Genomic DNA, 144,179 nt, shown 5'->3' on the forward strand with positions numbered 1-144,179 from the left:
ATTCTCTGTCTCCCTCTCTTTCTCTGCCCCTCCCCCATTCGTTCTCCCTCTCGCATGCGCTCTCTCTCGCTCTCTCTCAGAAATAAATAAACATCAAAATTTTGTTTAAAAAATTAGCTCATATTGTTGAAACAATAATTGCCCCATTTCACAGATGAGGAAATAGGGCCAGAGGTCACACAAATTAAATTAGGTGTGTTCATCACGCTTAACACACTATCTGAACACACTTTCCAGAAGGGCAGGAGCTTTGTTTCACTGCCATGTCCCTGGAACTTAGAACAGTGTCTGGGGCAGAGCAAACACTCATTTGCTCAAAACATCTGTTAATGTTAAAATTAAATAAACTGAAATCATTCAACCCACTCCACTGCTTCGGGGCTGGACTTTATAACTCATGCTGGTTTGTATCTCCATTCCATCATTCTAGAAATCAAGATGTGACTTTACAGTGATTTGGAGTTTATATCAAATTTTATCAAAGATATTGGATCGAGTCAACAATAAATTCAAAATAACATTAAAATATGCCCATACATGTTTAAAATCCATTTGAAAGCATTATATATTCCCATATGCTAACATCAATGCCATATCTCCATATTTTAATAACAAATTTATTCATAGCTATTTAATATGATAGGTTTTCTAAATTTACAGGAGTTTAGTTTATGATAAAAAGATTGAAAGAAATATATACACATTCACATTTCTGAATCTGAAATTTCATTTAGTGACATTTTATTTAGCAGAACTTCATTCATCTTCAGAGATCCAAAGGGACATGAAATAACCTTGACATGAAGTGAAACATTAATACTATGGTTTTAAGAATATAATAGAGGAACTGTAAAATTTCTAAATCCATTTGAAAGCAGATAGAATTAATAAAATTTACCAATCAATATATTCCCAGGATTCAATCATAAAAATGACACATTAAAAAAACAACAAAATTCAGTATAAGATGATATGAACAACAGCATCTTCCATGCACTGTGTATACTTGAACTTGAACCCTTTATTTCTGATGTAATGCTAAACACATTCTTGGAAACTGGCAAAAAAGGATGTCACAGAGGCAAATACCTCCCACTGTCCAGAGAATTCACACAAGAGAATTCTGCCTTTTCCCAAGCACAGGCCATTTAGTCTCTTCTCTATAGAAGGTTTTCCACATTCCTCATTAACCCTGTCATATATTTGGGTAATCGGCAAGAAATATGATCTACACTGATTACCTATATGCTACATCATGCCTATTACAAAGCAACTGAAAGACTGGTTGTCTTCCGAAACATTTTCAAACATCTATTCTCATTTTTCACATTATAGTTCCTTCTTCAATTTCACATTCAACACCATACTTATTCTCAGTGTCTTGTTAAGAGAAGACCTGGTAGCAGATTGTAAAACTGGAGGCTTGAATTATTACAATGTAGAGAAAGGCACACAGTGCAGTGGAGTAAAGGGAATAACATAGGTTTGGCGAGAAAGAGAAGATAAACTGCAAAGGATAAAAATCAGAAACCTATCACACCAAGAACCAGTATTGAAGATATTTAGTTACTAGATTATGCCGAAGTCAGTCCAAATTGTAGGGATACAAAGTTTGGGGATAGTTAGGGGTAACAAATGTGATTATGAATTTCAGAAAATGATAGCTGCAATTGTACAGAGGAGAAGGGAGTAAACCAGTTAGAATATATGAACAATTCCTGTCATGTGGTGTTAGAACTAAAATTTCCAAATTAAAAAATATACAAAAGGTATCAAATATAAAACCCGACTGATATGACTTCTGTTAAAGTGTTGCCAGGCTAAATAGTTATAATACCTATTTCTAAGATCATGAAAAGATTATTTAGAAACACCATAAAACTTCATTTATCTTGTAATTGTTTCAGAGAAGGAGTGATCATAATTTCTTTTCCCCCTTCTCTTCTCCTCTTTCTCCTTTCCAGTTAAACTAACTATCTTGGTGTTTTCTCTTAATCTAGTTTCCAATATTGGAAGAGTTATGATCTTTTAACTTGCAAATTTTAAATTGGAACTAAGATAATCAACAAAGAACAATTTACTATGGTTTTGACCTCAAAATGACTTTTCATCTGAGCTATCTTGTAGTCTTTCCAAAACTGAGTGTAAGCTATGCATATTATAGGTCAAGAATCAAATGATCTTAGAGTAACTTCCAAAGACAAAGCTCAAACAGTCATGTAAAACTGAAGTTCTGGGGTAGAGACCAGATCTGAGGGAGAGGGGAATTTAATTATTGGTTCATGTTTCCATCATCATCAGAGAGGGAAAAATTCCCCCTTTGAAGATGAATAACAAAAAGAGCTTTCTTATTAAGAAAAAAAAAAAACTTTTCCTTGGGGTGCGTGGATGGCTCAGTTGGTTAAGTGCCCAACTCATGATTTCAGCTCAGGTCATGATCTCATGGTTTGTGAGTTCGAGCCCTGAATTGGCATGGAACCTGCTTGAAATTCTCTCTCTGTCTCTCTCTGTCTCTCAAAAATAAATAAATAAATAAATAAATAAATAAATAAATAAATAGAAAAAAACTCTCCTTAAAAGCATAACATAGCATGCTGAAACAAATTAAGATCTTCATGCAGTCTTTTTGGATTTGCTGCTAAGTCCAGGCACTATTCAAGGCACCAGTAATGAAAGGACAGGCAAAAACCCCTGCTTGTGTGGAGTTCATATTCTGTTAGAAAAAGATGTAAAATAAACAAAATAAATAAGCTATTTGGTGTATTAGAAGGTGATAAAAGTTATGGGGAAGCAATAGACCAGAAAAAGGAAGTATGAAGAACCATAGGGCCATATAATCTTAAATAGGGAAATTTAGAGAGTTCTAAGAAGGTGACTTTTGAGCAAAGATGAAGGAAATGAGGGAATAAGCCACATGGATTTTGGGGAGTTGGGGGAGAGGCAGAAAGAACAGAAGGGCAAAGGTTCTGAGCTGGAGGAATGCTTAGCAAAGTCTTGGCACTTTGCTTAGCAAGGATGACACTTAGCAAGGATGACAATTTGGCCAGAGTATAAAGAGTAGAAGAAATATTCTTAAGAAATCTCTAGAAAAGCCAAAGTCATGGGTGAGAGGGTATATTGCGTAGAACTTTAGAAGCAAGAAATTAAAGTATTTAACAATTACTTTTGCATTACACAGGTGACAAGATGCAACCCAACCAGAAAATCTGCTATTCTGCTCTTCTGGTGCTTACAAACTTCTTACCAACTCTCCTCATTCTCCATCATAAGGACATTGGTTTTTAGTCTTGCGGGTTTTGAGAAAGTGAAATGATCTGAGCTCACTCTCGCTAATGTGTTATAAATCCACTCTAGGCGCCAAGGGCAGAAGCAAAGAGACCAGTTTTCAGATTATTAAAATATTCCAGGTGGAAAATGTTGAAGTCTTGGGACAGGGTAGTGATGTCCTGGTTAGAGAAGTGGTCAGCATGGATATTACATTTTGAAGGAGAGCCCACAGTGTTAGTGAGCTGATTGGATGTGATTTCGAGACAGAGACAGGGAAGAGAGGATGATTGGAAAGTTTTGAGTCCTGGAACCCAGAAGGTTGAGTTGACACTTGGGGAGATGGGAAGGCCAAAGGGGAAGCAGGCTCAGAGTGAGAGAAGAGAAGTTTGTTTTTTTGTAAATGTTAAACGTGACATGTTCATTAGACATCCAAATAAAAACGTTTAGATAAATTAATTCAAAAGAAAGAATATTACTGGTCTTCTCTGTGGATCGAAGATCCAAAAAACATTTCATAATTTTCTATCATGAAAATCTTATATATTTTTGAAAAACATTTACTTAAGCATTTACAAATCAGTAGGCAAATACCCAATCCTATACAACTGACTGATTTATGTTTTTATGTGTATAATGGCACATTTTTTCTTAAAACATAGCAAAGTGTTTATGGTTTCTGATACTTTTATGATTCCAGTTAGAAAAAAAAAGGGGCAGAAGAGAGCATACTCATTTTTATTTTTAGAGAGAAGTGATATTCAGAGACAAGGGTTTTTGATGTTGTTGCTGTGTGAAGACAGACTACACATCAGAGCCTTGACCATCATGTCCCCATGGACTCTTTTATTGGCCAAGTATTTAAGCCTTGATATCAGAAACCCTTGACATTTTGGAAACGTTTTCTGTATGTACACTTTAATACACTTTAATGTACTTTTTAGTGCGGAAAGAATTCCATATCTCTGGTTTTTCTTGCATTCTTTGGTTGTCCTGAATTCATTCCCACTTGTGATGCTTCTTCAGTTGCTGCTAGAAACATGGCCCCTTCCTGACATGGCTTTACAAAGAGGCAGCAATAATGATCCTTAATAATCTCAAAAGCTGTGTACAGGAAAATCATCTGCATCTGAGCCAGAGAAAGTCATAAAGTCTATTACAGAGGGTTCTAGCTAAATGTCTCTTTCCCTCATTAGATAACTTTTCATCTATAGGTAAGTTAAATGAGGGAAACTCACAGAAGACACAAATGTGTATTTATTAAGCATTTTTTCCAAGTCAGGCTGAATAGTTTTATTTTATAGCTTGAAATGGAGTTATGTTTAATAGAATTTATTTAAATCAATGCTTCTTTATAATTTTGAATGTATGTCTAATCTCATAACTTTACGTCAAAAGTGAAAATATCAGGTATTTAATGGTCATCCGCATTGCTATATGCAACTTAAAAGTTAATTCACTTCTTCATTCAAACTATCCTTTGAAATCTTGTCTAAAACTTACAGAATACTAAAAATGACGTTTTGATTAAATGAAATATGTTTTCTCCTTTAAGCTCCAATCATGTAAATGTCAGAAGATCTCAGATATCCTAACCTAAATAGCTAACTAAAATTTCTCTAAAAAGAAAGTTATTGTCCATTTTTAGATGATATTTTAGAAATTTACATTTCACAGGTGCAACAGATCTAATACTACCAAATTCAACATTCACCATATGCAAAATTATTTTTTAAAGCAGAAATGTATTTATTCAAAAATTATATTATACCATTTATAATGTTGTATTGGAATAAATCACTCCCTCAAAAGGTCATAGGTATTTAAACCAAATAGTAAACAGTGTGCTTGTATTCTTATGTAGGACTTTTATAAATTACCTCTTAGACATCTTGTTTTGTTTTCTTTCTGGACAGTTTGGGAAAAAAAAAGTATGTGGTTTTGAAATTTTATTTATCTTCTAAATAAGTCTGAAAGCTGAAAACTAGATTAGAAATAAGACAATGCTTGAAACTCTATTATATGTAAACCATTTATAGTCCATTGCAATTTTTCAAAATAGTTGGGGATTGATGAACTCTTGAAAGTTCTATTAACATTTATTTCAATTTTCACTGAGGTCTCTCTCATTCACCACAAAAATAATTTTGACAGAATAAATGAATTGATATCATTAAAGATACAAATATTTGCATTGAAACTTGAAACTAAGCCAAATACTGACCAACACCTTCTGAATTGTAACATGTCCACTATCTACTAGAAAAGTGCATTCATTGTATTTAAATCTATGCATATTTGGTTTTTTTATTAATTTAAAAAGTATCATTTGCACCCTCCACCTTTGAAAAACAGTAAAATTTGGCTGTTTCAATCCACAGAATTGCTACTTTATATTTTTTCCCACAATGCAAAGGAATAAATTCCCACACTTATCACAGAATAGACTCCATAATAGTATCTCCATGTGTGGGGTTAACCTATGGATGTTTACAAAATAAAAACTTGAACTTGTGAAAACTTACATTCTTTAAGCCACTAAGATCAAGATACAATAATGTTTCAAAGTCAAGTCTCCTTTTGTAGTCTTACTTATTTGCCCCCTTTCAACTAGCAAATAGTGTTAAATAATTCCAATTGCACGTTGAAATCAGTTTTCTTTCAACTAAAATGAACACAAAAAAAACAAATCCTTTTTACTACTGAAGATAATTACACATCCTGGATATTTAGCCAATCTTGTACTTTTGTGCCAATACATTTTATGTAACTTGCTGATTCTTAAATGATCTAATGGTATCATAAATTTAAAATGCACCACTATTTTTTAGGCTATATATCTATATAGCATACTTAAAAAGGAATATATGCCTATGAGCTTATTGATGTAAAAATGTAAATACTATATCTGAAAGTTCAAATATCATGCCAGACCTTTGCTCCTTTTATTTTGTGTGTTGAAAATCACTCTAAAATGTCCTGATGGCTGATGGCAGCTTTTCAAGTAATCATTAATAAATACACACAAAATAAGAATCAAAAAAGTTATTAACTAACCAGATCAGTTAGACATTTAGATACAACCACAGAATACATAGCTTCTCAGCAGGTTGTCTTCATATAATTTCTCTAAGGGGTCACAGACACATCCATAAACCTTTAGGTTGTTTGTAGAAGGAAAGGAAATCTGTTTCTGAAGATACACTCTGCCATGGCTCTAAGGGTTTCTTTTTGTGAGTGATAAACATGTTCCCCGAGGTCTAAAACAATGCTCTATTTTCTTGATGCATTAGAGGGACCTCTGCTCCCTCGGGAGTAGTACAGAAACTTCAAATGTTTACTTTAACAATGTGACCTAGTTAACAATATTAGAGAGAACCTAGCTGCTTGGCTTTCCTGCTTATGAATGTATGAATTTCAGTATGGTAAAATAAACAAGCATTTTTCTGTGAAAAGACTCAAGCAATGTCTGCCTACACTAAGCAAACTATTACCAAAATAAAAGAAATCATGCATGCCCACTTCAAAAACTTCCTTGAACAAATACTTGTATATTGTTTTAGCATAATGCCAGACTTGTCAATAACGTGTTCAAGTTACGGTATTGAACTTACACAATAAAGACTTATACTCTATGGGAATGTTCAAAGCAAGGCCTCGATATCTTTCTTCAAATGACATTTATATTTCACCCTTATGACATAGATGCATGTATTTACTTTTCCAAAGAGAATATAAATAGAATCCATATTCTAGTATCACTGCTTTATCTCATTTTTAAAGAGGCACTTCTTCATATTTCTTAGAGTGTATTTTCACGATAATCTCTTCCTTTAAAAATATCAGGCAAAAATGTGTATAAATATCACTGACAATAAAAGGAAAGTTATTTATTTTTAAACTAGCTTTGGAAGCAGCCGCCCCTGAAACAATGGGAGGAAGAAAGGATATAAGAACTAGCTGGCAGAACAGGCAGGGTGAGAGAAGTATGAACAACTGGCCTATTCCAAATGAAATGTGGTAATTCTTTGAGGTCTACTATTTTCAATAACGACGGCTACAAAAGTAAAGCATAGATCTCAAAATAGGCAAATCCATGAGGGCAAACAGCTGAGTGTGTGTGTGTGTGTGTGTGTGTGTGTGTGTGTGTGTGTTGTGTGTATGTATGTGGGTGTGTGTGAGACAGAGAGAGAGAGCGAGACAGAGAGAGAGAGAGGACTATCACAATTAAATTGAAAGAATATGGGGGTGCTTATTTACGAAGTTATGTGACAATAGATATAACACAGAATATCGCATCAAGGAAAAGCATCCCTAAACGGTGCAAGTTAGCTGGTGCTGAAGGGAAAATTTATAGAGTTGACCAAATATCCCTTGACCAAGCAGCTCCAAAAACATTCCTGGAAAACGAGTCTACTCACAGATTGAACTAGATAAAGCAATTTCAAAAGGCATCATTGTTGTAATTTTTTCATTCATTTAAAAATATTTTACACAATGCAGCCAACTCTGAATTGCTCATTTGAAGAAGAACAGACACACAGCAATGGGAAATGAAGTTTCCAGATGTTGGGCAAGGGAGATAGTGGGAATCATACTTAGATAGGTATGTATACACATAAAATATGCCTTTCTGGTTATTTTTATATATGACACTAGCCTTATGAGAGGGGAAAGAAGCTGGCTATACTGGTTGACATCTGAAGCCGGTAGAATCCTAAAAAATGCCAATAAATAGTGTATTTCAAGAGAAACACATGAGACTGAAAAGTTGACAATCCTTCTGTACTTTGTTTCTCTTTTATCCTAATGCATCCTATTGCCTAACACTTGCTTCTGTAGTATATGAAGTCCAAGACTATAAAATGTACATCAGGTAGGCAAAAACGTAAGAATCTCATGGGTAGGGTTCTAACAAAGATAAGAGTTGCTGTGGCTTTTTATCCCCAGGTCATTCTAATCTCTATCATATTTATGGGCAGGGCAGAGTACCTGACAGTTGTTATTCTTCTGCACTTCCTTGAGGTTGGCATTTCTAAGATGTATTTCAATCATATTATTTATGTATAGATTATGTATTTTTACAAATGTTAGATAGGCCATCAGTGAGACTGCAGATTGGTGTCCTGATCTTGATTTTAAGCCTTTTGGCTATAGAATTGTCACTGGAATTTTTGAAGCTTTTGGCCAAAAATATATAAAAGCTGCTACATGCCTTTATTTCTGTTGGTTTCCAAGAGCTCCTTGAGATATGTTTCTTTCAAAAGAATATTTTAGTGGTAAATTTTCGATCTCAAAAATTGTCACTCTGAAGAGGTGGTAAAAATCTTGCTTTTTCACACTGGGATTTGAAATTTAAAGTAAGATTTTAAAAATGTGCTATAATTGTACAATTTCTATGAAATAAAAACTAAATAACATAAGGATTCCACATCTAGATTTGAATTATAATATGCTATCTCAGATGCCCTCAGAAGCTTTCATTATGTCTTATGGATGCAATATGTTCCTTCAGTCTTTTCTGAAAAGAAAATCTGTACTTACAGAGTCATTAAGATAATTACTTGGATTTTTGAGAAAAATTGTATTACTCTTGGTCACCTAAAACCTATGTTACGTTGAGACCTGTTGTTTTTTAAAGGAAAAATTTTTTTCACTAAAATGGCACAGATTCAAGATTGCATTACAAATTAAACTGGAATTCCCTTAAACAGGTTCACTGAAAGTCTATTTCACTAAACATCATTTTCATTAACTTTAGCAGAAGTAGTTTTCCAGAGTTAGTATCTCACATAATCATTTATAACATCTCTAAGACCATTGAATATTTATGATTTATTTTATAAGCCTGTCACATCAAGAATTTATTAGAGCTCAATAAAAATATATATGTGCATGTGAATATATATGTTTATGTTTCCAACCAGTGCACAAGAATTAGAAATTAGCCCCTTATCCGTACATGGCAACTTTTATGCCCAAAATTAGCTGTCAAAACACTATTCACATATGAGTTCTCTTTCTCTTGGTCAAAGAGTTTTGTGGGGGGAAATGTTCTTAAAGTACATTAGACAGGGATACAATGGGGTCTTAAATACTACATTTGATCTTAGCCAAAAGGCCGAGAAACGATACAATGGAGTCTTAAATAAAAGACACATTGTGAAGACAGCAGTTTAAAAAAAATCCACTCTCTTTCAGAATTCGACATCTTAATATGGGGAACATATCTTTTCACAAGACTCCAGGAATTAAACAACATGGAAGAGTTCAAGTGTTTAGTTTACCAGCTCCTCTGCCATTCCTTGTCTCCAAAATTCAAGGCCAGTGATAGTCACTAAGACACATTTTGTGTGAAATGAAAATCACTAGACAGGAAATACACTTATCATACTAATTTCCTAGAATCATCTAGTTACCTGTGTCCATTAAAAGTACATTGGAATATGACAATTTCAGAGAAAAACAATGAAACAATCACTATGATAGCTGAAATATGGCTTCATAGGAAACAGGGCTACATTTAATTAGCTTCCATTGCGTATGTGTCTTTTCTGGTTTTTGTTATAATTCATATCACTGGTATGGTCTCATGAGCCAATCTTTTCCAATTTAAGTTACTACCAAAGTTTACAAACTTGACATGAAGATTACATTATATTTACAAAGAACTTGGCACTTACAGAATAAATTATTGACTTTTTTCTTTAACTCCAGACCAGGGCACCCATGGTTCAGGCAAATGGGAAAGCCCAATGCCTTATTATATATTATGCTACATTAACATGAATAAATAAGTTTCCAGCTGGTCATTCTTCCACAGTGCTGTCCCTGTTGCTGAAAACAAGTACCTTCCATTTCTAATCCATGGAGAGTGTAGAGAATTTATCAGTCCAGAGAGAGCAAAGGTTGCATGTTTTCTTCTTCATTTTTATCCATGCGTTTTAGTACTGTAGGATCCACTACTGACTGGGATCTGGAAATGATAAGGCCAATGTCAGAGAGTTATTACCAAATAATCATGTTCCCTTCTCTGTCTTTTCTCCATTATTACTGCTCTCATGGATGCGGATTATCTTCCCTACATCAAAGGCTTTATGAACTGAGAATGCTGCACGTTTACAGAAAGACATGCTTACCATGGGTTTTGCATCAGAGGGAGAAAAAAATCCCCTCTGAGCTCTAAATAAAATAATGAGCAGCAAAGAATTCTAAATGTACCATAATAGGCTTAAGTTCTACTCTTCCCAATCGATCAAGAGTCTTTTCTTTGAGAGTGAGAATTTATAGCGTAGGACAGATGGATGATAATAGCACATCCCCAAGTGGAAAATTATTACAGTGAAACTATTGTTATGAGAAATGATGTAGAAGTGATAGGAGCCTTGGTTCCTGTTTTAAAGAGCTCTTGGAAACAAATTCAACACGAATGTGCATTTTAACCACCTTTCTAAATGTTTATTTATTTATTTATTTTGAAAGAGAGAGTGAGAGCAGTAGAGGGACAGAGAGAGAGTCCCAAGACAGACTTTGCGCTGTCAGCGTGGAGACCCATGCAGCACTAGACCTCGCCAATCGTAAGATCAGAACCTGAGTGGAAATAGAGTCCATTGCTCAAACATTCAAGCCACCCAAGCATCCCTAACCATCATTTTCTATTTTGGATGACCACAATAGGAAAAGAAAAGGAATCAAAATTTCAATGTGAGCTTTTGTTAAATTTCCCACTGGAGCATCTGAATAAAATCAGTCTTACTCTGGAAAGTTTCATGAAACGATTTAAGGCTTTAAAAGAGTAAAAATCCCTCTTGTTGAGGCAGCAGCACTTTGTGATTACAAGAGCAATCATTTGAACTCCTTATACATGCCTTTGACAGTAGGTAGGGATTATATCTCAATTCATCATTAGGAAACAACTTGAAACTGGGCAGGGGGAAAGTCAATGAAACATACTACTGTTATGGCAGGAAACTGCATTCTTAATAGCTATGGCATTAAAGAAGCAGCTGCCCTTTTAAAATTCTCCTCAGTAATGAATTCCCCCCCCCCCCCGCTGCTGCATTCCAGCCAATTGGCTATTGCTGTGGCAATATGCCTCTTAGCAGACCTCATTAACTCTCAAAAAAAAAAAAGACTGTAAGCTAAAATACAACTGCACATGCTAATGAAAAAGAACAGCAATGGAACTAATTATCAAAGCAAAAATAATTATAGGATTAACTGATTAATTGACTCTTTTATTTAAATAAACCTAAATTCATCTCTAAAGAGGGAGTGCAAAGAAAGGGGAGGACATTAAAATAGGAATGTTTTATTTCCTAAGTCATTTTCACTATTTTATCTCAGTAATAGGTTATACATGTGTATATCAGAAAGGAGACCAACTAAAGTTGAATGAGCAGATGGGTGAGAGAGAGACAGTGGAGGGAAAAGAGGGAGAGGGACAGGGAAGAGAAGGGGAAATAAAGGAGGAGGAAGGAGAGAAGAAGGAGGAAGAAAAGAAGGAATAAGGGATTGTGTATCATTTTTAAAGGCAATAATAATTTATCTTCAGAAAAATAATTTTTAATGCTTATTATTTTGGAGAGAAAGAGAGACAGAGCATGAGCTGGGAGGGGCGGAGAGAGAGAGGGAGACACACAATCCGAGCCAGGTTCCAGGCTCTGACCTGTCAGCACACAGTCCGATGCAGGGCTCGAACTCAGGAACCAAGAGATCATGACCTGAGCCAAAGTCAGACCTTTAACCGACTGAGCAACCCAAGCGCCCCATATCTTAGGAAAAATAATTTATTTGATGAATAAAATAACATTTTAACACAGTGGAAAATGGCACAAAACACTTAGGAATTAGACCTTTAACACTGTTTTACTTGGACTCAACTAAAAACAAACAAAAAAATGGTCTCCTAAGAAAAATCCATGTTAAAACAAAAAAATTTCATTTGATGCCCTGCACTAAAGTATTAACGTGACTACTAGTAAATTCCATAAGCAGGGACATGATCAGTTTCTCTCCTTACAGTAAACACAATGTGTATCACAGTCTGTTACACAACAGGATCTTAATATCTTGAATTCTACCCAATAAATAGTTTCCATAACTGAAAGAAGTTTGGTATTAAGCATTTAAAAGCAAGAGTAATAAAGATAAAGCCATTTATCCTATAAAAAAAGAAATTCTTAACAGAAAATCCATTTTAAAATTCTCACAAAGTTAGATTTATTCTATAAATGTTGAAGCATAACCTAATAATATTGAATAAGTACATGCCAAAGCTCTTCAGGCAGCACAAAGTGCACAATTTAAGCATTTGCCAAAAGGTTCTATGAAAACATATATCATACACACACATGTGCACACACACACATACAGTCTTTTAAATCCTTAAGTTCCTTGACTATTTTTAAAGAGTGATTAGAGAATATGGTTATTTTAATATTTTAAATTACAGTGCACTATTCAACCTGGGATTAAATTCTTAGTTTGCTTTTATCATGAACTACCAGTATCAGAATTGTTGGATGATGAACGCTGGCTCCATATGTAGAACAATTCCTCAACAAAACAAGCCAGGCAGAAACGATTTCTGATTAAGATTTTTTGGTATTTAATTGTCCCAAGTGTACCATTATTTTAGTCCAGATTTTTTTTTGCTGTGTTATACAAAAACAGCAGGGAATTTTTTTTTTCAGTTCATTTATTTTTGACGGAGAGAAAGAGCATGAACAGGGGTGGGGCAGAGAAAGAGGGAGACACAGGATCTGAAGTGGGCTCTGCACTGAGAGCAGAGAGCCAGATGTGGAGCTGGAACTCACAAACCGTGAGATCATGACCTGAGCTGAAGTTGGATGCTTAACCAACTGAGCCACTCAGGTACCTCACAACAGGGCTATTTGTGCAGGATCATAATTGTGCGGGATCATAAGTGAATGTGTCTGTTTCAGCTACAATAGAAGGAGTTGTTTATCATTAACTCATAGTATATGGGAACCTTCTCCACATAGCCTCTACTATCTTTGCAATGAATAACCTCTATTTTTTTTTTTGCATGAAACCCAATAACTTAAATTTAATCACTCAGTTGTCATTTATTCATTTATTATGCACCCACAATGTTGCGTTATACCTTTGTGTTTAAGAAGACAGATTTTGGACAGAAGTGGATTCCAATTCCAGGTCTGCTATTTGCTAGCTCTGTGACCATGAGAAGGCTATTTAAACTTCCTAGATTTTGTTCTCTTAACTGTAAGAGGGAGAATACAACACCTACATCATACAGATGTACTAAGGATCAAACTCAATAATGCATGCATAAAGTCCAGCACAAACTTTGGCAGGTCACAAATGGTAGCAGTTAAGGAAACGACTGATGGAATTGGATTGTTGGTTTTCCAATATTAGCAGTGCTACTTTGTGTCTATGTGGCATGTGGGAGTTACTCATCTTCTCTTTATCTGGATCTCCTCACCAATGAGAGAGGAATAGTTCTAACCTATTAGTTATTTATAGAAGCAAACAAGTCAACGTATACAAAGCATTAGATGGAGTTTGACATGTAGTAACACCAGATGTGGAATATTATTCAATAAAATCAGAGCTCATATTACCATGGCAATATTAATATTGCTACTCACTCAACTGTTACGTGCCTACCCTGGGCACTATCCTAGGTACTAGAGATATAAGGCAAAAGACATTCCTCCACTTTGAAACACCCACAATCTTTTGAACTTTGTATCTTTTCATGGACTATGGTATTCCTCCACAAATTGACACAGAGGCAGAAAGTCTTCTTCCTACACCTCTAGCTAAACGCCCCCAAAGGAGGAAATATCTACAAGTCTTTGGCAAAGGAATGATTTTTTTCCCTCTCAATCTAATGATAATATAAAACTGGGGGGGGGGGGCAGAAATGGAGAAGAGGAGACAATTTTCTCCCATTCTTAACAGGGAACTGCCATTCCCTGACTTAGAGAAGATGAGACTCAAGTGAAATAACTTTCTTAGGCTCATTCTTCACAAGTTTTCAGATAGCACCCTAAGAACTTCACATAATACAAAACCTGCCCCAAACAAAGGATGTCTGAAATTCTAATCAATCCATGTCAGAAGCAAGAAACTCAGGGTTGGGAGGTCAATGTGCTGTGAGCCAAGTCGTCAGAGGACAGAACGGCCTAATTAATTGGAGAAGAAAATCAAGATCCAAAAAGACTTCAAAAGGTGGACAAACTGAGCCAAATCTAACAAGATGGTGTTAATCAATTAAAATTGTCTGCTTGGAGGAAAAAGCTAAACACAGAAAGAGAGAATTATGAGGATATGGATCTGTAAGTAAAGAGCCTTCTAGTGTCAGGGAGCTCAATATGAGTCAGCAATGTGCTTTCGCTGCCTGAACCACAGCAATAGAGTCAAAAACAGAAATCAAAGGAAGCCACTGAGGCCAAAGCTAGGGTTCTGGAACCTAAATTCAAGTAGTGATAGCATCAGATGTCACCTATTCAATTCTGGACGTGGCACCTAAAAGGGGCCACTGACAGCAGAGCACTCCTTCATTCACTCCACTGGTACCCAGTGAATACCCTCTCTTTGTGCCAGGCCCTACTTCAGGCACTGGCAATTCAGAGAACAGGACAGACAAAGCCACTGAAGTCTTCATGAAGCTTAAATTTGGGGAGAGGAAACAGAATTAAATAAAATCAGTGATTTGACAGACAAAAAAATAAAGGAAGTGACTGATAAGGAGTGACCAGAATGAGGAGGATGTAGAGTTGATTAAGACCAAGTGGTTGAGGGGCACCTGGGTGGCTCATTCAGTTAAGAGCCTTGTTAGAGTCTCTGTGAATATGGAACAAAACTGTGCTGACATTACCTTGTATGACTTTATCTTTGACTTAACTTTCTTAGACATCTACTGATGGAGGCATAAAAGGATTTAAAATCCCACCAAATATCTATTCCCCAAAAGTATAAAACCTGGAGTTAACTGGGGGCACCCTCACACTGGCTCCAGCCCACTTCCCAGCCACCTCCAGCATACCTCTTCATGGACTTGGGAGAGAGTTCCTTTTCCACCTCTTTTACAGGCATACTGTAGGAGTCCACATTGTATTCACTGTCATCATCGTACTCGTGATCTAGCAGTGTTCTTGCCCATGTTCCCATATCATAAGGGGGCAGCATTCCTCCAAACTCAGAAGGCAGGATCTCAGGATGAATTAGTTGGTGTAGACTGTTCAGGTTGTTACCATGCAAAAATATCTACAAATGCAACAAGGGTGAGGGGAAACACACACAGGAGAATAAATACAATCCAAAGGCTAGGAGCAGGGAGTGAGGCTAGGAAAAGCAAAAATAAGTGTTTTCCATGTCTGTTAAAATATTTAAGTCCTTCATCCACTCTGTAAAACAGACAGGGATGGTATAGTTATACTAATATTTCATATAAAAATCCTGAGGCATAGGAATTTTAAGTAGTTTCTAGAAAGTCAGAGGGTGGTTGGGTTAAAGAGCTGGAACCCAAAATTTATAGTTTGAGGTCATGAGTAGAATCCAATGTGCATATTGATCTGTACATCATCCTGATGTTAGTTGTGCAGAGCTAATGGTGTGCATAATGAATGCTGTTAAAATAGACCATTCTCATAAGGGACTCATCAACTGTAGAGCCCATCCAAGTTATTAAGCCCAAAAGCTGTTACTACTTTGGCTTTTTCTTTATCATCAATAAAAATAAGAACACTGTAACCACTAAATTACTGCTTTGTAATGCAAAGTGTGTAATGTAAATAAAAGTAGATTAGCATTATCATAATGAAAGGTTGAGTGAAGGTTCACATCCCAAAGGACTTAAGTTCTATAATGTTGCCAGCATCTTCTCTACTAGTGGTTTCTATATTTATTGTTCAAATAAAAATAAAATAATGGAGTGAAAATGTAAAGATGTATGTATACATTAATTGTTGGTATTACTGTCTACATCTAGCTTTTTTTTTTTAACTGGAAAATTATTCAAGCTACAGATGCAAGATTTATTCCTCCATGAATTGCTACCTCTTTCCTCTTCTTTCATTTCAATCTCAAAACTATAGATTGGTCTCTGAAAAAGCATTGTTGTCATCTCAAATAATTTATAGAACATTTGTTTAAGGATTATAGTTTATAAGTAACTTAGAAATAGTCACTTATAGTTTAAAAGTGACTCATATTTCAGGTTCATGATGAACAAACAGGCTAATATATTTATCTTCGCTGTCTGTATTTTTAAAGTCCGCTAAAGTAAATATATGGGAAAACAAAGAAAAACTAGTCTACAGTATTCAAACAAAATGATAGGGATGGGAATGATCAGTCAACAAGTAATTTCAACAGATTATGGACCAGTAAAAGCAGGTGAGAGAGGGTCACTGGCCAAAATAGGCAGAGGAAATGGCTGCCTGAAATACTTGATGTGGGGCCAACGGAGGGAGAAGATGCCATCTGCTGCCAAGTACATCAGGCCAATTGCAAACTTCACACACTTCCACTCCTCTTTGCAGAGCACAACAGTCCCCCTACCTACCCCCACCACACACATACACACACACACTCTTAGGTTCTTCTTAGGAGAAATTAAAATAATTGAGGTCGGTGGTAAGTTAAGTTCTGGCACCTGAAACTCTTATTTTATTAGTTATACAATCTTATTTCATTAGATGTGTTTCTTCACGTAACAAACCTCCTTTCAAGTCACGCATGAGTTATCATCATAAATCCTTAGGGAGGTAAAGGGAATCCTAGCACACTACTTCCTCTCTCTTTGCTAACATTCTGCTACCTCCTCCCTCAACATCATTTTCAGCTTTGGCCTTGCTTCCTCTTTCACTGAAAAAATAGGGCAACCAGATGAGACCCACCCACCAGCATCTGTGTCCATATGCTGTGCCTCCGCTTCTAGTACAATGGAAAGATAAACTCTACAAAGGCCAACCTCTCCACCTGTGCACTAGAATCCATCTTCTCTCCTCTACTCAGTTATACTGCTCAAGCAGTTCTTTCCAGTCTCTCTCACATCATCGCACTTCCTCCGTCTGGTGGATCTTTCCCATTAGAGAACAAACCTGCCAACTCTTCTCTTTCCATTCCCTCTCGAAAAGACACACAAAACCTCTCACGGCCAGATTTCTACTTCCAGTTATTCTTCTATTTCTCTCCTTCTCTTTATAACAAAACTCATCAAAGGAGTTGTTTATATTCACTGTCCAAATACTCTAGTCCCATTTTTCCTGAATCCGGTCCAAACAGGCTTTGCCTCCCACGATAACATGGAGATAGTTCTTGTCAGGCTCTTTCTCATTGCTAAATTCAGTGTCCGATTCTCAGCCTTTATTTTTCTTGAACTCTCAACAGCACTGGATATAAATGACTCTCCTCATTGAAACATTCCCAGCATCTCACGATTTTCTCCTACTTTGACAGATGCTTCTTTTCGGTCTCTTTTGCTGATTATTCCTCATCATCCCAACATCTTAATGTCACAGACTTCCAGGCTTCAGTTCTTGGATTTGTTCTCTTCTCTAAGTGTACTTACTTCTTGGTGACCTCATTCAGTCCAGTGGACCTAAATATTGTCCATACACTGAAACATTTATATATCAAATCCAGACCTCTCCTTTGAACTTTATATCACTATTTCTACTCTCTACTTAACATTTCCACTTAAAAGTTCGATGGGCACCTCAAACTTAATATGTCCAAAACTGACTCACAACTTTCTTCTCAAAATCAGCTCCTCCTTGTTTTCAATGTCAGTTAGTAGTATGACGGCTTCTAATTTCTCAGGCTAACACCTTCAACCCATCCTTAATTCCTCTCTAAGTAGTCAGTAAATCCTTTTGGTTCTTTCTTCAAAATATATCATGAATCTGAACATCTGACCAACTCCACCTCTACAACCCTAAATGAAGCTATCATCATCCTTCAAACTGTATTACTGCACTAACCTTCTAATTGTTCTCCCCACTGCAACTCTGGCCACCTGTGCTCTATTCTTAACACAGCGGCCAGAATGACCATGTTAGATGATGTTATTCCACTCACAATTCCCCATTGGCTTCTCCTTTCTCAAGGAGTAAATCCTGTAAGGTCCTCCATAAACCTCTTCTTTGAACACACCTACCCCTTTACTTCCTGGTAAAGCATACCATGCATGCATTTGTCCCAGGACATTTGCAATGGATGTTCTGTCTGAGGATTTTTGCCTTTAGATATTCCTATGGCTTATTCTCCCATCTCCTGCAAGCCTTTTCTTGAAAGTCTCCTTTCAGGAAGACCTCCTCTGGTGAGCCTTTTTAATATCATAACCCTGCCCAACCTGGAAAGTTCTGTCCACTTTCCCCACATCATGTTTCTTTATATCATTTCTCACCATCTAGCATATTATATAGTTTACTTAGTTTTACTGTGCATTTACTGTTTTGACAATTCATAAAATACTGTCATGTCTCCAAACCCAAGGTTTCTTGAAAAATATATACTATATGAAGATTCCAGAACTCTTAAATGTGAATGCACCTCTGGGATGGGCAAAAGGATGCATTGCAATAATCCAACTATTTAATTTTTGCTTTAGATTTTTCTTTGTTTTAACTAGTTGTTGATAGCGGCATGATTTATTAAAGTTTTGCTATTTTTTTCTCCTTATATTTTTCTCTTCCACCATTTCATTCAGGAAGTCTTGTCTTTGTGGGCTCCCTAGCCTCAGTGTACCTTACAATTCTATGAATTAGCCTAAATAATGCTTCTATTTTATTTCCCTAAACCATGCCATTAAAGAGATTATGGCAAGTGACCTGAGTGGAAGGGAGGAAAGTGAAATACATTTGGGAATTAGCAAGGAATAGCAGAGTCCACCATATGGAGGAACAGGTGGAAATCTGCACCCATCAGTAGGGAAAGCTATATCCTGTCATCTCTTGGTGAGTGGCAAGACCACAGCCCTAGAATAGCTGAAGGGTGCATGAGAGTTGAAGCCTAGCCATTGGTTTCTAGCTTAATTACAGATAACTTGGGAGCAGAAGGAAACCTTTATTCAAGGAACTAGTACTGGCTTCAACAATGAAGATGTCAAGTGGCCATGATGGATGGGAAGTTTGGTTCTGCATGAAAGACTCCAGATATCAATGAGATTTTGGGAAGAAGGGACCCTTCTACCACTTCGGGTTCATATGCCTATCCGTCCAGCATGTTGGAGACTCAAAGTCAGATTTCATTTAATGAAAATAAATAAATAAATAAATAAATAAATAAATAAACAAACAAAATCAGGTGTTTCCTTTTTGTGACAAAAGATTCACAATTATTCCTTAAGTTTTCTTTTACCAGTTTTTCACAGCATAGATTTATAACATCTGAGGAAGTGTTTGAGTAATGTGGTGATGCTGAATGCATCACTTGGAATACCTGTAAAGAAATATAATTGCTTTGTACATTACATTAATTATTTAAGTAAAAATTAAAAGTGTTTTAACCTATAACTATTTATAAGTCATATAGTTTTAATTAAAATGGTAAAGCTCAGATACCTCACTTCCATCTGGAATAATGCTACCAAAGAATTTTTCTAGGAATTGTCAAAACTGTTCAGTTCACTCAAATAACCGCAAACCTGGAACTTTCCTCATTTTTCAGACTTGATCCTCTTTAGTCTTTTTCAACAGAGCAGAACATTGTGCTCAGAACAAGTCACCCCTGTACTCATAGTCTTTCAAAGTATTTCTCATTTCACTCTGACTGAAAGCCCAGACCCTTGCAATGGAATACAAAGCCCCATGTGATCTGCCACGCCATACCCCCTTCTATCCCATCCTCTACTACCCTCCTCAGCGGCTCATTCTGCTCCAGCTTTCTGAGCCTCCTTGCTTTTGCTAAGTGTATATACCAGGCATGTTTCTACCTAAGGGCCTTTGTCTTTGCTATGCCCTCTGTCTGGCACTGTCTTTCCCATAAATCCACATATTCAGCTCTACTACCTCCTAGCTGTGATTTAGAGCAATTTGCTTAACCTTCTGTAACTCATTTTCCCATCTATAGAGGGAGAAAAATAACAATGCTTCCCCTTGAGCCATTGTTGTAAGGATTAAATGAGTTAACATATGTAAAGTACTTAGAACAGCATGTGGCATAGAGTGAATACTACAGAAGCATTCACTAGTATAATACGTACTAAAAGCCCCAGCAGGTGTTTTGGATCACCTGATCATCTCTTCATAAAACAAAGTTTGAAAGTGTTACTTGTGAAGCACATCAATACATTTTTCTGAATTCTAACATGTAAATTAATTTGACTCTCACTGGTAGAAACTATTCCTGATATAAATTATAATTGTTTACAGAATTCTTCCTCCTAAACTATTGAAACATTTTCAACAAATTCATATCCAGAAGACCTTCTGCTCACTAATGCTTGATACAAACACATACTTAACAATTACTTCTCTTTTATGCTCACAAGGAGGCTTCTACAACATGGCATGGAAATACCTGAAGTGCCTTCTCATTCATTGGGAAACATGGAAAATTGCCTTCAATAAAGATTTATAAGTAAAGCATACTTTACTTTGGAACTAATCGTTTGAAAATTGGTCACAGCACGGTGATAAAAATAGCTCTAAATCTGGAGATGTCTGGATTCCTATACGAGCTTTATAGCTGTGGAACTGAGTAAGCAAGTTACTCCATCTTAAGACTTACTTTCCTTAGCTCCGAGATAGGAGATACTGCTTACTAAATTTACACTTCAGAAACTTTTGGAGGCTAAAATGAAATAATGTGCGTTAAAACACATTTTAAAGTCTGTATTATTAATAATAATGAGAAATGCGTTCAGCATTTATCACGTACCATGCACTGTGCTAAACGCTTTATATAAATCATCTTATTTGCAGAAAAAATGATTATTTTGTTGCATGTACTTTGAATATCCTCATTGTTAAATGAAACCAAGCCTTAGAACTCAAGTAACTTGCAATCTAAACAAATATTAATATTTTTAAACATCAGCATTCTTTCTGAAATGTGTGATCGATCATGATGATCACCACAAAATTATATTAGATTTCACAAAATTCACTATATTCAATATGATACACATTGTGAAATAACTAGCATTCATATATCCACTAATAAAATGATAACTTTTCTCTAGATCTTACGTGAAATTAGGTGTACTAATAACAATCTAGTAACATGGCATAATTTTTTTTTTTACTTTAAACTGGGGCTTTATCATGAATGTACTGACATGTTCTCCCAATTTGTGGGAAAATAGACAAGCAGGCTTGCGGGCTTTTGAATATTTCTTTTATATGGTCTTTAAGAATTTTTAAATATCTTGTATGTTGAATATTTACATGCAATATAGAGGTACATTTACCACACCTGATATTATATACACATTATGCATCATAATTCATTGAATGTGGGAGGAGAAAAAAGTATAAAAACAAAGAAACAAACAAATACCCTTTTCCGAGTCTTCTCCTTTAGGAAAGGCCGGATCACGGTATACAGGGCATGGATATACCATGGCTGATTGACAAAATGAATTCCTCCAAATCGTGCTGGGAAACTATCCTAGAGTAACACGAAGCGGGGAGAAAAATCAAAACATGCTTTAATATATTGAGAAGGCTTAAGGAAATCATATGGTATATAAATTTGTTATTCCACACACTTAAATGAGATTATTTGTATAGTTAAGATGAATAAGAAAGACCCTTACCATATTAAACATTATAATGTTCATACCGAAAGTGAAGCAATATGTAATAAAGCAAATCCTTCTCAAGAACAGTTAATTACTAACTTCAGCGCTTTTAAGAGTGCCATATTTTAAGCCTACAAATTGTTAACAGTCATTATAGGCCAAGAAGAAGAAATAAATACTTTTTATTTATTTGTCAAATACTGAATCTAGTTAGATAAGTGTTGTATTTAAATCATTTATATTTATATTAAAGTGTACCTAATTTAAAATATTTTATTAAGTTCACTGTAGTCAACAACAATGTGAGCACCATTATATTTCAAAACTCACTTTATCTTATTTTGTCAACTTCATTATAAACATTCTCCTTCCCTTATCTCAGCCATAAAAAAGGGGAAACAGACTTACGCAAAATAAAACCTTAGCGCTGTAGTGTAAGAAATTTGGGGTTGTATTTTGCTAGGTTAAATTAAGTCAAAACCCTTTGAGCTCACCCCACAGGATGAAAACGGGCCTGTCAGAAAGCCACCCTCCTCTTCAACAAGAACTCACTTGTGTAAGGTTCGAATCTGAAGTGACGTAGAGAGGTAGAGAGGGCTTTTCTTCCTATCTGTAACTAAATAGGTGCATCCCATTCACTCTATAATATGAAGGGAATCCTTCAGCTGAATGAATTACAACATCTCACAGTGCACTTGAGGAAGCCACATAAATGGACTGATTCTTGCTACTAGTTGAAAAATTCCACACTGAACTGACTACAAAAGTCTTCTTTAAAAAAAAAAGGGCTATACCACTAGAAGTCTCTCTCAAGGCGTATCATGATAATTAGCATTCTTCTGGATTCTATTTAGAGCATGAATGGGAACAAATGAAAAGTAAAGGAACTGAAATAATCAGATGCATTTTTTTAATTTAATATTTTCTTAAACAAGATTGTCTAGTCAAAAACACACATGGCATAACCCCATTAAAATATTTTAGTTTTGGGGGGACACTGGAACATTAATAATTAATTCGTGGTTTTGCATATTGATTTTCAGAGCGAATAAGCATTTTTTTTTTTGCCAAGCGATATCTATCTCTGAGACTAACACATTATAAAAAGACAACGGTACTGGCTGCCTAGGTGGCTCAGTCAGCTAAGCATCCAACTCTTTATCTCAGCTCAGATCATGATCTCATAGTTTGTGAGTCTGAGCCCCACATCGGGCTCTGCACTGACTGTGTGGAGCCTGCTTGGAATTCTCTTTCCCTCTCTCTCTCTCTCTCTCTCTCTCTCTCTCTTTCTGCCCCTCCTCTACTTCCTTTCTATCTCTCAAAATAAATAAAAATAAACTTAAAAAATAAAAAGAGAACAGTACTAGATAAATAAATAAGAATAACTAAAGATAAAATTTGTCTCCTTTAATGCCAGTGTCTTACTTCTTTTATAAATACATAGTTTTCATTTATCAAGAAATTATTACAATAATAGAAATGAATCAGATAGAAATACAGACATAGTATGTTTTTAAGTTATCACATTTTTATACATAAAAAGAAAATAATGTATATACAATAAAGAGAATGCTAAGATAAACACCCATGTGCCCTCCACTCACCTTAAGAAATAGAACATGGTTAATAACCTTAAAGTTTATTGTATTCCTATTCTTTGATCTTCTACATTTTAAAATTTATATTGTAATTCTTTTGCTTATATTTTATTTTATAAACATTATAAATATATAAATATAATATTTTACTTGCTCTATAGTTTATATCTTATATATTTTCTTTATTTTTATATATTATAGTTTTTGCTGGCATGTATATATAGATTTTAGGGATATATGTGTTTATATATATGTATGTATATATATATGTGTGTGTATATATATATAGAGAGAGAGAGAGGGTTAAGTTTTCTAACTACTTAAACTTTATCAAAATGTTAGTGAATATATTTTTCTGTTGTCACATAACATTGTTTTTAAGGTTTCCTGTATTTGAGTTTTCTACATGCACAGGTATAGTTCATGGTCACTATTGTATAGTATACCATTGTATGATACCTCACAATTTATTTTGTATTGTCAATGCATGGTGTTTTCCAAATATTTTGTCTGTTTTGCCATTACCAGTACAGCTGCTCTGCAGACTTCATTCTTGGACATGTCTCTTGGGCATGTTCAAGTGTATATGTGGGGTATATATCTGAACTGTTAACACTGAGTCAGAGTGTAGAGACTTCAGCTTTACACAACTGGTAACAGCAAGTATATCAATTTATACCCCTCCTTCCCCCAGCAATGAGGAAAGTTCCAGCTCTTACCCATACCACACTTGGTACTGTCAATCTGTTGAATTTTGCCAATTTATTGGGTATAAAATAGATTTTCATATAACTTTAATTCCCTAGTTACTTGGTCTTTGCTTATTTTAATTCCATCATTAATAACATTATTTAGTAACATAACCATTTAATTAATACATACTTATTTTGTTTTATAGTCCTTGAGCGCGTGAATTTGCTTACTGTCTCTACTGATCTTGCTTACAGTATCTTGTTTATGGTGAACTTATATTTGGCTAATATTATCCATTGGGAATCCTGAAGGAGCTGGCTTGAGGATGCTTTTCCCCAGATGAGATCTGTATCAGCTCCTACTCAGTGCCATCAGCTTAGTTTGGCTTTAATTTAATTTCCCATCTTGGGGTTTCTGATTGTACAGTGTATATTCAAACCTCAGCCTCATGAGATAATTATGGCCTCAGACTATCACAGAAGATAATTACCATTATTATTAATACCAATATTATCATTATTATTATTTTCCCACCTGCTTATGGGAAAGGCAGAGAGGTTTACTTAAAGGTTTCCTAGCCAGCAGTGATTTTCCTAGCACAAACCTTCCCTAAGGGTGCCACACCTGGAGGAATGCAAAATCTCACATCTAGTCCCCCATTTACCCTCAACTAGTGCAAATCTAGTCTCTGCTTCTGCCCACCCCACACCTTAGGCAATCATTACACTCTAAATCTGTAGGCTCCTGCAGCCAACATTTGCCTCCAGAACCACCCAGGCTTCACTTAATCCCTGGGTTTTTTTGTTTGTTTTGCTTTGTTTTTTCAGTAGACTTTGTGTTCTTGTCTCAGGGTCCAGAGGCAGGTGAGGGGTAGGTGTGATTCTTTTGCTGTGATTTACCTAACACCTTTGTGCTTCCTGGCAGGAAGATCTTCGAGAAATTTTAACCTATTGCATTACCTGAAGCAGAACTACTTGGAATGCTTTTAAAATACACTCTTGAATGAGCATTTAATCTCTAGAACAAAACTGAATAAACACCAGCTATCAAGTTTTATGCCAAGTGTTTAAGACAGTGATTTTTAAACAAAATCACACAGAGGCCATGCTTCTTCTATTGAAAAATGAATATGCACACATATACACAAAACTTAAGCATGAGTTCATGGGCATTCTTGACTGTATCTTTACATAAAGAATGACTTAATCAGTACCAAATCACATTTAAGACAGGGTGAAAGTGGAGAACACTGACTTTGCAATCAAATTAATCCAGGTTAAAATTCTGATTCAATGCCATCTCTCAGGCATCAAAGTCCAAAACAAGGATGACATAATCCCTGATTCCTTCCTTCTCTTTACTGTGATGCCCTTGTTTCCTTCCTCTCTCTCTTCTACTTGTGGTATTACAATTACACACACGTTATACCTTCTATAGCTGTCCTCCAGTCCTTGGATACTCTATTCCATTTTTCTTTTCAGTGTTCTTTCTCTTTGCTTTTCAGTTTTGGAGGTTTCTATTGATATATTCCCAAACTCAGGGATCCTTTCTTTAGCCGTGTCCAGTCTAATAGTAACTCCATCAAAGGCATTCTTCATTTGTTACAACATTTTTTATCTCTAGATTTTTTTTTCTTTTTTAGACTTTCCATTTCTCTGCTTATACTATCCATCTGTTTTTGTGTGTTGTCTACTTTATCCATTAGAGCAGTTTGCTCTGACTCTTCAAGTTGTGTTTTTAGACTTTTTTTAGTATACTTTATAATTTTTTTCTTGATAGCCAGACATTATGTACCAGATAAAAGGAACTGCTGTAAATTGGCCTTCTGTAATGTGGTGGTGAGGTGTCATGGGAGGGAAATGTTCCATAGTCCTATGATTAGGCTTCAGTCTTTTAGTGAGTCTGTGCCTCTGGACTGTGAACTCCCAAGTGTTTCTCAGTTGTTTTTTTTTTCTCTTCCCTTAGGTGGGACAGGTAGCCTAGAGTTGTGTATTTCTCTTCTGCCACCGGAAGGCTGGAGTGTGGTATCTCCCCACCCCTAGGTCAGTTAGGTTCTATTAATACCCTTGCAAATTATGCTCTGGTTAACTAGCTTCTCCTGAGGGCAAGCCCTGTTAGGAACAGAGGATGGCGATTGTGATGAGCACCAGGTGTTTTATGTAAGTGCTGAATCACTAAATTCCACACCTGAAACTAATAATACACTAAATGTTAACTAAATGGAATTTAAATAAAAACTTGGAGAAAAAGGCAGTAAAAATAACAGAGTGCTCTGGCATATTTCAAAGGTTTTCTTCTCCTTTCCCCCTGACACAAACACAAGGGGATTTTTACCTAATATTTACTGTGAGAACCTGGTCCAGCTCCTAGAAGTAAATCTCACAAAAGCGTGGATGGCCCCCCAAGACTGGGCCCCCTGGAATTTTTAACTCTCAAGTTCATTCCCAATGAGACTCCAGCAATTTGTCATTCAAATTTCATGATGTCCTGCCTGGACACTGATTCTCACCATGGTTTGTTTCCTGTTAAGAGTCTCTGCTCCAGTAAGCCAAGACTCCCTGTGTTCACCTGTCTGCCCGTCCAGTCTTGTTGATAGTGGTGTTCCCTGATACCTTACCTCTCTTGTGAATCTAAGAAGAGTTGTTGATTTCTCAGTCTGTTCAGTTGTTTACTTGTTAAGACAAAGTGGCAACTTCCAAGCTTCTCACAAACAGAACTGGAAACCAGAAGTCTGATTCTCTCACTTCCAATCATGCCCGAAGCCCTGCAGTATTTATAGCTTCAGCTCTGTGTAGCTTCATATTTTCATATTCACCCTCATGACCACAATAAAAACCCAAACTCCACTGTGTTCACTCCCCTGTTTGGCACCATGTCACTTCCCTGCAGCCTCTTCATGTCTGTTTACGTTCAAGTGTAGTTTTATAGCATGTTGACTTTGTTCTCTCCCTCATGCCTGACATGGCCTTCCTCCCTCTTTGAATTGTCTTCTTGTGCTGATCTTTTAAGGCCTAGCTCATGCAACACTATCTCAAGGAAGCTCTTTTTGATCTTTTCTCATTTTTCCATGCCCTACTCTCTCCGTGAAAAGTCCATTCTCTGTCATCACGAGCACAGTGTCTAAGTATCTTAGCGTACTTGCCACAAGACCCTTAAATTTTCTCTTTATTTGTCTGCCTCCACTACTAAACTGTGAGCTCTGAGTGTGCAATTGTGTGTTGTATATGGTCTGTTGGTGCTTGGCCTGGCATCCATTTCCACCCACTTCATGCCCCACCCCATAGGGCAGGAGATGGAAGGCTAAAACAAAACAACTTTAGAACTGGGATTCTAAATAACAACGTTCTGTCATTCTGTCGATGAGAAGCCCTTCAGCAAGATTTGAAGAACCAGTCATTACATTTACATACAGAGGCCACCATTACATTGTTGCTGCAGTGGCAGCTGCTAGGCAAGCTCTAGAGGGGCAATTCTTTATCGCAGTGTCTGAACACTACCTTCCACATCCTAGGTGGCACTTTGGAGAGTGAGAGACCCCTGGGATGGGAGTAGTGAGAGGGTGGAGACAGCAGTTTCTTGACCTCTAGATCACATCTGCACGGCTGTGACCTCAAAACCAAGAAAGCGGACATAGTCTGCTAATGACATTGTCATCCCTCCCGTTCTTCCAATGAGGTTTTAAAGCGTGAACTCCCTGTATTTAAATCCATTTGTCTTTGAACTATCCAGAGAGATTTCTGTTTTGTGCATCGAACTCAGTTCCAGACTGTGTGTAATTCATCTTCACATTCCCAACATTTTGAAAACGTGTGTGTATGTGTGCGTGGGTCTGTGTGTTTGTGTATATGTCCTATAGCAAAGCTAGGTGGATGTTTCTTGAAAAGAATAGATTCTGACATTTATTATTTAAGTAAACTATTTAAGTAAACTGAGCCACAATTTCCTTATCTGCAAAATGAAACATTTAATAGGACTGCTAACAGCCAACCATAGCTGTTAGCCATTAAACACACCTCCTAAGTACTGGGTTACCATATTAATAATCTATTTTTTTACTCTACACATATAGAAATGACTATGGAGGCAATTTTATAATGTGGTTTAATGGGTAGTTATTTGGTCCTAAAACACTGCATAGTACAAAATAATAATCAAAATAACAATATACAGCATGCTGATCATTGACTCTGCTGGCCACAGTGTTATTCACGGGAGACAATGAAATAAGAAGTACATTGCAATTAGTGAGAGTGCAGTCAAGATAGGCGAAAGAAAGTTAACAGAATTTCTACCTTCTGAAAGCTTTTGGCAATTCACCTGCTCCCATTCATTTTCCTCTTGAGTGGTAAACTTTGTTGTGCTGGTTGCACAGATTATCTTGCCTGAATGCTTGAGTTAATGGAAACTTGGCCCACCAAAGCTCCAGTGGAATTCAACATTTCTCCAAGCCTCTGTTGACCATATGCTCAAGTAAATATCTTTCTTTGGGAGAAGATAGATTTGGAAGTACTCCCTTCATGCAATATGTGAGTTTCCTTAAAAGTTGATTGCTATTGCAAACAATTACAAAATGATATCAATCAAAGCAAAACCTCTACCTTCTCCTCATTGGCATATAAACAATATACACATTATAGATATTGGCAGTATGGGCACTATATAGAGAGGTAAATATATGTATATGTATCAAATATACATAAGTAAGTTATTCATATATTTCTAGCAAAAATATGTATGCCTTACATGTCTAGCTATTCAAGAAGAAAAATTAGAAAATGAACCATTAATATATTATTCAATTTTTTAATTGATTCTGATGAAATAAAAAATTACATGTTAGGATAATACTATTACAAGTAAATTGTTAGATCTGAAAACACATAAATCAAAATAATGTCTGGTGTAATCGCAGTACAGTTTGTAGTCATAAACATGAACAAAATGAACTCTTCCGTGAGAATTAAATCCACAACTTTGGTCTTGTTTCACAAGATTGTCTAAGGTTCATAAAACGATCAAGTGTGTTAAGAAGTATCCTCAGTGTGAACATAGGCAAAAATTGTATGTGTAACTCACTCATTCAAAACCAAGTTCATCAGCCTTTTTTAAAAAATATAACTTATTATCAAATTGGCTAACATACAGTGTGTGCAGTGTGCTCTTGGTTTTGGGGGTAGATTCCCATGGTTCATCACTTACATACAACACCCAGTGCTCATCCCAACAAGTTCCCTCCTCAAGGTCCATCACCCATTTTCTCTTCTCCCCCACTCCCCCATCAACCCTTGTTAGCCTTTTTTCAATGCTTGTTTTTCTTTTCTACCTTTACGGTACTTTTTTGAAGCACATAATTTCAACTATTATGTGCACTATGGCAAAGTGCATACAGTGATAAGTCAATACCTAGAAATTACTCTTCTAATTCCATAACTCTCTCTCTAAAATTATACTGAGATTAAAAATATTGCACTATTCTGTTAATGTTTTTAGTACAATTAGAGAACATGATTATTGTAGAAATTCTGAACATCAAATAATGTATAATTTTTTTAAAAAGCTACTCATAACCTTACCAACCAGAGACAAAAGCAATATTTAGGCATCTTGGTGTGTGCTTCTAATTTTTTTTAGTTAAGCTTTATATAGATGACATGAAATTCTATCTAAAAGCCTGGAATTATGAGAATAATTATGAGAATAATTTTTACAATGCCTCATAGGAATACTATATATATATATATATATATATATAATATATATGTATAATATATATATATATGTATATATATGTATACTCTTTAAAAATATATATATATATATACAATATACATACAGTATATATACAATATATATATATACTCTCTAAAAGTGTGCCCAGGTATAGAAAGAAGAAGGTGGCTATTATAGCAGATGGTACTACTAGTTCCTTAGATCTTATCAATATTTCCTTCAGATATATTTAAACTTATTAAGATTGGTCTGCTTTACAAAGAAGTGTTAGGAAGAGGAGAAATTGGGGAAGGCATCCCTCAGGCAGAAAGATCTAAACGGCAGCCCAGAACATTGAAGAGAATGGAATGAAACTACAAGAGTGACTAGTGAAAGGTTGCCATTGTGAGAATACAGATCTAACATTCTGGATGGTTTTAGGAAAGGCTCAATTAAGAGTTCTGTTAATAGAGAATTCAGAAAATTTTATTAAAAAGTTTTCTTGGCCAATCTAGTAAAGAAAATCAAGACATTGCCAAAAAAAAAAAAAAAAAGAAGGAGAAGGAGAAAACTTTGATGTGTCTTGATGTGCTAACCACACCATATTTTCCCAAATATGTCTTTTGAGGGTATTCTTTCTAGCTGGTATAATAGCATTTGTATACTTATATCTACCTTTTTGAATGAATGTTGTGTAAGCTATTTGTATACACACTCTACCTATCTTGTAAAAGGTTAAGATTCCTGAAGAAAGTCACGTTTGCCCTACTTCCAAAGCCTTGCTTCCATTCCCCACCTCTAGTATTCTGTGCAGTGTCTGAAACTAAAGAGAATGGAGCTACCTCTATAATCTTATATTTTTAGTCTCATCAATACTAGACAGGCAAACCTAGGCAAGTCATTCCATTGCTTTCATGAGGTAAATAAGGATTGTTACCAAAATATGCTAACTAGCATATTTTGCCAAATTGAAGGAAAATAATCAGGAAACTATTTAATGACCAGCTAATTGGAATGTCTTTTTCTATGCCTGCTTCATAACTGGTAATGAGCCATGTGTAAATGGATGCAAATAACAGATGGAAAACAAAGGCTCTTGACCTGGTACAGAGAGATAGCAGTTTAAACTGGGGAGTACAAATACAGAAGGATGCTTCTCCTCCAATCTCTTAACTTCTAAATGCCCATTAAAACCTCATGCTGCCCAGGTAGCCAGACAATAAAGGAGATGGGTTAGATACAAAGTATTGTGTAAGAAACAAAATTTCACCCAGATAGGTATTGCTCTGACATGTAGGGAAACAATAATTATTAACATTTTCTATAGTTTACTTAACACTTAAAAGGGAAAAATAAATAAATGGTTAAAAAATGAATAGTCAATTCTTGATAGAGGAAACAATCAGCCTTCAAAGATATATCACATTGTATTTCAAAACAAGCACTTAGAAAGCTTTTCTATTTGATGAGCAATCTCTGAAACAAAATGCACACAAATTACATGCTTAAATTCTAATGATTTCTCAGCAAATAGTGTCTTAATTTTAATAAGTGTTTTAAGAAACATGGATTAACTGTGATGGATCATTTAAAAAAGTAATTAATAGTATACATTAACTTTTCATTAATGGTATTTTTATAATTAAATTTTTTTAATATATGAGGGGCACCTGGGTGGCTCAGTCACTTGAGCATCTGACTTCAGCAGGGGTCATGATCTCACAGTTCATGGGTTCAAGCCCTATGTCAGGCTCTCAGACTGTCAGTGCAGAGCCCGCTTCAGATGCTCTCTCCCCTCTTTCTGCCCCTCCCCCCCAAATAAATAAGTTTTTAAAAAGATTTAAAATTTTATGGGGCGCCTGTGTGGCTCAGTTGGTTAAGCGTCTGACTTTGGCTCAGGTCATGATCTCACAGTTTGTGAGTTTGAGCTCCCCATCAGGCTCTGTGCTGACAGCTCAGAGCCTGGAGCCTGCTTCTGCTTCTATGTCTCCCTCTCTCTCTGCCCCTAACCCACTCGCATTCTGTCTCTGTCTCTCTCAAAAATAAACAAACATTAAAAAAAATAAAAAAATAAAATAAATAAATAAAGTAAAATTTTTAAGATATGAGTATATTTTGAAATGATTTTGCCCTCCCAAATGGTAAAATCCTAATCTAAATATGCATTAAAACAAAGATACCTTCTTAGATTAAATTTTTTAATTTAAAAATAATGTCCCTATTTGCATTTGCACACTTTACATACATAATATCTGTTTGTTTTAAGACCTTTGGCAAAATGTCAGCTATTGTTTAAATTGTCTATCATGAATACAGATGTGTCAACATGTATATCTCTTAAGGGTGGTCAACAGAATATGCTCTCCCCAAAGGCAAATACATATCATTTATGACATTTTTAATTAAAAAATAGCCATCTCCCCCTATATAAGTAAATATTTAGCTAATGAATATTAGCTTCATGACACTGTGACTCCTAGTAATTCTCTTTTGCTCTGTCATTCTCCTTTTATAAAATCCAATTCCTATTATAGAGATGTGTTAGATTTTCTCTTTTTCAGTTTTGTCTGAGGGTGTCCTCTGGTTTAATTTTTAAGTTAATTAGAAGGGCGCCTGGGTGGCTCAGTTGGTTGAGCGTCCGACTTTGCTCAGGTCATGATCTCATGGTCTGTGAGTTCGAGTCCCACGTCAGGCTCTGTGCTGACAGCTCAGAGCCTGGAGCCTGTTTCAGATTCTGTGTCTCCCTCTCTCTCTGATCTTCCCCCGTTCATGCTCTGTCTCTCTCTCTGTCAAAAATAAGTAAACATTAAAAAAATTTAATTTTTTTTTGGGGGGGCGCCTGAGTGGCTCAGTCGGTTAAGTGGCCGACTTCGGCTCAGGTCATGATCTCGCGGTCCGTGAGTTCGAGCCCCGCGTCAGGCTCTGTGCTGACAGCTCAGAGCCTGGAGCCTGCTTCGGATTCTGTGTCTCCCTCTCTCTGACCCTCCCCTGTTCATGCTCTGTCTCTCTCTGTCTCAAAAATAAATAAACGTTAAAAAAAATTAAAAAAAATAATTTTTAAGTTAATTAGAAGTGGTGCCCATGTACAATGATGCTGCCGGATATTCTCCTTTATAGGGTGCATAAAAGAAAGCATGAAGGGACTTACTGAAGGGCTATGTCTTCTCAACGCAAATCACTAGGAAACCTGCCATAGGATTCTAAGGTGTTAAATAATCATGGCTTTTAATTGTGAGTGGACATATGCTGTAGGAAGCTCAGGTCTCACGCGAACATTTTGAATGCAGAGGGATTGGATTGCATTGCTTTCATGATGCTAAAATCAGCATCTATTGTTTGGACTGAGAGAGTCTTTTCACTTCGATTCAAGAGGACTAGGAGGAATCTGCTTGGGTCACTCAGAACACAGTGGTGGTCAAGGGCTACTCCAGTTTATAAAACTGAAAGTCTAGAGAAAAGCAAGGAGTTACACTTTCCTCATCCAAGATAGCACATGATTATCATCTGCTCAAAGTGAAAACAATGTAATCTTAATATAGACCATCATTTCTAAATTTTTACTTTTGTTTTAAAAATCTTAAATAATGGTAAATTTGGCTTGTTTAAATCTATAAGCAACCCCAATTCCTCTTCAACCAGTAAATTACCATTTATAAATAACAAATACAACAATCGCTTATAAATAACATTTAAATATATTGTAAATAACAATATAATAACTTGTTTTATCCTGATGCCACAGACAAAACACAATGTTATTCCTTTTTTTTCCTTTTCCTGCTAGTTATGAACACATGTATTGAAGGAATCCATACACTCTTGGCTTCTAGGTTCCAATGATAAATCTACTTACCCACAAGATAAATGAGTCTCTGTCAGCAAAATATCCCTGCCACATATACAGAATTACTAAATAGAACAAAGAGACTATAATGGAGAGAAAGCCTCTTAGAGTACACTATGACTATATGGTCAGGACCTCTGAAATTCGTGGACTAGAACTGACCAATCTATCTCAAAATCTCAAGTATATTCTAATTCTAGACAAATCATTATTTTGTTATTTTTTCCTGTGCCCACCATTAATCAGTTAATGCTGGCTAACAGGGCTTCAAACACAACCCTCCTTACCCTACAGGGGTCCCCGGGACACAAATTCTGGTGTATTCATTTAGATAAATCCCTACACCTAGATAAAATTCTTAAATTACACTGATGACTCACTTTGCATGTGGAGAGGAACATCTGAGTCTTTTGGGTTTTCTTTTTTTCAGTAGGCTCCAAGTGGAGCCCAATGCAGGGCTTAAACTCAAGACCCTGAGATTAAGAACTGAGCTGAGATCAAGAATCACATGCTTAACCAACTGAGCCACCCAGGTGCCCTGATCTGAGTCCTGACTAGGGTAAAATATAGGCAATTTAGTGGGATACTAGATAAAATATTCCTCCTTAAAAGAGTTCTTTCTAGCCAAAACTATTTCTTAAAGTAAAACCAACAAGGAAAACTAATTGCAATACATTTAGCCATCATGTAACTGAATGGGCAGGAAGATCTTTCTTTTGTGAACAAATTAAGTGTGGTGTTCTGCCCAGCCACTTTTTCTGTCAGAGAAAGTTGATAACAGATTGAAGCAAATCACAGCTATTGAGCCTTAACATGGAGACACAAGCTTATTTAAGTTTGTCGCTGCGGGTGTGTGCCTGGTACAGGCAGAAGTCAAGACAACCTGGAGAACATGACACCAGCCATTGTCACAACTCTTCACAATCCATGAAATACAAGTTTCAATCAAGTATAATAGCAGGAGAGAAACCAAAGTAAAAACTACCAACTTATAGAATTGTTACATCATCATGTTTCTAAGTCAGGTTCTTCTATTAAAAGTGAATGCATAGCAAGAGTAACAAATAATGGTGACATTTCTAATCAAAATAGAATATGTAGTCATTTTCTATGACCTGTATCTTGAGGCCTGTAGCTCCAATCTCTAAGTCAGCTGCAACAGGCCTTACTATCAATAATGGATTAGGTCTCTCACTTGACTTTTAAACTACTTTAGTAACACACATTCAGAAGTGCTGACATTCTCATATTCAAAATTGCCAAAGGGGAGTTAAGCTGCAGAACTTCAGCTGGAGGAATTGAGAAGAGCAAATTATAAAAAGAATTAGGCAGAAGTCCTTAAGTGGATATTTCAAGACACTCCTGCCTACATCAGGCATGTGCAACTAGACCAGATTGTTTTTAATGATGAAACTCAATCCTGCAAGGGTTTGGCAAGATGGGAGCCATCAGATTCTTTTGAGGGGATATAAATTGGTAAAACATTCCTGAAAGAAACCTCAAAATGTACTTCTTTTGTTTCCTAATACCAGTATGAGAAACCAATTATAAGGAAATCATCATAAATTGGGGTAAAATTTTATGTACACCAATGTTTCATACATATTTTGTGGTGAGGAAATCACTGGAATCAATTTAAATTTATTTAAAAAGAAATATAAAAGAAAATATTTAGGAAAATATATCAAAATATTAACCTGGTTAATTCTGTGTAATTGAATAATAGATGACTTTTATTTTATGCTTTGTGTATTTTATACTTTTCAAATGTTCTAACATGACCATGTACCGTACACAAACACACACGCTTGTAAATATGTATAATAGTAAAAACATTATCTACTTTAAAAATATCAACACAAGGACAACAACATAGCCCTCTAAGCATCTATTAAATTTAGCAAATATGTACTGCACACTACTCAAGCTTGGGAAATGTAAGGGGAATGTGAATGAAGCAAAGTCCTAACTGAAGAAACTTATATAATACTGGTAAAGAGAGTAAGTAACATAAAGCAAGAAAAAATAATTTCCACAAAATGTGACTGGGTTTGAAGGAGAGAAACAATTCCATACTGAAGAGAAAATTTGGAATGATGATGAAAATACTCTCCAAAGAGGTAGTACATGGAATAGATCATGGGGCACCAATGAGAATCTGGTACTTGTGGATGAGGCAATGGAGTGAGTGTAAGAGTGTCCCAGGGAGAAGGAGCAGTAAAACCAGAGATGGGAAGACTGGGCCACTTTTACAATATAGTTTTCAGGAATGTTTGTCAGGAGTTGAGGGTGAATGTGAGGAAATGGTGGCAGCGTGGCTAAGAAGACAGTTATGGGGTCTACTTGGACCGCCATCCAGGTTGTCTTGCCAAAGGGCTTGTAGTGGGCATTCTTGAGAAAAGAGTGGTATGTTACAGTTGTGCTGTAGGAACATTAGTTGAGTAGGGGTGTGTAGTCTGTTATGGAATTCTGACATTTTAATGTTTATGTTTTAGTGCAACCACTTTGATGTGGAGACATTCTTTCTCAGGTTAAAAATAAAAACCAGGTAGACGTTTAGTTTAATTATTTTTTAAAATGACCAAGTAATGTGTGACCCACCATCTACCAGGTCTTCCATCATGGCCACCTACCACAGGGCAGCAGGGATGAGGTGGTGAGGGTTAGGGATGGATAGGGGTGGAGTTGGACTAGGGAACTGTTAGAGTTAAGGATGAAATAAGGGTTATGGGTGTCTCGGGTGCATATTTCTTGAAATAGAAAACGGTGATTTGATGCTTTGACCTGCCCAGTTTGTTTGATGAAGTCTTGTGAAATGTCCTACTTTATTTGATTTCAAGAAGATGGAGACATGCAGTCAAATCTATTATCACTATACAGATAACTAGAGCTGAATCTGAGTCCTATCATGGTGGTAAACCATAAAAGGAAAACACGTGACATATGTTAAGAAATGATTGGATATGGAGAAGACCTGCCATCGAATGGCTGAAAACAGGTTGATACTTTTTAATCTTGCTTAGTTCACCACTAATTGTACTAGAAACATATAACAAAAGGATCATAGTTAAGAGGAGGTCTGAAATGTTGAGCTCTCAGTGTTAGCAGGCCATATGTGTGAGATATCCCCAAGCTTGGATAGCTCACACTGAAATAAAGACATAGAGAAGCAGAAACAGAGAAAGAAATTGAGATTCACGAATACATTGAAAGGCTCCAGTAATCTGTGTACTATTAAAATAGTAAAAATACACATTTTTCCCCTAATTGAAGTCCCTGACCAATATCATGGAGCTGGCTTGAGTAAGGGGTTGGAGAGAGGAGGTCACTGAAGCCAGAATGATGTTTTCCAATCATTTGCCAGAACGCTTTTAGCTCTACTACCGCCTTCCAAGACTGTGTGGTGTCCATATGGGTTGTGAGGCAGTGGATTATAAAGACAGCTTGAGAGAGTCTAAAGATGTTTCAGGCACGTGTCCTTCAGAGAAGCACACATGAAAAACAGCACGACTAGGGCTCATGATGTAGGCAATCCCCCATCCACCTGTCTGCTAATGAGGAATTCCCATTCAGTCTCTGAACATCTCCTGCAGGGCTGGGGATAATGAAGACGATGTCACAGTTTAGCTAATCTTGGAATATTTGCTTGTTCTTACTTGTTAGTTTTATAATGGGAAGGAAGCAAGGGTTCAGATTGGGATCATCATCCCCTCTCCAAAATTCAGAAACACTTAATAAGTGTACCTCTCACTACAAAAAGAACTTTTAAGTTAATGCTTCAAAGATTTCACTGTGCTCTTCTTGTGTTTATCACACAATTTTATAGACACTTAAAAGTTTTCGCTAATTTGAGAATATTCTAATTAAACACCAGGAAATTCATGTGGCCTCAGAAAGATCCTTTTTCCTTTTGCTTTACTCCCTGTTACTTTGTTGGCAAATAATAATCATCCAAAACTATTCTTTGTAAGTTTTCCTTTCCATTGCTGCAAAGTCTTTCTACAAATAAAGTTCCTTAGGAAGTAATACTCAACAAGTTGTTTACCCATGGGACACTTCACTGGATTAGCAATGTCAGTGATTAGCCTTTACTGTCTCCCCATTGTGGTACAATGCACTCAAGGTCTCCATTCATTCTGGAATCTTGCAGTGTAATTGGAGAGTTCATATTAGTCTTTGGTCTGCCAATTTGTATAAACAAGATATGCAAGCATCTATATCTGATCAAGCATTGACATCAGGGCAACCATACACATTTGCAATCTGTCTTTCCATAATCTCAGTAATGGCATGTAAATAAAAAAACAAAATTTCCAGCCCAGCCACATAAAGTTGCATAAGATCTCAAGGAAACACAGATTTTTCTGAATTAAGAAATGTTCCTGACTATTGCTGTGTGTATGGATATGTGTTCGTGTGGTTAAGAGAGTTCCGTGGCTTTGACTTCTTCCTTGCAACTCATGAGTAGAAGCAAGAGATTACATGCCTCGCCTTCACTCAACCTTGAAACCTAAGCAAACACAACAATTCTGAATTAGTGACAAAGCTGATAGAGATCTGTTTTATGTAACATATGAATCTGACTTAGGGTCATGCATGTCATTTTAGACATTGAAGTATGTGACATATTTAGGCTGCTTTTGATCTATATAATGTTTTAATTCACTCTACTTTTTAGAATAGATTGCAGTTCATCTGTGAGTTACAACTTAAGTGGATTCTAAAAATTTTGTAGACAAAACAGTTACACCTTTTCTCCAACAACTTTATCTTCAATACTCTCCCAACCCCGTCCATGTAGTTTGCCATTAGATCAGACTTGATGATATTCCTTTTCTCCTACCATCCAATTCCCATTCCTTCAATATGGATCTTATTTGTTTTCAAGTTCGTGTGTGTGTGTGTGTGTGTGTGTGTGTGTGTATCCAAAAGAAAGCTGCATTTGAAGGTTTATGTATTAACTCTGAAAAGATAGTCCCCATGCTTAGGTAAAGTCATCAAAACATTCCTTTACATATAAATGTTAACAAAGAGGTGGATTTTTCTTTGAAGAGTTTTGCTTTTATCTTTCTAATATTCTTTCTGTCATATAATCAAAACCAAAATGAAACAGCAAAAAAGCCCCAACTTCTTTTAATAATTCAAATAAAAATGCTTTTTAAATATTATCCCATGGTGTTCTTCAAAAGAGATAATAGACAGTATCTCTTCATTCTCATTCAACAATTATTTATGGTTCCTACTATATATTTGCACAATGCTGGTGGTGGGACCCAGATTCTGTTACTTTGTCACTTTTTTCACCATTCAGAAGGTATCTGTGTCTATCTATTGACTAATTTTTTAAATTTTGAAATAACTATAGACACACAGGAAGTTGCAAAACTGAACAGGAAAATCCTATGCACCCCTCACCTAGTCTCCCCAAGTAGGATACCTTACTAGAAAAAAAAAATCAAAACCAGGAATTTGATATTGATATAGCCATAGAGCCTATTTAGATGACATCAGTTTTGTAAGTACTCCTTCGTGAGTGTGTAGTTATGTACTTCTATGCAATTTTATCACCCATGTAGCTTTCTGTAACCATCACTACATTTCATATTATTGCTGCTATATAGATATGATATTTGTAAAAAGAACAAAATCTATGTCTTTTAAGGATGTAAATTTAAAATACTTTCTGAATATAACCCCATGTTCTCTGAACGTTAAATAAAATGGATTTTTAAGGAAACAATACCTTACCCAGAAAGAGCTAAAAAATTACCTTGTTTTAATTTCATGAGCCAAATAGTATTGGTTTGAAATGTTTCCTTTAAAACAAAAAAAGATTAATATGCCAACATGGAAAAGATAAAACACAATATTGAGTCAAAATTACACATCTAAAGATTGAGAAAATTTACTAGGAAAGCATACCACCCTAAGGAATAATTCATTTTTAAATATCTCACATAAAATAAAAACTAAAAAAATCTCCCATAGGTAAAGAAACAACAGACAGCAAATAGACTTTTGGTGTTTATGATTTACAGAATGCCCACAGCCTCTTGGACTGGCCTGTGATTGCACCATCTTAATTTTATAACTGAGAAAAATGAGGCACAGAAAGCTTACAGATTTGAAAAATTCAAGTTCCAGTCAAGCTGTTACTGCTCAAGGTGATCATGGACTTTACCATGGTTTCAAATCTACTTCTTAGTCCACTCTGCTGTAAGTTTATATTCATTAGTAAGTGCAAAAGAGATCAAAATTTGCCTATTAAGCTAGCTCTATCATCCTATGAAAACACAGCACACACTCCTACAGCAGTGGCATTGTTCGGTCACTCTACAACCAACATTACCTTTATCATTTTCGTAGAATAGGCAAAGAAGAAGAGCAAATTTTATTGATGATATATTCATTTAAGAAACATGTGTTAAGTCCCATTTTTTGCCATCCCTTAGTGATATTAAGACACCATCCCTGCCAGCTATAGATTTTACCACTTAGTTGAAATAAAATGTTTACACTCTATTTTACCAGGGAGCATTTCCATGGCTCACAATGATACATAAAATTATTTAAAAGTAGATGAGTACTGGGGGCGTCTGGCTGGCTCAGTCAGTGGAGCACACGACTCTTGATTTCGAGGTTGTGGGTTCCAGGCCATGTTGGGTATAGAGATTGCTTAAAAATAAAATCTTTAAAAGAAAAGTAGATGAGAATTTTCTAATTTAAAATGACTGAACACATATACTTGTTTCCCTTACTCCTGAGACACCATTGAAAATGATGGAAGATGAATATTTTTTAAAGGAAATGAAAACTGTAAATAGTGAGTGAAGAAAAAACCAACATCACATAAATTATTTCAAAGCATTTTTAAAATAAAAGAATGAGATAAAACTCTTATGAGTAAAACAGAAGCAATGTAGATGTGAAAACCAGGGTAGGGGAGAGAGAGAGAGATTCAACAAGAAATGATAGATTTAAACCAGTTCAGTGACAAAAACGATCCAGAGTGACAGCCATCCAGCAAGATTAGAAAGCAATTAGACAAGTTAGAAGAGAAGGCCACTGGGCTAAAAGAAGAATGGTTTTTAAAAGAATAGAAGAAATTTCATGAGTAAATACTATCAAAAGATAATAATATATTGGCAGGAAATAGTAGAAAAGGGCCTTTTACTTTTTATTATAAGCTCTTCTATTGTATTTTTATGAAGAGGTAAATATCTTGTATGATATAATATTTTTGAATGGAATTAAGTATAAAAGAAGGAAAAATAGGACCGAGAGGCTGAATCATGAGACTAAGGCAATAAAAAATATCCAAATATATATCCATGTGTGTTTTAGCAGCAGAATTTACAGGTGTACTCCCTGACAATCTTCTTTTTTTTTTTTTTTTTTTTTTTTTTCAACGTTTTTTTATTTATTTGTGGGACAGAGAGAGACAGAGCATGAACGGGGGAGGGACAGAGAGAGAGGGAGACACAGAATCGGAAACAGGCTCCAGGCTCTGAGCCATCAGCCCAGAGCCTGACGCGGGGCTCGAACTCACGGACCGTGAGATCGTGACCTGGCTGAAGTCGGACGCTTAACCGACTGCGCCACCCAGGCGCCCCCCTGACAATCTTCTTAAAATGACCGCTTGAAAGCTTATCAGATTCTTTAGCAGATATGTGAGCCAGAGTTAGAACTGGCATTTGCTTGAGAAAACAGAGGTGACCTGTTAGAGACACCTAACACAACAGAAATTTATCCTTCCTCTGCTCTCTGATGAACTAAATGATAACCTTTCAGGCAGGAATAAGATGGCCTTTACTGAATTATTTCAACCTCATCCTAATGCATTGCAAATAAAAGTACCATGTGAAGCCCTAGGATTTACTCCATGTAGTTTGTCAGAGGTAGTTTGAGTTTCAGATACTAACACGAAGAAGAAAGTATGTGTTGTCATTTGGGTCTGCACAGCTTGGTTCCACTCCATTACCTGGACAGCAAAGTTCACTTTGGAGCTATGGAAAGAGACAAAGGGAAGCACATCTAGAAAAAATGTTACTGAAGACTGGGGTGACCTTTATGCTTAGCCAGAAAGGAATGAGCAATTCTCCAAGCATTCATATATGAGTCTGAACAACATATACTTTCAGGTGACATAAAGCTTGACTTCAAAGTGACTCATTCCTACTGCTCACTGCTAGAGCTTTGAGAACATTAAAACAGAATATGAGATAAGGTTCTTGGATAACTGGGACTCCACTGAAGATTAAATATTACACAATGGATTCAAGAATCCTCTTACCTGTCTCTTATAATAGCTCCGTAGGACCAGAAATGAGATCAAAGATCAGGCACAGGTAGAGTCGAACAAGAAAAGAACTAAATTTACACACTTTTATTAACAGCCTATTTAAAAACGTGCTTCAAAGAAATAAGAAAAAAATCATAAAAGGAGACACTGGGATATTATAAGACAGCACTGTGATGGTGATAAACTGTAACTTCCTGCCGTTTTTGACAGTCGGCATTTGCAGTGCTTTGACAGAGCTTTGCTCTCTTTGTATGGCTTGCTAAATGTCCAGTGTGCAGAGGTTACGAGCATCTCACTAAGTGAGGGTGATACATCTTCAGGTCTAACAGCATTCTCCATGTAAGATGATTCATGAGAACTATTCTCCCAGTGCATTTGACAAAAACTGCCTCATCAATCTGTGTTTTAATACACTGCTGCTTTGCTATCTATGAATTCATCATCAGGAAGTATTTATTAGAAATATGGTTGATGGCATGCTTACAGTGAACCACCAGCATGTTCCAACTGTTACAATGCTTCCCTCTGCTTAATCCATCCTTTATCACAGGACCACTAGATTTAGTTATCTATTGAAATATACTATCCTGTCAAGTTGAAACTTAACTGATCACCTACAAATAAAAAAACCTTAAAACACTTAAAAGCGGCATTCATGACCTTCTACTATTAAGTATCACCTAGCTTTTGCAGAATACACCCTATTTTACTTCTTCATGAATGTTAAGATACACTAAATTAACATACTTGATAATACCCAAATGCACTGTGTACATATTCATCTCTGTTTCTCCCCCAAACTGTTCTCAGCCTATAATGTTGCTCACAATACATTTTCCTTCATTCAAAATCCTTCTAGGGCCTTCTATGGATATCTCTTTTCTTAATCCTTTCCCTAAGTAAGACCTATTCGCCCTGTCCTTGCTTTCCCTTTGGTATATCATTTTCACTTTTACAGAGCCTTGTCTGTTTAATAATATACTAAATAATATAATAACATATATTAAAATAATATAAAATGATATAATACATGTACATAATATATTAAAATATAATATTTTCTAATAGTGAGAAGTATTTGCCAAACTGATCAAAATATATTGGAGCAATTATACTTTTACTTGGGGATAAATTGACAAAATATTTTGGGTTTAGTAGTCAACCAGAATGATACAATATTTAGAAACTATGTCATGAGAGAAAGGTTGGAAGAATAGGTGATATGTATTTGGAGAAGGATATTGTAAAATGAAAAATATCAGATCACTTCTAATGTTCAAAGGACAGACATTCTATGTTTTTGAAATATTATTACATAAAGGACAGTGTATTCGGTGGTCTGGCATTAATCTTGTTTTCAAGAGCTGGCATAAAGTGCAAAATTCAGAGGCCAGTTTTAGCTGAATTTAAGGAAGAGCTTTGTTGCCAAACTCTTAAAGATGAAAAGGTCTGCCTTGCAAGGAGCTGCACTAGCAGCTGAGTGTGTATAAACAGAACTTGCATAATCATCTCTTAAGACTACCACAGAAGTAATTCTTATGTAAGACGGCCTGTGTGATTTCTAAGTTTCCTTTAAATGCTAAGATTCTAAGATTCTAGACATGTCTATACTGAGCTTTTCATTACAGGATTTGACATAGTACATGCTCCTGTGTCGTGCACCTATTAAAACTGATTTAGATCTGTACTGAATAGCCAACAGCCCAATAAAGAATCACACAACATGACACGAAATAGCATCCCTATTAGATGAGGAAGATCACATTAGGATGCTCTCTGATATTTTAAGACTCAGTTTCCCATTCACCTGGTCTTAATTACTAGTCTAGAAAGTCTCCAGGAAAAAGAAAAATCCAATCATGTATCTGTAACCCTTAAATATTTAAAAGTATACAAATAATACAACAGGCTGTATGAGATCATGTTTTAGGAAAAAAAGTTCTGATCGCCATGTCGAAAGGGGACTGGACAGGGGCAAGTGGGACTCAGGGCCAATCACTTGTCTTTTGAGATTACCAAGGTGAGAGGTTAAGGAAGATTTAAATGATGACAGGAGAAAAAGGTGAATAGGAAAGGACATAGACAAAAAGTACCCTCCCCTTCTTTTCCATTATTACTTGGCCTGCACTACTGTGGACTTGCAGCATCTCTGGGCTGAATTGCTACAAAAGTCTCCTGACTTCCCGCTTTTCCAAATTCTTCCTTTAAAATTATTCCACACAATAGATATTTATAGAATGAAATCATGAGCAGATGATGTCAATCATTAATTTTTCTGTTGTTCATTTCTCATGAGTTATTCTCCTCAAAATACTCATTGATTCTCCATTCTTCATAAAATACAGTTTAAATGCAAAGTCGCTCCTATTTTGACCCCAACCTGTCAGATTCCTCAAGCTTATCTTTCTTGCCTATGTTGTATCAACCCTTTACATCAGACTGCCTAGACTCGCTACATATTCAAAATGCAATATATGCATTTTCACCTCTAAACCTTAGCTCTGTTGTTTCCTTCCTTATGTCTCTCTACAGACCAATACCGTGTCATCCTTGAAGATCTAGCTCAATTTTCAACTCTTCCATAAAAACTTTTTAGCGTTTTTAGTCATACACTATAATCCCCTCCTCTGAACTACAAATAATTTCTGTCTGTAAAATTTATTTAGTCACTTATTTAATTGATTTTAATAACAGGAAATCACTGACAGAAATAGCATGTATTCTCTAAAAATCATGATTGTCTTTCTCAGGTGTAATTTATGTTCACTTTTTTGTCTTTTACTTAGTTCCTCTCTGGCTATCTTATTCAGATTTGCATAAAAGTATTTTTTTAAATAAGGCTTACTGGTGGTTGCTTGAATTCAACTTCCTTCCTTCCTCCCACCAAAAAGTAGTTAATACATGCCAAGTATAGTAGTATAATATTTCGAATTATATGCCAGCCTGGTAGCTTCATAAAACATGTTTTTTTAATCATGTTTGACTTTTTACTCCAAAGCATATTTATATTTCCATTGACTCTGCTTCCCTGAGTCTTCCTGTAAATTTCTTTTGTGGTCCCCAAATGTGACCCATCACAGCCATGTATGTTAGCACTGCATAATTTTCTTAAGATTAGCAGCTGCAGCTGCCTGATTCTATTAATTTACTCATCAACCTATGTTAATATTATTTTAAAATAGAAACTAGCCTTTTTAACATGGCATATTGTATGCTTGTTAAATAATTTGCTTTGTTTTCTACTGTATATCATGGCTATTTGAAATAAATATTTTATATTTAAAATACCATGTCTCCAATGGTAAAATGTATAAAATGCAGGAAGTAGAAAAAAGAAAATGTTACCATAGTCCTACAACTCTCGCATAATTGTTCACATTCCAATGCATTTCTTCTCTTTTTTAATACATTATTAACATAAATGTGATCATATTTTACATTCATTTATATCATACATATTTCACTTAACATTATATATAGCCATTGCCTATATTATTACAAACTCTTTGCAAACATCACTCCTAAGAGTTGAAAGAACACTCATCAGAGAAACAAGTTGGTGTTGCAAGGTCCTTCTTTATGGGGCTCTGTAGTCTTTCTCTTGTCATGAATTCTGAGTCTGAGAACCAGCTCAGCACCTAGAAAACTAGGCATGGTATTGTAATTTTACACTGGGATAGCCGTCTTCATTCCTTTTCATTTGTTTTGACTGAATATTTTAAGCATCACTTATCGTCTTCTCATCTCTCTCTCCCATAGGAGCACCGTTGCCCTGTAAAGGCCAGGCCCTTAACTGCCACTTCAGCCTTGCCCCTCATTGTAATAATTGCTCCCAACACACTTCTGATGTTTAAATGCCATCACCTGGCCAATATTGTTTCCGAATCCTACCACCCCCATTGGTCAAGAGGTCCTTTTACTGAGTTACTCAAATGTATGAGCTCTCTTTTCCCCATAGTTCTTTCGATTTCTACTTCCTCTGAATCTTTCAAATGCCTGAGATATTGCATCCTCTAGCATATGCTCTTGCAAAAGTCTCCCATCCTACTTCACCATAAGTGAAAGTTTTAAGAACTGCACTTCTACTATATGCCTTTAGCCCACCCAGAACGAGTGATATGATCCTCCTTGCCAGCCAGCCTGTGAGTCATTTAGCTGAACTAAATGTCATTCTTGCCATGGAGGAGCTTATACAGCTGAGAACAGTGAGGAGAAATATGTATACTAATCACATCTATACCAGTCTCTTCATGTGGTTTTAGTAGAAAATATTTGTGATATTCCCAAGAGTGAAAATCTCAAGAGTCTTACACCACAGGAGTAAACTGATGAGTTCCACATGCCATAAAGCACCCATACTTATTATAATCATATTTGACCACTATCTTACAGTCTGGAAGGACAATGGTAGGGGCTATAAACTTCTAAGAGAAAATTGCCTACAGTTTGTCTTAGAAACTGGGAGGGGGGGGTCTTTCTTCTCACATAATTTTAGTTGGTGAGTTTTGTATGATCTGCCAAGTTAAGCTGATTAATTACATTACATAAAAATAATATTACAGTTTAAAGGAATAACCTTCTTGTTACATCAGTTTGCATAGATTCTCTTCTGGAGTACAGGGCAAGAAGTACATGGCCAGAACCTATTTAACCAAGTGCCTTTTCTGACTAGGTATCATGCCAATCTCTCTCATATTATATCTTGTTTAATTCTCATAATAATACCAGGTAGAAGGTATTAATCCCATTTTTAAATATGTAATAACAAAGACTGGGATCAGTTAAGTCGTCTATCTAAAATTGAAATCTGGATGTGGCAGAGGCAAGATTTAAGTCCAGGAATACCTGATTCTAAAATCTGACCTATTCTGGCAATTGTCAGGAGACGATTTTGCTTTCAACCATATACCTTATCATTGTTCTCCAAACAAACAGTGCCTTCTAGAGAAAGCAGAAAATCAGAACATGAGTTTTCCAGCAGTTTGCTTGAGTGAAAGAAACTGATCTCTTTCTTCCTTATATGGTCTCATGATGAAACACAAATTATAGCATCACTTCTCCTACCCTAAATCCAACTTAAGAATGGTTCATGTTCTTTTTTTATTATTATTATTTTTAGAGAAAGAGAGGAAGAGAGAATGTGTATGTGCATGTGTGGATAAGGGGCAGAAAGAGAGGGAGAGACAGAATCCCAAGCAGGCTCTGTGCTATCAGTACAGAGCCCCATGTGGGGCTCGATCTCATGAAATGTGAGATCATGATCTGAGCTGAAATCAAGAGTTGTTCAATTAACTGACTGAGCAACCACCCAGGTGCCTAAGAATGGCTCATATTCTTAAAATTAGGTTATAAATAACATGTGGGAAGACTCCAAGAAGAAAGGAAAGGGAAGGCATAGTTCTAATTCCAATGCCAATACATGAGCTTCCAATAAACAATGCCAAAAATAGGAGTTAAATGATAAAGGAAAAGTCTTAAAAGGAGAACCTTGAGCCACATAAAAAATGAAGCCTTAATTCAAACACATAAACCATAAGACTCAGAATAATAAAAGAAATATTTACTTCTGCTGGGATTGTGACCTATTCTAGAGGTAGATGGGCTTACTTTAGAGGCAGTGATAACTAGAGAAAATCAAAACTGGAAAGCATAAAATTACAAACCACAACAATGGAATTTCTAGGAGCTCTCCATGGTGCTACTCAATTCAGCCTCAGCCTCTTTTGATGATTTTTATGCAGTACTGACGTCACCTTAGCTCATCTTTGGGTTAAGGTCTTTCCCAGATCTAAAGATTTATAAAAGTAGAAAACAGCCTTATATTTACAAAACTATGATTTACAGCAGAGTGATTTGACTCTTCTTTCACTAACTTAATCACATCTCTAAGTTTAGCACATAGCAGTAACCCATTATGATGCTGACCATCTACCTTGGTTGAGATAGCAGACCTCAGTTACCACTAAATGTAGTTTGTTTGCCAATTCTGTAGCAATACATTATTGTCCTGTGTGGAGTAGAATATGCTTTCCTTATCCATATTAGCAGAGATAATGGGCTGACCAGAGGCATCTCTTTGAAATCTTTTGATGGGGCACCTGGGTGGCTCAGTCGATTAAGCATCTGACTCTTGATCTCGGCTCAGGTCATGATCGCACAGTTGGTGAGTCCGAGCCCTGTGTCAGGCTCTGCAATGACAGTGTGGAGCCTACTTGGAGTTCTCTCTCCCTCTCTCTATACCCCTACGCCCTTGTGCTCTCTCTCTATCAAAATAAATTAAACTTAAAAAATAAAAAAAAAAGGTTCTGAAATCTTCTTTTGAAACCAGGTGATAAAGCTGCCTATCTGTCTGAATCACTACCCAGTTGCAAATAAACCCAGCTTTCTGCGCTTCAAAGTTTTAGTTTAAGTAGGCCTATACTTATTTATAAAAAACTGTAAGTAAGTATATTCTTTAGAATTTTGATTTTGGAAATAAATTTACTCTATATTTCACCTCAGAAAAAATATCTCTGGGAATTTAGATTGGAAAACATAATAATAACAACAAAACTACTACCTCATGAAAGAATAATTTCTCTCTAGACCTATATGTAAAAGTAAAAATATTATGCCTCCTGAACTTTATTTCTATCATTCTGTGATCATAAACCTGATAATGACTGGCTTTAAGGCATTACTTACAGGCATTTAAAAAGACTTTAAGGCATTATGGAGCTTCCAAGTCAATATAGCAAACTGAATGAGCTTAATGTCCTCACCTCCCTCTATAAATTTAAATGATAGTAAACAGTTCGAACAATAACAAATTTATAGAAAATTTATACAAACGCTGTAAAAGAGGCAAAGTAACATTATTAAATCAAGCATTTGATAAAATTTTAAAAGATGAAAAATACATGGGGGTCTGACTTCTACTTCCAAGAAGATGGGATAGTCATACTTTTCCTTATTCTTCCCATTAAATATAACTTTAAAAACTGGGCATTATATGCAAACCAAACATAAGAAGACTATGAAAGTAGTTTCTAACCAGCTAGAAACTGTAGGACCCAAAGAATGACCTAGGTCAATTCCCTGGTTTGATTTTTGCCTTATACATTTCAGACTTAGAGCTCAGGAAACTGGCACCTGGAAATTCCAATAGGCACAGACAAAAAAAAGCCCTAACAAAAGCTTGCCCTCACTGGGCAAAGGACCAGGAAAGGTATACTCACAACATACAAAGCTTTTAGGCAACAGCTACTTTACTCCAGCTGTACACCACAGGGAAAAGAAAACAGAAGAAAAAGAAAAGAGAAGAGAAGAAAAGAAAAGAAAAGAAAAGAAGAGGCAAGGAAACGCAAGGAAATGCAAGGCAAGGAAAAGAGAAAAGAAAAGAAAAGAAGAGAAAAGAAAAGAGAAAAGAAAAGAGAAAAGAAAAGAAAAGAAAAGAAAAGAAAAGAAAAGAAAAGAAAATCATGTGACCTCACCACCATCCATACCAACAAAGGGGGAGAAGGAAGCCTGGAAGTGGCACATTTCCAGGCTGTTATGAGGCACCCCATCCCCCACAGAGTAATATCAGAGCAGGTTGAGTGAGCAGTCAGGACTTTCATTCTCTATTCTATCAACATTAACACCCTAGTTGTGAGATGCTATAGTATTTTTACAAGATGTTATCACTGAGGGAAACATGAGATTTCTCTGTACTGCTTCTTACAACTGCACATGAATCTACAATGATCTCAAAACAAAATTTAAAAGTTTAATAAGAAAAAATACATGTGATCATGAAACATTATGATATGCAGAGGATTAAGACCACAGACATAAAGTCCATGCTATAGAAATACAAGAAAAAGGATCAGAGAAAAATTCAGAGGAAAGAATAATAAAAATGTTTCTTTTTCTAACTAAAAGGAATAATAAAAAGTTTCATTATGATCTGGTACACACATAAAAGATCTGCTCCCAAGAGCATGCTTGCAAATGCCAAAGGTGAAGAAAATCCTAAAATCTTTTACAAAGTGTAGATACCTACAGAGCAACAAAGGTTTATCTGAAGCCAGCCTTCTTATAAAAAATAATGGATGTCTAACAACTATGAAATAATGATTTCAAAGTTCTAAGGGAAAATTATTTTGAATTCACATTTCTATATCTAGCAAAACTATCAACAAGTGTGAAAAACAGAAGAAACACATTTAAGAGAATGCAAATACTCTGCCATTTTACCTCCTCTGTACTCTTTCAGGTAAAACAAACCAAGAAACAAACGAGGCATATAAATTGCTAGCCCTTTACCTAGGCAGAACTAGTCTGGTACAGAGTCATATAATGAATTGTAGGAAAGATGCATTTATTCCATTGTGCTTGAATGTAGCAATTAAACTTCCTTGAAACACTGTCTAATTATCACCTCTTACTTTCAGAGAGCATAAGCAAACACTTAAAAAAAAAGTTATTTTAGAGACTCAGTTTTCTAAAAGAGAATACAAGATGTCCACCATTCCTCTTCTTCGTATGATCACAGCTAACCTACATTTCTTCACCTCCTTTATAGCTATGGGTGTCTACTTGGCTGTTTTTTCTAGCCAATAAAATTTGAAAGAAAGCAATGTGCACTGTTTTCAGGTCTGTCCCAAAGAAATATATAATGTGTGATTCTCCATGCTTTTTCAACCTTTAGGGAAATAGAATGGAATTGAACAAAGTGACCCTGAAGACTATACCTAGAAAATGTCAGGACAGTACAGTGGAAGGAACGTGGGTCATTGATTCACTAGGAGAAGCACCTTATTGGACTGCGTGGCAAGATGTTTGAACCAATGTACACATTTTGATCTGTTTGTTATAGCAGCTATTAGTACCTTATGTAACTACCTCATATTGGTTCACATCTTAAAATTCCAACTAATTGGGGCTTTGCAAAATGCAGTCAACTTTAAGCTATAGAAACACACTGTTATTAACTGTGCATCAAATAGTATTCTAGGAGGCATTCTTCTTATGAATTTATTGTGGTTTCTCTAACTGCAGCTCTTTTCAGAATAGTTATGATGAAGGATAAAGAGTATTTTATTTCCAGATAAATCTTAAGAAAATATAGCAAATGGGAATGCAAGCTGGTGCAGCCACTCTGGAAAACAGTATGGAGGTTCCTCAAAAAACTAAAATAGAACTACCCTACAACCCAGCAATTGCACTACTAGGCATTTATCCACGGGATACAGGTGTGCTGTTTCGAAGGGACACATGTGCCCCCATGTTTATAGCAGCACTATCAACAATAACAAAAGTATGGAAAGAGCCCAAATGTCCATCGATGGATGAATGGATAAAGAAGATATGGTGTGTGTATATATATATATATATATATATATATATATATATACACATATATACATATATATGTATATGTGTGTACATATATACAATGTGTGTATATATATATATATATATACAATGTGTGTGTATATATATATATATATATATATACAATGTGTGTGTATATATATATACACACACAATGGAGTATTAGTCGGCAATCAAAAAGAATGAAATCTTGCCATTTGCAATTATGTGGATGGAACTGGAGGGTATTATGATAAGTGAAATTAGTCAGAGAAAGACAAAAATCATATGACTTCACTCATATGAGATGAACATAAGGGAAGGGAAACAAAAATAATATAAAAACAGGGAGGGGGACAAAACAGAAGAGACTCATAAATATGGAGAACAAACTGAGGGTTACTGGAGGGGTTATGGGAGTGGGGGATGGGCTAAATGGGTAAGGGGCACTAAGGAATCTACTCCTGAAATCATTGTTGCACTATATGCTAACTAATTTGGATGTAAATTTTAAAAAAAGAAAAAAGAAAAAAAAAAAGAAAAGAAAATATAGCAAGAGTGCTACCCATGGAAGAGACAGAAGAATCACGTACCTCCATGATTTGGGCAATATGGTACCAGAATTTTAAAATTTACAAAAACAAAAATGACACCTCAATTTGATATTCCAAAAAATTTTGATTTAGATGTCCATGAAGTTATATTTATGAAGGTAAAATGGCTAAACATTTGAAAAATAAGCATGTCAATTTTATCAACATCTGTAGGAGAATCTGATGACACTAGGGTCCTAATATTTCCCCAGAATTATTTAGTAATGACTGACAAATAAAAATTGCATATATTTAAGGTACACAGCAGATTATGTTACATACACACATTGTAAACTCATTGCCACAATCAAGTTAATTAACATATGTTTCACCTAACATAATTACCGTGTGTGTGTGTGTGTGTGTGTGTGTGTGTGTGTGTGTGTGTGTGTTAAAAACACTTAATGTCTACTCTCTTAGCAAATTTCAAGTATACAGTATACCACTACTAACTATAGTCACCATGCTGTACATTAGGTTTCCAGACTTATTCATCTTATAACTGAGACTCTGTATCCTTTGGCCAGCATCTCCCCATTTCCCTCATCTCTCCGCCCCTGATAACCACCATTCTATTCCTGTTACTATGAATAATTTTTTTTAGATTCCACGTATAAGTGAGATCATGTACTCATTCGTCTTTCTGTGCATGGTTTATTTCACTTAGCATAACGTCCTCCAGGTTCGTGCATACTGTTGCAAATGGCAGAATTTCCTTCTTTTTTAAGGTTGAAGAGTATTCAAAACTAATTTTTTGAAAGGATAAGTGAATGTTCATTTTGCAGTTTAGAATTGAAGAGAGTAAAAAAATAAAGTGCCATTGGGGAAGAGGGATATATCAAGATGCATTTGCATTGACACTAAAAAGAATAAAAGAGAACTTGCACTTACTCATCTTTTTGTTCTCTAGTTAAGGACATGTCTAAACATAGCAAATAAAATGAAATGCAGAGCAGCTCATACGGTTCGTTCAGTTTTTCATTACAGATAATTACTTTCTATCCATTTATCATTATCTCACTGACTCAGACCAAAAGATTGCTATTTGCTTCTTTCCATTTTGTCACTGCAATTATTTGGCCATTTGAAGCAAAATGATAAGTAGTCTCTTCCTCAGTAGTTGAAAGTGTACACGTAGTAAATTTTATTGATAATACTCTCTAAGTCAGTAAATACGTGTTGAATAACTCAAGAGCACCAATCTCTTCATTTTTGTCAAAGTTGACACCTACTTCCTACAATGACATTTTAAACAGATTTAGCTGCTAATCAAAAAATAAACAGCAATTTTGGGGCACCTGGGTGGCTCAGTCGGTAAGCATCTGACTTCAGCTCAGGTCATGATCTCATGGTTTGTGAGTTCAAGCCCCACGTCCGGCTCTGTGCTGACAGCTCGGAGCCTGGAGCCTGCTTCAGATTCTGTGTCTCCCTCTCTCTCTGCCCCTCCCCCGCTTGTGCTCTGTCTCTCTCTGCCTCTCAAAATTGAATAAATGTGAAAAAAAATTTTAAATAAAAAATAAACAGCAATTTTAATACAAGAAAAGATAATGATATATACATTTATATATACATGTATGTGCTGTGTGTGTGTATATGCATAGAATTAACCTAGCCCATTATCAAAGATTATATAATCCTTAGCTTGCTTGCTGAACTAAATATTATATATAGCTTTTACATGCCTATTGTCAGCTTTTAAAAAGACTTCCAACGTCCTACTTCTGGGGACTAAACCTCTCAGCCAAACCACCACATTATCACACCATGAAATAAAGCAACTTCAAGGGTTTCACTCATTTGTTTTAGGTTAAGTAACAACTGAAAGGAAGCACACTTAGCTCAGACAGCTATGCATGTGATGAAGAAAATGTCACTTTTTTTACACACTGCCCTTGTCACTGTTTCTCAATATGGTTCTGCCTGTGCATACACAATGTGGAAATAAACTCTCCCACCTTCAGGCTGTCTGAATGAATGCAGTTCATGAATCTGTGTTCATTTTTAAAAAGACAGGCATTGTTTCAGCCCTCTCCTATCAATGCACCATAATGCTGCCTTAAGTTTACAAGGTAGCTTGAATGCAAGAAGTTTCTGCTGCTGTCCAAAGCACTATAAGCTTGCAAACTATTGGCAGGTTAACAATCATTGCAAAGAACACTGTTGCAAAGCACAGAGCCCTTTTGTTTTATTAGGAATTCCTAATTAACTCAATATCTCACTGAGTTCTTTTTGGATATTCTCTTAACCATTCTACACACACACACACACGCACACACACACACACACACACACACACACAAACACGTGCAATTTGGAAGCTGCCAGAAATTGTAGGTAGGATTTGGAGGACTGCACAAACTAATGCTGGACTGAAGTTAATGGGGCTCGTCACCCGCTAGCCTTGGACAGTGATGTTCCAAGTCATTAGCATGTCTTCTGTTTTTGGCAAGCTCCCCCTGGTAGGACTGGGCTTCCAAACAGTCAGAGCCAGAATTTGTAGCAGCAGCACTTTCTGCCTTCCACATGAATGACTAGAGCTCTCAAAGCTAGCAGATTGGTGACCGCTTCTAACACTAGACCCTTTAGACAGAAGAAAGGGCTGCCATTAGGTACTGTGAATTGATTACATATTCTTTATTCTTTCACAAGTCCTACTTATTAAGGGCTCTTAAAATATCTGGCACTGATTTAGGCATTTTGCGATGGCCCTTACATCTGAGTCTTAAGTAGAAACTCAAAGAGCTATTCAGTTCCTTGTTACAGCCAACCCCCCTGACAGCAAGCTGCGCCTTGACTACATTATGTACTTTTCAGCAGATGGAGTTTGGGGATTCCTGTGAAATTGTGAAACAAAAGCACTGAGACACAGGAGAACAGAGCTGGGAGGGAATAACAGATAGATATATCCAAAGAACAACAAACAACACAGGTAGGGTTAGGATAAGTTAAAAAAAATGACAAGAGATTCTGGATTCATAAGAGTTTGATTTTTTCATTACTAAAGAGTTTTAAGAATGCTAGTATTTTAGAAAAATAGGGCAACAATGACAAAAAAATATTAAAAAGGACATTGCTTCACTGTAAATTCAAGCAGTCTAAGCTGTGCCAGGTATCTCCAAACATTTCATGTTTTAATTGGCTTCCCAGGGCTACAAGTCACATCCACTTAATCGTGTATTGATTTTCTAAGATGCTTCCTGTTACTATGACTACCCCAATCAATGAACTTCTTATAAGTAGCGAGATAATTTTCTTTCTTGTTTCTTTCCAATGAAGTCTGAATAATTTATTTCCACAAAAATATCTGATGTTGCTTCTCATCTATCAAGGAGCTACATTATATTGGTAAAATTGTTTGATGCCTCTCATTTATTTGTTTATTTATTTATTTAATATTTATTTTTGAAAGAGAGAGAGAGAGACCGCACACATGCGAGCAAGGATGGGGCAGAGAGAGAGGGGGACAGAGGATCCAAAGCAAGCTCTGTGCTGACAGCAGAGAGCCCTATGAGGGGCTCAGACTCACAAGCTGTGAGATAATGACCTGAGTCAAAGTCAGACACTAAACTGACCGAGCCACCCAGGTGCCTCTGATGCCTTTCATTTAAAAAAAAAAATTAACAACTCAGGCAACAACAGATGTTGGCAAGGATGTGGAGAAAGAGGAACCCTTTTGCACTGGGAATGCAAACTGGTACAGTCACTCTGGAAAACAGTATGGAGGTTCCTCAAAAAATTAAAAATAGAACTATCCTATGACCCAGCAATTGCACTACTGGGTATTTATCCAAAAGATACAAAAATGCTGACTTGAAGGAGCACATGCTCCCCAATGTTTATAGCAGCACTATCAACAATAGCCAAATTATGGAAAAAGCCCAAATATCCCTAGACTGACAAATGCATAAAGAAGATCTGCTATATATACACAATGGAATATTACTTGGTGATCAAAAAGAATTAAATGTTGACATTGGCAACAACGTGGATGGAACTGGAGGGTATTATGCTAAGTGAAATAAGTCAATCAGAGAAATACAAATACCGTATGATTTCACTCATATGTGGAACTTAAGAAACAAAACAGATGAACGTAGGGGAAGGGAAGCTAAAATAAGATAAAAACAGAGAGGGAGACAAACCATGAGAGACTCTTAAATACAGAGAACAAACTGAGGGTTGTTGGCAGAGTCTTGGGTGGGGGATGGGCTAAATGGGTGATGGACATTAAGGAGGGTACTTGCTGGGATGAGCACTGGGTGTTACATGTAAGTGATGAATCACTAAATTCTACTCCTGAAATCATTATTACACTATATGTTAACTAACTTGGATTTAAATAAAATTTTTAAATTTTTAAAAAAATTAAAAATAATTTACAGATTCTGCACAGAGAAAGCATACAGAATTATCTTGGACCATGATCATGAGTGGTTTATCAATCTGTGGTTGTGTTGATAAAAGTTTTTTTTGGCTATGAGAAAAGTGCCTTTCACGTGGGCCTTCATCACAGGGACTGAGAGGCTGACAATCACTCAAAGTGGATGCTCACTGGGAAAGAAGAAAGTGGTTCTGCCACTAGGAGTCAAAGAAAGTGCAAGGCCAAGGGCCAGCCATTTGCGACTTCGTTAGTTAGAATTGTTCTCTCTACCCCAAAAAACAAATTGTATATTGTGAGGATTTTGGCATGGGGGAGGGAAGTCACTCTAATCTGAGCCTACCCACTTTTTCTGAAGCACAGCCCTAGAAACAATAAAACAAGATTCAGGAAACACATTGGTCTTTGGAGTCAGACAACCTGGACTCAACCCTTCATGTCAGGTGAGAAAAATTGGTTAAGTCTCTTAAACTTCTTGAAGTTTCATTTCCTGTCCTATAAAATGATATCAACATAGTTACCACCACGGTAGTATGGAAGCTCTCTAAAATTTTTTTTTATGTTTATTTTATTTTTGAGAGAGACAGACAGGGCACAAGAAGGGGCGAGGGGGAGAGGGAGACACAGAATCTGAAGCAGGCTCCAGGCTCTAAGCCGTCAGTGCAGAGCCTGGCATGGGGCTCGAACTCACCAACCATGAGATCATGACCTGAGCTGAAGTTGGTGCTCAACTGACTCAGCCACCCTGAATCTTGTTTTATTGTTTCTCTACTTGAGACATCTTTCCAAAGCAGAAGAGTGACCAGGTCACTTTCCTGTCCCAAACCTCCCCAAGTCTGGAGAAACACAGGCCAAACCACATAGGGTGCCATCCGCTACCCCACTGAAACAGTTCTCAGCCAGTCTTTCTTTGCTCATCTCTGATCATTTGCCTCAATTCACTTCTTGGTCTAGTTTCCTCAAAACAGATTTGTCATGTACTTTTGACCCCTTACAGCTGTGTGTTTGTTCAAAACACCTCCCCAAAGTTTTCCTGTCTGACAGGTTCTTCCTGTCCTCATCCACTTAGTAAACTCTTGTTCATCCATCCAGGCCAAGGATATCCACATATTTGCTATCTTTCCCACTGTGCCTGGAGTTTCTCCCCTAAAAAATAAAGATTAATTTTCACCAGGTGAAACAATTTCGTTTTTCATTTGGTTTCCAACATGAACAAATATTTTATTTGGCGTCTAACGTGAAAATATCTAGATGTTACTTAACCACACAGTGAAGTGATAAAAAAAAAAAATGCAACCTGTGTATTGAAAACCTGAACACTAAAAGCAAAATGTGATGTTATTCAGATTCCCAAAGTCAATCAACTTTAAGTCTTCACAGTCTAAGTAGTCACTGAATTGTAAGAAAAACAGCACACTTGCAGAAAAACATGCCGCCTGACAAATTAGCTTATCCACACCAATTACTTTGAGCATTGCTATCACCTCCTAAGCAAAAGATGTATCATTTCTAATTTAATACTCTAAAATTGGTATAAGTGAATGGACTGAGATTCAAACAAGGTGCGTCATTTGCCCAAGTATTTAATATGTAGCATTGTTGTCATCCAAACCCAGGTCTATCTGCCTCTAAAGACCATTCTATTTCCACCCCTGTGCATTATCTTTCTATTGACATTGCACTTTGATCATAGGTGGATCTTAAAAGCAATGGTCTATGTGTCTTTTTCCCAGGTGTCAGGTGCTATCTCTAGCCAGATCATTCAAAATCCTCTTTTGCTTGAGAAAAGGGGGGGTTGGTGTGTGAATTTAGAAAGGTTATACAATCACTTGAAAAGGAAAAGAGATGGGGCCTCTTCAAAACACAATTACATCATCCTATTAACAACACACATAATTAAAGTAAGTTTTCTTCCTGGCACTAGACCCATTGGTAGCCTTTCTTATTTTTGGTTCAAGTACCTTGAATATTTGTTGTGTTCGCCTAAATAAAAGTAACATATTATAGCAAGATTATAGCATGGTATAAGTTCTCACTGAGTTGTTACAAAATATCCTATCTCTTCATTTCCCTGACTAGGTTCATTGGAAGGGGTTTACTATTGTGGTAGTGGTGGTGGTCTTGATGAGGGTAGTAGTTGTATTTAGCAACCTGATATTGTGTATATATCTTACTTCAAACTTTTTTTGGACTTACATTAATCTCAAAAAAAAAACCAGTTTAAATTGATGCTTAGAGTGAAACATGTATCAATACGCAATAATATGTCATACATAATATATGCAAAGTAAAACAGAGTCATGATTACGAAAGCCGTAAAAAAATGTTACTTCAGTAGAAGACTATGAAATGTCCCATGCCCCAATGAATGGAATGTTTTTAGCACATCTTATATTCTTATTCAGAATTACTATTGTTTTTAGATCTAGATATAGAAGTAGTCATAGATACAGACAGAGACAGAGATACAGAGCATTTAAAAATCAATCTGAACTTGAGAAACATCTAGTTTAAAGATTAGTAACATGTCAAATTTATTCCCAGAAAGAGTTCCTTTAGATGGCTTCCCAGTTGGCAATTAGAGGAAATCAACTCTCTTACTCAGTCTGGGTCCTGGGAGAAAGGTAAGGGGACTGAAACATTTATGGGAAATAGAAACAAGGCGGGTCCCTACGTGCAGCCAGCACAAGGGATCCTTCCCTCTCCAACACAAACACAAAGATTTAAATTGACGGTAGCTCCTGTTGTGCTGACACCTAGCACTTAAAGAAATTCTGATAGTAGCCATGCTTATAGGGAAGTTCCCAAACATGTCCAAGTTGTCAGTTTTCTCTCCTGGAATGGCTTACAATGTTACTATTAAATGACTCCAAAAACCATGTAAGTTGGTAAATAGCAAGATACTGAGTCTATCCTGAGATGCTTTTTTTATTTTCAATTTCTTACAAATAATATGAGTTCTCCAGTCCTTCATGTAGCTGAAGGCCTGCCTATCCCTAGTGCAGAAAGAAGACGACGGCAGGTAGGGGCACCTGGGTGGCTCAGTCAGTTGAGTGTCAAACTTCGGCCCAGGTCATGAGCTCACAGTTTGTGAGTTTAAGCCCTACATCGGGCTCGCTGTTGTCAGCACAGAGCCTACTTCAAATCCTCTGTCTTCCTCTCTCTCTTTCCCTCCCTTGCTTGTGCTCTCTCAAAAATAAATAAAACATTTTTAAAAAGCTGAAAAAAAAGAAGATGGCAGGTTAAAAAAATTATAAAAGGCTAGATTACCATTATGTGTTAAGTAGCATGGTTGTAGAAGCCAATTTTCTTTACAAAGTGACACTTTATTTATTTTTTTTAAATGTTTATTTTTGAGGGAGAGCAAGTGGAAGAGAGAGAGAGAGAAAGAGAGAGAGAGAGAATCTCAAGCAGGCTCCTCAATTCAGTGCAGAGCCCAACATGGGACTTGAACTCACCAACCGTGAGATCATGACCTGAGCTGAAATCAAGAGTTGGATGCTTATCGGACTGGGTCACCCAAGCACCCCACAAAGCAAAGGACACTTTACACACTGCTGACAACAGGGTAGAATCAGGAGTGATTCTACATGATATACACATTTCCAAACATGCTTATCCTATGTCCTCTCCCAACACCTATTATCTATCTCTATGGAGTTTTAAAAAAGGTGTTGTTGAAGAAAAGGCAGCAGCAAGTCTGACTCACCAAGAGCAAGTCAGGAAACCTGCATCAGGAAAAACCTATATAGAGAAAAAGGATCAGTGTGTCTCATTCACTTCAGAGGCAACATCCAAACTGTGAATTCAATTTGGTTATGATGTCCTGCTGCCTGGAGAAGAGGACCATTTTTATTGAGTCATCAGCCATCAGTTTAGGTGCCTACAGACACAGTCAGAAATTCCTATGGAGCAGAGGTCTGCATGATTTTGGCTCTTCAACATAAAAAAATAAAGTCTGACCTTCCAGCCTAATGAATGACAAAGATATAATTAGTTATTTTAAAACGAGTGGTATTTTCAGTGGTAAAAGTTACAAAAATTGACTGTTGACTTGCAAACCTCTAAAATGCATGTTGAATACACGGAAAGTAAACAGTAAATAATATCACTGAAGAGTTACTTCTCAAATCTTTTTTAGGAATTTAAAATTTATCCCATAAATATCGTATACAAAGTACCATAAAGCAAACTACAGAGAGCAGAAGGACATCCTAAAAGTTAAAAAGAAATTATCACTAGTAGGTTTATGACATGTCACTAATTAATAATTGATTTTCCATTTTATAATTCCTAACCAGGTAAGTGTCATTCCCTGGAAGAAGCACCATTCCTATATAAATTCAATGTGATAGGCTTTCCACCAAAAATAGCAACAACAACAACAGCAGTAGCAGCAGCAGCAGCAAAAAAATCCCCAATTAAGTCTAGAGAAGTAATTCAAAACAGTTATTCCAAATCTTAGATATCAAAATACATACTGACCGATTGCCTTTCTAACAGCTTTATGGGCAACACGAAGATATTAATAATCATATCCTCAATTCATCAGGTTAAATTGAGTAGTAAAGCAAATAGTTACCTAATTAATTAATACACACAGAAAAAGAAAGAGAAACAAAACAAGAAAGCTAAATAGCTAATAATTAAAATCGAAAACGTGCTCTTTGTTCTGCTTCTCAAGATAAAAATCTCCAATTGGCACCCACATTTATGTTTAGATGTAGTAAGATTTGCACTCAGTATTACAAACTCCCATCTACGAAAAGGCCACATCTTTCAACTTTCCTTCTATAATCCTTTGTCCAGTTATGGTTTTAGTGCTTGTGCTTAAAAACTATTTTTAAAAAAATGTTTTTATTATTCTTTTTTAAATTTTTTTATTTTTAATTTTTTTTTAAGTTTATTCATTTTTGAGAGAGACAGAGACAGAGTGTGAGCAGGGGAGGGGTGGAGAGAGATGGAGACACAGAATCCAAAGGAGACTCCAGGCTCTGAGCTGTCAGCATAGACCTTGATGCAGGGCTCGAACTCACTAACTGCAAGATCATGACCTGAGCTGAAGTCAGACACTCAACCAACTGAGCCACCCAGGCTCCCCCTTTTATTATTCTGTAAGACATTTCGTCATTCTAACACATCAGATGAGAGAAATCAAACGTGAAAGACTGAGAAACTGGGTAATTTATAAATCTTTACCTGAAGGCCTTCAATAGCCAGTCGCAGCATGCTTGGTGTAAGTTTGGAGGCTTGCTTGAAGGTGAAGTTACTCCAGTCTATGATCAAAACAAATCCATTCACTTGAAGCTCAGGATCTTCAATCATAGCTTCTAAAGAAAGTAAGATGGCACGCAAAATATCCACCAGTGTGTACCTATCAGCAATAGAAATGTACTGCATTAAATTTGACAACCACTTTCACCAAAACTATAGATAGTGTTTACCACACTGTAAATTTCCTTTAAGATACCTCAGGAGTCTTAAGATTATTTTATTTAAAAATCTTCTCCTAAGAGGACATTTATTTACTGCACTCAGGGGACATATTAGAATTTAACATGTATTCTACCAAACCAAACTAAAATGCTTTTGAAAACATACACTGTTTCATATTTTACAACCATTTCTTTACTTCCAGGCCTTCCTATGATTTTCTAAAATCTCATTTCGACTATCCTGAAAACTAGGCATGGTAGTTTTTTAAGCAGCTCAGGAACACTCTCAGTAATTCTAACACTTTGTACCTTCATATTTCCAAAATTTAAAAAAAATGAGATTTGAAGAAATTTCACCAATAAACAAGAACACTAGGGTTAAATAACACTAGGGTCTAAAACTGTCAACAGATTTTAATTACTTGTACTGAGTTTATGTCATAAAGCTGCAAGAAAAGAAAGGTGATTGAGTCTTGATCTTTTTCAGCCTTGCACTTAGCACAGTGCCTGGCACATTGGAAGAACCCAATGAATGCTCTTTATGTTGCTGTAAAATGGGAGTAGACTAGAGCACAAGAACACTAATTGTGGAGTAAGACACAGCCTCAGTGAAGGCAGCAGAAAGAAGAGCAAAAAAAAAAAGGCAAATTTGAGAAGTATTTTAGAGATGAACTTGTTAAAATTTGATACTTGATTAGATGCTGAGACTAAGATTAAAGGAAGAGTAAAAAGATGACACACACAAAGATTTTCTAGCCTCAGAGCCTGAGTAAATGGTAAAATCTTTAATCAAAATCAATAATGCAAGAAGAGGATACCTTTGGGGATAGTTGGAAATGTAGAGTTTAGAATAAAACCCATTGTATGAGAAATATGTGGTACACTCAGAAAGATATATCAAGTAAATATCTGAAAAAGTAGATCCTAAACTCAGGAGAAAGCTCAAGGGTGCAAATTCCAGAGTCAAAAACATACAGATCTTAAGTTCAAGTAAGTGAAAGGGTAATGTAATCAGAGCTGAGAAGAAAATGAGATAATTATTCAAGAAGGAAATCCCAGCATTTCAAGAGGAATCACTGAATTTATGAAAATGTTAACAATTTCAATTTTTGAGCAGCCTGCATTTTAAGTTTTCTCCCCTCATATATTCAGGTGGACATGTCTAGGAAAAGCTAGAGAAATAAATCTTGACCTCAGGAAACAAGTGAGATGAAGAGGATTGCTGGATTAGGTGAGTGGAAGTAATGGGCTCACCAGGAAGACAGTATGAGACAGTGAGTACATATGAGGGAGTAGTTCTATTTTTACTTCTAAAAACATTTGGAGGCAAATGGAGAAAGCATAGTAATTCAGAAGGAACTTCAGGTGATTTTTCACTTGCTTTGGGTATCATTTCCTCATCTGTAAAATCAGTAGTTTGGAATAGAATCCCTTTGGGATCCCAACATTAATCAAGCATGGTGTCAGAAGACTTCAAGATGGAATTCCTTCCCTGTCCCTCATTAGCTGTGTGGTCCAGGACATGTCATTGATCTGTAATTCTGAGCCTCAGTTCCCTAATATGAAAAATGGAAGTACCTATTATTATCTTACTATATCTCACTGGCAATGGTGGGGTGGGGGGTGGGGGGAGGAGAGGAAAGTCAAAGACATGATGCAGGTGAAAGCACTTCCATAGCGCTAGGTGTACAGAAAGTGCTCAGTAAATGTTGGTTGGAATACATACAGAGCATGCTTTTTATTGTAATGGTAACCATAGACATAGTGTACTAGGCAGGATATAATCAGAACTGAAGGCTGTTTATACTTAAAAATTATTGATGATCTTTAGATAACTTATTCTTATAAAAGGCAAGGATCAAAAAATTATTTTTAAATCTTTGGAAAGTATACAGGCTTTTTATAGGCCTAAGGATATAACATCTCAAAATACTTCCTGAATACATAAGACAATAAAACTTTGTGTAGAGCTCTGTTACCTATTTGTCTTTAAATCTATGAAATATGTATGGCTGAATACCTTTATTTGTCACGCCATGGCTGGCCTATCTCCTTTATAAATATAATAGCCTAACTTAGTGTTATGACAAAAAGTCTATAGACCTACACAGACTGGAAAGATGAAGGAAAAAGGTTATATTTCTGGTTTAGGCTTAGAGCCCCATTTAAAATATATGTTCATTTTAATTCCTGAAATTCATCATAATATCATGCTAAAGTATTTTTAATTAGAAAAGCCCAATTTAGAATCTATCTCCGTTATGATCATCCTTATGTTACCTATAGAAATACCAAATAGCATTAATACCAAAATAGCATTAAGTAACACTTGAATCTGAAATCAGCTTTGGAAGGATGATGTATTATTTGCAGTGAGAATAAACCATAGCACCAGTGAAGGCAGAATTCAAGAGGCATTTTGTTTCAAATAACACACTTTGAGTATGGTTTTCCAAAACTGAGGCCAAGTCAAGAGAAAAATTTACACATATATTGTTATTCCAAAGGAAATAAAACAAGGCAAATCCTATTATCAGCAATGAAGAAAAGCATGTTTGCAAAGTTTTCAAGAGTAAATTTCATCAAGTTTTTAAATTTAATATCTTGCTTCAAAAAGAGAATCAAATGATCTTTATCTAAATCATTATATGTCTAAATCAAAGAAAAGAAACATTAAAACATCTTAGCTAACTGTATTCAAAGGGCAGGTCAAAACCACCCTTGACACGCCAGTCCTCTGTTGTCAAACATGTCACATTACTACCATTAACAGCTCAGCAGGCTATTCATAAGCAGAATCTTATTACATGAGATCTTGCCAAAGTCTGTAAAATATCTTCCAAAGAAATGAGGGATTTTATATCTTCAGGAATCCTACCTTCATCCTTCTCTTTGAAATTATGTTTAGCTGTTGTACTCTACAAATCTGAGGTCACTGCAATAAATATGTTCATGTGTGAGGTTTACATCCCAACAACAGGAGCTCCACCATTTTTCTTCTTCCCTCGTATGTTGGAAGAAAGCCATAAATAACAAACTAGCACATTAATGCAGCTCTTGACTCTGGATTGTGCTTTCCAAAACAGCATTAAGTAAATCCTGAATCTGAAATCAACTTGGAGAGGATGATGCATAGCATGTAGTAAGAAGAAATAATAACACCAGAAAGGGATTTTACAACTGGGACACCAAGCTATACAGACCATGGCTCTTGAAAGACAGCAGAGCTGCTAGAATATGTAAAAACTGTATGGAGAAGACTGACACCTATATCTCCTATTTACTACCTGTACAATCAAGACCAAGGAAGCGTGTTCTCCTGCCTCAGACCACGCAAGGATTTGGGGGGCTGACTGGCCTGTGCTCTCCTGGGGCATCCTCTACAACTTACAATCGGTGCAAAGAGCAAACTAAATCACAAACAAGTCATTACCTTCCTACTTCCCAATCTTTTCTTCCAGCCTGACAAGGAAAAACTGGCATCTTGGCATCACACTGAACAGCACAACAGCAAGCAATTTCCCTTTGTCACTAAATCAATCAGCCATTATTAAATTCTTCATTAAGGCTGCCCCTCCCCTCAGTTTTCATTAAGCCATGTTTCTAATGTCTGAAGCACTTCCTATTAGAAAGGTGCTAAGGGGAAAGACAAAGGCGAAGAATTGCCTGTATTAACGCCTCAGGGTATCATCAGTACTAAAGTTGATGAACGTATCTAGGTGTTTTATATTACTCAGTGGCAATAATAACACCTCTATCTGTGTAATCATTTAAGAGTTCCAAGGCGATTTCAAATGCATTATCTTAATCTCAAAACAAGCCCAGAGTCTCTGTGCTGGCTTTGTTCCTATTATTTTGGAGATGAGGACACAGGGTCTCAGGGAATTTGAACAGTTTGCCCACAATCACCATGGGAGTAAAGCGGGGAGCCTAGATGAGAAGCCGGGTCCTTCTGAATCCTCAGTTCTCTCCACACCCCATGGTGCCTCGTACCTAGAACGCAGTCTAATGAATAGCTGATCTGCTTTTTCAGGTCTCGGCAGTATGTATGTCAGAAGACAGATCAAGAAGTCAATACCAACGTGGCACCATGCCAGGTTCCAGGGCATGTTCCAACCTGGCCCCAGCAGCAGGCTTTGGTGAAGGAAAGGCAAGAAGACATTCATAAGAGTCTGAATAGAAAGAGAAGTCTACAAACCCTAGAGAAAATATGAACTCTGAAATATTCATCTGTCTGGCTTGTGTCACTGAGTGCAGAAGATTAGCTGTCTGAGCCTTGCTTTAGTTTTACTGCTGTGGGAGTGTAGGTGAGTGAGAACAAGTGAATCACTGAAAATGAAACATCTACAGGAATAATGTCTTTCTTTGGGGGAAAAAAGTTTTAAAAAATGTGCACCTACTGCCACCAAAATAAAATAAAGTAAAACAAAACAAAATAGAATTGTAATGGAAAAAATGCAAATGTCAGAAAGGCAACTCTTCAGGGTAGAATACTCTAAGCAAATGTCTGCTAAGTCTTTGTCTTCAGAAGATTATTCTAGCAATTTAACTTTCTCATTGTCTATTCTGACGTTCAATCAAGATTTTGTAAATGACAGATGGAATTTTTCCGCTAGGTTTATGTTTGTCCTTAGACTTACGTTGATAGCTGTCTACACACACAAAAAAAGTTTGACCAATTCACCTACTAGTTGTATGATCATGGGTGAAATATTTCACCGCCCAGTGCCTCAGTTTCCTAATCTGCAAAATGTGGATGTTAATAACACTGGCCTTGTAGGATTGTGATAAAGATTTACTACGTTAATGTTTGCAAAGGACTTAGAAGAGTGCCTGGCACATCACACATGCTATAAAAGTGTTTTAAATCAATGAATAAATAAAGTAATTAATTAAAGCATTAAAATGAGACAATAAAAGGTTGAATTCAGTTAACAGAGAAGGCGATGTTCTCTAGGCACAACACTGTGTAGTCCACAGCTGCCCCTTTGCCCTGAACTTCGAGCGCAGGCAAATGGTACTCTCATTAAGCACTTACAATCTTTCTAGTAGTTATTTAATGTTTCATGTTTTTTCCTCCCAGAGGTCATATATCTCTTGATGGTACAAAGAATATGTCATATGTCTTTATTTGCCCTGTCACCTACTAAATGTCTTTTATATAACAAATGCTCAACTCAGGTGTATTTCAGCATTTATTTATTTATTTATTTATTTATTTATTTATTTAAAATATTTATTTTAGAGAGAGAGGGAGAGGCAGAGCATGAGCAAGGGAGTGGCAGAGAGAGAGGGCGACAGGGGATCTAAATCTTGACACAGGGCTCAAACTCACGAACAGTGAGATCAGGACCTGAGTCAAAGTCAGACGCTCAACCACCTGAGGCACTTTTTGTTTTTAATGATTTGAATGGAGTACTGTTTGTTCAGTTATTTGATGTTATAAGGACCTGACGTACAGGGACATCCTTTCCCTCATGTCAGTAGTACTGTTTATTATGTTAGTAAAATATATGTACTTGCCCTCAGTCATGTAAAAGAGCTCAACCTTTCTAAGAATGGAAGAAATGTATTCATTGACTAAGGATAACAGTAATTTACTAACTATTGGCTTATGTTTTAAAATATCTTTAAACATTTCTTTAGAGGTATCCTGTCAGTGCAGTGTAGTAAACGTCAAATCCTTTGCTTCTCTTCAACTTTGTTTAAAGTTGTATATCTAAAATATGAAAATAGCCCAGTTCAAGTCAGACCCAATCAACATCCTACTTTAAGGTTGGCACTCTTGGTCTTTGCTGTTATTTCAAGATTATTTCACTAATTACTGTATAATTGCCCCAGTTTCTAGAGACCGTCCTATTTTTTTCCAGAGATTCGTTCCAATATTCCACTAACATTTCGCAGGACAATTTTTTTTTTCTTTCCCATTTTCCATGGTATGAACCAAGGGCATAGTCTGGAATAAGATGCAGTTTCCAGAATCTTTGTTAAAAGAGCCTCCTTATAAGGAAGCAATACAGAGAGGTTCTGCTGGAACAGAAGTGCCATGGAATCCACACATGCTTTTCCAGTTTTGACTGAATCTCAAAACCCACCCATAACATAGCACAATGATGTCTCCAGGGTTTGAAAGGTAAGGATTCCTGACCTTGACACGATATATAACACCGTAAAACAAAACGTTGAAACACAAATAAATATAAACTTTAATAAACTGAGTCTTCAAAAATCAGGCCTCAAGATGAAGCCTATTTTCTTTTGTTTGTTTTTTTTTGTTTTGTTTTCAAGATCACTGAGTGTGAGTGTTTCTCCCTAATTATCTAGTTAATTGTGCTTGACTGTTCCTAGCAATTTTTACTTCATTTTGTTTTATTTCATAGCACACTTCCAGAGAAGAATAAAACTTCATGGTGGGATTAAAACAAATCTGTATAATCTATGTCTATCTTAAAATTTTAATCTATTATCAACTTAACTGTCTTTCAGTTTGGAGACTGACAACATTATTTTAATAAATGTGAGCAGAATCATAATTCAATCTGAACTTGCAAACATTATCATTGTCTTTTTTGTGAAAAAGCCACACAATAGGAACAAACAAACTACAATGATATGTTTTTTAGGCAAATTCCAGGATAAGTTAGAGAATCGTAGCATGATGTTTGACCTGCTAGTCTTCTATCCCTTCCAGAGCTTCAATACTGTAAGTGATAATCAATGTTTATCATGACAAGCCAAACATAATGCAAGACGGTCAGTGCTTCTGAATTGCCACTATATTAGGAGTCGTTTATTTTAGCTGTATGTAATTGTTTTCTAAAGGTTATTAACCAGCTTCCAGATAAATGCTTGTTTGCTGTACAAAAGTGTAGAGGACTACCCTGAATTCTAATGAGGTAAAATGCTACTTGCATGCTGACAGCCTACGGGCCAACTATCAGAATGGGTGTCATCAGGACGTTTCAGGTGACATAATTTCCTCACAAGTGTTTGCAAGAACTACGGTCCGGTGAATTTCAACTTCTCAGATACCTGCTCTCATGCTCTAGGGTCTAAACTGTGATCTACTTTCATTCCAAACGTCCTTTTCTTAAAGTAGTATGATCCCTTCTAGCTTCAGTGTTACATTATCCTCATGTTCTGTTGTTGCAATCAAATGGACAGTTTGAAGGTATCTGTAGAGTCCTAATCAGGGCACTATCATCCAGGAAAGAAATACAGCACATGATATGTGGAAGATTATTTCATCCTAGTGATGTGGTGTAACGATTCAATTGTTTGTAATTTTGTGGAATTTACTTTTGTTTTCAGAAATTATGTCAGACAAACTGAAAGAAATGATATGAAATTGTATGAATCTTTACCAAGGTAGAGCCTACTCAATAAATGTAATAAGTAATCTGAGCCTGTTCTATCCTTTTGAGAAAAACCACAAATCACATTGAAAGTCATTTTGACATTTCAGTATTTTAATTATTTTTTAGATGTATTAGAATGTGATAATGCTGTGAATATTATTATTTTACCTTAGTCTTCCTGAAGATTCCATGTCTCTTATAAAAGCTTTGGAAATGGTCCAATTCTTTGCAATAACCTGAAACTGACCTGCACTACATTGCAGTGGAAAGAGCCACTATTTTATTTATAGTCACAGCTCACACACATTTACTTTTGCTAGTCTCCCGAGGAGCACAGAAAACTGTCCTACAAATTTAACATAGGAGAAAGTATATATAAGATAACTTCCTACTTAGAATTCTTTCTTTTTAATGCGTAACTCACTTCAACTCAATATAGATTTGCATTAACTCTAGGTCACATGCTATTGTAAATATAATAACATAAGACTTCATCTTTGTTGTTATACAGATCAGTTATTTCAGAGATCTTTACAAATTTTTTCAAAATTCATTAAAAAAAAATCTTGCTTTTCCCTTGGGAGGTTGGAAATAACCTTATTTCCAAATAAAGGAGACACTTTCTTCTACCTCGTTTCTGGAATTTCCCTGTGTAATCTTGGACATTCCCACCTATTGTCTCTTTAAAACAATGCTATTTTATTTTCTTTAAAACAATGCTACTTTTCAAAAAAGTTGTTGAAAGCCAGGCAATTCACTGAACAACACAAGGAAGGTGGTCCAAATCATGATCAGATGTGCAGTCTTCTCAAGAGACCCAGGTTGTTTGGTCTGGAAGGATGAGAGCAGGATCTGACTCCCAGAACAGGGAAGGCATGGGAACGAAGAGAATTTGGCAGGTAGCATGTTCACCTAACAGAACAGCAGCAAGGTAAACATCAAGGGAAGGTGACACAGACTTCTGTAGAAGTCGAGTCAGTTAAAAATTGAGGCTGTGCAGTGTGGGAAGGAAAAGGATTCAGACCAAAGGTAGGAGAAGGGCTGGTGAGACCCTGATACTGCCAGAAAGGTATTGCCAGAAACTGTCCTGCAGGCTCCAGGGCAGTTCTTAGACACATATCTCAATGATAAAAGTTTACAGAGAATGTTAAGACGATAGAACTGATGATCCACTAGTCCTTGTTATTGGATACATGTAGATCTGAGATAGGGGGCAGGTAGGAAGAAGGAGGGAATGATTTTTTTAAGAATATAGGAGGAATTTTAGACAAGCTCAAAATAACTTGTGTACCTTCTGTTCTTGACATTCTATAACTTCTTGATTATACCTGTTTATTTCCAACCATAGAAACAGAATTTACAAATTTTAGCCTAAGGATCCTGATAGAGTATTTTTATAAGAAATAGCTTCTCATTTTTAATTTCACACATATGAGATTTTAATGTTTAAATTATAAAAATAATTTTATATACCAATTAATAAATCATCACCCATTATGGATTTCCAAGGAGATAGATTCTGATTACTAGTAACCTATCCTTTCTATGAAAGAATGAGATAGAGAACTAAAACATATTCTTTAAATCTGGAATATTAACTTCCCATATAGAGGAGAACTCTTTCATCTTAATTAGATTTATGTCAGTGTGAATATTAGTTCACTTATAAAGATAAGTGAATAAAGGTCTGATGTATATGCAAGTTTCACTGAATGCAATCTGCCTCTCTAATATCTTTAACAGAGAGATTTTGAGATATATTTAAATATAAAATTTCCTCAGCTCCCATTTTACTGTAGCTCACAATAAACAAAATGCCACTCTGATATATGGATTAGGTTCTTTCTTGAAGAAATTTTTCAATTTTGATATACACAATAATTGATTTGCATAACCCTACAATGTCCATCTCAGACGGGAAACAAAAATTTCTTAAAGATAAATTGTGGCCAAATAGTGGCTTTTCTTGGTCCTTTAAACTTTGCCACCTCATAAAAAGTAGAGTGAGATCTTTATAAATAACCAAAATAAGAAACAGAACTCTATTCCCCCTCAATAGCTAACTCTAAGTTTCTTAGCTTTATGATTCTTCAGGTAGTAATTTGTCTTTATATTTATCTAAAAGAAATCAGAGTAGTTCTCAACTTAGAATTACAGGGAATAGGTGACTATATAAAGAGTAAAAAAAAAAAAAAAACCTGTTAGGGGCATCTGGGTGGTTCAGTTGGTTAAGGGTGGCTCACTCAGTTAAGCATCTGACTTGGCCCCAGGTCATGATCTCATGATTTGTGAGTTTGAGCTCTGTATCTGGCTCTCTGCTGTCAGCACAGAGCCCACTTTGGATCCTCTGTCTCCCTCTCTCTCTGCCTCTCCCCTTCTCTTTCTCTCTCTCTCTCTCTCTCTCTGTCTCTCTCAAAAATAAATAGAAATATTTTTTAAAAACTTAAAAAAAGTAAAACCCTGTTTAAAATATTAGCTCACATTCTAAGGTTTCAATAATCCAAGAAGCCTATCTAGAAAGCTGTAAGATCAATAAACTTTCTCAGTAACTGTAAAAGTCTTTTACAATTGTTCCTGAGATGTTTTCAACTAACCAGATGCATCAAAAGTCACCATTCACAGAACTAAAAATACACCAATGTTATAACAACCAGCTTCTTATGATTCATAGTTCTGCTAACATTTTTAAGTCCCATGAAATATATTTAGCTTTGAACTTAATTGAAACTACCTTACACAAGAGTCTTTCATAATTTTTTATATCTTTCAGTCTGAGAAAATAATTTTGACTGAGCAAGTGGAAGAGTCCCTCTCTGCATCTTGCTATTATAATGTAGATGAAATAAAAATATTATTTCCCCTCCGTTAAAAAGCAATAGAGCTCAAAAGTCTACCAACTGACATTATCTGAACATTTTCCACTCCCTTACAAAAGATGAGAAATCACATCAGACAGGAAACACATTCTTTAGATTAGTGGCAGGTGTAGAACACACACACCAGTCAGCCTTTATTTTCAGTGTCAGCAGGCATGCTCAGCGAGAGGGCACAACTCTTCCTTTTCATTGAAGTGACACACATCGTATTATTCCTTCATCTACACATCACCAAGCAGAAAAGTTCCCAAGCCACAAAACTACTTGATCTTGCTTGAACACCACGCTATTCTTTAAAAATAAAACTTCAGTGCTAAGAAGAGGGATGATGGTGATGGTGATGGTGATGAGGAGGATGATGGTGATGGTGATGACAGTGATGATGATGATGAATTTAGTTTAAGAATTTCTTTAGGAACAAGGAGGAAAAGTGGTCTCCACTCTCAGACTCATTTTTCCATAGAACAGTAAACTTATTCAAGAGGTGAAAAATATAGCAGCTGTATTTAGAAGGCGAATGATTCAGATTGCAGCACAATAACACAGTTCTGGAAAACACTGAAAGCTGCAGTAGAAACTAGGTGCTCACGAAGCAAGAGTTTCAAAGGTAAAAAGAAAAGCCTTTCTTCCACTGCCCAGGATGGCCACCAAAACCTCATTTTGTAGTTTCAGTTTCTTTTCCCCTCCCCATGAGCCAAATAAACAAAAACACCAAGGCTGTAAAACTATGACATGACTCAGGGTAAAATCCGGAAAATGGGGGAGTAAAAGAATCCCTAGTACAAGTTTGAATTTAGGATTTACCTGCTCTGATCCCAGTTGGCTGCAAAAAGGACTAGAATCTTCCTGCCATAGTGGTCCAGATTGGCCAGGCCCCCAGGGAAGCCATCTTTCAGTGCCTGCTTGATTCCAGGGTCAGTGGCCTTGAAGCTTTTGAACATGTCCAGGTTCTGCTGCCGGTACTCAAAGTACTGGGCCAGAAGGCGGAAAGCTTCAAAGTGATGAAACTTCCTGGCCCGCAAGAAGCGTAAGATGAAGGCATCATCTGTGCGCAGAAAGCCAATGTCCGGCCTGGTGATGACCATATCCCTCACCTCCTGGATGTCCTGGTGCAATGTGTCTGGGTTCTCGTTCAGCTCCAGGCGAGCTTTCTCCAGGGTCTCAGGAGAGAGACCAGCTTGTAAATGAGTCATCGTCCCGCTTGTTCCTGAACCTTCCCTTCCTCCTGCTGACTGTCCCACAACAGACCTGGCCCTTGCCACCACCACACTCTGGCCTCCAGACCTCCCTGCTGCCTGCTTCCTCTTCTGTACAGGAAATTGTTTGTCTTGGCGTCCAGACCAGTACCCTGTTGCTCCTGCCTCTCGGCAGCTCTTTTGTGGGAGTACGAACTTCTTTTCCCACCGCCTAAAAACAACACCTCACTTTGGTTCCCTCTTCCCTTTCCTTTAAGGAGCTGTGGACCTCTGGCGGGCCCAACACTCCTTGTCCTTCCTCAACCCTAACAAAACACCCCTAAGCCCACCCAGCACGGTTGGCACTGATCTTGATGCTGTCCTCTTCTCTTCCAAGATGCAACAAAAACAACCCCCACGCACATCTCAGCCCCAGCTCTGTGATGCTTCTGCGGTCCCTACTGAAGGATGCGCCTGCCAGGGATAACGATGGGAATTCTGATTAATAATAAGGTGGCTCTTCAGCGCTGAGCTCCAGGGCGGGGAGAGAGCGTCTTTGCCAGAAAGAAAAAGAGAGAAGGGGGGGGGGGGGGGGGGAGGAAATTATTTTTCCTTATGCTTATTTAAAGATGTTATTCTTAAAAGGCATTTGTGGGATTTTGTTTAAAATGATTATGATCCAATTAGGCGGAGACTCTGCAGATAGCGCACCTTCCCTCCTCCCTTCCTAGATACACCGTGATCTCAGAAGGCACCAGAAGGGTTTCGGTGGCGTTGGCACCAGCGTGGGCTACCCACCCCCCAGCTCCACCCGCAACTTCTGCCTTCCTCTAACCCTTTATTTCGACGGAATTATCCCGGGGGTGGAGGGGGGAGGTGGAGGGAGGAGGGGGATCTTTCCCAGAACACACATTTCAAATGCGAGGTTGGGGGCGGGGGACGGGGGGAGAGAAGGCAGAGAAGAGGAGTGGAGGATAAAATTAAAATGTCTCTACCTTTTCTACAAAACCCCAAAGCAAGAGAGAAGAGCGGCGGGCTCCTACCAGCAAACCCGGAGGCGGGGACGCTAAGCAATGCGGCACTCCCTGGCATCCATCAGCCCCGGCTTCGGCGGCGGCGGCGGCGGCGACAGCAGCATCAACTCCTCTCCGCGGGATGGAGCGAGCAGCGAAGAGGGGCGGCAGCTGGGACCCGGGCCGGAGACGCACTGGGGAGCAGCCGCGACCACATCGTCAGCCAGCAGCCCGCTGCCTCTCCCAGCGGGAGGGTGGGGGTGCGGAGCTAGGGCCACCGGCGTCCCAGGTCCTCGCCCGGCCCGGCCATTCGCGTCCCTGGGAGAGGAGAACGGAGGGAGCGGGGTTCGAACGCCTGGATGGACAAGGCCACGCCGGCTGCCGCCGCCTTTGTGCGCCGGAGCCGCGGGGCGGTGGGCGCGGCGGGGCGGCAGCTGCGGGGCGCGGGCCTCTCCACGGGGGCCCCGGGCGGCGGGAGTCAGGCGCGCCCCTCCGGGCTCTTGCTGCCGCTGCTGCTGCCGCTGCTGCTGCTGCTGCGGCCCCGGCTGCCGCTGCTAAAAGAGGACTCGGCTCAGCCCAACTCCTCTCTAATTATCCCAGCACAGATCTGGCTGCGACGTAAGCGCTCACTCAGCTCGCGCACGCACCCCGCTCCTCTCACCCTGACTCCGCTGGGGAGGACTGCGATTTCCGCCGCATGCAAATATCCTGAGCCCCAAGTTTAGCCTTCCCCTTGTCCCCACTCCTCGGCAGGCTACTCGAGCGGGCATCACCTGGCCAGGCGGGCCATCGACGCCTCGCGGCCTCCCCACGCCCCTCTCTCACCCTTTGTGTGCAAGACCCCGGAGCGGCCGGCGAGTAGCTGTTGTAGATGGCAATGCACACGAACACACATTTTCTAAGTCCCTTAGGAGATCATTTCGATGTGGGAAGTACACAGAAATATTTTGTACTTTTTGCATTTGTTGTTGACAGATATGTTTAATTTAGAAAAGGAGACCAGAGTGGTCCCAAAGCTTTGTGTTGATGATTACACCTCTGGAGGAACTTACATGAATAGTATTTCAACGATGAATTCTGGCTGCTGACTTACTATTGAACAGAATGGAAATGAGCACCGGGGCAAAAAACAAAAACAGTCCCAGAGGAAGGAAAAATAGACACTTCTCATCTCGTAATAAAGCATATATTTCTGGAGACACATGCAATCATTCTTTTTAGTGTTACACACCTGTATACTGGAATTATCATTAAATGAACAGTCTTTCAGCCTCAGATGACTGTCTAAGGGTTTGAGGAAAAGGATTGTTTTCTCTTTTCAAAGCACAGCATGTTTTACTGCGCATGTCCCTAAGAGCAACTTTTGGCTTACAAACTAGAATAGGGTCCTAAATTCAAGTCAACTCAATGCAACAATTATTTCCTGAGCTCCACTGTGTGGGACGTTCTTGTAGATTCTATGGATTGGCGGTCTTGAAGACAAGTAAACATTGTCATCCTTGATGACTATTAGAACCCTCAGATTACAGGCACACACTTCTTATTGTTCTTTAGCAATGATGTTTACCAAAAGAAAAAGGAGAAGGATGACAGACCTCTGGCATTTTATTCATTAATTTAATGCAAAGTTTAGTAAGAACCAGAATAAAAGAATACATTACATACACACACACAGTCATTACCCCCAAGGAATTTACACTTTAAATGGGAAGGCAGAAAATTACACACACACTCACACACACTATATTTTTTAATATAATATATATATTTATTTATTTAATGTCCTTCTAGGACTTTATGTATTATGACTCTTCAAAGGCATTCTGAATATAATGTGAACTATCAACATAATTTAATTCACCGTTCAAAAGATTTCGAAAAGTTTCTTTTTGGCCAATATTCTAGAACTTGAAGAAAATTTGTCTCCTGTGGATTCTATAAAGAGATTTTCTGAAGAGGTTTCACCAATATTGAGAGACAGTTCTTCATGGCTCTCTTGTGTTTCTGAATGTCATAGGAGCAGGGCACAAACTGCCCTTTTTCTCCTATCTTTTCAAGGCTGTGTATACAGTGTTAGTACACAGACTTGGAAGAGATTGGAAGCTAGAGATAGTACCTCCATCTGAATGAAAGGTTTGCTTAGAGTTTGGGAAGATAGAGGTAGTATCTCCCTTCTTAGCACAGGGCAGGCAGGTTTATTTTGGTCCCCTGTTCTCAAAGCTACTGTCCTGTAACACCACCTACTATGTGGGCCAATAACATCCGACCCTCTTCTCTTAGGCTTGTGAGTATCAGGGCTTAGAAAACAAGCCTAAAATATGTTGGTGCTTAGACTACTTGCTGTTCTTGAGTAATAAAGTTGTTTATCTCTAACTCAGAGGTTTTGCAACTTCCACAGCACACATGAAACTCTGGCCAGCTAACCTGTTAGCATGCAAGTAGGCTTAAATCTTAGAACCTAAAGGTACTTAAAAACCAATTACTTAATTTTGCTCTCTGAGATGGAAAAAGTAGACCATATTTTTAGAAAGGAATTATAAGATAAAATTTACTTTGTTACTCCAAAGTATGGTGTGACCTATATTTAGTGATTATATTTTTATTATTTATAAATGATAGGCTTCTTCAAATAGGTTCATTTTACTATATCAATATATGGTGTAAATTGCCTCTATCATGCAGTAGGTTTGTTGGAATAGGTCAGACAGGTATATATAAAAATTTTCTTCATTATATTTACAAACTATTAAGTCCTCACTCTGATAATTTTACTATTATTCTCCCTCTACTCTTACATTTGAAATCAGTTCTGAAACCAAAATAAATATGCAAAGTAACCTAAGAATTAAACAAGGTGTTTATCCAGATGACTTCAGAGTGTTTGATTCTTATTCAATATTAATTTACCTTGCCAAATTAATGCAAAGTAATGTAAGAACTAGAATAGAAGAATAAATTAACTAAAGGATTAATTAAAGTATTATTGGAAAAATAATTAAATTAAGGACTTCTGGTGTTTTCAAGCAACCTTAAACCACAATTTGGTTTGCTATTATATTTAAAGTGGACATAGTAAGTAATTTACATTTTAAAATACTTTATCCCATTTGCTGTTAAATAAAATACACATACAGAAAGGGGCACAAAACAAGATGCACAGCTCAGTGGTATATTACAAAGCACGGACTTGTGTAAATGCCCACCCCAGTTAAGGAATAGAGCATTGTCAGTACCCACATATAGCCCTTCTCTCCTCACCTCCTAACTACTTGCCTTGCCTTCCAACAAAGGAAGCTACACCATCTTCATTTTGAAGGTCATCACCTCCTTGTTTTTCTTTAAAATTGTATAAACTAGGTGGCTGTGCACTACAATTTAGTTTTTCCTGTTTTTTTTTTTTTAACTTAAATGAATGCAATCATTCATTTTAACTTTGTGATTGGCTGTTTTCATTCAGTGTTACGTCTGTGAAAGAGGGCTCTTTTCTCCATGGTGTTGCATGTAGTTAGTTCATATTTGGTGATGGTGCATGGAATTCCATTTTATAAACAATATTCTTGTCTATTCTACTGTTGGTGGAGATTTGAGTTGTTTTTCTATTTTGGGGTATTATGAATCATGACGTATAAACATTCTAATATATGTCTGTTGGTGCACATGGGTTTATGTTGGAATGAAACTGCTGGGTCATGTGGGATGAGTATCTTCAAATTTACTAAATGACACCAAACTCTTTTCCAAATGGTTGTGCTATTTCACCCTCCCCCCAGAAGTATATGAGATTTCTCACTGTGCTACATTCTCACATATCTTATTATTATCCATCATTTTAACTTATCCCATCTGATTTTGAACAGGCATGTTTGCATGGTAGTTTGAGTATAATTTCCATGATTTTTAATGAGGTTGAGCAAATTTTCATGTTTTTTGGCCATTTGTATAAACTTTGTGTGTGAAGTGTCATTGCACTTTTAATATGGTCTCTGATTAGTATAATTTTAAATTTTAAAATAGTTCAATTTTTCTTCAATGAATAGTATTTGGGGGGTTTTGTTTAAGAATATCTCAAGGTCACTCACATATTCTCTGATAGTACCCTTTAGAAGTTTTATTATTTTTGCCTTTCATTTTAACCTACAATCTCCCTGAGACTGATTTTAGTGCATGGTGTGAGAAAGGGATAGAGTATTGTTTTTTTTTTTTTTTAATATGAATATCCAGTTGACTCAGCACCATTTATTGAGACTGTTTATTGAAAAGACATCTTTTTCCTATTGAACAGAAGAGCTACCATTGTCACAAAATAATTGTGCATATATGCATAGACTGAATTCAATATAAATTTTAAATTTCACAAGGCATCATTGTTTTATAAACCAATGTTCCTCAATGGTTTGCAAAATGTGAGCTTCAGACCAGCAGCATTCGCATTACCTGGGACCTTATGAGACATGTAAATGCCCACCTCTGACATCTTGAATCAAAATCTTGGGATGGGATCTCACAGTGTTGTCTGGCCAGCCTTTAAAGTGACTCTAAATTACATTAATATTTGAGAGTCATTGCTCTAGATTTACATACATGTGTATCCTTTTCCGTGTTCTTTATTCCTTCTACACAAGGAGTTTCCAGAAATTCTGAGTTTCCTGAAAGAATTGTTCTTCTTTTACCAGACGCACACCCTTTAATATGTCCCTCAGTACAGATCTGAGGGTTATAAATGACTTGTTTCATCTGCTTGAAAGTCACTATCTTACTTTCCTTCTTGAATATTTTTTCTAGGTATGAGATTCTGGATTTGCAGCTATTTTCCTTCAGCACATTAAATATTTTAATTCATTTTTTTCTGGCCTATAGTATTACTGTAGTAAAGTTAGATCTCTTTTCATTTCTCTTTTGAAAGTGATTTTTTTCTAGCTGAATTTATTTTTTCTTCCTGTCTTTCATAATCAGCAGTGTCCTGTACTCTTTGTATTACTTTGCTGTTTCACCACTTTTTATTCTTCTATTCCTTTATACATTTTTTAAAAAATCCTTCTTGAGTTTTATCAAGCTTCTTGATGCTATCGTGATGTCTTTCATGTGTTTTGGAATGATTTAAGTCATACTATCTCCATATGTTGCCTCTATTCCATTTTCTTTCTCCTCTGTTTCTGGAATTCTGATTATACAGATATATATCCTCACTGTTTCCTCCATGTCTCCTTAATGTATCTTCTGCATTTTCCTTCAATTTTCTCGGCATCTTTCCTTTTGGATATTTTCTGTCTGAACTGGTTTCAATTTATTAAATAATTTTTCAAATCTCATTAGCCTGCTAGTCTGCCTCATAACTGTCTCTTTATTCAATCCTTAATTTTAGTTCCAGGATTGCTGCTTAATGCAAAGAGAGATACACATATGTCAATTATGTAGGAATTGTCAAGCTCAGTTTTTATCTCTATAAGCATAATAAACATAGTTATTTTAAATTCTTTGATAACTCCACTATCTGGGTTCTTGGTGGATCTGCTCTATTATTAATTATTGTTTCCATTGTTTCTGCTGGTTTTCATTTGTTATTGTATTATCTATCCTCTTGAGTTTCCACCTATTTTAAAAATTGTATCTGTTCTTACTTCCCTCTGATCCTGTTTTTGTCTCTCTAATATCTTTAGGCAGGGTTTCCTTTTGTTGATTGTCACTTCTAGATGTTCTCACTCAGCACTCTGATCAATCTCCAAAATGCCCAAACTGCATCTTTTTTCTTAAGAAACTATCAGATAATTTAAACCAGTTTCCGAATTTTCTTATTACTGATATACTTTTTTAGATGTTGAAGACCATAATTTTATATCTACATCTATAATGTATAATTAAGAGATATATGAAGACGTTTTACCTGCACAAACAATGCCTGCATAAGTAAATCACTCCTAGGAGCTCATATGTTCATGAAAAGAACAAAATTTTACTTAAACATTAGAACACATTTCTAAATTTTTCCCTTAGTATTTATTTCCCAAGTGTTTTTTTATTTCATCATCTGTGAGTCTCATTTGCAGACAAGTGACAGCTGAACTCTAAAATATAAGAAAACATTTGTATGTTTAAAATTTTAACTAAATTAAAATTTTAAGTTGGGAACTTTTATTTAATTTTTATTTTGAGATAATTTCATATTAATATGCAGTTTTATGGACTAATACAAAGAGATTTCACTCACCCTTAACTCAGTTTATCCCAATGGTAACACATCACAATCACGATATTGATATTGATAATCAAGAGACAGACATTTCAATCACCACAAGGATCCCTCTTGTTACCTTTTTATAGCCACACCCACTTTTATAAGCTCTACTTAACTCTCAGACCCCAAACTCCAGTGCCCCAATATATCTAAATACACCAAAATTTTAGAATCTTATTCCTTCCACAATTAGAGGATTCATAACCAGTAGTCTCTCTAACATAAGAGAGCATTAGAGAACTTTGAAATAATACCTTGACAATCCATTGTCACTTGTACACAGTCTCCATTATGGTAGTTAATAGGCAAAATTCTTTTTTCCAGAGGTTTATTTTAATTTTTTTACTTCTTTTTGTCATATCTATGTAGTACTACAGATAAGTTAAAAATTAAAACAAAGGTATTGCCTTTAAAAACATCACATTGACTGGTGTTGCAGACGGAGTTGACAAATTCTCATTTCATCTTAGTGTTGTGTTACCAATGATATCACACCTTTACAGAAACTAGTAATAGGAAATTGATCCACCTATTCCCCTCATGATACAAATGCTTCCCAGAAACCCTATTAGATGCAGTGGAGGCGATTGTATTGCTCTTCTTCCTTTCAGAGGAGTAAATGTGATCGAGGAGATGATTATATTAAGTCTTATTAGTCTGATAAGTTTTATTTAAAACCATAATAAATAATATATATGACAATTTTAATACTATTTCATATTACAGATCTATATTAATTAAGTTTTGCAATTTTGTTTTATTTTATTTTGCCAAGGTTCTCCCTACTTTTAATAAAGGCTTTTCTAAATGGATACACCTTGCCCAGGTACATTGCCCAGGTAGTTCCAAGTGTCAACAGTTTCCATGTAGTTGTACAGGTGAAACTAGATTAAAATAATCACTAAGGACCACCTCGAGGAAAAACACTCCATTAAAGATTGAGAGGTGTGTGTGCACATGTTTGTATGTATGTGTATAGGTAAAAGAACCGGTGAAGTTCTGGATGGATGTATATAAGCCTCAGCTATTTTTAAGACAGCGTGCAATCATGTGTCACTCCCTGGGCAGCAGTTTGGGATCAACAATGCTAACCTCCCTAAAATGTGTTTCCCTATTTACAATACTAAAGAGTCTGTCAGGGTGAAGGTCCTTCGACAGATAAACATGGTAAAAACTACTATTTTGCTGGATTTCCCAGAGTTGTCATTTCTTAAATGAATGCACTTGTATTCAGACTTGCCGATGTAGTGCACATGCCAGTGAGTAAATGTCACCCTGTTGGTGATGCCGTGTCAGTAGATAAGAACAAATTCAGTTCTGCCTCATTGCTCTTGTTTTGAGGCATATAATTTCAGTTGTAACATATTTTCAGACCAACTGCTCAAACTTAAATCTCTTTCATTTTCTCAGGAATGATTTTGTCCTTCAAAATATTGACATTCCTGTTATTGTATCATATCTACTAATAATCATGGGATAGGACCTGAGTTTCTTTTAATGGAATATAATTAGCTAAACTTCACGAGAGTTAGAAGTAAATTTTCTACAACAAGCACATAGCAACGATAGGTGTTTGCCCTTCCTTACAGTCCCAATGCTAAGTACACATTAAACACTCAAAGGCCACCAGTGAAAACAAGTGGAAGAAAAGTAAAATTTGTAAAGTTAAAAAAAATCCCTATGTGTTTCATCTGTATGTTTTTTTAAGTGGAAATAGTCCTCAAAATATACAAGTAACATATTTTAGATTCTTGAAAGAAATTGTCTTTGACATTTGATTCAATGTGTAATAAATTGGTTTTCTATGATTTTTTTTTTTGTAGTTCACTTAAATCATCTTTTGAAAGCGTTTCCCTTAGATTTCCAGTGGTTCACTTCCTCTCAAGCTGCAGTTACAGACATTCACGTGTCTTTCCCAAAGTATTTATCTTCTGGCTTACTAAAGAGGATTATATTATAGAAGAAAGCCTTGAAAATGTCTAGCCGACTATGTGTTAATGGATTATTAAGATGAAATTCTTAGTGATACGAAGAATGATTTAGGAAGTCATGGATTAATCCTCCCATGAAGTTTGAAAAAAAATGTTGTTTAAAGATGCAAATGCAGTTTCAATCCTTTACTAATTCATTTGTTCTTTCACCAAATATTTATTGAGAACCAATTATGATGTGCTCCCTGTGTTAGGCAACTCTGCTTCATTTTCAGCTCACCACTGTAGGATATACTATAGATAAATTATCTGAACTATTAGAGGTTTATTTTGCCAAAGCCTCATCTTCAGAGTTGCTAAGGTGATGTTTTCTAGTTTAAGATAGGCATAGTTCCGTAAATTTAAACAGAATCCTTCAGGATAATGACCACTACTGGTGATAGTATAGCTTTTCACATTGATGCTATGACCAAAACGTTCCCCTTTTAGCATCTTACACACTGATTGGCTGTCTGGTATTCTGGCTTTGCTTAGTCTGGTTGCTCTCCTTGTTGGCTAGAACACTGCCTTTTATCTGATACCAGGCACCAGTCATCAATAGACACTTTCTCCAGAAGATGACTGTGAACTCTCTGCCTTCCAAATGTTCTCCCACCAGTCGAAGGACTGCAGGCTGTTCCTTGACTACGTGAGCATGAGGCCAGGTCCCAGAGCCTCCTGCTTCCAGAATCATGGTCAAGAGCACATCCCTCCTCCAAAACTGTGTGAGAAAGAGATAGGCCCCTCCAAAAAAGCACCAGGGGCCCAGAAACATCTCAGAGAGTAGATTTTTTGGCTCCATCTTTCTTCCCTTATCTAGCCAACATTGTTCCTCAATCTACCAAAATTGCAACTCAAGGGAGAATATAACTTGAATAGCCCAGAATAGGTCGTAATGTGGCAGTCAGCTCAAACTGTTAACCGTCCATTTTCACAGTACTTGATTATAAAAGTTTAGAGACAGGTTTATGATAAAAGTTTCCCATACCTCAGCAACTCTGCAGTATATGCCTGGGTACTATGAAAAGTAACTATGGAAAAAGATTTGAACAACGTTCACAATGAGGTAAAACATAATAAGACAATATCATAATAAGAAAAAAACTGTGAGTAGTAATTTATACAGCTAGGGTTTCCAAATTGTATATTTCCAGAACACTAATCACTGAAAATCATATCCTACTTCTATCTTCTGATCTTATAATCCTTTGGAAGTTACAAAACAAGACTCTAAAGACAGTTGCAAGTTTTCTAGGATCCAAGTTACAAGGGAATACCAGAAGAGTTTGATGAATATCCACTCTAGAGCAGAAAAAATAAAATATTGATGTCATGATTTCAAAATTAATCAAAGAGTAAGTAACTTTATAAGGTTATGAAAATTCCTAAAATATAAAACAACTGAGGAAAAATAAAATTTGCAGCTCAACTCTTCAAAATGCCCCTTGCTTCATGCGCATGGATTTACTCATGACTCCCGATAAGCATACTTTCTCCGAAGGCTACCCATTACTTCTGCTCACAGCCTTGGAGTGGAGCTCCAGCCAGATGGGGGCAGGCTTCCCAGCAGAGGGAGCCACAAACTTGCTAGAGCTTGACTAACATCCTGGGGCCAAAGGGGCAATGGTCACCTGGGGTCTGGGCTGTGTAATGCCATCTAAAAGTAGGGTTGCCTGTTTTAGGGGGGAAAAGGTTCTTAGATAAATTTAAATTTCAGATCAACAACAAATAAATCTTTTTTTAGCATAAATATGTCCCATGAAATACTTGAGGCATACTTACACAAATTTTTTTAATTAAATTCAAATCTAACTGAATATACTGTATTTTATCTGGCAGTCCTATTTGAAAAGTCTGTTGCCTACAGAGGGGATGAAAGAAACTTTAAGAGTAAATACAGGACCTATTTTACCAACATGAGAAATTTAATGGAAACAGGAAAGAAATAGGGGAAGAAGATGGAAAGCAAGACCAGCCTCATGGTGATGGCTCTGCACCCATTGGTAAGGTAAGCAAATGCCTGGATGAGGTTGGGGTGATGGGGAGTATGAGCAGTAGATTGGAGAAGCAGTGGATATAGGAAGTCAACAAGGTGCCCACAACCTGGAAAGCTGCTCATTTGATTTATCTGGTCCATCTTACTTGTCTGCCTGGACTCTTAGCGGGAGGGTAGACTCAAAAACATGCCTCTGTCTCCTGCAAAGAGAACTGGGAGCTGGAGAGTATGAAGTTCAGAGAAACTCAGTGAACGAGTGAAATGTGTCTTTGAGTGTAATCTCAGCCTTTGAAATGTGCTGTGGCTTAAAGGACCTGGAATCATCAGGCATGACTGTGTCTGCTTGCCTCCACAAGGAGATCCTTGGACTTCCTGAAGAAAAGGACCAAGTCATATTGATACTGACTTCTCAATACCTGATGCGAGCCAGTCTCAAAGGAGCTTGCTGTGGATGTTTATGCTGATTTGATATTTTGTGATTATGAGACTAAAAATTGTTTTTCTCCAAAGAAAAGAAATAGGCCTTTCAGAGCATCAAAAACTATATATTTATTTCAAAAATGATCAAGAAATCAAAATATAACTCAGACTTTTAAAGGGGGGGAAACAAGTAATCTGGTAAAAATGATTGCAACTCTTTATTAATATAAAATTCAACTATTTCACTTTCTTTGAACATTAAAAACTATTGAAGCTGTCTCTGAGAAAGACAAAACACTCCTGTGTTACAGGAAATAGTTAGCTACACTCTGGCATAATGTGACCAGGATTTAAATTATTGGATGGATGAGGAGTACCATGCAGAGAAGCAATGAGCTTGATTAATTTCTGCTGATGTGCCTCTAGAATAATGTCCCATCTTATCTCCCTTCATGTCACGCCACCAACCAGGTGCCTTGACTGCCATGAGACTCACTTTTATAAACAGCACATCCTTTCCACTAAATGAACAGCATAATGCACAAGGCAGACGGGTGCTTCAGCTTAAGAAGCTTAACCTGGAAAAAAATCATTCTGAGCATAAAATTTTATATTAGACACTTTGACAATAAGGAAACGGCATGCAATTAAGAACATCAGTCAGAGCAAAAGCTCTGGTTTATCTCATAAGTTTTATCTTTTGCTATAATGCCCGGACTGCCTGGTTTACATAAAAATTAACTTAGCTGGTGTGGGTTAAATCACCCTCTAAAGTTCATTTTACCACGTGTATAAAAATATCTTCTGAACTTTTTCAAAATTGAGCATTTCTCACAGTGTCGAATAATCGATCAATATTTTATACTAATGCCTATTAGCCGTCATCGTGCTTCCGTGAAAATGTATTCCTACAAAAAATTTTACCTTCTAAAGAGAAGTCACCAAGTTCATAATACTGGCAGCTGTTCAGGTGAAGACAGAGAGGCAGGGTCAAAGAGGGATACCATAGGGCTTTAAGTAATTTAGTACCATTTTATTTTTTAGTATGTTAGTGGGTATAAGGGTTTCCTCATAGTATTTCCATTTCTATGTCTTCTTGAATGTTTTATACTAAGCTTTCAAGAAAGAAGACATCAGAATTGCTTTAATCATACGCATACTTTGGTGATGCTTATATACAGGTCATGGTATATGAGGCACATTTATTCAGTATGTAGTATTTTGTATAGTATTTAGTATTTTATTTAGAATTTTGTCTTGTTTTTTCACCCATCCTTTCTGATGTTTACATATTCATTCAATTACAAATCAAAGGAAAGCATTCTGATGAACTATAAAAATGGCTTGGATTTTAACAAATGGTATCGCTTATAGAGTTCTTCAACCTCAGAAACCCCTCCAACTACCACCCTATCTTTTTCCTCTCCTCTCCTTTAAAAGGTTTGAAAAAGCTGGTTAAGTCCCCATCTCCTCTGCATCACCTTCTAGTCACCTTCGACCACGCCCTCTGACTTGCTCCATTAAAATGTATTCACCAGGCATTAGTGGTTGTCACTAACAGGTTCTTGCTAAAGATCACTTCATCTCTGCAGCATTTGCACTGCTAATACCCCCGTCTTTCCTAGCACGTTGTCTTTAGGCCTCCGACGTCTGATATGTATTCAGCTTCTCTCTCTTGAGTCCTATTTCCACCATTTATTACCATTTTCCCTGACAATTTTACCCTAAGCCTCTTATAAGCCTCATTTTCTTCACTGTGAAGATTACTCATTGTAGCATTACTTGAACTGTGTTTTGCATCCTTACAATGGAATACGAGGCCGCTATTTTAAAATATAAATCAAATCTGTTGCAATCATCTGGAAAAATTAAGCTGCACAAAGGTAACACAATGCTTTAAAAGAATTATCAATAGCAATATAAATATGCAAAATGTAGGAAAAGTTAGAGGGATTTGCACTAAATTTCACCAAAAGTTTTTTATAAAATGGAATAGATAGTAGAGTTACATCCTAAATTATGTATTTGTATCATTGTAAATTTCGTGAAAGCATACATTACTTTAGCAGCTATAAAATATGAAAGTGAAAAATATGGATATAGTAGACATCATTTTTGTCTGATTAAATGATGTAGCACTTGGCACTATGGTATATGGAAAGCCCACAACACACATTTACTATTATTGTTATCTCACTGCACCTTTGTAACAGTTCATTATGACTTCCTCCAGTCCTAAAATGTTTGTGTTTCTTAAGCTTGCATTTTCAGCTCCTTCCTCTTACTCTATTCATGTGTCCTGCCACTCTTATGTCAAAGACTCACACCTCTCTAGCCAAATTACCCTAAGAAGCTCCGGACCCTCATACTGGCGTTTTGAGCATATTTTTGCTTGTAGATCCTTCAGGTCTAAAGATGCATCATGCAGGGGCCCTGGGTGGCTCAGTCAGTTGAACCTCCAACTCTTGGTTTCAGCTTAGGTCATGATCTCATCATTGTGGGATCTAACCCCATGTCAGGGCTTGCAGTGACAGTGTGGAGCCTGTGTGGGATTCTCTCTCTCTCTCTCTCTCTCTCTCTCTGCCCCTCCCTATATGTGTGTACACGCTTGCGCATGAGTGCACTTGTGTGCACGTGTGTGTGCACGCGCTTTTGCACTTATTCGTGCTCTCCCTCTCAATTTAAAAAAAATTAAAAATACAACATGCATAACACTGAAGTCTTGAATTTAACCTTCTATAAGGACTCTGGCTTTGAGCTCCCTGTTTTAGTGACTAGTACCAAGACATTGCACAAGCTAGAAACCTAAAGATCAGCCACTATTCTGCCATCATCCTTCACAGCTGATCTCTGGTCCAGTCAGGTCTTCCCCTTTTTATCCTTTACAGCCCTAGAGATTATCCCCTTCCGTCCAACTCCATTGCCATTCTCTTGGTCAGGCCCTACACCACATCTGTAACCACCTTCTATTGGTTTCATTGTCCCAGCTTTATACCAATTCATTTATTCAACAAGCATTTACAGAGTCAAGTTTATAGCCAGTGGGGAGAAAAATAAGTAAATCTGTAGTTACAACTTATGTTTTCATCAGTGTCAGCTCTATTACTCTTATTTCATAGAATACCACATACACATTATTCAGGTTCAATTTTCTTAAGAACACAAGAATCTTAATGCAATCATATGATAGGATGACAATGATATTACAATGATAATACAATTGGCCTTGAAGATATAGAGTAGACAAAAACTGGCTTAAGGATTGGGAGATTTCAGAGAAAGCTTCCTGGAGGAAGTGATACTTGAGTTGAAGCCTAAAGTATGAGCAGGTGCTGCCTGGACAAACAGAAAGATGAAAAATGTCCCAGGTAAGAAGCACCATCTTCAATGTCCCAGAAGCCAGTTTTCTTAGCATGAAGCATTCCGTTCTAGTATAGCTGAAATTTGGCATCAAGATGGAAGAAACAGACAGATCCCTGTAAATTCTGTAATAAGATTAGTTATACTCTGTCCTATGGAGGCTGGCAGCCATTGCATGATTGAAAGTAGGAAAGTCACATAGTAAGATGATCACCCTGGCTACAGGGGTGCCAGTTCCAGCCCTTGAATCAGAGTGAACTTTGCATCTCCTCTTTAAGACCTTTCAACAGATCTCTATTTCCCTCAGCTTAACGTCCAGGTATTATCTGACCCTGGCTTACTTCTCTAACTCATTTCTCTTGTCATTCACTCAGCGTCAGCAAAATCAATCTCCTAGCACATCCTTGCAAGAGTACTGCACAGTCTTGCTTCTGAGCCTTTTCACACTCTGTTCCACAGTCTGTTCCCCAATCCTGAAATATGCTTCTTGCACCCTTCGTCACTGGTTATTTCTGGTTATTCAGGACTCAACTTGAAATCAACCTCATTATAAGACCTACCCACCTCTGCCCAAGATTGATCTGTGCTCCTATTCTGTACTCATAACTTTGTATGATAACCTCATATCATATCACATATCATGTTCTAGTGCAATTGCCCACATTCTCTTTTTTTAATCTCATTCTCTAGTGTGCATAAGTTCTGAAAAGTTAGAGCTTTGTCTTTTAGGGATGTGATAAATATATGTTGAATTAATGAATAGCATCATTTGGTTTTCTGGTTCAGAGTCAATGCCAAGTTTTTCAAGGAATTCAAAAGCTCAAATAAATATAGCAAATAAAATATAATAACAATGATTTAAAACAGATAAGAAGTAGCTTTATAAATTATATGGTAGAAATTACATTAGTAGGAGTCAAGATACCCGATACTAGTTATGTCTTTCTCACTTGCTGTGCTGCTAAGCTTGATTATTTAAGATCACTTAACCACTTTTTCTCCACTTGTAAAGTAAGAGTGTTCAGTTAAATGATTTCTAACATTTCCTTCAAATTTAAAACCCTTTGTTCAGATAATAACATTAAATGTAAGTAGAATATATGTAAAAGTACTAATGTTTACCAGACTGCTTAACTAACAACATGCTTTATTTACTTCTATTCAGTTGTGTAAAATGGGAGTAATGGAAAAAAAATATTTATCTCTATAAGCCATCATGGTTTGACTAAATATGTTTCACACTCTCCTTAAAAATCAGTTTGTCTCTTGTGATTTTGCTACTGAATGGAAAATCTAATTTTTAAATAAAATTGAAGTGGAATACAGTTTATCTCAACTATAAATGGTGACTTGAAACCTACTTTTAAATCTATTCTCAGTAATTCAATTCTAATCACTATGATTCAACTTTAGATAGAAATTCACTTATCAATTGAATGATCCTTTTCTCTGTGTTTTATTAATATATTTTCATGCATCACCTTCTTTGATTAGAGCAATACAGAAACTGGCATGGAGAATTCAAAGCCTTCGGATTATACTTCTTCAAATGAGTATGATTTAATGTCAGAGCGTTGCCATATGGCTTATAGATGTAAAACTTTCAGTTTTGGATGAACAAGGTAATATCACCTTTGAGAATCTATCCACAAACTGTCAGAGCAAAATTAAAAGCAATTCATCAAAAGAGCATGCTGACTGTCTTAGTAGAATGGACATTGATTATGTACCAATTAAAGCAAACATGACTCACACTGAATGGAAATCAATTGACTCCATCCATATAATAAGCTTGATCCTCCCCCTCACTGTCTAGGAGAAGGGGACTACGAAGGTGGCTGGGGGAAGGAGAGGTGTCTGCATGTTACACAGCGCTGTCCTGAAGTTCAGGTAAGCTGAATATAGTCCCAGAGAATGTGTGGCCAAGTTGAAAACAGACAGGCCAGCATACAGGCTCCACTCCACTTAGCGGCTCGCTGATCTGAAGAGGGAACTGTTCAGGGACCCCTGTGCAGTGCTGGCCCCCAGGGAGAGATCCAGTGCTTCCCCATGGAGGAAGACTGCACTAATGGGAGATCTGGGTGAGGGGCAGAAGAGGCCCCTTTCCCCATTAGAGCCAGTGATGTGCATTCCTCAGGGCAAAAGCATAAAGCGCGTGCTTTCTAAAGCGTTGGGTGTTGGGGCCCCTGGGTGGCTGAGTCCATTAAGCGTCCGACTCAGTCTCAGGTCATGATCTCACAGTTCCTGAGTTCAAGCCCCGTCCCCCTCGATCAGGCTCTGTGCTGACAGCTCAGAGCCTGGAGCCTGCTTCGGTTCTGTGTCCCCCTCTCTCTCTGCCCTTCCCCCACTCTCACTCTGTGTCTCTCTCAAAAATAAATAAACACAAAAAAAAATTTATATAGTGTCAGATGTTGACATATCCCTCACAGCAATGGGAATTTCACGACGCATTCTCCCAGTGCTGCTATCACACAAAGATTCCCAAATGCATTTTTTAAATGGAAAAAAAAAAAAATCTGTTTCTATATAGTTTGTTTCATAGTGCTAGAATGGTGAGAGCAAAAGACTTAAATCTCATCAACTCCATTTATCAGAAGTTATAAACCTTTTCTGGTTTATACAGACAATTGAGGATTGCAGTGGGAGAAAACAAAAGCAACCACTGTGGTGCCTGAGAAGCTCTCTGAGTAGCGTGAATTCAGTAAACCTTACACAAAATCATGACTACATGATTGACTAAAAAAGCTTACTATAATTCTATGCCCTTTTTCCCACAGAAACTGTTTAATTACATGATGTGATATAGCACATTTAGAAAAAATTGCAGATTATAATCGTCTGTTCTCTTATTTTTATTTTAAAAGGTGTTCTCTAATATCAATTACAAATACAACTCTATTTTCAACCTTCCTTTGAGCTTGTGGATAAAAAGAAGAAAGGAAAAATCTGCATATATTTCTTTAGACTTCACACTTGTTTCATGCAATTTTTTTTAAATGGTCTCTCAGGGCAAGAAAATATATTACCTTATATTTTATTTTTTCAGGCTCTGATTACAATTGCAACCCATTAGTCCAACATTTTGTTTCTTTACCATTCAACTTTTCCTCTGGATTTAATTGCATCTTACTTTGTCCTAACTTATTTGCACCTCCTTCAAGTACATGTTTTATTCTGTCTAGCAGCTGACGCTTTTTTTTTTTTTTTGCATGTTTTTCTCTATGACAGGATTGCAAATTCTTAAAGGGCAGTACCCATGGGTCTTTCATCCCTTACAGCAACAAAAAAATGATACTCTCTGAAGAGAAAAAATACTCAATATTTTTGTGTCTAATTGAAAGGACTTTAACCATTCCAAAATAATCTTTTTTTTTTAATCATTTAGGAAAAAAACTAGTTTCTTGTAAACAGTCGATCATGTTCACCATGAACAACCAATGATCTGGAAGAGTCTTTGTGAGAAGATCCATTTAATCACCATGTGAGGCAGCAACACACCGTAAACTGAATGCAAAGATAGGATGCTTTAGTGTAAGCAGCAATGCATGAAACATAGCACTTTTTTCTTGCTATTCCTACATAACAATAAACATCTAAATGAAAAATAGAAATGTCTGTCAATTATATGGTGTTTTATCGACAAAAGACCAAAACATCAAATGGTCTAAAGGTATACTTTATATACACTATATATTCAATTACTATTTCTAAATAGCTACCTGCTTGACGTCAGTTGAAGTGACTCACTTTATACTTTTCATACAACCCTGTACAGACTATATCTTTAATTCATTTTTTACATACTGGTTCTGCCATTTAGCACATTTTTATTTGGTACTTACATACTCAAGCCTTGATAAAATGTGCCTTTGTATTTGAGGTTTATAAAGCCAATTTGCATTCTTTACATGTTGCATCCTTGTAACAATGCAATATTTGGCTCTGCGATAAAAGACATTTTAAAATTCTCACCTTAGAAACAAGAACTGAGGGCCCAGAGGTTAAGGTGCATGACTGAAGCCCCGTTGTCAATACTGAGTTAGGACCAGTAACTCAAGGGAACTAAAAGTTTTCAAAGGCTCCTTTCCACCCTCTAGGACATGAGCATCTATAGAGGAATAACTGTGATTGTCACATTCATTTGAATATTTTCTTGCATAATTCTTACCCTTTAGCAAGAGCTCTAAGCGCATGAAATTATTGACAGGTGAAATGACGTGATGTTATGCTAGGAAATGGGGTGCCTGGGGGGCTCACTGGGTTCTTGATTTTGGCTCAGGTCATGATCGCAAAGTCACGATCTCATGGTGATAAGATCCAGCCCAGCTTCAGATTCAGCACTGGGCATACAGTCTGCTTAAGATTTCCCCGTCTTCCTCGCTCTCTGCCCCTCCCCCACATGTGCACATGCTCTCTTTCCTCCCTCTCTCTCTCTCTCTCTCTCTGTGAAAAAAAATTGCTAAGGAAAAAAATTGAGAGTAGTAGAAAGTTTAAAAGCAATGGAGAAAATGTTGATAATTGTTGAAGCTGGGTTATGGATATTTGGGACTTTGTTATGGTCTTCTCTCTAGTGTTGTGTATGTTTGAAAATTTCCATAATGAAAAGTTAAAGAAAATAAAGAGGATTTTGAAACACCCACTTGGGAGCATAGATGGTAAATTATTCAAGTGAATGGTTCCTTCTGATGCTTACAGGAAAGTAAGTTTGGAGAAAGTCCAAGGTTACAACTCAGAATTTTAGACCTGGATGTTCTGCTTAAATCCATTCCCTTTCAATAAATAAAACTTTCACTTTCCAAAGCATTCACTGACTGCTCAAATTATTCCATGGACTAACCAAACAAATAAACAGTCCAAGGTACAATTAGGCATAAAAAACAAAAATTAAAATTCCTTTTCAGAACAATGGTGAGAATTATACAGAAGCGGGAAATGATAAGAAAACACCATTTGAATATGTTATTTTCAAATTCTATCTACTATGGCTTGGCAATCTTTAAGTTTAAGACATTTTTTTAAAATTATTTTAGGGAGAGAGAGAGCACAAATGAGAAAGAGAGACAGAGAGAGACAGAGAATCTTAGGCTGTCTCCCCACTCAGCACAGAGCCCAAAATGGGCCTCGATTTCATGACTCTAGGATCATGACCTGAGCCAAAATCAAGAGTCTGTCTCTCAACTGACTGAGCCACCCAGGTAACCCTTAAGTTTAAGCTTCTTTAATGAGACTTGGAGAATATCATTTTAAATAATTCACAAATAAAACCAAGAACATATATAAATTTAACATATTATTAAGAAGAAAAATGAAGGGCATTTGACTGGCTCAGGTCAGCTGTGTTCACAGCTCAGAGCCTGGAGCTTGCTTCAAATTCTGTCTCCCTCTCTCTCTGCCCTTTGCTCACTCATGCGCTCGCTCTCTCTCTCTCAAAAATAAATTAACATAAAAAATGTTTAAAGAAGAAAAATTAAATTTGAACCTGAAAATCATGATATTGGACAAGTACTTTGAGATCCTTCTACAGCAACATGAAGAAAGGATGATACAGGAAAATGGCTACGGATTCTTTACTGCTGCACCACAGGGTAGGTGTGACAGCCCTCAGCATGCCACCTATGAAGGAAAAGGAATGTAAAGTAAGAATCCAAAAGTAAAAATGGAGATGTAAAACATCAGGCTTGCTCCCACCCGGAGTGACACAAGAGTAAGACTTGGCCCAAGAGATTAAATGTCCCCTGAGAAAAAGACAATTTTTCCCATTTCTTCTAAAGACACACAGACCTGAACTTTCTGTGGAGTGTAGCTAAACTACCTCAAATGATTTATGGCCACCACTTTGAGCATTTAATTGTAGTCTATGTCTATCAAAGTAGGCAGCAATTAAGAGAGAAAAATAGACATATTAATAGTTTCTAACTGTTTCTGCATTAACTAAGGCCAGTAGAATTCAGTTTTTTTCAGGAAGTCAGGAACATACCAAGCTTGAAAACTGAAGGAGAAGAGAATATAAGTTAGCAACACATCAAGTGAGACCAAACATAAACGGTGAGTAATGCTCCTAGCTCTTTCCTTTACCTTCACATCATCGCCCAAGATGCTGTGAATCAATGTCAATATTTCTGTTGCTTTTGAGCCGCCATAGTGACTTTGCCAATCATTTAAGGAAGGCTAACACTAATGTAGATTTTCTCCTACTAGAACCCTCGTTAGCTTTCTCTCTCATGTTTTAAGGGAATGGACTCTGCAGTTATGCTGCTTGGGCTTGAATTCTTCCACACATCACTTAGCTGGAGCAAGCTGCTTAAACTCTCTGATCTTAATATATGTACAGGTAAAATGGGCATAATTGTATCTACCTCCATAGAATTTTTATGAGGGTTAAATTAGATAACACATGTACAGAGCTTACCAAAGAATTTGACATAAAAGTAGTACTTAGTAAATGGTAGTTAATAATATACTGCTCAATATAACATATATTCCTTTTTCCTAATTTTTTTTTTCTATTTAAGTGAAAACTGTTGGTCACAGGCCAGTACATCCCAATTTCTGATGCTAACATATAGTCTTGATTCCCCAGGAATCAAAGATCCTATCTTATTAGAATATAATCAACTTCATTGTTTACTTACCCAGAATCTATCCTCAGTCCCTTTTTTCTTCCTAATAGGACTTAATTGATTTTTATTTGTTTTTATAGTGGTAAAAAAGAAAAGAAGAAAACACAAACATACATGTGAAATCTACCTTCTTAAATGTTTAAGTGTGCAGTATAGTATTGCTAACTATATGCACATTGTTGTACAACAAATCTCTAAAACATTTTCATCCCATTGAAATGCAACTCCCCATTTCCCCATCTCTCCAGCCCCAGGCAACTAACATTCTACTTTCCGTTTCTATAACTTTGCCTACTTTAGATACCTTACATAAATGGGATAACACATTATTTATCCTTCTGTGACTGACTTATTTCACTTAGCGTAATGTCCTCAAGATTTTTCCATATTGACAGAATTTTTTCCTTTTTTTTTTTAAGTTTATTCATTTATTTGGGAGAGAGAGCACTGGAGAGGCAGAGAGAGAGGGAGAGAGAGAAAATCCCAAGCAGGCTCCACACCGCTAGAGCAGAACCAGAATCCATGAACTGTGAGATCATGACTTGGGCCAAAATCAAGAGTTGCATGTGCAAACAACTGAGCCAGCCAGGTGCCCCAATTTTCTCCTTTTTTAAGGATCAGTAATATTCCATTGTATGTATACACCACTTTTTAAAATCTTTTCATCTACTGATGGAAATTTAGGTTGTTTCTACATCTTGACCATTGTGAATAATGCCGCAATGAACATGGGAAAGCAAATACTTTTCTTTCACATCCTGTTTCCATTTTTTTTTTTGATATATATACCCAGAAATGGGATTTCTGGATAATATGGTAGTGTTTTTAATTTTTTTGAGGAACTTTTACATTGTTTTCCATAATTTACATTTTATGTTCCTACCAAACAGTGTACAAAAGTTCCAATTTCTTCACACAATGACTCATTATTTTATCTTTGTTTATAATGGCCATCCTCATAGATGTGAGGGTTTTGACTTGCATTTCCCTGATGATTAGTGTTAGTGAGCATCTTTTCATATACATTTTGATCATGTGTATGTATTCTGGATAAATGTCTATCCAGGTCCCTAGCACATTTTTTCATTGGTGTCTTTGTTTTTTTGATATTGAGTGTTAGGAGTTCCTTATTTTTTATTGGAAATAAACCTTTTATCAGATACATAGTTTGCAAATATTTTCTCCAGGCTGTCTTGTCTTTTCACTCTGTTGATTGCTTCCATTGCCGTACAGAACTTTTGTCCGAAGTAGCCTTACTTGGGTTTTTTAAGATTTGTTTGTTTTGCTTTTGTTACCTATATTTTTGATGTAATGTCCAAGAAATCATTGCCAAGACTAATATTATGAAGCACAGCCTATATATTTTCTTCTAGGAGTTTTATAATGTCAGGCTGTGTCTTTAAGTTTTTAATTCATTTTGAGTTGACTTTTATATATGATATAAGGGTCCAATTTCATTCTTTTGCATGTGGATATCACGCAAAAGATACGTGGATATCCCAACACCATTTGTTCAAGAGACTGCCTTTTCCCCGTTGTGTAGTCTTGGCACCCTTATGTGGACACTTTAACAATATTACTTCTTCCAATCCTTGAAAACAGGATGTCTTTCCATTTGTTTGTCTAATTTCTGTTGCAATTTTTTGAGGTACAAGTATTTCCACCTCCTTGGTTAAGTTTATTTCTCAATTATTTTATTCTTTTAGATGATATTGTAAATGGAATTGTTTTCTTAATTTCCCTTTGGGATTATTCATTTTATTGTATGGAAACAAATAACTTTTGTGTATTGATTTTGTATCTTTAAGTTTTCCTGAATTTATTTGTTAGGTTTAACAGGTATTTCTTTTTAATTAGTCTTTAGTATTTCCTTTATGTAAGGTAATGTCATCTGTGAGAAGAAGAAATAATATTACTTCTCACTTTCTAACTTTGGTAACTTTTATTTATTTTTCTTGGCTAATTGTTCTAACTAGGATTTTTATTTGCTATGTTGAATAGAAGTGGTAACAGTGAGCCTCACTGCCTTATTCCTGATGCTAGAAGAGAAGTTTCCAGGTTTTGTCATTGATAATGTCAGGTATGAGCTCTTCATATATTATAGCCTTTATTATATTGACATAAATCCTTCTATTCCTAGTTTTCTGAGGTTTTTTATCACAAAAAAATGTGTTGAGTTTTGTCAAATGCTTTTCCTGTGTCTATTGATCATGTGATTTTTGTCCTTTGTTCTGTTAATATAGTGTATCACACTGATTCATTTTCATATGTTTATGCTTACTTCACAGGGATAAACATACTTCATATGTTTATGCTTACTTCAGCCACAGGGACCTTCAAAAGGTCATGGTTTATGATCCTTTTAATATGTAGTTGAATTTTATCTCCTACTATTTTGCTAAGGATTTTTGCATCTATACTCACTGGGGTTACTAGCTTGTAGTTTTATTTTCTTGAGGGTTTTTTGTCTGGCTTTGATATCAGGGTAATGCTGATCTCATAGAATGAGGAGTGTTGCCTCCTCTTTCATCTTTTGGCAGAGTTTGAGAAGACTTGGTGTTAACTTTTCCTTAAATTTTTGGTAGAATTTGCCAATGAAGCCATCTGGTCTTGGGCTTTTTTTTATTTAAAGTTTCTTCCTTCCTTCCTTCCTCCCTCCCTCCCTCTCTCTCTCTATTTCTTTCTTTTTCTTTCTTTCTTTCTCTCTCTCTCTCTCCCTCTCTCCCTCCCTCTTTCTCTTTCTTTCTTTCTTTCTTTCTTTCTTTGAAATTTTCTGATTACTGATTCAATCTCTTTAGTAGTTAAAGATCTGTCCAAGTTTTCTATTTCTTCATGATTCAGCATTGATATGTCATATTTATCCATTTCTTCTTGGCTGTCCAATATGTGGGCACATAATTGTTCATAGAAGTTTGTAGAATGCTTTTTATTTCTGTGACATCCACTGTAATGTCTCCTTTTTTATACCTGATTTCATTTATTTGGGTTTTCTCTCAGTCTCTCTCTCTCTTTCTGTCTCTTTTAGCCTAAAAGTTTGTCCATTTTGTTACTCTTTTCAAAATACAAGTCAGTGTCATTGATTTTTTCAATTGTTTTTCTATTCTCTATTTCATTTATTTGTTATGATCTTTATTATGTCTTCTGTTCTGCTAACTCCTGGTTTTGATTGTTTCTTGACACATAAATTTAGTTTATTTGAATTCTTTCCTCTTCTTGAACATAAGCATTTACTGCTATAAGCTTTCCGGTTAGTACTGCTTTTGCCACATCCCATAAGTTTTGCTATGTTTTCATTTTCATTTGTCTCAAAATATTTTTTTAATTTCCTTTTAGATTTCTTATTTCATCCATTTATTGTTCTAGGATATATTATCTAAATTCCACACATTTGTGTGTCTTCCATTTTTTCTTTGGCTATTAATTTCTGGTTACATTCCAGTGTAAGGCAGAAAGTTATTTGGTGTAAGTCTCATCTTCATAAATTTGTCAGGACTCATTTTGTGACCTAATATGTGATCTACCCTGGGGAATATCCATGTGTGCTTGAGAAAAATATATTTTCTTCTGCTCTTAGGTGGAACGTTTTGTATATATCTGATTCATTTAGTCTCTAGTGTTTTTCAAGTCCTTTGTTTCCTTATTGATCAGTCTGGATGTTCTATCCATTACTGAAAGTGGGGTATTAAAAATCTTCTATTTCTATGTTACTGCTTATTTCTCCCTGTAGTTCTGTCAATGACAGCTTCATATTTTGGTGCTCTGGGGTTGGGTGCGTATATGTTTATCACTGTTATATTTCCTGTTAAAGTGACCCATTTATCATTACATAATATTTTACTTTGTTTCATGTTGTGATAGATTTTTACTTAATTTTTTTTTCTAATGAAAATATGGCAGTCCTTACTCTCTTTTGGTGACTATTTACATGGAATGTTTTCCATCCCTTCACTTTCAGTCTAGGCATCTCCTTAAATCTAGAGTATTTTCCAGACAACAACATATGGTTAGATCTGTTTCTTAATCCATTCAGCCACTCTATGTCTTTTGATTGGAGAGTTTAATCTTTTTTTTTTCCAATATATGAAATTTATTGTCAAATTGGTTTCCATACAACACCCAGTGCTCATCCCAAAAGGTGCCCTCCTCAATACCCATCACCCACCCTCCCCTCCCTCCCACCCCCCATCAACCCTGTTTGTTCTCAGCTTTTAACAGTCTCTTATGCTTTGGCTCTCTCCCACTCTAACCTCTTTTTTTTTTTTCCTTCCCCTCCTCCATGGGTTTCTGTTAAGTTTCTCAGGATCCACATAAGAGTGAAATCATATGGTATTTGTCTTTCTCTGTATGGCTTATTTCACTTAGCATCACACTCTCCAGTTCCATCCACGTTGCTACAAAAGGCCATATTTCATTTTTTCTCATTGCCACGTAGTATTCCATTGTGTATATAAACCACAATTTCTTTATCCATTCATCAGTTGATGGACATTTAGGCTCTTTCCATAATTTGGCTATTGTTGAGAGTGCTGCTATAAACATTGGGGTACAAGTGCCCCTATGCATCAGTACTCCTGTGTCCCTTGGGTAAATTCCTAGCAGTGCTATTGCTGGGTCATAGGGTAGGTCTATTTTTAATTTTCTGAGGAACCTCCACACTGCTTTCCAGAGCGGCTGCACCAATTTGCATTCCCACCAACAGTGCAAGAGGGTTCCCGTTTCTCCACATCCTCTCCAGCATCTATAGTCTCCTGATTTGTTCATTTTGGCCACTCTGACTGGCATGAGGTGATATCTGAGTGTGGTTTTGATTTGTATTTCCCTGATAAGGAGCGCCGTTGAGCATCTTTTCATGTGCCTGTTGGCCATCCGGATGTCTTCTTTAGAGAAGTGTCTATTCATGTTTTCTGCCCATTTCTTCACTGGATTATTTGTTTTTCGGGTGTGGAGTTTGGTGAGCTCTTTATAGATTTTGGATACTAGCCCTTTGTCCGATATGTCATTTGCAAATATCTTTTCCCATTCCGTTGGTTGCCTTTTCGTTTTGTTGGTTGTTTCCTTTGCTGTGCAGAAGCTTTTTATCTTCATAAGGTCCCAGTAGTTCATTTTTGTTTTTAATTCCCTTGCCTTTGGGGATGTGTCGAGTAAGAGATTGCTACGGCTGAGGTCAGAGAGGTCTTTTCCTGCTTTCTCCTCTAGGGTTTTGATGGTTTCCTGTCTCACATTCAGGTCCTTTATCCATTTTGAGTTTATTTTTGTGAATGGTGTGAGAAAGTGGTCTAGTTTCAACCTTCTGCATGTTGCTGTCCAGTTCTCCCAGCACCATTTGTTAAAGAGACTGTCTTTTTTCCATTGGATGTTCTTTCCTGCTTTGTCAAATATTAGTTGGCCATACGTTTGTGGGTCTAGTTCTGGGGTTTCTATTCTATTCCATTGGTCTATGTGTCTGTTTTTGTGCCAATACCATGCTGTCTTGATGATTACAGCTCTGTAGTAGAGGCTAAAGTCTGGGATTGTGATGTCTCCAGGTTTGGTCTTCTTCTTCAAAATTACTTTGGCTATTCGGGGCCTTTTGTGGTTCCATATGAATTTTAGGATTGCTTGTTCTAGTTTCGAGAAGAATGCTGGTGCAATTTTGATTGGGATTGCATTGAATGTGTAGATAGCTTTGGGTAGTATTGACATTTTGACAATATTTATTCTTCCAATCCATGAGCATGGAATGTTTTTCCATTTCTTTATATCTTCTTCAATTACCTTCATAAGCTTTCTATAGTTTTCAGCATACAGATCTTTTACATCTTTGGTTAGATTTATCCCTAGGTATTTTATGCTTCTTGGTGCAATTGTGAATGGGATCAGTTTCTTTATTTGTCTTTCTGTTGCTTCATTGTTAGTGTATAAGAATGCAACTGATTTCTGCACATTGATTTTGTATCCTGCAACTTTGCTGAATTCATGTATCAGTTCTAGCAGACTTTTGGTGGAGTCTATTGGATTTTCCATGTATAATATCATGTCATCTGCAAAAAGCGAAAGCTTGACTTCATCTTTGCCAATTTTGATGCCTTTGATTTCCTTTTGTTGTCTGATTGCTGATGCTAGAACTTCCAGCACTATGTTAAACAACAGCGGTGAGAGTGGGCATCCCTGTCGTGTTCCTGATCTCAGGGAAAAAGCTCTCAGTTTTTCCCCGTTGAGGATGATGTTAGCTGTGGGCTTTTCATAAATGGCTTTTATGATCTTTAAGTATGTTCCTTCTATCCCGACTTTCTCAAGGGTTTTTATTAAGAAAGGGTGCTGGATTTTGTCAAAGGCCTTTTCTGCATCTATTGACAGGATCATATGGTTCTTATCTTTTCTTTTATTAATGTGATGTATCACGTTGATTGATTTGCGAATGTTGAACCAGCCCTGCATCCCAGGAATGAATCCCACTTGATCATGGTGAATAATTCTTTTTATATGCCGTTGAATTCGATTTGCTAGTATCTTATTGAGAATTTTTGCATCCATATTCATCAGGGATATTGGCCTGTAGTTCTCTTTTTTTACTGGGTCTCTGTCTGGTTTAGGAATCAAAGTAATACTGGCTTCATAGAATGAGTCTGGAAGTTTTCCTTCCCTTTCTATTTCTTGGAATAGCTTGAGAAGGATAGGTATGATCTCTGCTTTAAACGTCTGGTAGAACTCCCCTGGGAAGCCATCTGGTCCCGGACTCTTATTTGTTGGGAGATTTTTGATAACCGATTCAATTTCTTCGCTGGTTATGGGTCTGTTCAAGCTTTCTATTTCCTCCTGATTGAGTTTTGGAAGAGTGTGCATGTTTAAGAATTTGTCCATTTCTTCCAGGTTGTCCAATTTGTTGGCATATAATTTTTCATAGTATTCCCTGATAATTGTTTGTATCTCTGAGGGATTGGTTGTAATAATTCCATTTTCATTCATGATTTTATCTATTTGGGTCATCTCCCTTTTCTTTTTGAGAAGCCTGGCTAGAGGTTTGTCAATTTTGTTTATTTTTTCAAAAAGCCAACTCTTGGTTTCGTTGATCTGCTCTACAGTTTTTTTAGATTCTATATTGTTTATTTCTGCTCTGATCTTTATTATTTCTCTTCTTCTGCTGGGTTGAGGCTGCCTTTGCTGTTCTGCTTCTATTTCCTTTAGGTGTGCTGTTAGATTTTGTATTTGGGATTTTTCTTGTTTCTTGAGATAGGCCTGGATTGCAATGTATTTTCCTCTCAGGACTGCCTTCGCTGTGTCCCAAAGCGTTTGGATTGTTGTATTTTCATTTTCATTTGTTTCCATATATTTTTTAATTTCTTCTCTAATTGCCTGGTTGACCCACTCATTCTTTAGTAGGGTGTTCTTTAACCTCCATGTTTTTGGAGGTTTTCCAGACTTTTTCCTGTGGTTGATTTCAAGCTTCATAGCATTGTGGTCTGAAAGTATGCATGGTATAATTTCAATTCTTGTAAACTTATGAAGGGCTGTTTTGTGACCCAGTATATGATCTATCTTGGAGAATGTTCCATGTGCACTCGAGAAGAAAGTATATTCTGTTGCTTTGGGATGCAGAGTTCTAAATATATCTGTCAAGTCCATCTGATCCAATGTATCATTCAGGGCCCTTGTTTCTTTATTGACCATGTGTCTAGATGATCTATCCATTTCTGTAAGTGGAGTGTTAAAGTCCCCTACAATTACCACATTCTTATCAACAAGGTTGCTTATGTTTATGAGTAATTGTTTTATATATTTGGGGGCTCCGGTATTCGGCGCATAGACATTTATAATTGTTAGCTCTTCCTGGTGGATAGACGCTGTAATTATTATATAATGCCCTTCTTCATCTCTTGTTACAGCCTTTAATTTAAAGTCTAGTTTGTCTGATATAAGTATGGCTACTCCAGCTTTCTTTTGGCTTCCAGTAGCATGATAAATAGTTCTCTATCCCCTCACTCTCAATCTAAAGGTGTCCTCAGATCTAAAATGAGTCTCTTGTAGACAGCAAATAGATGGGTCTTGTTTTTTTACCCATTCTGATACCCTATGTCTTTTGGTTGGCGCATTTAATCCATTTACATTCAGTGTTATTATAGAAAGATACGGGTTTAGAGTCATTGTGATGTCTGTATGATTTATGCTTGTAGTGATGTCTCTGGTACTTTGTCTCACAGGATCCCCCTTAGGATCTCTTGTAGGGCTGGTTTAGTGGTGACAAATTCCTTCAGTTTTTGTTTGTTTGGGAAGACCTTTATCTCTCCTTCTATTCTAAATGACAGACTTGCTGGATAAATTTTCTCGGCTGCATATTTTTTCTCTTCAGCACATTGTAGATCTCGTGCCAATCCTTTCTGGCCTGCCAAGTTTCAAAAGAGAGATCAGTCACGTGTCTTATAGATCTCCCTTTATATGTGAGGGCACGTTTATCCCTTGCTGCTTTCAGAATTTTCTCTTTATCCTTGTATTTTGCCAGTTTCACTATGATATGTCGTGCACAAGATCGATTCAAGTTACGTCTGAAGGGAGTTCTCTGTGCCTCTTGGATTTCAATGCCTTTTTCCTTCCCCAGTTCAGGGAAGTTCTCAGCTATTATTTCTTCAAGTACCCCTTCAGCACCTTTCCCTCTCTCTTCCTCCTCTGGGATACCAATTATGCATATATTATTTCTTTTTAGTGTATCACTTTGTTCTCTAATTTTCCCCTCATACTCCTGGATTTGTTTATCTCTCTTTTTCTCAGCTTCCTCTTTTTCCATAACTTTATCTTCTAATTCACCTATTCTCTCCTCTGCCTCTTCAATCCAAGCCGTCGTCGTTTCCATTTTGTTTTGCATTTCGTTTAAAGCGTTTTTCAGCTCCTCCTGACTGTTCCTTAGTCCCTTGATCTCTGTAGCAAGAGATTCTCTGCTGTCCTCTATACTGTTTTCAAGCCCAGCGATTAATTTTATGACTATTATTCTAAATTCACTTTCTGTTATATTATTTAAATCCTTTTTGATCAGTTCATTGGCTGTTGTTATTTCCTGGAGATTCTTCTGAGGGGAATTCTTCCGTTTGGTCATTTTGGATAGTCCCTGGAGTGGTGAGGACCTGCAGGGCACTTCCTCTGTGCTGTGGTGTATAACTGGAGTTGGTGGGCGGGGCCACAGTCCGACCTGATGTCTGCCCCCAGCCCACCACTGGGGCCACAGTCAGACTGGTGTGTGCCTTCTCTTCCCCTCTCCTAGGGGTGGGATTCACTGTGGGGTGGCGTGGCCCGTCTGGGCTACTTGCACACTGCCAGGCTTGTGGTGCTGGGGATCTGGCGTATTAGCTAGGATGGGTAGGCAAGGTGCATGGGGGCAGGAGGGGCAGGCTTAGCTCTCCTTAGGTGATCCACTTCAGGAGGGGCCCTGTGGCAGCGGGAGGGAGTCAGACCTGCTGCCGGAGGGGTGGCTCCGCAGAAGCACAGCGTTGGGTGTTTGCTCGGAGCTAGCAAATTCCCTGGCAGGAACTGGTTCCCTTTGGGATTTTGGCTAGGGGATGGGCGAGGGAGATGGCGCTGGTGAGCGCCTATGTTCCCCACCAAACTGAGCTCTGTCGTCCCAGGGCTCAGCAACTCTCCCTCCCTTTGTCCTCCAGCCTTCCCACCTTCCGAGCAGAGCTGTTAACTTATGACCTCCCAGATGCTAAGTCGCGCTTGCTGTCGGAACACACTCCGTCTGGCCCCTCTGCTTTTGCCAGCCAGACTCGGGGGCTCTGCTTGGCCGGCAGGCTGCCCCTCCGCCCCAGCTCCCTCCCGCCAGTCCGTGCAGCGGGCACCGCCTCTCCTCCCTTCCTACCTTCTTCCGTGGGCCTCTCGTCTGCGCTTGGCTCTGGAGACTCCATTCTGCTAGTCTTCTGGTGGTTTTCTGGGTTATTTAGGCAGGTGTAGGAGGAATCTAAGTGATCAGCAGGACGCGCGGTGAGCCCAGCGTCCTCCTACGCCGCCATCTTCCTATCGCCGAGTTTAATGTTTTTATGTTCTAAATACTTACAGATAGGGAAGGATTTACTATTGACATTTTATTGTCTTTCGGTGATATAGATTTGCTCCTCTTTTTTTCCTATCTATTTCCTTGTTTTGTGTTTTGTGATATTTTGTAGTGACATTCTCTGAATTCTTCCTCATTTTTTTTCATGCATCTTCTATAGTCATTTTTTTGCATTGTTATTGGCCTTACATAAAACATCTTATAGTTATAATAATCCATCCTAAGCTGAAAACAATTTGAATCACATTCAAAAACTACTCTTTTACTTCACACCCCCTCACACACATTTTATGTTATTGACATCACAAATTTTATTTTTTATATTTGTATCCATTGACATATTTTATTAATCTATCTATTTATTATTCATGTATTTATTTATTTTTGAGAGAGAGAGAGCACATGTATGTGCAAGTGGGGAAGGGGCAGAGCGAGAGGGAGACAGATAATCTTAAGCACACCCTATGCCCAGCAGAGTCTGATATGGGACATGATCTCATGACTGAGATCAGAACCTGAGCCCCAATCAAGAGTTGTCACTTAACCAACTGAGGCACCTAGGTGCCCCTAATATATTTTTTAGAGTTATAGTTATTTTTTATACATTTGTACTTTAAATTCCATACCATGTTTTTAACTCAATGATATAGCACTGTGTTTAATGTATCTTAATGAATGTGTCAAGTAGCAGCTTAGATACATTTTGTAAGAAGTGTTCTTCAAGAGTTATGTATAAGCTTTGGAGAATGGCCAGGTGTTGAGTCACATGCTTATACATAACTCTTGAAGAACACTTCTTACAAGATATATTAAGTGAAATGTGTCTTGAAAGACGCATTACTTGATTTATGTGCCACCAGCATAGTATTACTGTATTCTTTTTCTGTATATTTATATTTATATTTATCAGCAAGCTTTATACTTTTTTGTTTTTGTTTTTTGTTTTGCTTTCTAGAATCCTTTCATTTCAACTTGAAGGACTCTCCTTAGAATTTCTCATAAGGCAGGTCTAATGGTAATAAACCTCTCCTACTTTTGTGTATCTGGGAAAAACTTAATGTCTCCACTTTTGAAGGACAATTTTAGTGGATATAATATTCTTAGTTGGCAGCTTTTTTCTCTCAGCACTTTCAATATATCATTCTATTCCTTTCTGGCCTATAAGGTTTCTTCTGAGAAATCTCCTGATAAGTCTTATGGGGGCTTACTTGCACTTGACAAATCTCTTTTATCTTTCTGCCTTTAAAATTACACCTTTGTTTTTGGCATTTGAAAACTTGATTATAAAATGCTTCATTGTAGACATCTTTGAATCGTTCTAATTAGAGTCTGTTCATCTTATTTAATCTAGATGTCCATTTCCTTCTGCAGATTTGGATTTTCAACATTATTTCCTCAAATAAGCTTTCTGCCCTTTCTCTCTCTCTCTTTCTGGGATGCCCATAAAGCATATATTGGTTCATTGGATGATATCTCATACACTCATAGTCTCATACACTGTCTTCACTCTTTTTTATTTTCTTTGCTTCTCTAACTTGATCATTTTAAATGTTGTCATCTAATGAATTTTTCAATGCAGTTATTGTATTCTTCAGCTGCAAAATTTCTGTTTTGGTCCTTTGTATATTTTCTTTCTCTTTGTTGATATTCTCATTTGGTGTGGACATCATTATCCTGAGCTTATTTAACAAATTTATGACAGTTATTTTGAATTCTCTGTCAGGTAACTCATATGCCTCCATGCCTTCAGCATGAGTTTTCTTTCTTTTTTTTTTTAATATGAAATTTATTGTCAAATTGGTTTCCATACAACACACAGTGCTCATCCCAAAAGGTACCCTCCTCAATACCCATCACCCACCCCCCCCACCCCCCATCAACCCTCAGTTTGTTCTCAGTTTTTAAGAGTCCAGCATGAGTTTTCAAATATTTTTTTTTCCTTTGTATTGGGATCCATACATTTGAAAGAGCAGCCAGATCTTTTAGTCTTTACAAACTGACTTCATACAGGAAAAGACTTTCACCAGTCAGCCCAGCTGTAGATTATGGGAGCTTCTCAAACCTTTTCTGTTGATGCATTTTCTCTGGACTTGTGTATGTGCATTCCCAATTATAGGGATTTTCCATTTATTTTTTTCAGTAGTTTGTAAACTCTTGTTTCCTATGTTGTCTGTCTGTAGTGCTATAGGTCCTCTGGAGCTGTCACAAGCCATCGTCTTCTGTTCTCAGTGGCTCATAGGCTTCTAGAGTATGCCAGATCCTATCAGCACTCCCATTCAGGTGAGATAGAAACTAATGCCTTTAACAGCCCCCTGAAAATCTGGCAGTTTGGACGCATGCTCTATTCTTGTCTTCTTCCCCCACCCCAAAGGAGAGTCCACCAGGCTACATCTGCCCTTATTCTCTGGAGGAGCAACAAGCCATACAAATCTCTTTTATTCTCAGCAGCCCTCAGGCGTTGAGTATGCTGGTCCTGTAAGCACTCCAAGACAAGCAAGACAGAAATCTGTCCCTTGGTCAGCCCCCTGAAACATTGGAACCTTGTATGTATGCTCTAACTCTTCTCCTCAAGGAAAAGCCAAGAGGTGAGGATTTTCTCCTGCTTATTCACACTGACCTGGGAGTAGGGACTATGGCAAGTGTCTGTGTGCTAGTCCAAACTGTCATGTTTATTCTTAGAAGCCCCCAACCTGATGCCCTTTCCTATCAGTGCTTAGATTCAGGGAAGACAGAAACTAGTCCCTTGGGCAGGCCCCTGAAATATCTGAGTGTTGGAAATATGTCAGTCTTTTTCTTCCAAGATTTTATTTAAATTCAAAGTAATTAACATATAGTGTAGTATTAGTTTCAAGAGTAGAATTTAGCAATTCATCACTTACATATGACACCCAGTGCTCATCTCAACAAGTGCCCTCCTTAATGCCCATCACCCATTTAGCCCATCCCCCAACCCCCTCACCTCCATCAACCCTCAGTTCGTTCTCTGTATTTAAGAATATCTTATGGTTTGCTTCTCTCTCTGTTTTTATCTTGTTTTATTTTTCCTTCCCTTCCCCTATATTCATCTGTTTTGTTTCTTAAATTCCACATATGAGTGAAATCATATGGTATTTGTCTTTCTCTGACTTATTTTGCTTAGCAAAATATACTCAAGTTCCATACACGTCATTGCAAATATATCTTTCTCTCCTTAAGGAGAAGCCAGGAGCTTGCAGTTTTCTCCCAGTCATGCTGCACTGTGCCAGCGGGTTGGGACTATGGTGAGTGAGCACCACAACTTTTCCTCCCAGCTTCCAAGCAGTTGTTCCCACACTTGCTTGGGGCATAAAAGCTTCTTAGTTTCTGGATTTCTCACAAAGGCAATTGGTCCATGTATTGTTATTCAGTGTCTCTGTGGGAGAAGCAAGGTTTGGGCCCTCCTGTTCTACCATCTTGTTCTAACAGAACCCAATTTTATTCATTTACCAATTCTACCCATTCAGTCCCTGACTCTCAAGGGAACTGACTCCACTCCCCATCTTTAGGGGTGGACCTAAGTGCTCTAAGTATCATCTTGTCTCTTTTGCTAATGATAAGATTAGTTGGGTTTAAGCCAATGAAATTCAAAGAAAGGGCTGCTGCTGTTGGAAGGTTATAGGAAAATCCGCCTTTTTCTGGGAGAGCCTCCTGAAGTGATGTTCTCTCTCACTCTCTCTGCATGTGAATGAGGAAGCATGAACCTCAGGCATATTTTAGGCATATCTTAGCAGGCATATCTCAGGACCATGAAAAAGTAGGTCTTAGGTTGAAACCCAAACCGTGTATAGCTGCACAGACAGACCAAAGAACCAGACTCCTTGGCAACGTATTTTGTTCATTGAATCCATCAACTCTAAAGCCCATTCTTAGCTTTAGGTTTCATGCTGTGTGGATCCTTATTATATAAGTTTGAACTATATACGCTGATAGTTGCAGAACAAAGCAAATGGGATGAATTAGAGAATGTCAATATCTCTAAAGTTCAGTTCTCTGATCTGTAAGGTTCTTGTCATGACTAAATATGATAATGTTTGTAAAGATTCTATCAGTGTAACACATTCAGTTCTCAGTAAGTATTAGTTCCGTCTGCTTCCTTGTAAAATGAAACCTAGGATTTCTTTCTCCACATACCTTTAGATTTGTCAAGGAAAGTGCTTTCTGTTTCTTGTTTACTAAGATAAAAATAAATCTCATATGGTTCCTAGAAGGAAAGAGTACAATTTCTCCCCCCAGAAAAAAAATGTTTTTTTTTCTCTTTTGTTCCCAGGAACAAGCTGAGTACAAATCCCTTGTCAATTCTCACCCTTATACCTCAGCCTTATTATTTTTTTTTTTACAAAATTTTAAATTTGCATGCCGAGAGAACTGTTGTTCATGATGTTATAGACATTGAGGCATAGGAACGTAGGATCCAGGAGTGACAGTTTGTGTTCCAAGTCTAAGACAAGAAAGAATATTCCCCCAGCAAACCCTACAGACCAGTTAGGCAGCAGTGTTTACATAAAAGCAAAAGAGAAAATGTACTAACATGGTAGGCAATGGACTAGATTCCAGGTTTTAGCCAAATATACATAATATACAAAAATGCAAAAGTAAGGGGAGACTTGAGTCTCTGCAGAGTATCATTTGTAGTTTGAGGAATCCATTGGTTCAGTAACTTCCACTCTGTAAGTTGTTATTGAAACTCCCACCTTTTTTCATAGAGACCTTGGAGCATCAATCAGATGGACATTATGCCAGATAATAAGCTAGAACAGATTTACACTGATACAATAAAAGTTTAATATTTCATGTCCCCTCGTGAAAGATTTGTGCATTTATGAACTATATTGTTTATATGGTTTCTGGAGTCATTGGATAAATGGCACTGATACAAACAGTGCCCGTTGTGTAACATAGAGAAGATTCTTAATTTTGTGTGTTGTCAGGCAGTGTTTATGATACTTTAAAACTTCCACACAGCTAGTGACAAATTGTAATGGAAGAGACAGCTAGCTCCAATATAACTCTACTATAGATTTTTGCTCTCAGAACACATTATCAAAGATATTTTTTTCCAACGTAGCACACATCACTGCCCTGCACTTATGGATGTAGCTTCCTGCAAGTTGTTTTTATTTCTCCTACCTACATTTTCTTTTCAAACAAGAGCTGTGCTACTTTAAGCAGCTTCAATGTAGCACGCAGTTTGGGACTGCATGGTTTCAAATATTGGTCATATTACTTTTTAATCCATCTATGTCTGTAGCTTTTAAAATGGACTAAAAGCTCTGTAGAAAAGAAGCATACAAATCTAACACAGAAAGTTTTGGCATAGCATATCAAACTGTATATTCCCTGTGTATAACTGTTGCTAATAAGGCGCTTTAAGAAGTTCATTAACTCTGAGACTACTTCATCACAACTCACAAAGGACCTTGTACTTATCATGTACACAAATAGCTGTTTATACCTTTCTTCTAGATCTCTGATATAAGCTTCCAATTTGGAAGCAAAAGATTATAATAAGCCAGTGGGTTACAAATTAATAGAGCTTAAACAATTTCATGTCAATTCAAGTATTTATTAAATACTGTAGCATCAGACTAACTTGGGAGTAACAAAGAAATTATAAGACATAGTTCTTACTTTAGAATTTAGTTGAGAGGCACCTGGGTGACTTTGGCTCAGGTCATGATCTCATGGTTCCTGAGTTCGAGTCCTGCGTCAGGCTCTGTGCTAACAGCTCAGAACCTAGAGCCTGCTTCAGATTTTGTGTCTCCCTCTCTCTCTGCCCCTCCCCTGCTCACACTCTGTCTCTCTCTCCCTCAAAAATAAATGTTAAAAAAAAATTTGGTTGAGAAAGGACAATAAATGTGGATATATATGTGTATGTGTATATATTATATAGGGAGAGTTTCATACAACTATAGCTATATATCATCATATAGTTATATATAATTATGTAGTATAGTTACATAATTATATATTGTTTATATATTATATAACATACTTTTAAATGTACCTAATAATATGTAATAAATATTATATTTACATATATGCTTATGTGTATATATATACATTGCACATTTACATTTAATATATAATGTTTATTATGTCATATACATATATTGTCCATAATAATATAATTATAAGATAAAGCACCAAAATCTAGTTGTTTTATTCATTCACTCAACAACCATTTGTGGAGTAGAACAGAGATTGGCAAACTTTTTCTGTAGAGGGCCAGATAGTACATATTTTAAGCTTTGAAGGGGCCGTATAGTCTCTGCTGTGCAGTTCTACAATACACAAATGAATGGATGTGGCTGTGTTCCAATAAAACAGCTTTTCCTGTAACCAGCAGGGCTCTATGAACTAGCCTTTTGCTTGCCCACTGTCATCATTGAATCCTTGTTTGCTCATAGGCACGAGGACTCCTTGTCTGTGGCCACCACCATGAGGCTTAGTATTTGTTTCTACCCAGAATTCTATTTCCCCAGATATCTGTATGACTTGTTTCCATGCCTCCTGCAAATCTCTGCTCATATATCACCTTCTGAATCAGGTGTTTTTTACCATGTTATTTACTACCACAGTATGTGATATTGAGACCTTCCCACAACCTTGTCCAAAACCCTGTATTTTCTCCACAGCACTGATTTAGCCCAGTGGTTAGTAAGAGCATAGATAGACTGAGGCAAAAATGTCTGGGTTGAATTCTGGTTCCTTTACTGCTGATGGTATGACTTTAGGCTAATCATTTAATCTCTTTAAAATTCAGTTTCCTTTATCCATAAAATGAGCATACTAACAGTATATGACTCATGGAGCTATTTGAAATAATTAGTGGGTATACAGTTAGTATAATATATATATAATGTCAAATGACTATTGAACTGAATTAAATTTCTAAAATAATAGAGGAAGAAAAAGAAATAACCAACAGAAGGCAGGAATGCAGGAAAAAAAAGAAAAAATATGAAAAGCGGAAAACACAAAATAAATTGCAAAAATAAATCCACATAGTTAACCATTAATTATTATCATTAGCTCCAATATCTGTAAATGGTTTAAATTCACCTATTTTTTTCTTAAGACTGTTGGGTTAGATTTTTGAAAGAAATCCACCTCGGGGCACCCGCGTGGTTCAGTCAGTTAAGCGTCTGACCGGCTCAAGTCATGATCTTGCAGTCTGTGAGTCTGAACCCATCGCGCTCTGTGCTGACAGCTAAGAGCCTGGAGCCTGCTTCAGATTCTGTGTCTCCCTCTCTCTCAGCCCCTCCCCCACTTGCACTTTGCCTCTGTCTCTCAATAATAAATAAACGTTAAAAAAAACTTAAAAAATTAAAAAAAGAAAAAAATCCACCTCTGTGCTACTGACAAGAGAAACATCCATCATACACATACATACATGTGTATACATACATGTACACATACAGATTGAACATAAAATTATGGGAGAAGGTATATTTTGCACAAACGAACCAAAAGAAAGACAAAGTAGCATGCAAATTCTTGACAAAACATAAGTTAAGACAAAAATATCTTAAAAGAGGTAAAAAGATACATAAAAATAGAAGTACAACTCCATCAAAAAATATAACAATGATGAAATTGTATATACCTGTCTCAGTCTGTTCAGCCTGCTAAAACAAAATACTACAGACTAGGCCGCTTATAAACAACAAACATTTATTTCTTACGGTTCTGGAGGCTGGAAGGTTGAAATTAGGGGCCCAGCCTGGCTATATGAGGGCCCTCCTCCAGGCTGTGGGCTTCTTGCGTATTTTCAGATTGCAGATTGAGCTGGGAAGCTCTGTAGGATATTTTTTATACGAATACTCATCCTATTCATGCGGATCCATGACTAAGCACCTCTCAAAGGTGCCACCTCCTAGCACTCTCACATTGGATGTATTGGATTTCAACGTATAAATTGAGGAGAGGGACACAAACATTCAGACCACAGCAGCACCTAAGGTACATATGTAAGAATTTTTATTATAGCACTATTTATAAAAGGAAAAAAAGCATAGTAACTTATTTTAAAAATCACAAGATAAAAAAATTTTTAATTAAAAATATATTTTATATGCCACATTTGTGGCAAACATCTAATTCAAGTATTTACCAGTAGGGGCGCCTGGGTGGCTCAATCGGTTGAAGGTCCGACCTCTGCTCAAGTCATGATCTCACTGTTTGTGGGTTTGAACCCTGCATCAGGTTCTGTGCTGACAGCTTAGAGCTTGGAGCCTGTTTCAGATTCTGTGTCTCATTCTCTGTCTACCCCTCCCCAACTTGTCCTCTGTGTCTCAAAAATAAATAAACTTAAAAAAAATTACCAGTAAACCACAAAAATGTAGATAAGTATGAATCATGACATCAACATTAATTTTTATTTTCTGGAAGGAATTGCTCATTAGATGCTTATAAAATTGCTATTATCAATTGAATATTGTTCACATGCAGATGTTTCTATTTTTTGTTGCTTCTACCCTTAGTTCAGTACAGCAATTTTAGCCATATACCCATAATAGAAATTCTTCACATTTTTATTGAGAACATAAATATTTATTAGCTTGTCTTATTTCCCTCCAGGGTAACCTCAATCTATATCACCACCCACCATTCAAGCTCTCATTTTCCACACTTCAATTTTGCAAGGATGAGGGCATATTATTTATGTTTTTTTCACATATACATTCTACACATTTGGGATGCTATGAAAACCTTCTATTCTCATTATCACTCATTTAAATCATTTTGCTCAATACCACAGGAGAAATGGTTTGAGAAGGAATAAAACAGATTTCAGTTGTTACATTTTAAAGATCTAAACAAAAATGTCTGGATAACATTTTTTTCAAACTATGTTATAAATGACACTCTATTGTCATACGAAAGGGGAATTTTCTGCATCCATAAGTGGTTCTTTCTTAAACAGTCCCCTCACTTCAGGGGACTTGTGTTTGCCTACGTATTCTCTCTATCTCTCTCTCATCCTCTTTCCCTTTCTTCTTCTTAAGCCTTGAGTTAGGTTTGAGCTAAGGAAAAGAGACAGCATTAAATTCTAGGTAACATTAAAATTTTTATTTACACTTGATTTTATTTTTTAATATCTGAAAATGACTGAAAAGCTATAGAATCTTTTTAAAACACTGAGAAGGGGTAGGAAAGATTGATCCTGGAGAATGTGTTTGAGTGCATATACTAGAGAAAACCTCTGCTTTCTAGTAGTACCCTACTGAGTTCCATCCATTTACAGAACCAATTAAAATTCATTTCTAAGGTCTGGATTTTCATATCATCCCTATCCAGATTGTGTTCACTGGGCTCCATACAGGTCTTTGTTTCACAAGTGCTTCCAAGTTGACATAATCTCCAAAGGTCTTTCCTGCAGTCTTAAAATATCTAACCTTCACTTTGTCTCCATCAAATGAGCTGAACCACTGTCTTCAAAATACCAAAGTTCCATAGTAATCTAATGTTACTTGGAAAAGAATTCACTCTTACTTTGAGCTTTCTTATTAAGCCAATTCTTTCGTGCACCATTTCTTCTTAAGATGAATTACAATTCGTAAGAGAGGACTTCCATATGATTGTCCCACCAGTTCTCCAGAAATGTCCATATACGTCTGATTCTCAGATATGAATACAATTTGAGCTCAAGCTGGAATTCCCACTGTATCAGTCAAAATTGGTACTTCATCAAGTTATGTAAACTGCTGTTGTTTTGTTTTTTTAGCAAAGGAGTTACCAGAAAATAGTTCAACGTGCACAAAACAGCTAAAATTATCACTGAAAATAACTGAGCATTAAATATATGTGTCCATGTAAAAGTGTAAATATCCTATACCACTAGACTATATGCCACATATAATTATTACTGTTGGGTTTACATCCTTCTGGAAGTGATGTCAAGACAACCCTTCAAAAAATGAAATCTTGCCATTTGCAATGATGCGGATGGAGCTAGAAAGTATTATGCTAAGTGAAACTAGTCAGAGAAAGACAAATACCATATGATTTTGCTCATATGTAGAATTTAAGAAACAAAACAAATGAACATGGGGGGCAGGTGGAAAGAGAGGCAAACCAAGGCACAGACTCTTAACTATTGCAAACAAACTGAGGGTTGCTGGAGGGCAGTTGAGCAGAGGGCTGGGTTAAGTAGGTGATGGGTACTAAGGAGGCACTTGTGATGAGCATTGGGTATTGTATGTAAGTGATGAGTCACTAAATCCTACACCTGAAACTAATATTACACTGTATGTTAACTAACTGGAATTTAAATAAAATTTTTTAGGAAAGAAAAGACAACTATTTCCAAAAGCATCAATAACACTAATACTTTTTCAATAACAACAACATACACTCTTTATATCTCTTGCTGACACTTCCTAATTATTGAGACTAGCAACCAACAGATTTCTTCACTTTAAAACCTTCCATGCCACAGTTGTACAACAGGTACCAAAAGGCCATTCTAGGGAATGGGTTGTCCTGGTTACGCAGAGATAAACAGAGGCATGATATTAGCATACTAACTACAAATGGGCTAGGTATGGAAATAGATAGAGTGCATGGTTAAAAATAATTCCAAAACGAAAACCTAGATCTATCTTTTCAAAGTACATACCTGGCAACATCTGCTTGTAATGGAAAAGTTTGATTCTTCATTGAATATTCTGACACTTGATTTTACTGATCCTCGCATTTCAAAGAAACTTTTCTTTTTCTCTTTCTACCTATTTGGTTATCATTATTTACAGTCATCAAATCCCTCCAAGAAATCTAAGTGCATATATTTATGTCAGAATGTGCATAATTGGGTATATTTATGTATACAGATGTGTGCAACAGTATAACAGCAATACCAGAAAAGACTGGTTTCCAAGTGTAACCTGTGAGGAATAAAGAGAAAGAGAAAATTTGGCATTTTAGGCATCTACTCTCTGATGAGACTAAAGTACCATCAATAAATTATCTCATTTAATTGCCATAAGATTTCTAATACGTCCTCTTCTTGCTAACGAGGAAACTGACATTCAGAAAGGTAAGTAGCTTGCTAAAATGTATACACAAGTTAATTACAAAAATGACATTCCAGCCTAAGTCCAATTACAAAGTTCTTATTCTTTAAATTGTATAATAATTCCTCTCTTTTGTGCTTACATTCGAATACAGTAGGGGAGGCATGTGTTTTCCTGAGTACATTTTTTTTAAGACACCATAAATAGCAGATATCTGCACATACACAGCCTGTGTATCAAAAGGACTGAGGACATCATATAGACTGTCCCCAAACATAATTGGGGCACCTAGGTGGCTCAGTAGGTTGAGCATCCAACTCTTGATTTTGGCTTAGGTCATGATGATGAACTCTTGGGGTAATGGGGGAGTTTGTGGGGTCGGAGCCATCGGCCAAGAAAGAATTCTTGAAGATGTCTTTGGTGCAACAAAAAAAAAAGTGATTTTATTAAAGCATGGGGACAGGACCCATGGGCAGGAAATGCTGCACTGGGGTTTTGACAGGTAACTCATTATATACCCTCAGGTTGGGCAGGGGTCAGGGATACAGTAAGCCTCTAAGGTATTTTGGAAGCAAGGTTTCCAGAACCTTGAGGGGCTAGCTGTTGCTAGCCACTTACTACTGTTTAATAAAACCTCTGTCATTAGACCCTTCAGATGTATATCAGGGGCCATAAGCTTGGAGTGTGATTGCCAGCATGTATCTTGAAGCAGTTGGGATAAAGGAAGTAGACTTACAGGATCCTCAAGGTTGGGATAATGTTAAGGCTCTTTTGTGCCCCTCACAAAGTGTCATCATGGAGGCAGCTGAGCTTCTAGAGGGAGGTCACTCTGCCGGTTTCAAGGACTTGTCAATGGGCTGTAGGCAGTAAGGGAATTTAATTTTTCATTTACCTTAGTTTCCCACATTACCATGGCAAGCAATTAAACCCCTTCTTTGTTCTTGGGTAGTCAGGAGTGTCCGAGGAATATCACACATATTGCACCTGTGTGTGTGGTGGGGGGGGTGGGGGGGGGTGGGGAGGGGGGAGGCATTGTGCCAGCCTGTATTTTGCCCTCAGCTGGCCCCAATCTCCCTCATCAATGATGCCAGAATCGTGGGGTTGAGCCCCTTGTCGGGGTCCTGCTTAAGATTCTCTCTCTCTCTGCCCTTCTCCCCAGCTCACGCTCTCACTCTCTCTTACTCTCTCTAAAATAAAATTTTAGGGGCACCTGGGTGGCTCAGTCGGTTAAGCGTCCGACTTTGGCTCAGGTCATGATCTCATGGTCCCTGAGTTTGAGCCCGGCATCAGGCTCTGTGCTGACAGCTCAGAGCCTGGATCCTGTTTCGGATTCTGTGTCTCCCTCTCTCTGACCCTCCCCTGTTCATGCTCTGTCTCTCCCTGTCTCAAAAATAAATAAATAAATAAAACGTTAAAAAAAATAAAATAAAATAAAATAAAATTTTAAAAAGACAACAACAACAACAACAAAAACATAAGTCTTATCCAGGAACCCAGACTTTACTGATGATTAGCAAAAGGCATGACAAATGAAGTTAGCACCATGTCCAGCATCAATATACTAGAGGCCTCCAACTGTCAGATACAGATTCCTGAGTCTATTTTCCCGCACTGGGAAAAGTCGAAGTTTCATGATAATGAGTTAATTGAGGATAAGTTCAACTAAAGAAGATCCTTAGTTTTGGAGTCTGTGCACTTATGTATCATGTTACTCACCTAGCTCTGTTTTGGCCATATAACTATCTTTTATTCTTTGGTGCAGCTGTGGTCCATATATTGCAAGTTGTTTACAATAAACAGACTGAATAAGGTATATGCTTCTAAATGCACTCTTAAGTCAGTAATCAGTACATAACAATTTATCATCTAGCTAGTATATTCCTTTAGTCAATATTAGAGAGGACTTGAAGTTGTAGTCAAAATGATGTTAGATGTTTTTGAGAAGGAAAGAAGATGTCAGGTATAACAATTTCTTGTTAACTCATTCTCTCTGCCTACTTTATTGTGTAGAAATTAGCTATAATTTGTTCCTGGGTCTTGAAAAATATGATAAGAGAAATATACTCTTCTGCCTTAAAACAAAGGATGGTTATGATTGTGTATTGAGGCATGCATAGATCAACTGAATGCATTTACAAATCATTTGTGATAATATAAGGCTCTTTTAGGATTAAGACATTAAGTTGCTGAACACTGTTTTAACATGTCTGGGACAGAGCTTCTGAGAATCTCCCTAGAGAAAACAAGAGGCCCTGGAAAGGCTCTCAAAAATGTTCTTCCTTCTCAGTTATGCCAATTAAAGATTATTAAGTTTTCAAGACCTCTCTTTGAACCATCAATCATTCACATCTAAGCATGAATTAATCAGTTAATTTTGATATGTTTCTTGCTACAGATTGGCAGATTTAATAAAAGAAGATTAATTTTTTTTAACGTTTATTTATTTTTGAGACAGAGAGAGACAGAGCATGAATGGGGGAGGGTCAGAGAGAAGGAGACACAGAATCCAAAACAGGCTCCAGGCTCTGAGCTGTCAGCACAGAGCCCGACGCGGGGCTCGAACTCACGGACCGCGAGATCATGACCTGAGCCGAAGTCGGCCGCTTAACCGACTGAGCCACCCAGGCACCCCAAAAGAAGATTAGAATAAGTAAACCAGGTGTACTTTGGGGAAAGGAAGGCCTGAGTAGGATATTAGCATAAGCAGTTTGAGAGCAGTAACCAATTTGAGGATGGAGAAAATTGGGGAAATGCCAATACAAAATAAGAAAGAGAAAGAGAACCAGAACACTCAACACAAATCCAGCATCCTAGCAATTTTGACAATGGCAAATCTTGATGATGTCCCCAAGACCACACCATTAAAATCAATATCCTGATCATCATATATTGTTGATCCTTATATACAACACTGTCCACTCTGCCTGAATTAGTCTTGTCAGCTAAAGAGTATAGCTTTATAAAGTCAATATCTCTGTACGGAAATAGAGCTACTAAAGTTTCTTTTCAATTCTTTTGTCAATTCAGAAATACAGGAAATATATTATCTGTCTATTAGCAGTTAATAATGAGAGAAGTTGACTTTAGTTTAAATGCAGTTTAGGTGGAGGAGATTTTGTGTGTGTAACTAAAACGGAACGTTCTGCCATGAGAAAGGAAAAAAGTAAATTTAAAAAGATCATGAAACTTAAAAATATGATTACTGAAATAAAAAGTCAATGAGGAATTACCTCATAAGTTGGAGATTATCTCCCAGAAATCAGAACAATTAAAAAGAGGTGAAAATGTATGAGAAAAGATAAAAAATAAACAAGACCAATTCATAATATCAAACATATAATTACTAGAAATTCTAGAAAGAAACAATAAAGAAAAAAAAAGGGGACAAAGTTGTTATTTAAGCAATAAAAAACAAATATCCCAAAACAAAGTGGAAGTAAGATAAAAGACTCTAGATTCAAAGGTGGACAGTATTGAAAGAAAAAAACAAAACATAATACCTCATTATGAAACAGTAGTGTAAGAATGAAAAGCACTTCCTAAAAGCTGACAGAGGATTACATTGATGGCTTGCAAAGTTCTCATCACTGGAACATGGTAGACATACAGCAATCCCTTCAAAGTTTTGAGGAAACACTTTCTTGTTCTAGGAGTCCAAAATTAGACAATTGTCAGTCCCTTTGGAGATAAAATTGAGACATTTTCACAATTCAGAAATCCAAAATATTAACCTCCATACACTTTTCTTTGGAACACTGTTTAAGGCAATATGGTCCAATCAACAAAGATTTCAGCCAAGAAAAAGTGCAGCAGACATGTTTCAAAAGCCAATCTTCTATTCTTCCTGCCTTTTTTTTTTTTTTTTTTTTGGCCGGGGTGTGTGGGGGGGGGGGGTGGTGGTGGGTGGTGCTAGGGGTGGAAGGGCTCTCTGTTTATCTCTCTTCCAGATGGTCTTGGAATGGTGATCCTAGCTCCTCCCTACGTAAATTTTGATTATTCAAACCATTATACCAATTCTGTTTTCCTTGACAGTAATTAGTTTCGGAGTGAGATGAGAGCAGAAGTCTGCACAATGGCTTCTAGGGAAAGTTTTATTAATCCTGAAATAGAGAAATAAGGAAAATACCTTGGATATGTCCATGCCTAATGTGACACTTAGCATTGTGGCAGCCATGTTGCCACACTGACAGCAGCAAGAGAGTTGGGCAAAGATGACGTGCTGAGGATGGCAGAGCTGAAAGGTGGAAAGTAAATTATGATCTTGTTTTCATTTAGCTGCTGAAGTAAACAACCCTGGAATTACCAAATCTCAGGCTTTCTTTTGTGTGAGGTGATTATTTCTGTAATCACTGAAGTCTTCTGTGTGTGGTGTCCTTACTTGTTGAAATGATCATAGTGATACGAGATAAAAGGTATAGGATTCAGGCAATTGTGGAATAAAGGATGAGAAATTAAGAAAGTCTCAAAATAATAGTTAAGCAAAAGGTCTAGGTAGCAAACAAGGACAGCAAGCTTTCAGAAGAGAGCCTCTAAGGGAAAAAAAGGAAGTTAATAGAATTCTTGATTGGTAGGGAGGTTAAAAAATGAAAATACTAGAAACTGACTCTTAACTATAGAGAACAAACTGATGATTACCAGAGTGGGGGAGGGAGGGAGGATGGGTGAAATGGGTGACGGGGATTAAGAAGTGCACTTGTGATGAGCCCCAGGTATTTTATGGAAGTGTTGAATCACTATATTGTACACCTGAAACTGATACTACACTGCTATATGTTAGTTGACTAGAATTTAAATTAAAAAAAAAATTGAAAACCCTAAAATAGAAGGGGAAAAGATTTGGTAATGAAATAAAAAATTAAAAAATAAAATAAAATAAAAATATAAACGAAATAGTACAAGGGGAAAAAAGCAAAAGAAATTTCTGGAAACAAACAAACAAAAAGAAAACTGTACACACAAGAGAAAAAAACTCACAGAAAACCCCTGGTTCAGTAGAGAACAAAATTTTACTATTCACAATAATTTGAGCACTGCTTTTGAATTTTTAGAATTAATTCTTGGAAGAACTGAATGGCTTAATCATGTCACAGAGCATAATATAGATATTAACATTAGCAGTTTAAAAGTTTAGATGACAAACCCTAAAATGTAAAATATGGAAAAGAAATTTGTAAACACTGAAATCCTTACCTTAAATATTGAGAAATGAAGACATGCTATCTAATGTAAATGGTACAAAACCTTTTGTGTAAGTATAGAAATATACTAAAATTTATGTAATAGGTAATTATAATCTGAGGGTCTTTGCCTTTGCTGCCTCTAGAGTCTGTAATGTGCTGCCCAGATTTCTATAAGGGGAATCCTTTTCCACTCAGCTAGTAGCCCAAGACCTCTCTTCCCAAGACAGCCTTCCATGACACGCATACATAAAGCTATACTGTGGTTTTGACTACTTTTTTTTCCTTAACGTTACCAAACTTAATTGTCTTCATTTCACTCACTAACATTTGAATTTTCTCATTAATTCAGTTATATACTAATCTCTGTCCTCACTGGACCATATGTTTTTTGAGAGTAAGGACCTTATGTGTCTCATTAATTGTTATATCCTGACGACCCGGATTAAAGTATGTCTCAGTGAGTATTTCTGGAATGAATAAATGAGGAAGGGGAATGAGATGGTGTAAATATGCCAGCATAGCAAGAAATCAAAATATGAGACATAAGATTGATAACATAAAATATATCAATATGAGAGTATTCCTTGGAGATATAAAAACAACCAGGGAGGAAACAGTTACAAGATTTACAAATCATTAAGTTGCCTTTGACAAGGCATTTTGGGAGGCATTATTCACAGTCAAATATGGATTTTTTATACATTGTGTTTGAGACTATATTTAGAATTTTCTGTTTTCTTTGTGATGACATTTAATATCCTCAATCCACTGTTTTAACAACTTAAACTTGTCTTCTTAGTCTTCCCATGCTAAGATTAAAGGTCATAAATTGAGGATGACAGTGCAATCGCTTCACTTCTTACACAAATAAATACAATATTTGGATGAATCCTCATCCTGCAGCCAACGCAGGATGGTAATTTTATGCCTTTAAAACTTTTTCCAAGAGCTTAGGAATACAAGTCTGAAACAGATTCATCTACTGGAATGTTTCACATTGCAAAAGACCTACCCATTCACAGCCATCTAAGAACTTGATCTTGACTTTAAATTTATTACAGAAAACAGGAAGTTTAAAGAAAAAGACATGTATTTGCAAGCATGCCAGTGTCTCTTACCTATCCATAAAGAGTTTGTTTTAGAGATTTCATAATGAATACAATTTTTTTGGATGTTTATTTATTTATTTTGAGAGAGAGAGAGCACAAGCTGGGGAGAGGCAGAGAGAGAGGGAGAAAATCTCAAGCAGGCACCACACTGTCAGCACAGAGCCATCTGTTGCGGGGCTCAGTCTTAACAAACTATGAGATCATAAACTGAGCTGAAATCAAGATTCAGACACTTTAACCGACAGAGCCACCCAGGCACCCCTAGATTTCATAATGAGAAGATGTTTTCATTTGAGCCTAATATTTCTGGGAGAAGTAACAAGGAGTCACTTAGTGCTTAAAGATAAGGCCTGAAGGAAATATGTACTTTCAATTAAAAAATAGTAATTTTTGAAGGATACTGAAACCAAATTGAAACGCCTGGGGTTCTAATTTAATCATAGGCCTAAAAGAAATATTTCAGAAAGAATTTCCTTCTAATCCCATAACATAAGCATTTCTCAATATACTATTGACTGTCTATTTATTCCTGATGTCTTGTATGTTGTATTCCCTGCTGTCATGAGGTCAATTGAATTTTCTGTCGAATTAAACAATCAATTATTCCTAACATTGAAGCGTTTGGCATAAAGTTTTCGGTTTGACTCTGATAAAGTAAATGACTTGTGGAACAAAAATCCTTGATGAACTGTGTATACTCAGATTTGCTATGCCTAATAATACCCTTTACTTCCACCATGAATATGAATCAACTTCTTCAGTATAAGACTAAATCAGCTCGGATAGAGAGCAGTGTAAAACATGACAATAAATGAAGGAGAAACAAATGAGATCATTTCAAGCTGTTAAAAATGACAGCAAAATCTACACAGAGTAGTTAATTCCTTTTAAAACCTTGTTTCAGGAATTTTCATTTCCAGCCACATGATGGAATACATGCCTATTTCACCCTTCTTATAAGAAACATCTTCTCAAATATATCTATAAGTTGGCATAATTGATGTATGTCAATTGACATATGAATTGGGACAATTTATACATTGATTTCTTCTTCTTCATGAGGACTAGAGAACAGGAGACCAAACTAAGGGCATATCTAGGATGGAGAGATATAAAATTTAAGCCTTAACAGATGCACTCATTTGGTCCATAGTGTTCAAGTCCTCTGTTTGCTGACTGATCTCTCTGGAAGTTCTGCCCATTACTGAAAGCTGCGTATTGAAATCTACTACTATTGTATTGCTGTCTATTTTTCCCTTCAGCTCTGTCAATGTTTGCTTCATATATTTGGGTGCTTTGGTATTGGGTGCATATATATTTATAATGTTATATCTTCCTGGTGAATTGACCCTTAATCATTATATGATGACCATCTTCATTCCCTTTGACAGTTTTGAGTCATTTTGTCTGATATACATATGTATATGTATACATATATGTATATATTCCCTTCCTTAACAGACTATATGTGTTCTTAAATCCAATGCGAGTCTCTTATAGGCAGCGTTTAGTTGGATCTTCTTTTTTTTTTCTTTTCTTTCCTTTTCTTTTCTTTAATCTAGTCACCTACTCTATGGCCCTTATTAGGGAGTTTAATCTGTTTACCTTTGGCATGATTAAAGACTTACTATTGCATTTTTTTTCATTTTTTTGGTCTGTTTTGTAGTTCTTTTGTTACTCTTTACCTTTTTTGCTGTCTTTGTGATTCATTGATTTTTTTTCTTTTTAGTTACATTCTTTGATTCCTTTCTCTTGTTTTTTGTCTGTGTATCTTTGATAGTTTTTTTTTTTTTTTTTTTTTTTTTTTGGTAATTACCATGAAGTCTACATAATACATCTTGTAGTTATAACAGTCCATTCTAAGCTGATAGCAATTTAACTTCAATTGCAAACAATAACTACACTTTTAATCCTCTCACCCAATACTTTGTTATTGATGTTACAATTTACATCTTTTTATATTGTGCATTTATTCACAAATTTGTGTAGCTATGGTTATTTTTTTTACGTTTATTTATTTTTGATAGACAGAGAGAGACAGAGCACAAGTGGGGGAGGGGCAGAGACAGTAGGAGACACAGAATCCGAAGCAGGCTCCAGGCTCTGAGCTGTCAGCACAGAGCCCAACGCCGGGCTCGAACCCACAAACCGCGAGATCACGACCTGAGCTGAAGTCAGATGCCTAACCGACTGAACCACCCAGGCGCCCTACTATGGTTACTCTTAATACTTCTGTCTTTTAGCTTTTATACCAGGTTAGAAGTAATTTACATACCATCTTTATAGTATTCCAGAATTCTAGTATTTTGTATTTGTCTCTATATTTACCTTTATCACTGAATTTTATACTTCCATATGCATTTATGTTGCTGTTAAGCATCCACTGCTTCAACTTAAAAAGCTCCCTTTAGCATTTCTTATATGACAGAGTAAAGAACTCTGTCAGCTTTTGTTCGTCTGGATAAAACTTATCTTTCCTTTATTTTTGAAGGACAGTCTGTCCAGATATAGTATTCATGCTTGCCAGGTTTTTTTTTTTCCTTATAGTACTTTGAATATAGTATCCCACTCCCTTCTAGTCTGTAAGGTTTCTTCTGAGAATCCACTGACAGTTTTATGGGGGTTCTCTTTTATGTAATAAATCATTTTTCTTTTGCTACTTTCAAAATTCTCTCTTTGTCTTTGATTTTTGACAATTTGATTATAATGTGTATCAAAGGTATATTTATTTAAAGGTATATTTATTTAAAATTATCCTATTCAGGGTTCTTTGGGGCTTCACAAATCTGGATGCCCATTTGCCTCCCAAGATTTGGGAAGTTTTCTGCCATTATTTCTTCAAATAAGTTTTCTGCTCCTGTCTCTCTCTCTCTTCTTTCTGAGACCTCTATGATACATATATTGGTTCTTTGGATGGTATCTCAAAGTCCTGTATGCTCTCTTCACCATTTTTCTTTCTTTTTCTTTTTGCTTCTCTGACTGGATAATTTCAAGTAACTTTTGAGTTTACTAATTCTTTCTTATAATGATCCAGTTTAATACTGAAGCCCTCTAGTTTATTTTCTAGTTCGACTATTATATTTTCCAGTTCCAGAATTTCTCTATGGTTCCTTTCTTACAGTTTTAATATTTGTTGATATTCGTATTTTGTTCATATATCATTTTCCTGGTTTCATTTAGTTGCCTACTTGTTTTCTCTTATAACTCACTGAGCTTCTTTAAGACAATTATTTGTAACTCTTTTCAGGCAATGAATGGATCTCGATTTTTTTTCAGGGTCGCTTACTGGAGATTTATTTTATTCTTTTGATTGTGTTAAGTTTTTCTGACTTTCTTCTGTTCCCTGTAGCTTGCCGTTGGTGTCTGCACATTTGAAGAAACAGTCATCTCTCCCAGTTTTTATTAACTAGTTTCTACAGAAAATTACTTTCACCAGTCAGCCTAGCCAGATACTCTGGGATCCTCATAGCTTTTCTATAGGTCTGTCTTTTCTACTCTTATGCAGGTAGATTCCTAATCAAAGGGGATATACTGATTTCCTTTCCCCCTCCCTTCAAGCCCATGATCTCTTGCTCCCTCTAGTATCTGACTACTAGGCTGAGCTGGAATGTTGGAAGTGCACTCATTCCACTCCCCTCCCTCCTTCCCTGTGGAGAGAAGTTCTATGCCTTCTCCAAATTTCACAGAGCTCTTCTGGGTGCAAGTCCCCTGGACCTTTTCCCTTGTTCTTGGCTGCCTTCACCAAACTGTGCAGGTTCTGTCCAAGTTCTGAGAGGCAAGACAGAAACCAGCCTTTCAGGCAAAAGCACTGAAAGGTCAGGATAGTAGAGGCATGATCCATGACCCTTCATCATAGGAAAGAAGCCCCAGGTTCTGTGTCTCCTCTTAATCTCACAGATCTATGCCAGTCACAATAAGCTACCTCCTCTTTTTCCTTTGTTCTTAACTGAACTGAGGCATCTCAACTATGTTAATTCCATCAGTTTTCTCCATGTGAAGTGAGACAGAAACTGGCCCCAGGGCAGTGCACCAAAAGACTTGGTCATTGGAATCATGTTCCATTCTCTCTCCCTGAAATACTGAGATGTGCCATCTTGGGAAGTGACTGATGGAGGAAAAGTGAGATTGGTCTTCTTACCCATTTTAATGTAGCTGTTCTCAGTTTTGTATTCATCTGGACTATGGAAATTTTTTTTAACTGGATTCCAGACTTCTCATAAAATTATTTGGTCCATACATCATTGTTAATTGGTATTTCTGTCAGGGATGAAGCCTGGATCTTTGTATTTTGCCATCTTTGTGGGACCTTTTATGTCATGAACTCCTTCTATAAGTTTACATTATATACATATATTTTATAATTTTGTTAAGATCTCTAGCTAACAAGATCTCCAGCTAACTTCTTCAACTGTAAAGACAATAGAATTGTTTTAATATACTGTTAAATGTCTAATAACTGTATTCAAATGCCCTATGATTTGTAGGGCACTCTTAACTTCATTTAGCTTCATTTAACTTAAATTTTGAGGCAAAATTTTAAATATGAATGTTGCTTAAATGACAGCTTTAATGTTACAATAAAAGCTACTTAAAATTGGGAGGGGACAGTATTAAATTTGTGTTACTTAAATACCTAGCTTTATTTAAGTTTATCAAATATAGTTACTATGACAGTATTTGCTTCTATGAGTTGTGACAATAAAATAGAAAGATTTACTGTTTTAAAGCTTAATTTTCTGAACAGTAAACATCCAGTGAGTGCCACCATCCAAGCAATTTGCTTTGAAGGGCTAAACACATATGCCAATTACGCTGCAACCATTTTCGGAAAACCTCCTTTGAACTGTTCTTCCAAGGAAACTTAGGAGTGCATTCACCATTTTATAGTTTCATATTTTATTTGTAAATCAAATTCTACATTTCACTGAACATAAAATGAGACACAGAAAACTATTGTCAGTGTCTTAAAGTGTAGAACAGACAGCACAGATGACATGGATAAATGTACAACTGACAGATGGAGAGCAATAGGTGGTCCCTGTACCTGGACCAGTTCAAGGAACAGATGGTATTTGTCTGTGTTTCTGAACAAGAATGCAGGGACACTTATTGTATTTGAAAGCATGATCCAGAAAGATATGAAAGAACAGAAGATCACCTTAAGAACGACATGGTGAGCAAACAATGAGGACAAATAAATTCTATGTGATGTGAAAAGAAAGAGGACATTTTCTTTCAATTAAAAATAATGCAGTGTAAAGAAGTTTGAATCAAAGCCCAAGTCAAAATATAGAAAAAACGTATTTTGAGATGCTATAGGTCCTAATCTTTTTACCACTCAATTACACAACCACACATTTATGTCAAACTTATGGTAGAAGCTATTATATTTCAGAACGTCTTTTGCTTACTATTTGAAAATTCTCTGCCCTCTCATTCTCCTTGGGTTGCCTAAGTAACAGAAATTGATATGATGAATAATATGATGAAATAATTGGCCTAAGTTGGTAATGATGGATAATAGAGTTAAGTTATTTCTTCCTAAAACCCTTCCTGGACTAATGGCAGGATAATACAATACCTTTTTAGAAACCAAAGAATTTGCACATATAATTGAAAGTTAGCCTTCTAAGTAAACTTCACCTTGGAAAACAACAATACAAATACTCATTCTAGAGAGGCTGTCAGTAGTTGAAATATTTTTGAAATTTCTTTTGCAATTATCAGTATTCAAGATCTGAGACAACAAAAAAAACTCACAACTTTACATTCATATTGTGATTATCATACCTACTGATCTAATAAAATATCTTTCTTGTCACTTTTAGAGCCAAACATGTTTTGGAAGCCTCCATTGAGCGTAATTCTCCACCAGACAGAAAAGTTGGACATTTGACACCATTGAAGATTTCCATAAAAATCTGATGTAGATTCTGAGGATTCAGACCTGAATTTGAATCTTGCCTCTATATTTATAACCATGGGAACTTGGGTAAATATTACTTAAACTCTCCAAGTCTAAATTTCTCATGCATGAAATTATCGTGATAATATTGCTAATGTTTGAGCCCAAAATTGTGATGCTAGAAGATGGAGAATAAAAAGTAAAATTTATGCATTTAGTTTATACAGAGCCTAACAGCATGCAATACATGGTATACATTCAATAGATGTCTACTGACTATATAAATGATAGATTTATTTTTAAGCTATGATTATTTGGATAGAAGAGTTTGTACATTTATTAATAAAATTATAGGAAGGTTTGGGAAAATACAATTTAAGACTCTTAAAAATGGGAGATACAATTTTAAATAGGGAGTCAAGAAAGAATCTCACTGGAAAGATGGAATGTGAGCAAAGACCCAAAAGAGTTTAGGAGATGGATCACGAGGCTACTTTAGGGACAAGCATTCCAGTACTAAAGCCCTAAACTAGGAGCACTTAGGACCTGTTCATGGAACAGCAGAGAGGCCAACATGGCAGGAGCAATACAAAGGAAAGAGTAGCAAGAAATGAAGTCAAAGAAATATGTTGAATTGGCTCTCCTAGACCATTGTAAGTACTTTGGAATTTACCCTGCATGAGATGGAACTGTTGGAGTGTTTTCAACTGATTTCAAGGATTTGAACTTCTTTCTAATGAGAACTTCTGGCTGTACTGTGTTGTGTAAAGAAAGGATGGGAAAGAATGAGGCCAGTTAGGAAGTAATTCCACCAATCCAGAGCCAAGATGATGCTGGTTTGTTCCAAGGTTGTAGAAGCAGAAATGATGAGAAATGGATAGATGCTTAGTATATTTTATTGGTGGACTTAGTGTGTATGCATAGACTAAATGTTTGTGTCCTGCCAAATTTATATGTTAAAATCTTAACCCTCGATGCGATGGCATTTGAAGATGCGCTTTGGAAGATGATTAGGTCATAAGGGTAGAACCATTTAATAATGATATTGTTCATGTATGCTGTATTTTCCAATTAAAACTTTAAAAAAATAAAAAAGAAATTTCAAGGATATCTCCTCCCAATTCAACCATCCCCCCAGTACACACACACACACACACACACACACACACACACACCCATGCACACACACAGGCACACACACACACACACACACACACAGGCTTGAGTCCTCAAGGTCTGAGGAATTTTCAGAGATGCGCTGGGAGGTTAGAAGTTGAAGAAATAAGAGAACCAGCCTAGTCTGGCTTTTGTGATAAAGAATATAGGAGAAAGAAGGAAGGGCACAGAATGAACCCTACCCTACCCTACCCTAGTATAAATATTCTTAGGTACTATATTCTTCAGTGGTAATTGAATTCATTAGACTTGAGTCACAGAATTCACTAGGCCTCCCTGAAGCACCCCTCTCCACCCCCAAAAAGTGCAAGAGTTATTTACCTTCACTGTATCATTGTCATTGGCTCATTACCTGAGCTAAAATTTTACAAAAACACTACCCAAAGGCCAAGTGTGTAAGATGGGGCTTAGAATGAAAATGAATAAAATAAAAGCCTAACAGAACCCTTCCACATCAGAAATACTAAAATTTTAGGTCCTGGCTGATGCCTGGCTTCCTTGTTCTTTTTGTTCCTCAAATCCTACAGTCAATAATGTTCCCAATATCCTCTCAGTAAATTAATTTTCTGCTTAAATCTGTCAGAGTTGCTTTTTGATCCTTGCAACTAATGGACCTTGACTGATACAATTTAGTTTCATGTACTATCGTGTGATTGAATGCATACTCCTCCAACCTATTTCCTCTCACAGAACCTTGGGAATATTTGATGTAGAAACAAATGCTCTTATACTAGAATCATAGGAAGAAGTTACGTTAATAGAAAATATACAAAATACTGTGTTAGTATTTATTCCTAGTTCTGCTATAACAAACTACCATTAACTTAGGGATTTAAAACCATTTTAATTTATCGTCTCATAGTTCTGGAGGTCTGAAATCCAAAATAAGTCTTACAAGGCTAGAACCAATGTATTTCAAGGGCTTGTTTCTTCTGGAGGCTCCATGGGAGAATTCATTCTTTGCCTCTTCCGACTTCTAGAGGCTGCCTACATTCCTTGTCTCATGGCCACACCACTTGCACCTCTTTGCTTCCTTCCTCACATTTCCTAGTACTGACTCTGATCTTTTTCATTCCTCTTCTAAGGAATAATTACATTTAGCGTCAACCAGAATGATCCAGAATAATCTCCCAATCTCAAAATTCCTCTTCTAAGGAATAATTACATTTAGCGTCAACCAGAATGATCCAGAATAATCTCCCAATCTCAAAATTCCTCTTCTAAGGAGTAATTACATTTAGGGTCAACCAGAATGATCCAGAATAATCTCCCAATCTCAAAATTCTTAATCACATTAGCAAAGTCCTTTTTGCCATATTAGGTAACATTTACATGTTCCAGGGATTAGGATGTAGATATTTCTCAGGGACCAGTGTTCATTCTATCATAAACACCCAGACCACCTATTACTAAGTATAGCCTAAATTAAGTAATCCCAGGTCCTCCAGCGACTTCTGATCTTTTTTTAGATTAGAAGTCTTCAGTCTTCTCCAGCCCTCATCCTAGTTCTGGGGATTAAGAAGACTTGAGTGTTATAAAGCTACAGGCTGCCAAATTCAAGGAAATGGAAGGTATTCTTGAGACCTTAAGGAGAAAAAAAGTCACACATATTGATGTATAGAGTGGTGTGATGTATGTCCTTGCCTGCTTAGCTTGGTTATGACTCAAAGATTGTACATCACCAGAATATGCTTACCTACATGTTCCAGGCAAAGAAGGAAATTCTGCTCAATCTGGTGTCAGTCAATGTGTGTGTGTGTGTGTGTGTGTGTGTGTGTGTGTGTGCATTTGACAACCATGAACATCAATATAGGACAATATAATCCTAATACAAATGCATTATCTTTATTTATATAAGGATGCTTTCATATCCCATATACCTGCTTTAAGAAGAAGAAGAAGCACTTCCTGATGGTTTCACTAGGCAATCATACAGTTGCCTCTACATGTTGGGAACCATTACCATCACAGAACATCTCTTTTCCTTGGACAAATCTACCTTGCATTGTCAAAGCATCAGCTGGCCCTTTCTATGCTCACTCTACTCTCATCACTAATCACTTGGTTAATTCTGCTTTCCCTTAGACATCACAGTTAGCTCTGCAGAACTCCACTCAGCTTCATTTACTGAAGGTCAAGTGTCATTCCGTAAATTTAAGGACTCCCACATATTCTTTGGTTCCAGTGCATCAGGTTATCTCATGCTTTTGGTCTTGCTCTGAGTCTCATTCCTTTCCTTTCTTTGGTTCTGTCAATTCATGCCTTTGTTTCCTTCCACCCATTAATACAAGCTACCTCCTTTGCTTTATCTAGAAATGTGAGTTATCTTCAAATATTTGAAGAAAGATCACATATTGATAAATTCAAATTACTAGAAGTGGCTCTAAGGGAAGAATTTGTAGGAATTAATCACTAGAAATTATGATGAAATATATTCAGATTTATGTTAAGAAAGACTTTCAAACAGTGCTCTTTAGAGGTAGAATGAAGTGACTTACAAAAAAATAATTCATTAGAGACATTCATTTGGGGTAAGGTGGTCATCCATCAGGAAAAATATTATAAGCAGAGTAAATTCTATCATTAAGTAAATGGTTGAGGCAAATAATCCCTCAAGACTTTTTCATGTTTAAGTTCTATTATTCCAAGTCATATGGCATATGTATTAAAAAGTTTATTTGCCTGTATCTGAAACTTATTCCATATTTATTTATTTATTTATTTATTTATTTATTTATTCCATACCTCTTTTAAGTTTGTAGTGGCCTTATCTTGTGTAAAAGGAAAAATCAGTATGAAATAAAAGTATATGTTCAATATGAAAGTGAAACTGTAAGCAGGAAAAAAAGTACTGTTATTTTTACTCAGTGTGAGATTTTTCTGAGGATGCCTATGAAAGTAGAGTTGTGATAGTGAAAAGGATCATGATAAATGTCTAAAGTGTGCTAAGATTTTTAAATTATCAATTATCTTGAGAAAATACATGTACTACCAGGACCTGAATAACACACACGTGATACTTTGGTGTTAGCAAGTTTGCCCCTAAGAAAATATGAAGTACAGCAAGTGGAAAAATTACCAGGAAAAAAAAGGCAAATGCAACTAGAGAATTGGAGGTTGAAGAAGCTGAAAGAACAGATGGGCAGAAGAGGCAGTGAGGTTAGCAATGATTTCTGTAATGGTGAAGTTTCTGCCAGTGATGCCGCCATTAAAGTTTGCCACCCAGAAAGACACGCCATTAACTTATATTAAGGCTAATTCTTGAGGTTATATCACTTCATCATAATAGACCTAGTTCTACCATCATTCATTTTGCTTGGAATGCTATTCTAGGAAACATGCCTGAATTTAAGAAAATTAAGATTAGGGAACTTTCTAAACTATGTACAAAACTCAGAGAAGTGCTTTATTGAGTGAATTACTCACTTGCCCAGAGTATATACATGTTCCATCTGGGCCTGGTATGAGACATAAAATTAGATCTTTGCAGGAGGCATTAGAGTTCAAAGTTTCTAGAAGGTAATCTCAATTGGAAAATCTTATTTTAAGAACAGAGCAAAGTTGATGGTAGGTCTGGAGAATGGAATGATCTCCCTAATCATTCTTAAAGAAAGCAGAGAGCTTTCTCTGAGCTGGTGAGGCATCCAGACAGTAACCTGCATTCATTGAAAAATCTCTCTAGTATATTTAAGGGCACCTATATTATTCAGGAATTATTATATTATACAGAACTGCAGTTATGTATTTTTTAAATTTTTTTCTAATTTTTCTGTATTTCCTTGGTAATTTTTAAAAATTAGGGGCGCCTGGGTGGCTCAGTCGGTTAAGCGGCCGACTTCGGCTCAGGTCATGATCTCGCGGTCCGTGAGTTAGTTCAAGCCCCGCATCGGGCTCTGTGCTGACAACTCAGAGCCTGGAGCCTGTTTCAGATTCTGTGTCTCCCTCTCTCTGACCCTCCCCTGTTCATGCTCTGTCTCTCTCTGTCTCAAAAATAAATAAACGTTAAAAAAAAATTAAAAAAAAATTAGGGTAGTCATTGAAATATCTACTTTTTACTTAATTCTGACTGTCAATAATGTATAACCACACGCAATGCAGTTTTACACTTTCGTACCCATAATCCACTTAGTCCAAGAAAAGGACAAATGTGTATGTGCTCTGATTATGAGGTGGCATACCTCAAGGATCTCAAGTTTATAATTCAAAGAAATCTCCCTAACAGCTCAAGTCACTGAAGGTAATTTAAAGACAATATATCTTAATTCATGGCAATATTTCTTAAAACATTTTTGCCTGTCTTTCCTGGTTTTTAACCCTGAGTCATTCTCCAAAACCTTTGTGCCTAATCTCTATCTGCTACTATCATGAAGCCTGTCACATTCAGGTAGCAAGTGGTTTTTGTCTGTTCTCCCATCTTCCTTTGTTTCCCTAGTCTTTCTGCCCATGTGCCTAATCCCGAATCATAAGATCTCAAAGATAACACTGGGAAAGAGAAAATTCTTATATTTGGGGGAAGGTAAAAAGTGAGTAAATAAAAAAATTATCTTTAGCAATTGGGTAACACTAGATGTGCTAATAAACTTTGTCCATTACCTTTACTAATTTGTTAGACAAATAGTCATTGAGTATCTACATGTTGCAGGTACTAATCTATTGTAATACATCAGTGAAAAAAAAACAGATAATGGTCCATGATTTTGTGTGGTGTATAGTATAGCAGAAGACTGACAATAAAATTCTACAGTGAAAAAGGAAAGAAAGGCCTTTAAGGAAAATTGGGATTTGGGGTCAGAAGGATAATGCATGGAAGAGGGTGAGCAAATCATGAATGGCCTCATAGATACCTGTAAGTACTTGACAGTTACTGAGTAAAATAGGAATCCCTATCAAAGATTTGAACAGACTTTCCCTTCTGGGAAGTAGAAAATGTTGATGAGAGAACTGAGTCACTGCATGAAACATAGTGGGATAGAATTGTCAAACTATAAGAACTTTCCTCATAGCAGCCCTTTCCCCATTCCCAATAAGAGTAGATATACTTTGCAGATTCTGTTGCTATAAGTGCTAAGTTCTAATAGCCCATTAATATGCCAACTAATAACAGCTCTTTGCCACTAAAACAAAATATTTTTCATAGTTTTATTTTGAGATACACTATTAAATTGATTGGCTCTTCAGAAGAATGATTGATGGTAAAAAAAAAATAAAATAATAAAAACAAAAAAACATTAGTTCCTTTTTCAAAAGGAAAACTAATAAAATTATAAGTGACACAATTAATGGTCTCTCATCTTCAAAAATCTAAAGGATTGAGCTAATAACAAGTGAAATTAAAAAATACAACAATAACATCTTTCTACTATTATTTTTTTTAACGTTTTTATTTATTTTTGAGACAGAGAGAGACAGAGCATGAACAGGAGAGGGGCAGAGAGAGAGGGAGACACAGAATCTGAAACAGGCTCCAGGCTCTGAGCTGTCAGCACAGAGCCTGACGCGGGGCTCGAACTCACGGACTGTGAGATCATGACCTGAGCCGAAGTCGGACACTCAACCGACCAAGCCACCCAGGCGCCCCCATCTTTCTACTATTAAACCCAACATCAATTATTTAGTTTTAGCCAAAGATCCTTCATTACATAATACTAATGGTATTTGAATTTTCTGGCTTTGTTTGTATTTGATTTGTAAATGTTTTATGGCTATAACTTATAGTTGCATTAAAACCAATAAGTATAAGAAATTTATACCTGTTTGTACGTTTATAGATTTTTAAAATTAATACTGTGATAATAATTACCGAGTCAACATGGGGAAAATCCACTTAAAACACCTGTGTACTCCTTATGTGTGAGAAATCTGGATTTCTGCTTGTTATTAATCATATACATTGGCTTGCTTTTGACTGAAAGTAAAAAGAATTGAGAGAATAACACATAGGTCTTTTAGGGAACAGTATTTGTGAGAATTTAGGGCTCCTGTCAGTGTGGCCCCCTAGAGGGATTTCACACCCTGAGCAGGGGATCCCAGAGGCCCAGCTGAATAAGGAGGAGGCAGAAGGAAGTATAAGGAAACTGAATTTCCCATAGACCCAGCCCCAATATTTCTGCCTTTTTCTACTCCCTCTTCTTAGAACAACAATAACAACAAGACTCCTGACTCTAGAAACCAGAAAAAAAAAAAATCACAACATATTTTAAGGGCAGGTAATGCTAAATATGTTCTCATAGAATGGAAATCAGCCAGACAGTTATTTTCTACAGAAAAATGCCCTATTTGTTCCTAAACAACTAATTCATACATAAGCTTTGGGTAATATACTTATAAGTTGGAGACTATCTATAATGTTTCATTTTTATCCTTACACGTTTCAGTTGGCTTAATACATACATATATTATGAAATATATAAAAATATAAAATGAATATACACTAAATAATAGTACAATATTCTAGGTGTCATTAGGAGGAAAAAATTCTCAAAAATTTCTGCACAAGTTCATTTTTACGTAAAATCGCAGTACTGCCTACCTCTTGCTAATTCACATGTCCCATGAAGGGCTAGCAGCATGTTATTCAGACAGTGGGAAATGATTAAAAATTATTATCCAGACAGATAATTCCTGGGATTAGGAGGAGGCCACCTTTGCTTTACACTGTGAGAACTATCTAGATTATTGCTCCAATTTGGTATTATGCCTTAGTAGTAACGGCTTGGACTCAGAAGCCTCTAAGGCTACGGCACTCTACCTTCAGACCCAGAAACCATGGTAACCGACGGCCACAGTGAAGGCAACTTCCTGTGCTGCTGTGTATTTTCTAGATCTTTACAGCGGAGATTCAAAACACAGCTGTACAATCAGCCAATCCCACAGATTCTGCAGTGAGCTTATTGCCCTTTATTGATAGGACTGGCATCATTAGTTTCTGGATGGATGTGCACATAAGGCAACATTGTGGAAAAAAGAGATTAACTTTGTGCTGTTCTATTCTGCTGTCATCATTACGTGACAAACTATGGTAGCTCTCTCTATTTTTATTATTTTAATTAAATTCCCAGGAGGCAAAGAAAAGTGAGGAGATGTAATGTCCTTAACATAAAAACACAGCGTAAATATGACATTTATATTTTTCTCATAAAGGAATATCCCAGAGATTATCCGTCTCCTGAGCTATAAAAAGCCTCAGGATACAAAAGCTTCAGGGTACAGTGTGTGTGTATGTGTATGTTAGGAAAGCTGGAAATTTATTAAATCAAATACCATTGAAATGTAGAAAGCAGCCTTATTATTTTGGGATTCTGCAGCGTTATAATGTGTCATTAAATAAAATCCACTAATTATCATGTAAGTCCTCCACTTACAGCACCTAAAAAATATTGAAAGATATATGTGACAGTTTGAAGAACAAATTCAGGGGTCAAATTACCTCGCTTAGTCTTCGGGCACATACTGGCTGTGGCATCTTGAACAGGCTACTTACCATTCCCACCATGTTTCGGCTTCAACATCTCCAAAATGGGCGTAGTAATAGTTCCAATTTATTTAGACATTTATGAGGATGACATAATTTAATATAGATAATTAATACATATTCCTAGAATTTAGTGTTTCATAAATGTTATCATCATAATTATTATCATTAAATTTTACTATTATTGAACTATTAGGTATAAAATTAGACTTCAAAACAAAATGAGTAACTGAAGACCAAAAAGTTAAATAAATAAATACTAGAGAAAAGGAAATAGATGTACACTTGCTTCAAGTAATAAAAATAAATTAATTAAAACCATTGCCTTTTCAACTGGAAAGGGTCTTAACAATCATTGGATGCCAATGTCACATTGTATACCTGGGGACACCAGAGACAACATAAGCAGTCACTAGCCCAGGGTCCTGGAGCTGGTCTGCACTGTGGGGACAGGTTGGGGGAAATCACTTACTTGAGTTCCTAATTTCTAGTCTGTTTCTACCTCATTACACTAAATCCCTTTTTAATTCTTATTCTACCAGTTGACTATGCTACTCTGAATTTAGGAGTTACTAAGCTAAATTGCAATATTAATAAATCTAGTAATTATGGTCTTCCTATTACCAAGTTTGTTTATGTGTGTCTGCATGCCTAAATGTTGTAAGTGTGCACAAGTGTGTATATTGTGTTCTTTAATAGCTGGTAATGACAAAATAAACTTCACTTGCTAATGGTATATTATATGTTTCAAAGTTATTGCAGCTGTAATTCGGTGGCTAAGAGCATGAGCTTTTTTTTTTTTTTTTAAGTTTATTTACCTATTTTGAGAGAGGGAGTGCAAGCAGGAGAGGGGCAGAAAGAAGGAGAGAGAGAGAATCCCAAGCAGGCTCCACACTGTTAGTGCAGAGCCCGATGCGGTGCTTGAACCCATGAACTGTGACACCATGACCTGAGCCGAAATCAAGAGTCAGACACTTACCCAAATGAGCCACCCAGGTGCCCCTAAGAGCATCGCCTTTAAAATCAGACAGACCAGTATTCAACTCTCAAATCCTGACTCTTCGTTTGAATAGGTGTGCCTCAGTTTCCTTATTTGTAAAATCAGGGTAATAATAACTCCCTCGTGGCTTCACTGCCCTGCCAACCTCATAACACTGTGATGAGGGTCAAATAAATCAGCACTTGGATAAGGGCTTGGTAATCATTAATGTTCTAAAGGTAACTAATCAATTTTTATTAGTTATTAATAATCAGTAAGTAACCAATTATTGTTCCTCTTGACCCAAGATATGAGGTGGCTGAGGTGTACAGATGACTGAAGGCAGAGAAAAGGGAGAAAAAAGCTGGTGAGTAAAGGTAAATGAAGCCCTCCAACCAAGCCTGATGCCAGAGCCAGCTGCCTGTCTGTTGTGGCGTACCTGGGCAGTGAAGAGCTCTCTCCAGTATTGTGGAGAAGCAAGCCCGTGTTCTTCCCTCAAAGTGGTTGCACTGGTTCGTTTTTCCCTTCCCATTTCCCCTGTACTTCCTTAACCCCAAAACATAGCAACCAAGACCTCCGACTGCCCTTTATAACCCTTCTGGAGACAGCCAACTGAAAACTGAAAACTGAAAACTGAAAACTGACACAAAACGGGAGTTCTGACCTTCCCCTCTTTCTCTCTCACTTTCGATCAGTAAATCCTGTTTATTTCTTCTCCTTAATATTATCCCCTCCCTCTCTACCACAGCCCTCCTCACTTCCCATTTGGAAACATTCTAATAAATCTTCCAGTCTGCAAACTTCCCCCCAAACCAGCCCATCCCCTCACCTTAGGTGGATATTTTTAAAATATAAATTTGCCAAGTCACTCTACAACTTAAAATCCTTACTTCAAGTTTCTGGAAACAACTTGGTTCCATCCTCTATGCCTTTTTGTGCATTTTTCCTCTGTCCCCAGAATGTTCTTCCTATCCCTATCCATGGGACATTTTTGGTAAAGGGAAAACAATTCCTCATTTTAACATTTGTCAGGAATGAAGGCCGATTACTTCTTATGTTTTGAGAATGAAATTGATGGACTGGTTAGTTTATTTCATTCAACAGATTTGCTCTTTATTCAGCATATCATAAAAGCCTTTCAAAAATACTGTAATGTTGCTCTCAGAATTGAAGATGGATTATGGAATAAAAAGCTTCTCAACCAAATATGAATCTTGAATAGGAGGTAGTAGACAGAATTTTAAGATCGCCCTAAGATCCCCAGGCCCTGGTGTACACACACTTTCTTCCAATTTTTCAATCAAACATTAATTTAGGTATTGATGTGAAGGGATTTTATAGATGTAATTAAGATCCCAAGTCAGTCAACCTTAAGATAAGGAGATTATCAAATGGGCCTTATCTAATCACATGAGCCCTTTAAAAACAAAGCATTTTCTTTGACAAGTAGCAAAGGCAGAAATCAAAAATTCAAAGCTCAAGAAATAATTGACCAGCATGGAAGCACTGGCTTGAAGATCGAAGGGACCCTGTAGCAAGGAATGTAGGGGATATTTTGGAGCTTATTTCAGCCAGCATGGAAATGAGGCTTTAAGTCTTAGAGCTAAAAGGAACTGAGTTTTACCAGTGTTTTAGAGTGGACTTGGAAGAATTTTCCCAGAACCTTCAGATGAGAACTTTATGTAGTCAACATCTTGCTTTTAGCCTTGCGATACTCTGAGTGGGGAATCCAGCCTGCCTTGCCAGACTTCTGACCTACTAAACTGTTAGCTAATAAATTGGTGAGGTTTTAAGCTACTGAGTTTGGTGATTCATTACACAGCAATAGAAAACTATTATAAGAAGCTTTTCAATATATTGAAAACAACTGTTCTCTATTAACCCTTCCTTAACTCCTTTCTCTTCCCTTTGTGCACCTGGCTTAAGGAATCCTTGTTTGTATCATAGTAATTAAATAATTTTATTTATCAGAATTTTTTTTTAGTAATCTCTACTGCCAATGTGGGGCTCGAACTAATGACCCTGAGACCAAGAGTCGCATGCTCTTCAAAACGAACCAGCCAGGCACCCCAGAAAATTTATTTGAAGGATGCCAGGAGTGACCACTGAGAAAACAATAGGACTTCGTGTACATGCACATATCTCCTTGGTGTCTACCATGCCAGCTCCCACCACTTTGAGCTCCAAACCAAGAGTCCAAGTGGTGTGCAGAGTAAATCGGAGAACCGTTAAGAAACTTACCCAAGATGACCACACTAAATAATAGAATTTGGTCTCAAATATCAAGCTGAATTTAAATGCAGCTCTGTCCCTAGCTAATAATTTGACCTTGTGTAAATTCCTTTTTCTGGATCTGTAACTGATTCTCAACTTGACTGCACATTAGAATCACCTGGGAACTTATAAAAAAAATTCTAATAGCCAAAAAACACCCAAACTAATTTAATCTGAATATCTGGGTGATATGCCCAGGCATTAGTAATTGTTAAAATTCCCAGGTGATTCCAATGTGCAACCAAGTTGAGAACTACTGGTCTATGAAAGAGCACTCAGACTACATGATATCAAAAGCCTCTTCCAGTTGTAACACTTATGAGTTTTGTTTAGTAAACAGAAATGTAATTTAACAAGTAATATTTTAATCATGAGGGGGAAAAGGTGGCCAATTACTATTTAAGGTGACAATTCGTTACAGATGTTTCTGTCCCTATGCTAGTTGGCATAATTTCAGTTCAGAGGACATGGCCACTTTACTATTTTGGCAACACCTATGTATATGAATTTGAGGGGATGGAATACAGAACAAAAGAGGGAAGAGGTGTGTGTATTGGTATGGTGGGTATAGAATAAGGGAACAGGAAAAAGCAAAGCAAAGAGAGAGACAAGGAAAAGAGGCAAGAGACTAGAAACTGGAGAAATAGACAATGACATACACAAGAATGAACTGAAGGATATTTCAATGTGGATATGTAATAATAGCTGCCCATTTTGCAAAGCCTTCTGTCAATTTGACTGTTACGTAAAAAGCCTTGTGAGAATAAGAGTGTTTTACGGACATCAAGAAAAAATAATAGGTGTTTTTCTTACCTTGGGAGGAACAAGACAGAGAGCAGAAAACAGCTCTGTTAAAGGAAACACTATTGAAATTAAGAGTTTGCAAGAAACATAAAATTGGACCAAAAACTTACCATGAGAATTTGAACTCTTTGGAATTCCTGAAAATCTTGCAGGGACACTGACATTTCCACTGAATATGGGCTGAGGGATCTAGAATTTATGTCACTCCTCTTGATTCTGCAGTTTCATAATGTATAAAATGGACTCAATAATGGGACCCACTTCATAGGATTATTTGACGAGATGATTTAATAGTTAGAAATCACTAAAAAAGTAATTTTGGCACATGGTATTATATGTGTTTATTAATAAGAAATAAACATGCTCAAATGAGTAACAAGGGATAGTTTAAACAGTGTAGTGGTGGCAGGGTACTAGGCAGATAAATCATTGGAACAAATTCAAATCTACACACAGACCTGAATATGTAATCAGTCAGTATGTGATTAAGATCACATTTCACTTCAGTGAGAAAAGAATGGAGTGTTTAGAAAGAGGTGTTGATACAACAGCTCCCTTCTGGGTTTTCTTCCTATTTCTTTCTTGGTGAGCCAAAGCTGTGAAAAAAAGGCACTGAGCTCAGATTGACCTCACTTTTTCCTTCTCTCAAGCATTGATCTAGCTAAACAATTAATACTTACAACTCAATGTATAGACTGTGATCTCTAAGCCCCCAAACTGCATATTGCAACATGACTGAAGTCCTCAGTGCTTTCCACTGTATTTTATGATTGCCTTTCGCTCTGGCTTTAGAATTAGAAAACTGCTTTAGACATAATTAACATGTGGCTGCATCAAGACACGCAGTTCTATATGATATATTCCTGGTTTAGATGTTGTTAGTATGTTTAATGTTTGGATGTCTTCGTGTGAGCAGTAAACATTCTTCCTTATACAACTTTGCTTTTTCTAGTGTGGGGCAGACGAAGCTGGTAATTGAGCAGTTTAAACTGGCCGTGCCTTCCTGCAGGGGCCGTACCCCTGCGGGCACTCAGTTAAAGCAGGAGTAGTAGTCCCCTGAGAGCATCTGCCCCAAGCCAAGAGGAACCAACAGGTTTCTCAGCTGTGACAGTTAGTAGTTACATGGGGTGCCGGGGACAGATGGTGGGAGTGAGGTCCAGTTAACATGTTGGTATGTCTATTAGTAATTCTTGAGGCTGCTGCATTGCATTTAGAAAATGACTACACACATTCATTGCCAGAGACACTGTTATAGCCCCCTTTGTTCATAACCAGAGACAACAAGAAAGACAGATTGTGTCAGTTTTGAAATACTATCCTCATCCTTTCCTGAAATGATGAAATAAAGTAAAAATGTGGCCATTTCCAATAGCTCTGGAAAACATCTTACCTAGTATGCAGCAGGTTCATATTATAAAGAATAAAATTACTGTAACTTATTTTAGGAACAAAGCCAGTGAGTCTTTGGAGGGTATTTTTCAGCCTACATACAAAGATTAAATGTTTAAATGGTATCATTTAATAATATTCCAGAAATTCCTGAATCTGTGACATTTACCTGGTCGCTCACTCTCACCATTTCCTATCTCAATATTCTCCTGTCCTCATCTGGGTAATTCTGCATTGACTGTCACAATAAACTCAGTTAAATGTACCTTTTACGAATGTACCTTTCACTCAGTGATGGGAGGTTGCAGTTTGTGGTGCAGTCCCTTCCCTGGCCTCCTAGTGCGCCCTACTGGACACGCCTGGAAATGCCACCTGCTCTTAGACAAGCTTCTTACATACACTCACAGATGAAACGTAGTCTCTACGTAGATGTTATGATCCCTGAAATATTTTCCTCCTTTTCCTTTTCCATTCACAGATAAACCCAGCTAATAAAGATTTAGATAACAACAGTTTTTGCAAAAGACTGTTCTTTCTCATTTCAATGGACTGAACGTGTACCCATCCACCCCCCTCACCCCCACCGCCATTCATATGTTGAAGCCCAATCCCTATTGTGATTGTGTTTGGATGTGAGGCCTTTGGGGAATAATTAGGCTATGGGGGTGGAGCCCTCATGAAGGCAGGTTGTGCACTTGTAAGGAAAAAAAAAGAGAGAAAGATGATCTCTTTCTTGGCCACATGACACTCAGCGAGAAGATGCCTGTCCACAAGGTAGGACATGGGCCCTTCCCTGACCAGATCTGCTGGCACTTTGATCTTGGACTTCCAGCCTCCAGAAGTGTGAGAAATAACAGTTTGTTCTTGAAGCCACCCATTCTATGATATTTTTGCAACAGCAGCCCAAGCTAAGACACTAGTTAACTTGAATGGGTATCAAGGGACTCAAAATGATGTTCTGAGTGTGAAAGTCATTCTTGTTAATCTTGTAGTGCATAACAGGCATGCTTAATATTGTGCCTGCGAGGTAGCCTCAGAGCCTCCAGACTGCATTAACAAGAATGGCAACCCCACCAGGGAACTCCGTAGTGACCGGTGGTGGTGAGAAACGACTCTTCTCCCTTATATCCTCTAATCTAAGGTGTCTGATACTCCCCCACTTGCTTCTTCTACCTGAAATCCCAAAGTGATCTCTGTCTGATAGTCTGTCTCATACTCCCTCCATTCTTCAGCTGCTGTTAAGTTTGCTCTTTTGGTTATTTCTGTTTCTCTTGCCTCCTCTACCCTTAAACTCCTACCCAGTTTATGGTGACTTCCCTTTAGTTTATTAAATAGCGGCTTAGAGAACTTTTTTCCACATGGCTTGCTTATGTTAATGCTGCAGGTTGGCTAATTTCCTAAAGATCCTCACTATCATTTAACATTAACATTTGGCATGGAAACTATGAAGCATTGTAAGACAAGAGTTTTCTAAGCACAGAGGGTATGTCTTACTCTATGCAAAGTTCTGTCAATACAATTATACACATGTCTGTAAAGGCCTACTCCATCCTAGGCACTGCAAAGGACTCAAGCAAGTATATTGCAATAGGTTCTCAAGAATGTATAACTCCAGAGAAAGGGCAAAAAAGAAACTAATATTTATTGAGCCCCTAACACATTATCTTCACAATAAGCCAATGGAATAGTTATCATTACTTCCATTTTATAAAAGAAAAGACACCAGAGGTTTAAAAAGATTAGGAAATTTTGCAATATCCCAGAGTGAGAAGAAACATCAAAATAATCCCCATATTATACTGGAGGAGTAAGTGAAGTGCCTAATTCGCCATAACATGAGGGAAAATAGACACGTAACACGGGATGACAAAATGATTTGTGTATTTAATGGAGGGAGAAATCACATCTGGTAAGGGAAACTGGAAAG

At 36.8% G+C, this 144,179-nt stretch overlaps 1 protein-coding gene across 1 annotated transcript; it reads right to left on the reverse strand.

Moving 5' to 3' along the window:
• Positions 1-4,083: 4,083 nt before the first annotated feature.
• Positions 4,084-74,412, reverse strand: CLVS2 (clavesin 2). The gene is made up of 6 exons (XM_019418242.2): positions 74,302-74,412; positions 72,936-73,860; positions 61,662-61,836; positions 21,766-21,876; positions 15,305-15,525; positions 4,084-10,240 (listed from the first exon to the last, which is right to left on the reverse strand). Exons 2-6 carry the CDS (start codon positions 73,322-73,324, stop codon positions 10,153-10,155), a joined length of 984 nt encoding a protein of 327 aa, XP_019273787.1. The 5' UTR covers positions 73,325-73,860; positions 74,302-74,412; the 3' UTR covers positions 4,084-10,152.
• Positions 74,413-144,179: the final 69,767 nt, after the last annotated feature.

Source organism: Panthera pardus, unplaced genomic scaffold (genome assembly GCF_024362965.1).
Source record: "Panthera pardus isolate Hobbes unplaced genomic scaffold, ASM2436296v1 HiC_scaffold_17, whole genome shotgun sequence".
Lineage (NCBI taxonomy): Eukaryota > Metazoa > Chordata > Mammalia > Carnivora > Felidae > Panthera > Panthera pardus.

Excerpts from the sequence above, each read along its gene's own strand:
- CLVS2 (XM_019418242.2), bottom strand. The coding sequence starts at position 73,324 with ATGACTCATTTACAAGCTGGTCTCTCTCCTGAGACCCTGGAGAAAGCT. Across the intron at positions 15,526-21,765 it reads AGGAGAAGACTCGGAAAAGG|ATATTTTTGCATGGTAACAA; the intron begins GTATTTGTTTGT and ends TTGCATTTGTAG. Across the intron at positions 10,241-15,304 it reads TCTCCCAAGTCCATGAAGAG|ATCCCAGTCAGTAGTGGATC; the intron begins GTATGCTGGAGG and ends TATCATTTCCAG.